General features: G+C 41.1%; 13 protein-coding genes and 1 gene segment (V, D, J or C); 12 read left to right on the forward strand and 2 right to left on the reverse strand.

Annotated features, from left to right (window-relative positions):
- Nucleotides 1-5,493: 5,493 nt before the first annotated feature.
- LOC139215794 (Ig kappa-b4 chain C region-like) lies at nt 5,494-6,322 on the forward strand. The segment is given in 2 exon segments: nt 5,494-5,509; nt 5,997-6,322. Coding segments are annotated over 2 exon segments (342 nt in total).
- An 8,557-nt stretch (nt 6,323-14,879) lies between these two features.
- LOC139215796 (chitin synthase chs-2-like) lies at nt 14,880-24,488 on the forward strand. The gene is made up of 20 exons (XM_070846821.1): nt 14,880-15,152; nt 16,820-17,699; nt 17,844-18,027; nt 18,199-18,294; nt 18,545-18,706; nt 18,806-18,980; nt 19,174-19,275; nt 19,385-19,553; nt 19,728-19,928; nt 20,037-20,152; nt 20,361-20,529; nt 20,646-20,825; nt 20,943-21,221; nt 21,325-21,493; nt 21,586-21,620; nt 21,743-21,807; nt 22,227-22,337; nt 22,418-22,632; nt 22,725-22,815; nt 23,586-24,488. Exons 1-20 carry the CDS (start codon nt 14,880-14,882, stop codon nt 23,634-23,636), a joined length of 3,723 nt encoding a protein of 1,240 aa, XP_070702922.1. The 3' UTR covers nt 23,637-24,488.
- Nucleotides 24,489-25,169: 681 nt separating this feature from the next.
- Nucleotides 25,170-31,737, reverse strand: slc39a7 (solute carrier family 39 member 7). Of its 2 annotated transcripts, none has more exons than XM_070846102.1 (8): nt 31,609-31,737; nt 29,775-30,267; nt 28,756-28,924; nt 27,958-28,035; nt 27,688-27,816; nt 27,386-27,496; nt 26,473-26,669; nt 25,170-26,066 (listed from the first exon to the last, which is right to left on the reverse strand). In XM_070846102.1, exons 2-8 carry the CDS (start codon nt 30,255-30,257, stop codon nt 25,812-25,814), a joined length of 1,422 nt encoding a protein of 473 aa, XP_070702203.1. In that variant the 5' UTR covers nt 30,258-30,267; nt 31,609-31,737; the 3' UTR covers nt 25,170-25,811. The 2 variants fall into 2 exon arrangements, with proteins under 2 accessions (XP_070702203.1, XP_070702202.1); XM_070846101.1 differs by having other exon boundaries at nt 26,473-26,672.
- Nucleotides 31,738-32,390: 653 nt separating this feature from the next.
- LOC139215214 (major histocompatibility complex class I-related gene protein-like) lies at nt 32,391-35,770 on the forward strand. The gene is made up of 6 exons (XM_070846103.1): nt 32,391-32,473; nt 33,394-33,660; nt 34,183-34,461; nt 34,582-34,884; nt 35,416-35,523; nt 35,678-35,770. Exons 1-6 carry the CDS (start codon nt 32,425-32,427, stop codon nt 35,686-35,688), a joined length of 1,017 nt encoding a protein of 338 aa, XP_070702204.1. The 5' UTR covers nt 32,391-32,424; the 3' UTR covers nt 35,689-35,770.
- A 3,083-nt stretch (nt 35,771-38,853) lies between these two features.
- LOC139215658 (class I histocompatibility antigen, F10 alpha chain-like) lies at nt 38,854-45,566 on the forward strand. 2 transcript variants are annotated; one of them, XM_070846685.1, is made up of 4 exons: nt 38,854-39,130; nt 39,774-40,052; nt 40,129-40,431; nt 40,741-41,790. In XM_070846685.1, exons 1-4 carry the CDS (start codon nt 38,875-38,877, stop codon nt 40,923-40,925), a joined length of 1,023 nt encoding a protein of 340 aa, XP_070702786.1. In that variant the 5' UTR covers nt 38,854-38,874; the 3' UTR covers nt 40,926-41,790. The 2 variants fall into 2 exon arrangements, with proteins under 2 accessions (XP_070702786.1, XP_070702787.1); XM_070846686.1 differs by lacking the exon at nt 40,741-41,790 and adding an exon at nt 45,122-45,566 and having other exon boundaries at nt 38,855-39,130.
- LOC139215659 (major histocompatibility complex class I-related gene protein-like) lies at nt 42,825-44,835 on the forward strand. The gene is made up of 4 exons (XM_070846687.1): nt 42,825-42,880; nt 43,009-43,280; nt 43,764-44,042; nt 44,507-44,835. The coding sequence occupies exons 1-4, from the start codon at nt 42,825-42,827 to the stop codon at nt 44,833-44,835; spliced, it is 936 nt and encodes a 311-aa protein (XP_070702788.1).
- A 985-nt stretch (nt 45,567-46,551) lies between the features above and the next one.
- Nucleotides 46,552-53,216, forward strand: LOC139215657 (major histocompatibility complex class I-related gene protein-like). The gene is made up of 6 exons (XM_070846684.1): nt 46,552-46,631; nt 49,983-50,249; nt 50,893-51,171; nt 51,306-51,605; nt 51,967-52,077; nt 52,529-53,216. Exons 1-6 carry the CDS (start codon nt 46,583-46,585, stop codon nt 52,591-52,593), a joined length of 1,071 nt encoding a protein of 356 aa, XP_070702785.1. The 5' UTR covers nt 46,552-46,582; the 3' UTR covers nt 52,594-53,216.
- A 1,044-nt stretch (nt 53,217-54,260) lies between these two features.
- Nucleotides 54,261-60,466, forward strand: LOC139215377 (major histocompatibility complex class I-related gene protein-like). Its single transcript, XM_070846327.1, has 6 exons — nt 54,261-54,355; nt 57,199-57,465; nt 58,102-58,380; nt 58,527-58,826; nt 59,188-59,298; nt 59,750-60,466. The coding sequence occupies exons 1-6, from the start codon at nt 54,307-54,309 to the stop codon at nt 59,812-59,814; spliced, it is 1,071 nt and encodes a 356-aa protein (XP_070702428.1). The 5' UTR covers nt 54,261-54,306; the 3' UTR covers nt 59,815-60,466.
- A 3,654-nt stretch (nt 60,467-64,120) lies between these two features.
- LOC139216077 (major histocompatibility complex class I-related gene protein-like) lies at nt 64,121-69,813 on the forward strand. Its single transcript, XM_070847133.1, has 5 exons — nt 64,121-64,200; nt 66,912-67,178; nt 67,816-68,094; nt 68,171-68,473; nt 68,783-69,813. The coding sequence occupies exons 1-5, from the start codon at nt 64,152-64,154 to the stop codon at nt 68,965-68,967; spliced, it is 1,083 nt and encodes a 360-aa protein (XP_070703234.1). The 5' UTR covers nt 64,121-64,151; the 3' UTR covers nt 68,968-69,813.
- On the reverse strand, nt 65,507-66,865 carry LOC139215716 (major histocompatibility complex class I-related gene protein-like). The gene is made up of 3 exons (XM_070846761.1): nt 66,862-66,865; nt 66,053-66,331; nt 65,507-65,706 (listed from the first exon to the last, which is right to left on the reverse strand). Exons 1-3 carry the CDS (start codon nt 66,863-66,865, stop codon nt 65,507-65,509), a joined length of 483 nt encoding a protein of 160 aa, XP_070702862.1.
- A 545-nt stretch (nt 69,814-70,358) lies between the features above and the next one.
- LOC139216078 (major histocompatibility complex class I-related gene protein-like) lies at nt 70,359-74,434 on the forward strand. Its single transcript, XM_070847134.1, has 6 exons — nt 70,359-70,920; nt 71,058-71,327; nt 71,812-72,090; nt 72,555-72,857; nt 73,170-73,461; nt 73,718-74,434. The coding sequence occupies exons 1-5, from the start codon at nt 70,872-70,874 to the stop codon at nt 73,301-73,303; spliced, it is 1,035 nt and encodes a 344-aa protein (XP_070703235.1). The 5' UTR covers nt 70,359-70,871; the 3' UTR covers nt 73,304-73,461; nt 73,718-74,434.
- Nucleotides 74,435-78,513: 4,079 nt separating this feature from the next.
- On the forward strand, nt 78,514-83,185 carry LOC139215706 (major histocompatibility complex class I-related gene protein-like). Its single transcript, XM_070846751.1, has 5 exons — nt 78,514-78,593; nt 81,336-81,602; nt 82,010-82,288; nt 82,365-82,664; nt 82,974-83,185. Exons 1-5 carry the CDS (start codon nt 78,545-78,547, stop codon nt 83,156-83,158), a joined length of 1,080 nt encoding a protein of 359 aa, XP_070702852.1. The 5' UTR covers nt 78,514-78,544; the 3' UTR covers nt 83,159-83,185.
- Nucleotides 83,186-85,539: 2,354 nt separating this feature from the next.
- LOC139215704 (major histocompatibility complex class I-related gene protein-like) lies at nt 85,540-88,747 on the forward strand. Its single transcript, XM_070846749.1, has 5 exons — nt 85,540-86,053; nt 86,191-86,460; nt 86,945-87,223; nt 87,678-87,980; nt 88,293-88,747. The coding sequence occupies exons 1-5, from the start codon at nt 86,005-86,007 to the stop codon at nt 88,424-88,426; spliced, it is 1,035 nt and encodes a 344-aa protein (XP_070702850.1). The 5' UTR covers nt 85,540-86,004; the 3' UTR covers nt 88,427-88,747.
- Nucleotides 88,748-89,469: 722 nt separating this feature from the next.
- On the forward strand, nt 89,470-95,638 carry LOC139215705 (major histocompatibility complex class I-related gene protein-like). Its single transcript, XM_070846750.1, has 6 exons — nt 89,470-89,549; nt 92,348-92,614; nt 93,257-93,535; nt 93,702-93,998; nt 94,360-94,470; nt 94,922-95,638. The coding sequence occupies exons 1-6, from the start codon at nt 89,501-89,503 to the stop codon at nt 94,984-94,986; spliced, it is 1,068 nt and encodes a 355-aa protein (XP_070702851.1). The 5' UTR covers nt 89,470-89,500; the 3' UTR covers nt 94,987-95,638.
- Nucleotides 95,639-111,643: the final 16,005 nt, after the last annotated feature.

Below are 111,643 nucleotides of genomic sequence, written 5' to 3' on the forward strand. Positions count from 1 at the left end.
GATGCATTTGTTGTTGGGACTTCATTTGTATGTGATAGTGATAGAAAGTTGGTGATAAATAAAAAGCAGAGTATCATCAGCATAAAGTGAGATTTTAATGTCAGTAATATTTAAATGAAAGATTTTATGATTGAACACAAGGCTTAATGACAGAGAGGATGATGGTCTCTGTATGTAGAAGAGAAAGGAGAACTATTGATCAGCTGTGCCCATGTTTGTTAATAAAAGAATAAAAGCTGAAGTGTTGCTGCCTTAATAATTACAATCCATCCATTAAATCTACAGTGAGTGGCTTTATCCATGGTTTATCTAAAAAAAAGTGCCAGATATGAGGCTATGAGTTGCTTACAAAGAAAAAGAAGATGTAAGCGCTTCATTAAGAAAAGTCTTGTGGAAATAGAGGTGTTCGTGTTTAAAAGCGATTAGAGCATCATTTTATTGCTCTACAATGAAGGCCAAGTCAGTTTTGTGTGAGTGACTCAGTGAAGTGTATCAGTCTCTGCAGCAGCTTCCAGCTGCAGCAGTCAGTTCAGTTTCTGTTCAGTCTGACTGAGGGAGGTTTTTGTACGACGCTTTTTCACTGTGTGAACGAATACTGACTGTTCACATAGAATTCCCCCATACAGTAATAAACTGCTGCATCTTCAGTCTGGACTCCACTGATGGTCAGAGTGAAGTCAGAGTTTGATCCACTGCCTGTAAAACGATCTGGAGTTCCTGATGCTCGACTGTTAGCATTGTAAATGAGCAGTTTAGGAGTTTCTCCATCTCTCTGTTGGTACCAGGAGATATCATTCCCCTCATCTACCGTGTGACTGGTCTTACAGCTGATGGTGACGGAGCCTCCCACAGCAGAGCTCACTGCTCCAGGCTGAGTCACTGTGTACTGACCTCTGGACTCTGAGGGCACAGAGACAGAAACATAAAGCAGCATCACGGTGTAGTCGGCTTCATTTCAGAGGGACGGATGTTGATGGAGGAGAGGAGTCTGATGCTCTGGACTTTACCTGTGAAGCAGCAGCAGAGGAGAGTCCAGATGAGGACGGAGGTCAGAGTCATGTTTGTGATGAGGAGGATTTCTGTGGCTTCTGTTGTTGTGAAGGACGGCTGTCAGTCATCCAGTGTTCAACTCTCAGGACTATAAACTCTCCCAGAGCAGTGGAGCATGGTGCTGCTGATGCAAAGTGGCTCTCTATGGAAATGCTTTGACCCCAACAGGGACCTCAAGATCAGTCAATTCATCAGTCTATTGATTAGAAGTTATTTAACACCAGTTTTGTAGGGTGTTGGCTCTGTGCTTGTGGAGGATTTTTAAAGACGTTTTTGTTTATAGAAAAATGAATCTCAGTTCCCTTTAAAATATGTGTATGAAATAAAAATATACAGTCTATAAACCGTTGGCTCTGTGTTATTGGCATTTTTCATTTTTCAAGTATTTTAATGGAAAACCAACAAATGACTTCATATCACTGAAATCTGCTCCTGATGATGCATTTGTTGTTGGGACTTCATTTGTATGTGATAGTGATAGAAAGTTGGTGATAAATAAAAAGCAGAGTATCATCAGCATAAAGTGAGATTTTAATGTCAGTAATATTTAAATGAAAGATTTTATGATTGAACACAAGGCTTAATGACAGAGAGGATGATGGTCTCTGTATGTAGAAGAGAAAGGAGAACTATTGATCAGCTGTGCCCATGTTTGTTAATAAAAGAATAAAAGCTGAAGTGTTGCTGCCTTAATAATTACAATCCATCCATTAAATCTACAGTGAGTGGCTTTATCCATGGTTTATCTAAAAAAAAGTGCCAGATATGAGGCTATGAGTTGCTTACAAAGAAAAAGAAGATGTAAGCGCTTCATTAAGAAAAGTCTTGTGGAAATAGAGGTGTTCGTGTTTAAAAGCGATTAGAGCATCATTTTATTGCTCTACAATGAAGGCCAAGTCAGTTTTGTGTGAGTGACTCAGTGAAGTGTATCAGTCTCTGCAGCAGCTTCCAGCTGCAGCAGTCAGTTCAGTTTCTGTTCAGTCTGACTGAGGGAGGTTTTTGTACGACGCTTTTTCACTGTGTGAACGAATACTGACTGTTCACATAGAATTCCCCCATACAGTAATAAACTGCTGCATCTTCAGTCTGGACTCCACTGATGGTCAGAGTGAAGTCAGAGTTTGATCCACTGCCTGTAAAACGATCTGGAGTTCCTGATGCTCGACTGTTAGCATTGTAAATGAGCAGTTTAGGAGTTTCTCCATCTCTCTGTTGGTACCAGGAGATATCATTCCCCTCATCTACCGTGTGACTGGTCTTACAGCTGATGGTGACGGAGCCTCCCACAGCAGAGCTCACTGCTCCAGGCTGAGTCACTGTGTACTGACCTCTGGACTCTGAGGGCACAGAGACAGAAACATAAAGCAGCATCACGGTGTAGTCGGCTTCATTTCAGAGGGACGGATGTTGATGGAGGAGAGGAGTCTGATGCTCTGGACTTTACCTGTGAAGCAGCAGCAGAGGAGAGTCCAGATGAGGACGGAGGTCAGAGTCATGTTTGTGATGAGGAGGATTTCTGTGGCTTCTGTTGTTGTGAAGGACGGCTGTCAGTCATCCAGTGTTCAACTCTCAGGACTATAAACTCTCCCAGAGCAGTGGAGCATGGTGCTGCTGATGCAAAGTGGCTCTCTATGGAAATGCTTTGACCCCAACAGGGACCTCAAGATCAGTCAATTCATCAGTCTATTGATTAGAAGTTATTTAACACCAGTTTTGTAGGGTGTTGGCTCTGTGCTTGTGGAGGATTTTTAAAGACGTTTTTGTTTATAGAAAAATGAATCTCAGTTCCCTTTAAAATATGTGTATGAAATAAAAATATACAGTCTATAAACCGTTGGCTCTGTGTTATTGGCATTTTTCATTTTTCAAGTATTTTAATGGAAAACCAACAAATGACTTCATATCACTGAAATCTGCTCCTGATGATGCATTTGTTGTTGGGACTTCATTTGTATGTGATAGTGATAGAAAGTTAGTGATAAATAAAAAGCAGAGTATCATCAGCATAAAGTGAGATTTTAATGCCAGTAATATTTAAATGCAAGAGTTACTGATTGAACACAAGGCTTAATGACAGAGGATGATGGTCTCTGTATGTAGAAGAGAAAGGAGAACTATTGATCAGCTGTGCCCATGTTTGTTAATAAAAGAATAAAGGCTGAAATGTTGCTGCCTTAATAATTACAATCCATCCATTAAATCTACAGTGAGTGGGTTTATCTCAGGGTCAGATCAGTAGTATTTTATTATGTAGACGTCACCTCTGAAAGCTGAGTCAGTGCAGCCTAACAGTGTCTCTGTTTAGCTGTGGTGTCCTACAGCAGGAAGGTGCTGATGTGAAAGGATGAAAGGAGGCCATTTTACAGCAGTCGTACAGGAGTCTGTGCCACATGGTGTCCTGTCTTTGATTCAAAAGCACGGCTGTGATTTGGTCTAAAAAAAGTGCCAGATATGAGGCTTTGGTTGCTTACAAAGAAAAAGAAGATGTAAGTGCTTCATTAAGAAAAGTCTTGTGGAAATAGAGGTGTTTGTGTTTAAAAACTATCAGAGCATCATTTTATTGCTCTACAATGAAGGCCAAGTCAGTTTTGTGTGAGTGACTCAGTGAAGTGTATCAGTCTCTGCAGCAGCTTCCAGCTGCAGCAGTCAGTTCAGTTTCTGTTCAGTCTGACTGAGGGAGGTTTTTGTACGACGCTTTTTCACTGTGTGAACGAATACTGACTGTTCACATAGAAGAACCCCATACAGTAATAAACTGCTGCATCTTCAGTCTGGACTCCACTGATGGTCAGAGTGAAGTCAGAGTTTGATCCACTGCCTGTAAAACGACCTGGAATCCCTGATGCTCGAGTGCTAGCATCGTGAATAAGCAATTTTGGAGTTTCTCCATCTCTCTGTTGGTACCAGGAGAGATCATCGCTATAAACATCCCGACTGGTCTTACAGCTGATGGTGACGGAGCCTCCCACAGCAGAGCTCACTGCTCCAGGCTGAGTCGCTGTGTACTGACCTCTGGACTCTGAGGGCACAGAGACAGAAACATAAAGCAGCGTCACGGTTTAGTCGGCTTCATTTCAGAGGGACGGATGTTGGTAGAGGAGAGGAGTCTGATGCTCTGGACTTTACCTGTGAAGCAGCAGCAGAGGAGAGTCCAGATGAGGACGGAGGTCAGAGTCATGTTTGTGATGAGGAGGATTTCTGTGGCTTCTGTTGTTGTGAAGGACGGCTGTCAGTCATCCAGTGTTCAACTCTCAGGACTATAAACTCTCCCAGAGCAGTGGAGCATGGTGCTGCTGATGCAAAGTGGCTCTCTATGGAAATGCTCCCACTGACCCCAACAGGGACTTCAGGATCAGTCAATTCATCATTCTATTGATTAGAAGTTATTGACCACCAGTTTTGTAGGATGTTGGCTCTGTGCTTGTGGAGGATTTTTAAAGACGTTTTTCTTTAAATTAATTTTGAGGGAGAATTTATCTAAGTTCCCTTTAAAATATGTGTGTATGAAATAAAAATATACAATCTATAAACCGGTGGCTCTGTGTTTTTTAAATTGACAATATTCTACAATGACAAACTATTTTTGGGGAGGTTGTTTGTGTCAGAGTCAGAGAGCCGTGTCTCTTCTACACTGAGAGGTTTTTGTACGGCGGCTCAATGACTTTGTATCACTGTGGTGGACTTTTGGTGGAGGAACCAGACTGGATGTTGGAAGTAAGTCAAATGCATTTTTTTATTTTGGCTGTTTTATTATTATCATGAATTATATTCAACACTGTAGGAAAAAACTAGTGTTCAGTTGCTCAATGAATAATTTTCTGTCAGAGACAAAGTTCACTTCAGAAACAGAAATCAATCAAAAAGTCATTGTAACAAAATGAACATTGAGACAGTTGACGAATCATTGTTTTGATTGATTGTGTTGTTTCATGCTTTAATGGTAGAACTGCATGCTGAGGGCTCGTAGGTTTAGTTCAGTCTGTCAGAGTCAGAGAGCCGTGTCTCTTTACACTGAGAGGTTTTTGTACGGCGGTTCAATGACTTTGTATCACTGTGGTGGACGTTTGGTGGAGGAACCAGACTGGATATTGGAAGTAAGTTTCTGCACAAATACTAAACTAAATTTCCTAAAGTCATATTCTAAATTCAGTTTTTGTAGGTTTGAGGCAGATAAAAATATCTTATTTTAATTTTAAGACTTTTAGTATCCATGTTGTTATCTGTCCTGCTTTATCATGGAGGCTGACTCGGAGCAGCTTTACTGAACATTTCTTCAAACATTTCTGTCAAACTGAAATTCAAACAGTGTAGAAAGTGTTGAAGCCATAAAATGTTCATATTAGTGTGAAAATGTTTTGGTCAGTTTTAGTTTATTTTCCACATCATTACTTACTGTTGCTGCAATGTGCTGAAATTCACTTTCTTCCAGTAAAATTGAACAGCATGAAGATAAAGACGGGTATCTGATAATGTGCAAAATCTCTGATCATATGTCATATATTGTTTCAAATGGTGAAAATCTGTTCAGTTTGGTGAAGATGACTGAAATCCACATGAAGAACGTTTGGCTGTAGTCCGGTCATTTTCTGTATCTTTCATGTTTCCACTAAATACTTTAAAGTCATTTATAATCAAGGTTTTAAATGATTTTGTTGGCAAAGGTTTAAAACGAGGTCCAACTTTGACATTTAATCTGCAGTGTAGTTTGAGGTGTTTCAGGTCTTTTCTGGATGATGATTCTCTCTGTGCTGATGTGCGTGAGAGGCTTCATAAAGGGAAGTGAAACAATGTGTGAGTGAGTGAGTGACTGGTGGAGCAGAAAAACCACCTGACAGAAACTCCTTAAAGGACAAAATCAGCTCTCTCACAGTGAAGGTGTCCAAGTGTCTGGTGGTTGATTGACAGCTGTGTGGTCCCCGTCCTCTAATCTGATTGGTGTCTCCTAGGTGATGTCCGTCCCACCCTGACGGTGCTGCCCCCCTCCGGTGAGGAGCTGGACCAGGGGAAGGCCACGCTGATGTGTCTGGCCAACAAGGGCTTCCCCTCAGGCTGGAGTCTGGCCTGGAAGGTGGACGGCAGCAGCAGCTTCAGCTGGGAGGAGAGCAGGAGCCCCGGGGTGCTGGAGAAGGACGGCCGCTACAGCTGGAGCAGCACCCTGAGGCTCCCTGCTGACCAGTGGAAGAAGGTGGGCTCTGTGACCTGTGAGGCCACCCAGGGCTCCCAATCTCCAGTCTCAGAGACACTGATGAGGAACCAGTGTCCCCAGTCCTGAGCTGACCCACTGGGACTCTGCTCTGGTTTTACTCTGCTACTGCTCTCAGTCTGACCTCTGATACACTGTCTTTTTTCTCTCTGTAAATGCTTCAGTATAATTCTCACTTGCTTTATTGTTGACTGATACAGTTGATCATTCAAAACAATAAAAGTCTCATAAAACATTGGTTTTACATTCATGACAGTGATGGATCTTTTTCTTTGCCGTATGTTTCATATTAGGAACATTTGTTAGAATTAAGCATGAGGCCACAGTTTTTCTAGTCACTTCTTGATACTTCGTAGTTGTTGCAGGTTTGTTTGTTACGACTGAAAATTAGTAACAATCCTCATAATGATTAAAGTATTTCAATGGAAAACCAACAAATGACTTCATATCACTGAAATCTGCTCCTGATGATGCATTTGTTGTTGGGACTTCATTTGTATGTGATAGTGATAGAAAGTTAGTAATAAATAAAAAGCAGAGTATCATCAGCATAAAGTGAGATTTTAATGCCAGTAATATTTAAATGAAAGAGTTAATGATTGAACACAAGGCTTAATGACAGACAGGATGATGGTCTCTGTATGTAGAAGAGAAAGGAGAACTATTGATCAGCTGTGCCCATGTTTGTTAATAAAAGAATAAAGGCTGAAATGTTGCTGCCTTAATAATTACAATCCATCCATTAAATCTACAGTGAGTGGGTTTATCTCAGGGTCAGATCAGTAGTATTTTATTATGTAGACGTCACCTCTGAAAGCTGAGTCAGTGCAGCCTAACAGTGTCTCTGTTTAGCTGTGGTGTCCTACAGCAGGAAGGTGCTGATGTGAAAGGATGAAAGGAGGCCATTTTACAGCAGTCGTACAGGAGTCTGTGCCACATGGTGTCCTGTCTTTGATTCAAAAGCACGGCTGTGATTTGGTCTAAAAAAGTGCCAGATATGAGGCTTTAGTTGCTTACAAAGAAAAAGAAGATGTAAGTGCTTCATTAAGAAAAGTCTTGTGGAAATAGAGGTGTTTGTGTTTAAAAACTATCAGAGCATCATTTTATTGCTCTACAATGAAGGCCAAGTCAGTTTTGTGTGAGTGACTCAGTGAAGTGTATCAGTCTCTGCAGCAGCTTCCAGCTGCAGCAGTCAGTTCAGTTTCTGTTCAGTCTGACTGAGGGAGGTTTTTGTACGACGCTTTTTCACTGTGTGAACGAATGCTGACTGTTCACATAGAAGAACCCCAGACAGTAATAAACTGCTGCATCTTCAGTCTGGACTCCACTGATGGTCAGAGTGAAGTCAGACTTTGATCCACTGCCTGTAAAACGATCTGGAATTCCTGATGCTCGAGTGCTAGCATCGTAAATGAGCAGTTTAGGAGTTTCTCCATCTCTCTGTTGGTACCAGGATAAATAGTGATTGCTGCTCCAAGTATAAACATCCCGACTGGTCTTACAGCTGATGGTGACGGAGCCTCCCACAGCAGAGCTCACTGCTCCAGGCTGAGTCACTGTGTACTGACCTCTGGACTCTGAGGGCACAGAGACAGAAACATAAAGCAGCGTCGCGGTTTAGTCGGCTTCATTTCAGAGGGACGGATGTTGATGGAGGAGAGGAGTCTGATGCTCTGGACTTTACCTGTGAAGCAGCAGCAGAGGAGAGTCCAGATGAGGACGGAGGTCAGAGTCATGTTTGTGATGAGGAGGATTTCTGTGGCTTCTGTTGTTGTGAAGGACGGCTGTCAGTCATCCAGTGTTCAACTCTCAGGACTATAAACTCTCCCAGAGCAGTGGAGCATGGTGCTGCTGATGCAAAGTGGCTCTCTATGGAAATGCTCCCACTGACCCCAACAGGGACATGGATTACTCTGATGATGCTGTTTATCAATGGATCAATCGGTTTATCAGAGTATTGATTAGTTTTCAGTATAAATTCTAAATTTAACTTTATTCTTCAAGACAAATTTATTTTCTAAATGTGTCTTATCTTATTCTGTTACTAGAGAAAAACACATCAGATTAAAGTCTGTGATTCTTTGAGGAAATGTTGAAATCAGAGACGAGTTTTTGTGACTGTTTATGTTTCAGTAGAAATACATTTTTCTGCTGTTAACTATAAATTAATATAATTATAGTGATTCTTGAATGAGTCACATTATGTCCTCAAACCGACTGAACTCTTCACTTAAACATTTTGCTGGACTGAAAATCAAACTTTAACAGTTTTCAGATAAACTTGTCTCAGAGGTTTCACCTGATGTTTCTCAAAGATTTGAATCTTTCACACACTGTGTGTCACAAATGAACATCTTAAAACATTACCGTCACATTTAACCACCGAGCTGTGTGAGCGGGTTTGATTTGATGACTTTTTACATGTAATCCAACAAGGTTCACTTTAAACGAGTAAAACAAACAGATCTTGTTGGTCTTTTCTGTAGTTTAGAAGAAACCATTAAGGTATTGTGAAACAAAGAACACCTGACATTTTATCAGACCAGGTTATTTCATCATCTTTTCATGTCCAAACTCAGACGTAGCTTGGTGACTAAACAGTTTAACTTTTTAACTTTAGTACTGAAACCTCACGGTCCAGCAGTGATGCCTGCCTGTTGCCATGGTTACTGGGCTCAAAGAGGGAAGTGAAAAACCAAGCAGTGGTTTCATCCAAACTGTCCGGGTCTCTAAATTTCCTCCACGTGTCTCTCTGCAGCGGGTGGAGTCATTTCTTTGCTTACTATGGGTTCATACATCTAAAGTAACATCTTGTGACTGGAGAGGTGGACAGGTGTTTCTCTGGGCCAGCATTGATGGTGAAGCTGATGCTGATCAGTGTCTTCATGTTTTCCTTGAACAGGTTACAGTTGAGATCGCTGTGGCCCAGGATGAGGCTGGGATCAAAGGTCATGACCTAGACTGTCCCAGGTTGACACCTTTTGATTGATTGGCAGATCAGATAAGAACATGGGATAATAATGTGATGTGAATGGATGGTGATAAACTGTGATGGAGGAACTAATTTAATTTGCACAAAGATTTTCTGTCATTGATCTTGTTTTGATTCACGTTTACTGGTGTTAAAGCAGCAGTGGTGAAATGTTCACTCTGCTTGATGAAAGTGTGTGTGTGTGTGTGTGTGTGTGTGTGTGTGTGTGTGTGTGTGTGTGTGTGTGTGTGTGTGTGATTGACTCAGTGAAGTGTATCAGTCTCTGCAGCAGCTTCCAGCTGCAGCAGTCAGTTCAGTTTCTGTTCAGTCTGACTGAGGGAGGTTTTTGTACGACGCTTTTTTACTGTGTGAACGATTCCTGACTGTTCACATAGAAATTCCCCAGACAGTAATAAACTGCTGCATCTTCAGTCTGGACTCCACTGATGGTCAGAGTGAAGTCAGTGTTTGATCCACTGCCTGTAAAACGATCTGGAATCCCTGATGCTCGAGTGCTAGCATCGTGAATAAGCAGTTTAGGAGTTTTTCCATCTTTCTGTTGGTACCAGGAGAGATCATTCCCCTCATCTACTCTCTGACTGGTCTTACAGCTGATGGTGACGGAGCCTCCCACAGCAGAGCTCACTGCTCCAGGCTGAGTCACTGTGGCCTGACCTCTGGACTCTGAGGGCACAGAGACAGAAACATAAAGCAGCGTCACGGTTTAGTCGGCTTCATTTCAGAGGGACGGATGTTGGTAGAGGAGAGGAGTCTGATGCTCTGGACTTTACCTGTGAAGCAGCAGCAGAGGAGAGTCCAGATGAGGACGGAGGTCAGAGTCATGTTTGTGATGAGGAGGATTTCTGTGGCTTCTGTTGTTGTGAAGGACGGCTGTCAGTCATCCAGTGTTCAACTCTCAGGACTATAAACTCTCCCAGAGCAGTGGAGCATGGTGCTGCTGATGCAAAGTGGCTCTCTATGGAAATGCTTTGACCCCAACAGGGACCTCAAGATCAGTCAATTCATCAGTCTATTGATTAGAAGTTATTTAACACCAGTTTTGTAGGATGTTGGCTCTGTGCTTGTGGAGGATTTTCAAAGACGTTTTTGTTCAGAGAAAATTAATCTAAGTTCCCTTTAAAATATATGTGTATGAAATAAAAATATACAGTCTATAAACCGTTGGCTCTGTGTTATTGGCATTTTTCATTTTTCAAGTATTTCAATGGAAAACCAACAAATCACTTCATATCACTGAAATCTGCTCCTGATGATGCATTTGTTGTTGGGACTTCATTTGTATGTGATAGTGATAGAAAGTTAGTGATAAATAAAAAGCAGAGTATCATCAGCATAAAGTGAGATTTTAATGCCAGTAATATTTAAATGAAAGAGTTAATGATTGAACACAAGGCTTAATGACAGAGAGGATGATGGTCTCTGTATGTAGAAGAGAAAGGAGAACTATTGATCAGCTGTGCCCATGTTTGTTAATAAAAGAACAAATGCTGAAATGTTGCTGCCTTAATAATTACAATCCATCCATTAAATCTACAGTGAGTGGGTTTATCTCAGGGTCAGATCAGTAGTATTTTATTATGTAGACGTCACCTCTGAAAGCTGAGTCAGTGCAGCCTAACAGTGTCTCTGTTTAGCTGTGGTGTCCTACAGCAGGAAGGTGCTGATGTGAAAGGATGAAAGGAGGTAATTTTAAGAAAAGTCTTGTGGAAATAGAGGTGTTTGTGTGTAAAAACTATCAGAGCATCATTTTATTGCTGTACAATGAAGGCCAAGTCAGTTTTGTGTGAGTGACTCAGTGAAGTGTATCAGTCTCTGCAGGAGCTTCCAGCTGCAGCAGTCAGTTCAGTTTCTGTTCAGTCTGACTGAGGGAGGTTTTTGTACGACGCTTTTTCACTGTGTGAACGAATTCTGACTGTTCACATAGAAATGCCCCAGACAGTAATAAACTACTGCATCTTCAGTCTGGACTCCACTGATGGTCAGAGTGAAGTCAGAGTTTGATCCACTGCCTGTAAAACGACCTGGAATCCCTGATGCTCGAGTGCTAGCAGTGTAAATGAGCAGTTTAGGAGTTTCTCCATCTCTCTGTTGGTACCAGGATAAGGCGTGATAGCTGCTCCAAGTATGAACATTCCGACTGGTCTTACAGCTGATGGTGACGGAGCCTCCCACAGCAGATCTCACTGCTCCAGGCTGAGTCGCTGTGTACTGACCTCTGGACTCTGAGGGCACAGAGACAGAAACATAAAGCAGCGTCACGGTTTAGTCGGCTTCATTTCAGAGGGACGGATGTTGGTAGAGGAGAGGAGTCTGATGCTCTGGACTTTACCTGTGAAGCAGCAGCAGAGGAGAGTCCAGATGAGGACGGAGGTCAGAGTCATGTTTGTGATGAGGAGGATTTCTGTGGCTTCTGTTGTTGTGAAGGACGGCTGTCAGTCATCCAGTGTTCAACTCTCAGGACTATAAACTCTCCCAGAGCAGTGGAGCATGGTGCTGCTGATGCAAAGTGGCTCTCTATGGAAATGCTCCCACTGACCCCGACAGGGACATGGATTACTCTGATTGTGATCTTTATGAATTGATCAATCAGTTCATCAGGAATTTAACTTAAGGATCAATGAATTCTATTGATTAGAAATTATATAACACCAGTTTTCTAGGATTTGGGCTCTGTGCTCATGGTTGAATTTTAAAAACATTTTTGCTTAAATTAATTTTGTGAGAATATGTATACAATAGTATATATTTAAAATATAAATATGTGCAAGAAGTAAAAACATTCAGTCTTTCAACCTATGGCTCCAACAGGGACATGGGTTACGCTGATGATGTTGTTTATGAATTAATCAATCAGTCAATCAATCAAAGTATTCATACGGAATATGTCACTGGTCTTTTGTATGTGGTTTTGGTTTGAGTTTCATGGATAAAATTTCTTCCAGAATATTTTATCACTTCCTCCCAATTCACCACATAAAATAAACATTACATCGGAAAAAAACTGAAGACTTCCCATAAAAACACCTTTTTGATCATTATTTAAATTTCTCAGCATATATTGGAGCATTTATCTTTAAAAACTTTTACCATGAAAACTAGTCAAATTCCAACTTGTTTTAATGAGAATTTTAGGAGTTTTTTAGCAGTTTAGTAATTAACAATATTAATTTGAATATTTCTCTAATGAAATCTGACTGTTCGGCGAACAGCTAACATGAAGAGAATAAACAAAATAATCTTTTGGATAGTTGCAACAGTAAAAGCCCCATGATTTTCATCTCATTTTTAATAGTTTGAATTATGGAAACTCTGACTGTCTTGAAACCTGCCTGTTGCCATGGTTCAGCAGTGATGCTTGCCTGTTGCCATGGATACTGAGCTCAGAGAGGGAAGTGAAACGTCTAAGAACAGTTTCCTACGGTGTGAAGAAGACCAACAGAAGCCTGGAGCAGCACCCTGAGGCTCCCTGCTGACCAGTGGAAGAAGGTGGGCTCTGTGACCTGTGAGGCCACCCAGGGCTCCCAGTCTAAAGTCTCAGAGACACTGATGAGGAACCAGTGTCCCCAGTCCTGAGCTGAACCACTGGGACTCTGCTCTGGTTTTACTCTGCTACTGCTCTCAGTCTGACCTCTGACATACAGTCACTCAGTGGTTTCCATTCATAAAAGTGTCTCAATGTGTTTGTATCACTGTGGCTGAGTTTTGTTGGAAGATGGATGTTGGAAGTACAGCAAATATTTACATCTTTTTATTCTTTCAGATGCTATTTTTCTTTTTCTGTATATTCAAAAATAATTTTCTTTTCCATTTTCATGCATCAGAATCAGCTACAAATCAGTAGCCAATTGGTGTCACATTACTGTTTTTCACATAATTCAATTGGCAAAATGGATCCACCATGATGGATCTTTATGGTCCAAGAGGGTTTTTGTAGATGATATTAAGCTGGACTTGTCTGTTAAATTGGGTCGCTGTTTCTTTGGAACCGAAAACAGATCATTTTTAGTTACTGGGCCAAGTTTCATGTTTCTCACAGCAATTTGAGACGTGGCAGAGGGCAACAAAGAAAAATAATAAAAGAGTGTGTGTGTGTGTATGACACAATAAAGAGAGAAAGAAAGAAATTCTGACTCCTGGTGAAGTGAGTTCCTGTAAGACGTCAGATCTAAAAGAACAAGGAGTGGCCTAATTTTCTGCAGCTAAACTCAGATATATTATATTCTCGGCCCCAAACACCTTAAAGACACCTTTTCTACCAGCATAACTACTCTGGATGGCTTCACTCTGGCCTCCAGCTCCACTGTGAGGAATCTGGAAGTCTTATTTGATCAGGATTTGTCCTTTAACTCCCACATTAAACAGATTTCCAGAACTGCCTTTTTCCATCTAGGTAATATTGCTAAAATCAGACCCATCATATCCATAGATGATGCAGAAAAATCAGTCCATGCATTTGTCACTATTGTAAGTCCTTATTATCAGGCTGCCCCAATAAGTTGTTAAAGACTCTCCAGCTGGTCCAGAACGCTGCTGCTCCTGTACTGATGAGAACTAAGAGAAGAGACCACATTTCTCCTGTACTGGCTGTGCCGGTGTTCGAGCATCTCTTGAAGGAATTTCAAATCTCTTAATGCTGAAAGAAAGCAGCAACTGGACATGAATTCTGTATCTAGGAGCATGAGAATGTATCTGATAAGTTTAAAACAACACTAGAGAAAAGCCTGCAAACATGAAAGCTTATTACTCATTCAATTTTAATTACCTTTGCTAATATTTTATTATTGAAATCCAAATGATTTGTTTGGAGCCTCAATTTAACCACAACTATGTTCTGGTGCAGTCTGCTCTGATTTCAGTTCACCTGGATTCACTGCTCACCTGCTGCAAACACTTATTTCGTGAGGGCGGGGCTACGAGCCCTTAGTAACAGTAAGTTATGCAGGTGTCCTGTCATAGCAGATGTTCAAACAGAGAGCTTCCATCTGCCATAATCATCATGGAGAAAGACAGAACTATGACCAAGTAAGTACACACATTGATATTGTATCTATTTTCATTCAAATCAAAGTAAATGTCAAGATATAACCAAAACTTGTTTATTTGATTAGAGGTCATTTATTTAAAATAATGAAATATTAGGAAGCCCTTCAATTATTTTTATTTTGTAGTTTGATGTTTTTCAGTAGTTGTGGTTATTTACGTTTTCATGCAAACAAGGTCAATTGGTTATGCACTCATTTAATCAGACAGTGTGAAGTTTTCCCTTTTAATTATTTATATGGTATATAAACAAACAATCAATTATGTATAACACATTATAATGTAATTTAAAGCAGACATAGAGACAAGTACAGTGGCTTGAAAAAGTATTCAGCCCCCTTGAACTTTTCCACATTTTGTCATGTTACGACCACAAACATAAATAAATTTTATTGGAATTTTATGTGAAAGACCAACACAAAGTGGCACACAATTGCCTTCAGAAGTTGCCTGATGATTGCTGAATGATCGAATGTTGACCTAATGACTAAATAGAGTCCACCTGTGTGTAATCTAATCTCAGTACAAATACAGCCGTTCTGTGACGGCCTCAGAGGTTTGTTAAGAGCATATTGGGGAGCAAACTGCATCATGATGTCCAAGGAACACACCAGACAGGTCAGGGATAAAGTTGTGGAGAAGTTTAAAGCAGGGTTAGGCTATAAAAAGATTTCCCAAGCTTTGAACATCTCACAGAGCACTGTTCAATCCATCATCCGGAAATGGAAATTGTATGGCACAACTGCAAACCTACCAAGACACGGCCGTCCACCTGAACTTACAGGCCGAACAAGGAGAGCACTGATCAGAGATGCAGCCAAGAGGCCCATGGTGACTCTGGACAAACTGCAGAGATCCACAGCTCAGGTGGGGGAATCTGTCCACAGGACAACTATTAGTCTGCACTGCACAAATCTGGCCTTTATGGAAGAGTGGCAAGAAGAAAGCCATTGTTAAAAGAAAATCATAAGAAGTCCCGTTTGCAGTTTGCCAGAAGCCATGTGGGAGACACAGCAAACATGTGGAAGTAGGTGCTCTGGTCAGATGAGACCAAAATTGAACTTTTTGGCCTAAATGCAAAACGCTAGAAAACCTGTTGGAGTCTGCAAAAGACTTGAGACTGGGGCGGAGGTTCACCTTCCAGCAGGACAACGACCCTAAACATAAAGCCAGGGCTACAATGGAATGGTTTAAAAGAAAACATATTCATGTGTTAGAATGGCCCAGTCAAAGTCCAGACCTAAATCCAATCGAGCATCTGTGGCAAGATCTGAAAACTGCCGTTCACAAACGCTCTCCATCTAATCTGACTAAACTGACTAATCTGAGTTTGAGCTGTTTTGAAAAGAAGAATGGGTAAAAATTTCAGTCTCTCGATGTGCAAAGCTGGTAGAGACATACCCCAAAAGACTTGCAGGTGTAATTGCAGCAAAATGTGGTTCCACAAAGTATTGACTCAAGGGGGCTGAATACTTTTGCACACTGTACTTTTCAGTTTTTTATTTGTAAAAAAAATTTGAAATCATGGATCATTTTCTTTCTACTTCACAATTGTGAAGTTTCACAATATGTGTGCCACTTTGTGTTGGTCTTTCACATAAAATTCCAATAAAATATATTTATGTTTGTGGTTGTAATATGACAAAATGTGGAAAAGTTCAGGGGGGCTGAATACTTTTGCAAGCCACTGTATAATCAATTATTCTTTTTGTCACTCTTTATTTAACACATCATAACTACTTTAATGTTGTGCTTAAAATGTGTATTTATTATATTTCCTACCTCACTAGTTTACTACCTACCTTCTTACATCAGACCTTAGTGATTTGGTGTTTGTATTTAGGAGGCCATGGGATACCTGTCGAGACCTCCCAGTAATTGAAGATGAACAGACACCATGGAAAATGATCAAGCTACTAAGGATCATTTCTCTGTGTGTCGTTGCTGTGATCGTGTTTGGATCGGCACTATGTAGCAAGGTGATCTTTTGTCGTACATTATCACGGCATATGAATATGACCACAGCAAGAAACTGGAGAAGTTACTATTCAATTTGCAATGGCATCACATAAAGTCGCAGCTAGATAGACCCGTGGTCAACCACATTCCTTTGTCAACTCAACTCAGAATGATTACATAATGTCTATGAAAGAGCTGCTGATTCTCCACTGCCCTCATTGCACAGTATCAACTAACTGATTAACTACTTGGTTACAGACTTCTTTCCTCCTCCTCATCACCTTGTCCAACAAAGGCACAAAGACCCTCCCAGATGAGCAGAAACCCGTTGCTCTGTTGTGTATTGGCTGCTCTGTCATCGCCTCCAGTGTGCTTTTATTTCTCAAAAGCATCTGGAAGGCATGCTACAAAACATCAAAGCTACCAGGAAAAAAAACAACTGCCCTGGTAAGATGAGAGACAATATTTCTTAACTTCATCTCTTCTCTCACTTATGCAACACGGCCTGGCAGGTATTTTGACACCCTTTCTTTACCACAGTATTAAATTTCACTCTCCCTCTGTCTCTTCTTCAGGTTCTCTTCTTTGAGCTCCTGGTGTCTCTGGGTGCAGCAATTCTCACAATAGTGTCAATGCCACACTTGGACATTGTGACTAACTTGACAATACTGAATAGTGTAGCCATCCTCTCTGCGCTCCTACAGGTGGTGGCCCAATGCAGTGCCAAGGAAAGGAGCCTCCTCCTGCTGCCATCTATCACGGCCTTCATTCTCATTTTGCTGGGTTACGTCCTGTTCCTCTTCTTATACATTAGGAAGATTCAAACTGATATCAAGATGGCCATTTGGTTGGGTCTGGCTGTTGTTAGCTCCTTCTTGGTGTCTTTCAATTGGTGGGAGAGCTACTTGAGACTGATCAGCGAGAACAGCAGCTCCGTCTTCGTCAAGAACCTGTGCAAAGACATGGCAAAATGCCAGAACATGCTGTACATCCTCTCCAGCCTGCTCAGGATTGTGGTGACCACCTGCGTGCTCGCAGCCTGTGTTCCTCTACTCAAAATGGACTGGGACATAGTGACCTCCATCCCAAGGCGTGAGACAAAAATTATCGGCATCATCATTGGGGTCCAGCTGATCTCCTCTGCACTCTGCCACTGGTTTGCTGTTGCGGCCTGTAAGATGCACGCCCTGCGACGATGCTTCATCCTGCCTTTGTACTTGGCCTCTCTGGCTGCCGTGGCTCTGCTCATCATCCCCGTCATTGTTTACTATCAGGACTACAGAACAAGTCTCAACAGGACTGAAAGCATCAACTTCACAGGTTACTGTAATGTAGTTGTAGATGGAAGAAACCACAGCTTGGATGGCAGAGTGTTCCCACGTCTGGTTTTGGATGTTACACACACTATGTGTGTCCTGGACATGTCCAAGATAACTGACATTGGCGTACTGGCAGGTAATAGTAGAGCTTGGTAAAAGTTACAATGCAATTTATGAATTTAGTTATATATTAAAAAATCATTATATGGCAGATATTAAGGCATTTTACAGCATCCAAAAGTGGAATTTTGATCCAATGTGTTTGTTAATCCTCCATCAGGTTCAGCTGTGTTCTGGTGGCTCGGTCTTGTGTTGGCCACACTCCATCTGTGGTACCTCAACATCCATCGTATCCAGAGGACCCAAGACCTGTTCATCAGGAGGCTGTATGAAGGGGCCTTTATCGAGCAGTCCCTGCTCCTCAACACCCGAATCGACATCCAGACCAAAAACAAGATGAGGAAGTAAGTGTGTGTGCTGTGTGTGTGTACGAGAGGTCCCTCACAAGAATCATCCAAAGGTTGTTGATTCTTCAAGGTGTATTTGGACTTTTTTAATCTGTCAAGTTAGAGTTACATTATCTCTTTTCCAAGCAAAAGTATGTTTCTGAAATTTGAAAATGTTGTTATGTTGAGATCTAGGCCATTTGAGACAGTGATGGTGTATCTGTGTGCGACCATGTGGCATGAGACCTACGATGAGATGATGAACATCATTATCTCAATATTCCGGTGAGTTTCTCCTTTTTTTGGCAATAAGATTCTATAAAGTAACATCTTGCCATTCCCCAAACTATATCTCTCTTAGTTAAATAATTTTAGTTTTAGAGTTTTGAACATGGAGACTCTGTTTCTTGATTTTCAACACTTCAACAAATTACCTACCAAGAGAGTCTTGCAATTCAGTTTCAAGAAATGCAACAGACAATAGTTACAACCAAAAAATATACTTCATCAAAATCGGTTTCTCTGAACACTGCAGACTTGACAGGTACAGACCAAAGAAAGAGCCAAAGTTCAATGATTTCACCTTTGAAGCTCATATCTACTTTGATGACGCATTCGAAGATGTTGAGGGGAGTCGGGGGCGTCACCTCAACAAATATGCGAAGGACCTTGTGGCAATCCTAGTGGAAGTTTATGGGTAAGAACGCACCACAGCACGGCACACCACCAGACAAACATTTTTTCAGGAAGTAGAAATCACTTCTTTGTTCTCTGTTCTCTTGTTCTCCGTCATTAGCATCTTCACAAACATTGATGATAAGTTGTTCAGGGAGCAGCAGCAGATTCCTGATCAGAAGGTCATAAGGACACCGTACGGAGGTCGTCTTGTGGTCACCATGCCCCAAGGGAACAACATCATGGTTCACTTCAAGGACAAAGAACACATCCGCCATAAGAAGAGATGGTCTCAGGTAGGAAAACAATGACTTGCAGACCCAAGTAGGTGCATTCATATGTACCATTTTCAGTTCTCTGCATATCTAGAAATGAGTGTCCAAAATGTTCTACGGTCGCAATGGAACATCTTTGTCATGTGGGACAATGCTTGAATACTTAAATCGTGAGAAATATTAGTTTTGTTAATAATAATTTCAAATTTTCCAGGTCATGTACTTTTACTATCTTCTGGGCTGGAAAGTCATGACCAAATATTTTGCACGCTGGCAGAAGCTAGAGAACGAGAATGAGTTGAAAGCAGAGGTCCAGGTGAGATAAGAGAACGAGAAACACACAAGAGAGAAACATACAACACTTTTGTTTTTGATGAGGTTGAACACACATCTATACTATTTCTGAATAAATCCTAAATGTAAAGCAAAGCAAACTGTGGCTGTTCCTCCAGAAAGAGAAGCACAACACCTATCTCCTGACTTTAGATGGGGACACAGACTTCCAGCCAGCTGCTGTGATGTTGCTCATTGATCGTCTGAAAATGTACCCACATGTCGGGGCGGCATGTGGCAGGATTCACCCCACTGGATCAGGTTGGCACATCCTACAATTTAGACAGGCAAAAACAAAGACAATACAAAATATCTATCTAATCATATGAATAAATAGCTCTAATATGTACCACTGATGTTTAGAAACTAAAAGTGACTGGACACTGGACAAACATATTTGTTCAGGTTTACAATACCGCTGTGCTTCCTCTGCAGGCCCTGTGGTGTGGTTCCAGAAGTTTGAATACGCTGTCAGTCACTGGCTGCAGAAGACAGCAGAGCACGTGATTGGCTGCGTGCTGTGCAGCCCCGGCTGCTTCAGTCTGTTCAGAGCAGAGGCACTGATGGATGACAACGTGATGAAACGATACTCCACCAAGTCCACAGAGGCAAGCCACTACATCCAGTACGACCAAGGTAACAGATGTTGTTCGACAGGACTTCCTGTCTTGCACTCGGTGGCAGCTTTCACAATCAGCCTCCCCCACTTCTGTCACATATTAATATATTTTCTGTTTCCTGCAGGTGAAGACCGCTGGCTGTGCACCCTGCTGCTGAAACAGGGATGGAGAGTGGAGTACAACGCAGCATCAGATGCTTACACTAAGGCCCCTGAGGACTTCAAAGAACTGTACAACCAGGTGAGAACTACAGCTGATCAGAACCTTTCCACTAATTTTATGATGGTTATGAAATACCCACAGCGATCTGATGAACTGATATATTTGCATCTTGCATATTGAGAATCTGGACATCAGAACCATCCATGAATGTGGCTTTCATTGGGTATAAGTTGTCATTAAGCCAAAAATCACATCAATCATGCTGATGATTATTTGCCATCGTAAGCGCCGGCGATGGGGACCGTCCACAATGGCCAACGTGGTAAATCTGCTGGGAGACACCAACATAATTTCCAAGAGGAACCCATCCATCTCCAGACCCTTCATGTTGTACCAGTTCTTTGCCATGACCTCGGCCATTCTGGCACCTGCCACCGTCTGCCTTTTGGTCGCAGGTTTGTGTTTTGTGTTTGGCAACATAATCTCAGCACATAAAAACCTTTGTGACCTTTTGAGAACAAATGGACTTCACTGGATATATGTTGTTTAAATCCTCTATTGTGGCCTCCAGGTAGTTTGTCCTTCATTTTAAACATCCATGCCAGTGGTGCCCTGGTCCTAGCTGTGATTCCTCCTGTCATCTACCTGATCCTTTGCTTCAAACTCAAGTCAGACACTCAGATCACTGTTGCAGGAGTCTTGAGTGTCATATACGCATTCCTCATGTTGGTGGTGATGATGTCCATTATTGGTAAGTTAAATCCAAACATGTAGAACTTTATGCAGACACTTTGCTTAAGTCTTTTAAGTAGAGCTGCCTAAATCTGCTTTAATTCTAAAAGCTCTCCATACCTTCAACTGTCTTCAGGCTCAATGGTGAAAGACCAAACCATCTTCACACCCAGCAGCATTTTTGTTATCTCTATGGCCATTCTTTACATCATCACTGCGATAATGCACCCTCAGGAAATCCACTTGGTGTTCTATGGCTTTCTTTACATCATCTGTATCCCAAGTGTGTACCTCCTGCTCACCATTTACTTCATGGTCAACATGAACAACGTGTCCTGGGGCACCCGGGAGCCAAAACGTGCCGCTGGAGTTGCCAGTTCTGAAGCCACCAGCCAGCAAACAACAACCCAGAAAGGTAGACACCGGGTTGAAACTGAAAACATGTTTATTGTCATGCTGCAACACTACTCCAGCATTGTTGTTTGTGCTGACTGAACTGATGATCTTCACCATTGCAGCCAAAAACACCTTCCACCAACTTTTCTCATGGGTCAAATTTTGTAAAAAGTTCAGCGGGAGATCTAAGGACGGGCAGCTCAGTGTCAGCCAGGACAACCTGATCCCAGAGTGCCATGAGTCCCAAATCACTATTGTGGAGGACATAAGGATCCCAGAGGAAGAACAGAGGTGAGTTCTGACAGTGGAAACCGATTAAAATGGGATGCGTCATTAATCTAAAGTGTGTGATAATACTAATAGTTTTTATGATTGTGCTTCAGGCAGCTGGAGCCTGTTTTTGACGCTCCTTCCCAATGTAAGTCCAAACAACATAAATCAGCATGTTTGTTGTTTTTTTTTTTTTTGCAAAAGACAAATCCAACATACTTTCTAAATGCGATGTCATGTGTTACCCCCCTGTCTCGCTTTTTTCTCCAGGTTGGGTTACACAACTACAGCATGCGTTCAGTGACATGCAGCTGCAGGAGGACTCACTCGACCAGGTGTGTATGTCTCATCTCATTTTATCAGGTTAGCATGATTATATGTCTCTGAATCACATTTAATCTCTGCCAAGGGTTTATTCTTGCTCCAATTCATCAGAATGATGCTCACCATATATAGTTTCCCAACGCCGACAAAATCAGATCAATCATTAAGGCATTTACAGAGATTAGTTTTTGTTATTTGCTGTGCCAACAATATTAGACCAAAACCTGTATTGTACAGTAATAATAGGACACTACACAATCTTTCACACTCCACATGAGTTTTTACTGTTGTTAAACTCAAACGCTAAGAGTGATGATGATTCTTAGAATACACTAGTGAATGTGTTTCTTATCTGTATGAGTTTTAAGCAGCTTCAACATGAAGGACATTTACAGAATAATTAGCTGAAAGAGTTGTTTTTTTTCTGCAGGAGGAGGAAGAGTTCTGGAAAGAGCTTCTGGAGAAGTACCTGCACCCCCTGCTTGATGACAAAGAGACACAGAAAAAGATAACCAATGACCTGCGGGAGCTGAGAAACAAGGTAGGCGTGGAGCAGTGAACCATCTAGGAGGAAACCACTGTGCAGTTCATGTTAAATGACTGATTACTCATTACACACAGATAAACTTCACCTTCTTCATCTTAAATGCCCTGTGGCTGGTGGCGACGTTTACTCTCCAGTTCTTCAAGGCCTCCTTCTCAATCAGTCTCCCCAAGGTCGGCCTCAACCTCGAGGGCACCGGAGAAGACACACAAGTCGATCCCATTGGCTTCATGTTCATTCTAGGGTTCGCTGCATCGGTTGTGATCCAGTTCTTGGCCATGCTGTGTCACAGGTCACCACTTACGTAGAACTCCTTTTCTTCCTCAACAGGGTTTTGATTTGAATGGTATTCTTAATTTTTCTCTTTCTTTTGTGTTCATCCAGAATCTACACTCTGATCCATTATGTTGCCTTTTTGGACACAGAGCCCAAAGACCAAAAACCTGAAGAAGGAATATACCTGCCAGGCAAAAAGGTATTTCTAATGATCCCTGCTACTACTGATCCTACTGTCTCTACTAATGCTACAGCAAGTACTCACCTCCTGCTGCTGCTGCTGCTACTTGTCTACTATTGTGACAACCTGCAATGATGCCAGAACTATATACATGACTGTTACACCAACAAAACAAAAGGTTTACAAAGCAGTGAGGTTATGCACAAAACTTAACTTGTATTTGTGTATTTGAAATGTTTAAAATACTTTATTCAATAAGTCTATTGCTTATTTGCTACTGTTGTTTTCTTTATTTCTTTTTTCTATGACTGCTTGTCTTGCTGCTGTAGCATGGGGGATCAATAAAGTAAAAGTCTAAGTCACATAATAAGTGTCAATAAGACACATTTTTATCCCCAGGTTTAAAACAACCTGTACGACAATTAGTTACTGAATGCCTTAAATGTGATATGATAAAAATATGTATTGTTTTAATTTGCAATCACAAATTAATTGCATTTTAATTAACTATATTTTCTCATACCAGTATTCTGTATTTTATTTTGATGAGCTACATTTGATGAGCAAGTATTTGAACATGATCAGGATCTAGCTCAGTCTAATTATTCTGGCTGTAATTTCCTAATAACAGAAAAAGACATTCAATTACCCTTCACTTACTTTCCTTCCTTACCGTCCTGACGTGTCCAGTTGCACCCTGCTGCTGCTGAGGGTAGACCAGAAAATATAGTTTAGTCACCTGCCAGGTGTTCCAGGTGTGGTGGCATTCATGATGTTTCTCCTCCCAGGTCAGCTCTGTGTCCAACACCAGCTCTAGTTCCACCTCTGAAGGAGTCTGAACCTGAAGACAGTCATCATGAGTTCCCCTTGAGCTTGTACAGCAGAAGTCATGATGGAGGGACTTTGGCGTAAACAGTCTGTGCACAAACAACACTTTTTAGCACTTTGAAATATCCACTGTACGTAAGATTTAAACCAAAAATGCCTTTAATATGTGTATTATTTTTCAAGTAATGTCTTCTATAGGGTTTTTATAGGACTTTATTGAACCAGAATGCAGAAAACAAATGACACATATTCTAGATGAAATAAAATAAAAAAGAAAATCACTCAGGGACAAAACGATGAAGGGTGACTGTCTGCATCTCCTGTCACAGACAAACTAATTAAGTTCTTAGTCAAGGAAATCTACCAGTCAGACAAGGCAGAAATCATCGGAAGTCTTAAATCAGGGAATCTTTTATAGACTTTTCAGTTTCTCTGGACGTCTATCTTTATTGCACAGTAACAATTTACACAGTTTTCCCATGAATAAACAGCCAGACAGTTACAAAGTGAAAAGAGAAGATGTTTTGTGTATTTGTTGTGTATATTTATATATTGATGATGTAAAAACTCCTCTTGAAGTTGAAGTCTGATGGGTAAAAAAGAACCAAAACTGTTAAGAGCATTACCAAAAATCAGATCATGATCTTTGTTTGTATTCATTTTTGGATAAAGAAAAACCAACTGACTTAATGCAGTGAAATTTTTTTTTTTAATGCAGTGAAAACCTTTTTATGGAATAAGAGTCGTCTGTTGGAGGCCGTTTGGTTTTGTATTGTATTGTGTCCTTTATCATGAAATTGTAAATGTGAATATTTGTAGGTGCCTTGACGGTTATTGTTCTAAGTGTTCCAAAAAAATAAATACTGCCCATTATATAGAAGTGTATTTTGTGCAATATTTACTGTAGAAAGAGATGATTATGTTTTAAATAATCATGTTTCAACGCCCCTCAGTATTAGGGACCTGTTGATAATTTCCCTTCAGCGTACAGCAGCATACCCTTTGGTTTCAGGGGGCCTAAGCATACATCAACGTGAGTAAAGTCATTTAGTTTTGTCTCACAGCTATTTACTCTGATTTAATTTTACTGAGGTTAATGTTACGCCACACTTTGCCCCTCAGGCCCCTAAACAAGACACTTCTTTCTTCCTCAGCAGCTCACCTGACTGGATGACAAAGTTGTAGAAAGTGTGCAGTGAAGGCTGACAGTGGCAGCTCTGCACTGTGTCATACCTTGGTTACAGTCCAAGGGTCGAGCCCCCCCTCGACCCTTAAGGATAAAAAGAACAACCCCTCCGACATTAGCTGACCTGTTGCTCCCCCTTGTGGTCAGGTGTGTTAACAGCACATCCATGTTAAACGACAATTCATTCAACAATCACCTCATAAAACGGCTTTAAGAGTTTTTACCGAAAAGTGATCACTGAAAACTAGGAACGTTTATTGGGGATGCTGATAACAGCTGTCAGCATGTCGATCATTCTTTATCCATCAGCTGAAGAAGCAACAAAACAAAAGATTGAGTGTTGAAGATAAAAAGCAAGTTTTCTGGTCATAAAGATTTTAATGATTTGAGAGTAAACACGCTGCCATTTTGAGCACACAACATTTACTTTTCATTTTTGGAATGTAAAAATATTAACATTCAATATCTCCAAACGAAACATTAAACACGTACAACCGAGCAGGTCACTGAGTCAGAGCGTGGCTTTCGCTGCTCTTTCACCGACCCGACCACAAAAATAATAGAAAATTTAGTGCTCATCTACTCTAAGCCGCTCTTGGAGGGGCCGTCAGTTTAAGCTTGATCCAAGTACTGATAATGGCGAGTGAACCTTCCACCTCCTGCCCTGATGGAGGTGAACAACACAGCAGTCCTCAAAAAAACTTTATCACCAGGTTGTTTCTTTCCAGCTGTCAGTCTCTCCTGCGGAACAGTTTTTAAAAAGCCGAAAAAGAAACAATAACACAAAACTGGGACGTGAACTGCTAAAAAAGACACAAACTAACAAAAATCATCCATTCGCCATCAGGGGGGTGGTGTTCGTCCCAAAGCAGAATTAATAGAAAACAAGAAAACACACCCCTGACAAGTAATAATCCACTTGAGCTCTACTTAAAACCTTTTTTGACCTTTTCCCTCTCTGTCTCACTCGGTAAGGAGCTTCTGTCGACTCGGCTGCGTCTTACTCGTACTCGGCTATGAGCACCATCATGCCGACTCCGAACAGCAGGGCCAGGATCTCCATGAGGGACTGGCCGAAACTGGAGCGGCCCGCCAGCAGCTCTGGGAGCACGGTCACTGTGGCGATGTAAACGAACCCGCCAGCGGTGAACGGCAGGATCCAGGCGGTCGCCGCAGCGCCCACGCCCTCGGCCAATAGGGAGCAAGCTGTGCCGGCCAGCGCTCCCAGGGCTGTCAGCAGCTGTAGACACATGGCCTGATGGGAAAAGGATTACTACTGTCAGTATTTCAGCACAGTCTCCACACGTACATTAGAACAAAATCTTTGGTCTTAATGTTCTCGTTGTGAACTTTGCTCTCACAACATTTCTGCATTAATATATAACTGCGACCAATTTAGCTTGTTTTCTTTTTAATTAGGTTTAGTGTTTTTTTGGCATTTCTGCTTTATTAGACAGGACAGGAAAGCCAGGGGGGATGAAAAAATAAAAACTATTATCGTATGTATAAACTAAAATTATATCCTAACTTGAAGTTGGATATTTCCTTCAAAGAAGTCCTTAGATTTAATGGAGAGCCAATACAGTTTGTTCAGGCTCATAGTCTTTTAAAGGCCCTGCTGATTATCTGTGAAGGAACGATGAGTTATAAACTACAGCTACCTTTCTTTTGGTGCAGCCAGACTGGACGAGGATGGCAAAGTCTCCGATCTCATGTGGGACCTCATGCAGCAGGATGGTGAGGGTGGTGACGGCGCCAACGGCCGGACCAACCAGGAACGACGCTCCGATTGCCAGGCCGTCGGTAAAATTATGTGTGAAGTCAGCTGCCAGGTTTAGGTAACCTGACACTTTGATGTCTGCTTTAGAGGAGGGAATGGAGAATAAATGGAGTTAGGATCTTAAATATTGTGTAAACAGCAAGCCTCCCTCTGGGACAGCGGGTCAGGGAGCAAGTCGACAGCTGTGCAGCCGTTTCTGTCTGATGGAGGTGATGCTGAGATCACAAAGAAGAACAACATGTTTCTGCCCACAGGAAGCAGCAACATTATAATTTTCCCCCTAACGGCCAATGAAGGACCTGATCAACAAGACGCTGATGTTACATAACACAACATGTTGGCAAAGTCCAATTTCAGTAAAGATTTTGCAAACCAATAATGTTTTAACAATCAATTTATTCAGTTACTTTTGATGCATCCAGGGTTGTTTTTTTAACACTGGCATGAATATCTGGGTTTCAAGAAAAACCTTGTTGTGATACAGTTCATTGCTTTTGAAGTAAGAACTTGTGAAGTGTAGACATTTAGGTCAACGCCCTGTCAGTCACTATATTTCATCACATTAAAAAGCTGTAGCACACTTTTCACATCAACATCTACACATGAACATATTTCACCTGCAGATCTCCAGATAACTGCATACCAGGTTACTAGGCACACACTCGCTTTTTGTGCTCTGCATCTTATGTCACTGCACTGCAGTTTGGTAACCAACCAGGATACAGAGCTGTTGAATTCATCTACTTTGTTTCAATAAAAGGTAAATTTATAAAAGAAATCTCTGCACTGTTCACCTGTGCTCTTCTTCTCCTCTTTCTTTGGCACTTTCTTGTCTTTGCTTTCTTTGTCCTCTTTCTTCTTTTCCTTTTCTTCTTCTCCATCACTGTCCTTTTCTTTGGGAGCATCTGAAAACAGTATTAAAAGTTCAAATTAGCCCCAGATCAGATGCTGAGAAAAGAAGGAGGAATAAGGAAATAACAGTGCCAGAAACAGCAATCTTAAACTTGTGTTGTGCAGATGAATATTCTATCTCTGTCAAAGAAAATATTCTGTCAGGAAGAATTTCCGAACAGCAGATGAGTCTCCACTGATGTACCATGTGAGTGGCCGTGGGAATGTCCATGTCCTCCCTTCAGCAGACGCACAAATTTCTCCACAACCAGGAAGGCGATGATCCCACCGAGAACCCACAGACCCACAGACATCATGTGACCGTGGGCAGCTCCTGTGCAGGTAGAAAGTCACCATATATGTATGTAAAGTAGATACAAGACATTCTTTTGGTCTTTGTACATTTCTTCTACCTCTTGGAGATCAGCCGTTAAGAACAAGAGTACCAGCGGACTACACATAAATGTACGGTTACCGTGGGAGTGGCCGTGGTCGTGCGATTCTTCGCTTTCGTGTGAGTGTTCGTGATCTTCTCCATGGTGAGAGTGAGGCTCTGCAGAATAAATAGGACACAGGAGGAAACAGACATTAAAGTCAGACAAAGTGAAGACTGCCCTGCAAAGTCTGTGATTTCAGAGAGAATTTGTTCATCGTTGTCAGTAGTTGACTAAAAACATTATCTGTATCTGTGTCACTTTAAAAAAAGTGTTGCAGCTGCTCGTGCTCTCATGTGTAGCCACAATAATAACACTGAGGTGTTATTATGTACGTTATAATAATCATGAGAAACGGTGAACAGCCCTCCAACTTACAGCTGCAGTAAGCACCATGTTAGCTGTCCTCAAGCATAATGATTTAACATTTATTGTTTTAAGAAGTCTAACAGCTCAGAGAGACTGAGCTGCTCCTTCCCCAAACACTACAAACACAAAAATGGTTTGAATTAATGAATGAGTCATGGACCAGAGCCTGAGCAAACGGACGAAAAGCACGATCTGAGCTCAAAGAGCAAAGTGAATGTGAGCTATGAAAAACATAACCAGAGCAAAATGGGTGAGTCGACAGCATTTGAATAAAGAGAGGACTAGTTTCTCTGTCGTAGACTTTTTGTGAACTCATGAGCCAGATGTGACGGATTTTACATTGAAAATGCACCTTAATAGATCCTTTCGCCTCCTTAGCCTACATCTTAGGGTGGAGAAAGTAAGAAAAACTCAGCAACAAGCAAAGAAGACAACAAGAAAAAACAGGCGTCTGTGGATCGATTACCTACCCAAAGCGTGCGGTATGAGGTGGAGGAAGGCGTCACCCAGCAGTCCCCCTGAAGCGAAGCTGAGCAGCACCTTCAGCAGGTTCTGGTGCTGGTCGCTGTTGGACTGAACTGGGATCAGAAACAGGATGAGGAAAGGAGCCGCGCTGATCAGCAGGGTTGCTCCGATAGCCTGCGGACAGGGATGGACCAAAGTTTACTTTTCATTAGTGTCCCGCAGGACAGAATGAATCCAACTGAGAGATCATCAACAACGCAACACGAGGGCAAAACAGGAAATAGAAGAGAAGAGGAGACGAAAGGCAAAGTGATCTGTATAGAGGCAAACCATGTGTGATGAATCTGTTCGGATCCAATGCTGTTATTGATCAGTACCAACAACTCACCAGTTAAATATGTGATTACATGGAGGAACTTATGCAGGAGGATAAAACTGACTACTCAGTGACCTTTTAAGGGCTTAGATAACACAGCATGGCTGTATAAACCACAGTAAACCAGTTTTAACCAGTGACATAGTGAAAGCTCCACAGACTGGATCTGTTTAGCCCAAGTACTGCTGTCTACACAGAGGCATCCACCAGCACGACTAAATCTCAATAATTAACATGTTCTATCAAATCTATTCAATTCAATCAATGAAAAATCTCTGTGTGAAAATGATGAGGCAGGGTTTTAAATCTAGGCAAGAAAGCATAATAGCAGATTTCCAAAACTGTTTAACAATTCTTTTCACATGTTTCTACAACTTTTATGAGCCTAAACAGACTTTCTGGTTAAACTGGCTCTTCCTAAACAGACTCATGCCCATATTTATCCAGGTGAGTTTACATGTTAGTGCTTGAACTGTGCAGCTGAATGGGAGGAAACAGACAGACCTGAGGGCACCACTGATAGCTGCTGTAAGAGGTTAAAACTCTGGATCTCCTTCCCAAGTCTAATGTAGAACGTTTTGAGCTCGTTTCAAACAGCCATAGCCATGATGACCGACTCTTTATTCCAATTCTAATCTATGACCACACCTGCATCCAGAGCTCCAACACGTCCCTCTTCTCTGCCTCCCTCTTCACTCTCTCTCCTCCGTGTGAGTGCCCGTGTCCACTCTCCACCTTGTGCACCCGCACAACATCCTCCTGATGAGCGTGTCCGTGATCATGAGCGTGAGCGTGTCCGTGATCATGAGCGTGAGCGTGTCCGTGATCATGAGCGTGTGCGTGTCCGTGATCATGAGCGTGAGCGTGTCCGTGATCATGAGCGTGTGCGTGTCCATGGTGCTCCTCCTCCGGTGGAGGGAGGTTGGCCTCGGCGCTCCACTTGCTCGCTCCGTGGAACATCTTCACCTGCGGGCCGTCGTCTCCGTGGGAGTGGCCATGGTGATGGTGGCCGTGGGAGTGGGCGTGTCCGTGGTCGCCATGGGAATGGCTATGAGCGCTGGTGGAATGGGAGGCTAGCAGCAGTAGTGCAGATGTGGCCAGTGTCAGTGCCAGCAGACGTAGACAGCCCATATTATCCCCTCTGACAAAGAGAAAAGTCATAGAATAAATAAAAACTCACAGGCTGTCTGATGATTAAACTCAGTGGCCCTGGTTACACTCATATACTTGTGTTCTCTATGTTCTGTCTTGCTACATCATGAACCCTATTTATCCCATGCAAATACACCAGTGGTGTCACTTTCATGGTAGATTTAAAAATGTGAATGTGCAATGCTATTAAAATAAAAAAGGAACAATCAACTTGTCGCTAGCTTATTTTGACTCACACCCATATATGCACACATTAGTCAACTGGAGAGGAATACACAACCTATTTTATTGCACATGAGATGTTACACATTCACAGTAGCTACATAATATTCACAACAGCTGTGAGTGTGACTTCATACAGTGACACTCTGTGGTCAAGGGCAGTAGATAGAAAGTGGTTAACAAAAGGAAATTATCCATCCAAACCCTGTGGCATTAAGACAACAGGAAGTCAGTCAGTCGTACAATAAAGCTATTGCAGCATTTGTGCCCTTCCTCATCAGTGAAACTACTGAATGACCCGTGTGGAAATGCTGCTCTGCTTTTATTTCATTTGTGGAGAAATAAAATCAGTGAGACAGTTGTGTTGTGCTACACTTACATCACAATGCCAGTGGCTGTGTGTCCTGTTACATTCACACCTCAACACACCACATGCAGCCAAAACGTGTTCCAGATCACCACCAAATCTGGTTCAAGCGATCGGACACCGGTGCACCTTCAGTGGGGTTGAGGTGTATTATCACCTGTATGCACAGCTGCCATTTCCTCTCCAAACCAGCCAGTTACTTTATAGTTCCAACGTGGCAGGTATTCAAATTGCACAGGACTCAAAATGGGGCTTTCTTCCAATTAAATGTATGAGCAGGATCAGGCGGCTGTGCAGCACATTTTGGGAATCCTGTTGTCCGGCATGGAGGTTGTGCCATCTTTGACATATGCATTGTAAAACTGCAGCAATGCTGCAAACACTATGTGCAGTGGTGGCAGTGATTCCTGCTGAGGTGCTCACTGTGGACATGTTATTACGATGCACTCCTTGTTTGCTAACTCACAGCCACCCGTCTAAGAGGGATGTAGCTCTGCCTTGTGTTTGGGTTTGTTTGTCGGTGGCTTCACTCTCTACATGTGGATGTACGTTAACGTGATAATCTGTGTGTCGACTTTAATCTCACGGTAAACAGTAAAAAAAAAAAAAAAACTGATCAGCGGTTTCCTCCAAGTTGTACGCCTGCTAGCTGGTTAGCTAGCTAATATCCAGCTGGCTAACATGTTGCTGCAGCATCACTAACTGCCACAAACAATAAAAAACAAACAAAGTGTTTCTTACCGGAGTGTGTCAGATATCACTGACTGTTGGGCCGCTGAATAACTCTCTGTCCTGCCTGGAATATGTTTGGCAAAGTGCTAATATTTCAGTCTACGCTGATGCTACTGGTAAGACGTGGCATTAGCTCAAGTTAACTCATCGAAATCTCGCGAGGTTTCGCTCCATTCCAAGTGTGCCTCCTCCTGTGCTTCCTTGTCGTCTGTACTTAGATTAAAAACATACAAAAAAAGTTTGATTTTTAGTGAGATTATAATGGTATATGAACGTACTGCAATATTTCTAAAAAATAAAAAAAATAAAAACCCTTCCAGCTCATAGATGACATAGACACAGGAGGGATGATGAAGTCTGAGTCGAAATATCGCGAGACGAACCCTGTGTTTTGACTCATCAGTGTGAGCAGGAGCATCCTGGAGGAGAACAGGATGTGGACACTGTTCAAGTATCTGTTAGATTTGTAGAAACATCTGAATAAATATTTTGTTTTAACTTGACATGCAGTTGCTGGATTGGAAACTTACTTTTGCTGTAAGCTACAATGAAATGTAATGTAATAGTCTAAGCCTTAAAATCTTTTCATTATTATTATTATTATTATTATTGTTGTTGTTGTTGTTGTTGTTGTTGTTGTTGTTGTTGTTGTTGTTATTATTATTATTATAGTGGTAGAATATTTCCATTTGGCAGCAGTGCTCATTGCAGTGGTCATACAGCCCCCTTGTAGACACGCCCCACTTTTGTCAGGCTCGGTATCAAAGGCAAATGTGCAGAGAGTGAAGCTCCTCAGCTCCTCAGCTCCAAGCCTCTAGAAACAAGATGAAGGAGGCATTTGTGCTGCTGGTCCTGTGTCACTTTGCATCAACAGGTAAGATGTTACAACCTGTAAGTGTTGCTGCACCGAAAGTCGTTTTGTTTGGCTTTAATCCTGCGCGACACTCTGGCACAGGAGTTATAGTTTCACTTTCACTTTTTCAGTCACACTGATCTTACAATAATTACATCAATACGCAATTACAAAATGAGCAAATCTCAAATAAGAGGTGTACGCTATCATTTCCTGTCTATTAGAAATGATTGTGGACTGGCCATCCTCATCACCAGCTACAACCAAACCAAAATACTAGTTATGGGAATGGATCCATGACATATTCTTTTTCAGCCCATTGTCATTTTGAAAAAAGTTTCCGCACACTTCTATGCAGTAAATCACTTTAATAGCTAAGCTTTCGGTCCATCAGCGCTTACATGAGACAACAATGGACAGGCAGGTAGAAATAACCAATCATTGGCAGCATGTAGAACACCTGTGTGCACCCTTATGGCAGAGGCTCCACCTCTTGGGAATTGTAGTTTAAGTACTAGATGTGGTACTGTGGCATACCGACGGGGGCCATATTTGGAATAAATTACAAAAATCATGGTAGAGCATAATTAGCAAAAACAGGAAGCATCTTTTAGTGGTATCAGACAACTTCAACAAGAAGAAATGGGGCTCAGAGAGGAATCAGGCTAAGCCTTTATAAATCAGACATCACACCATATCTATCTGTATCGACAAGAGGTCTCAAGGATCCAACACAGAACAGAGAGCTATGGGGAACCATCAGGCACCATGAGCTCCAAATGTTGGATTACTGCATCACACTGATTTAGATCTACATGCAAAACAGCTCCCTTTGGCATATCTTTCTTCCCATATCTCTCCCCCAATAGCCCATTGAGATTTAACAGATTTACACATTTTTAAATGCAGTTCAAAAGCCGAAAACCTTCTTTGTCCTACAGTGAAACACTCCCTGAAATATTTCCTTACGGCATCTTCTGGAGTCCCAGATTTTCCAGAGTTCATTGGTGCTGCGACGGTTGATGATATTCAGGTGGGTTACTGTGACAGCAACATCAAGACTGCAAAACCCAAACAGGACTGGATGAGAAAATTAATAAAGGATGACGCCCAGCACCTGGAGTGGTATGCTCAGAAGTGTTTGGGCAATAAGGAGGTGTTCAGAGCCAACATCGACAGCTTGAAGCAGCGCTTAAACCAGACCGGAGGTACAGCATGTTTATATTTATCATGTTATTTACATCTGCATCTCCTGTTTATATCCCCACACATTATGCTTTCCTGCCTTCATCACTCAACTACCTACACATCACCTCTCATTAGCACCAGTATACATGTACCTTCCTAAAACTTTATGCTGCATATAATTCAGAATTTCCCTAACAATCTCCCCTATAAACTCCGCAAACCCTGCGATTGTGATTTTCTGTTGTACTTTATACTTTTATTCGGAAATCGAGTCGAGTTGTGCATTCTGGCTCATGCCTCCTGGTTCCCTCCCTGCACGGTGCAGTTGTCTCAGTGGTAGACATTATAGTTTGTGTTTGGATTTCACCCTGTTTCCCATCAGTCTCCCTGTGATCTGTCCACACCGTCCAGGGGATGATTGGCTGTGAGTGGCTTCCTCTGAGCCAGTAATTGGTGTCTGTGGATCACTGTGTCTCTGTGATGAACACGTGGTATTAACTTATGCTCCCGTCTCTCTGCCGGTCTCTCTCTCTCTCTCTCAGGCGTCCACATTTTACAGAGGATGAATGGCTGCGAGTGGGATGATGAGACTGGAGAGGTTATCGGTTTTAATCAGTATGGTTATGATGGAGAAGACTTTATAGCATTGGATCTGCAGACACTGACATGGATCGCTCCGACACCAGAGGCTTTCAGCACCAAACTAAGATGGGATGCTGAGAGAGCTAGATTAGAATACAATAAGAACTACTACATCCACAAATGCCCTGACTGGCTGAAGAAGTATGTGCACTATGGGAGGAGCTTTCTACAGAGAACAGGTAGAATTACAGGGTCAGCTGCACTGTATGTACGTTGAATGTTGATATGCCTTTTCTTTGTGTTATGCACAGTAATATTCAAATGATACTACTGTGAGTCTCTTTCTCTTTACTCCCCAGACCGTCCCAAAGTGTCTCTCCTCCAGAAGTCTCCCTCCTCTCCAGTCACCTGCCACGCTACAGGTTTCTACCCTAACGCAGCCATGATGTTCTGGAGGAAAGGTGGAGAGGAGCATCATGAGGGCGTGACCCTCGGAGAGATCCTCCCCAACAACGATGGATCCTTCCAGACGAGTGCTGAGTTGTACATTTCATCGGTTACACCTGAAGACTGGAGCAGGTACGAATGTGTGTTTCGGCTCTCTGGTGTGAAGGACGACATCGTCACCAAACTGGACAAAGCAGTGATCAGGACCAACGAAGGTAAGACAGGAATCAGAAGTGATGGAGCTTGGTATATAGTTACCTCTGTCAAGGTAGTTTTGTTTATGATCTTGTGTTTGTTTGTCTGTTACTGTGCTGACATCTCAAAAACGGTGCCACAGATTTCTATTGAATTTGGTGGACAGTTAGATCATAAACCAAGAGTGTGTGAGAAAATGGTGATTATTGTGCCACCATGTCAACTTCAACTTTAATGACCCCAAGGGGAAATTCTGCTTTTATATCCTGAACTCTGAGTTGTAGAAGGAAAATGGTTTCCTCCAAGTTTTCTGGGTTGATGAGAAACCTACAGTGTTTTCAATTTGCACTTGAACAGACTTCTGTCAGTGAATAACTGTACCCACTTCATTTAAACCCTTCTCACCTCAAAGTTATATACAGAACTTTTGTTTGGACAGTAATGATTGACAGAACTGCTTACTCTGATCACATGTTCATAACAATTGAAACCAAAGTAGGTTCAGAGAAGAATATCCAGAAGTGAGGCATTACGTTGTGCTTTGGCTTTAGGTTCTCCCTCAGCGTTCCCTGCTGGTCCTGTCCTTGGAGCTGTGGCAGGACTATTGCTCCTGGTGGTCTGCATCTCTGGACTCTTCATGTGGAGAAGGAATAATAACAGTGAGGATCAATGTTTATTTTACTGAATGTAGAATAAATACCTGTGATAGCCTTGTCCTGCATATTTTGGGTGGTACTTCTGAGAAGTCAGTCCATTTATCTGACAAGTGATAGAGAGGCATTTAAACTATTTATTAACTTCTTGTTTTGACAGGAGTGCTGTGAAGATTAGATGAAAATGCTGAAGTCCACTGTCTACCTGGTGGTCTCTGATGAACATGCACAACCTTCACGAGAGGTAAACTAATCAGCATTGGCCATCAGCCCCCTCAGTGGGACTCGGACCCACCAGCACGTTGATGGGGGGGAACCTTGGACAGCTCCAGGGTCACCGGACAGTTTTCATGAGAGTCCGCCATGTTGGAACGCCTCAGCTGTCTTTAAGCCACTGCAACTGTGGCACAAATTATTTGATAAGCTCTATTACTGTGAGGGAAAGTGGGGAAATACCTTATTGTACGTATACATTCCCCACTATACAATTATAATATACATGGACAGAAATCCAAGAATAAGCATTTTTCATCATATTCATATTGTCACATTTATGTATGTATTTTATAGGAGGACTAAAAGAGCTTGCACACTGTTCAAGGTAGAGACATACAACAAATTACATTTACTGCATTTATCCAGAACCACACTGTGTTCAACCACACTGCCAGAACTTTTTCTTATCCTCACCTGTTTGTTTTTTCCACCTGTTAAAACAGGTTTGTTCTTGTGATGAGGATTTGATGAATCTATAGTGACAGTAATTTCTTAGAAATGTGGAGATCTTGAGGAATAATTGACTAAATTCCACACTGCATTGGGAGGAAAGGAAATGCTGTAACATAAAAGGTAAAGAAAAAGAACATTATTATTAGATTGTTTCTCTTTTGTCACAAAAAGAAATGCATTCATTAGTTATTTAATTGTTAAATACAAATAATGTGCAATATGAACGGTCAGTATCAGGGTGTCAATGAAACAGACAGAAAAAGCAAAATGAACAGATACCATGCTCCCCCAGCCAAATGATGACAGAGATAAGATGTGCTGGTAATCCTGGAGTCAGAAAGTGTCTCATGACAACACTGCTGGTTGTCAGGGACTGGAATTAAAGAGAAAGAGAGCCACAGTTGTTCTGCACTGTAGATTAATGGCTAATGTAATGCCTGAGAGTTCATCTTAACTGCAGTGGGCAGATGTTTAAAGGAGGTGATGATCTTCATCCTGACTGTGTTACACTGAACACTGTGACCACTGTTTGGTGAAGACAGAATCAGCCATGCCACCAAACTGGACACCAGGAAATGTTCTATGTTCTACAGGTGTTGCAACAGTTTTGATTTATTCAGATCAGTTTTATATACTAGACTAGATTAAAGATACATTTATCAGGTACAGTGAACATTACATTATTCAGTTCACTTAATTTTCTGAAGGTTGCCCACTTGCTTTCACATCACTCATAAACTCAGCTGGTGTTTTTTCCACAGAGGTGCACTTGAAATGTTTTCATTGATTGATATGTAATTCTGAATGGTGTGTGTATAAATCCGGTTTGTCACAATAAGGGTCATGAAGAAAATGGCCCTATAGGTGTGTCCTTCATCGGGGCTTCAATTTCCTCTTCCCAGCCAAACCAGTATCCAGTAGGACCAACATGCCTGTGCTAAGATACACAGTATGTGGAGCTGATGAGTGGTCACTGGCTGAACTTCTGGTCTGCAGTCGGTATTTTTTATTCTACATCAGACAGAAAGCAAAACTGACTTCCAGCCAGACAGTCACGTCTCATCAAATGAGGAAACGGCTCTGGACATGTGTACCAGCTGGACTCGGTCCTTCAGCTTTTCTTTTTTATCGAGACAATATGAAGACGTTCTTTATTCTGCTAGTCTGCTGTCACTTTGCATCTCAAGGCAAGATCACATTTTATACCTTTGAAATGGCTGTTTGTTTGTGAGTTTGTGTGACCCTGTTGCTGAGAGCTCAGTTTCACATTTGAATGTGGACCCATTAGGCACAGCAAGGCTAAGTATGTTTCATAAGTATGTTTCATTACATTAAAGCTTTTCTCTGTTGTGTCATGATGAACATCTTTAGAAGTATTTAACTGTGCCTATGAGTGTGAATTATTATTTATTATAACAAACAGACCCACAGAGATTTGATGACCTGACCCCCTTGTAATTGAGTCTACACTGTGGGTTGTGGTATTGATATTTACTTTTTAAAATGATTTTGCAGTGAGTCGTGGTTGACTGAAAACACCACTGACTGTGGGTGGGAAGTGGGACATGGGAGCTGCGGTCTCTAGTCCAAGTCTTGTGCTTCCTGACAGACACGTGTCATAAATCACATGAGCACTAGAGGCCCCTGTCAGACAAACAAGGCTCATTTTCACATCACTTTAGGTGTTTGAACAGACGACTGATCATGTCCTGTTTCTGTTGAGTGTAGCCTAGTTATCAGATAATGATTAGTGATGAGTTTTCTGCTTTTACTGCTGTTGAAGTTCAACAATACTCAATGATCACTAGTCAATAATGGAGAAGATAAGATGTTCCTTTATTAGTCCAACGACAGGGACATTTATTTATATGTTGCATGTAAAACATGAATTATGAAGTAAGAAGAAACCATAGCTGTTAAATAAATGTAGTGGAGTAAAAAATACAATATTTGATGCAGAAATGTGGTGGAGTAGAAGTGGCATAGAAGATATTACTTCAATACAAGTACAAGTACTTTGAGTTCAGTGCTCATGTAATGTATTTTGTCACATTCAACCACTGCATCTATGCATCAGTAAATGTGAGCAAGTGAACACTGATGAGCTTCAGTGGTGGAGGAGGTGGTGAGATCATTTACTGAAAGTAAAAGCTGCATTAGAAAGAATACTGCATCACCAGTAAAAAGTAAAAGTCCTGCATTAAAACAGCAGTCTGTTTGGAAAATATAGATAAACTTTCAAAAGTAAAGGTCCTCAAAGTAAAGAAGAATCAATCATATTCTATAAACTGATGAAATGACATATGTGGTGTCTCCAGCTGTCACATTAGTGGAGAGCAGTAGTTCAGTGGACTTAGACTGAGACGGTCTTTATTGATCCCCCATAGGGGGGAATTCACATGTTACAGCAGCAACAAGTAATAGAAACAAGAAATAAAGAAAACAACAGTAGAAAATAAGCAATAGTAAATAAATATGTTGTAATGATAAATGAATATTTACACTATGGACATAAATGTACATGTATGAGACAGGAATATGAAATGAATGGAATGATAACGTGACGACCATCACACACACAATGATGTAAAAAAAACCAAACTTTTTTGTCCCACAGTGAAACACTCCATGAAGTATGCCGTCACCGAATCCTCTGGAGTCCCGGACTTCCCAGAGTTTGTGGCTGTTGCACTGGTTGATGAAGTCCAGGTGGGCTACTGTGACAGCAACATCAGGAGAGCAGAATTCAAACTGGACTGGGTGAAGAAAATAGTAGATGACGATCCACATCTCTTGGAGTGGCACACTCAAGAGTGTATAACCCATCACTACTTCTTCAAAGACCTCAGAGAGAGCTTAAAGCAGCGCTTAAACAAAACTGGAGGTACGGTATATAACATGTAACATATCACTTTATGTGTGCACACACTCACAGTGCCTGTACATATGTGTTTTATTCATGTACATCTTGATCTGGACATGTAATCATTCACACACCTGACTGATGCACACGGCCACAATATAAATAATATCATTTGGATCTGTGAGCTCAAATCATGTCATTGGTGCCTTTAATTCATGTGTTACTGCTACTATGATATCATTTTAGTGAACCACAGTTATTCCATTGGTCGTATCTTCTCTTAAGCTTTAACTTGTTATTTTCTTGAGCTTTTATTATCTTTTACATGCAATTTAATGTTGTTGTGCCTTCTGTCTGAAAGGTGCTACACAAATAAATGTGCCTTGCCTTTATCCTTAATGGAGCCTCCTTTCAGAGTCTTCCTCTGTTTTCTCAGTTTACAGTAGTACAAGGGTTAAGATAGTAGTAGAGTGTCAATTATATACAAAGATAACCAGCAATGGGAAGAGGGTCGATGTTCTGTTTTTGTTGTTTCTTGTATAGTTTAATCATTGGTACAATAAAATCAAACTTGTGAAGTTACGTAAAGCGTGTGGTGTGATATCAGCCACTAATAACTGACTCTCACTCTGACGTAGTGCAGTCTCTGTCTCTCCCTCCTCAGATATCAGCATTGTCCAGCAGATGGGCGGCTGCGAATGGGACGATGAAACCGGAGAGGTTGTCAGTTTCAGTCAGTATAGTTATGATGGAGAAGACTTCATAGCTCTGGACCTGAAGACAATGACTTGGATTGCTCTAAAACCAGAGGCCGTCCTCACCAAACACAAGTGGGACAGTGAAAGGGCTCGATTGAACTTCATTAAAATCTACCTCACTGAGCAAATTCCTGAGTGGCTGAAGAAGATTTTGGACTATGGGAAGAGCTTTCTGCTGAGAACAGGTAGAGTAACATTACAATGAACATGAACCACATGTAGAGATACACTGTATGTAATTCTCTGTCTCTCTCCCTCCAGACCTTCCCGAAGTGTCTCTCCTCCAGAAGTCTCCCTCCTCTCCAGTCACCTGCCACGCTACAGGTTTCTACCCTAACGCAGCCATGATGTTCTGGAGGAAAGGTGGAGAGGAGCATCATGAGGGCGTGACCCTCGGAGAGATCCTCCCCAACAACGATGGATCCTTCCAGACGAGCGTTGACCTCAAACTTTCATCAGTCACACCTGAAGACTGGAGCAGGTACGACTGTGTGTTTCGGCTCTCTGGTTTGAAGGACGACATCGTCACCAAACTGGACAAAGCAGTGATCAGGACCAACTGGGGTAAGACAGGAATCTGGACTTCACAGTGACTGTGTATTAAACAGAGATAACGTCTGTGCAGTTAACACTGAGATCTTCTTTATAGGCCTATACTGTTAGTCCTGTGTTAGCGATATGAAGCGTTTACATCAGCACAGGGGTAACAAATGCAACTATTAAAGGAAACCAAAACTGCTTCTGTGCTCACTTAAATACATTTTGTTCCACACCTGCTTTTTCACATCATTATCTCCATGTAGTTGAACTATAAGTGGCTCCAATATCAGGTCCATGCAGTATTATAGTGTTCATGTTTTGTTTTGCCTCCAGTTTCTCCCTCTGAGCTTTCTGCTGGTCCTGTCATCGGAGTTGTTGTAGGACTACTGCTCCTCCTGGCACTCTGCATCGCAGGACTCTTCAACTGGAAAAGGAACAACCATGGCAACGGAGAAAGATGCTTCTGCTCGTCACGAAGCCATTTTCATTCCACTGTCTCAGCACAGATGTCAGACTAGGAGATCCATCCATCCATTCTCTATACCGCTTATCCGTAAGGGTCGCAGGGGAGCCAATCCCAGCTGACTTCGGGTGAAAGGCGGGGTGCACCCTGGACTGGTCGCCAGCCAATCACAGGGCCAACACATAGAGACAGACAAACACTCACTCTCACATCTACGGGCAATTTAGAGTCACCAATTAACCTAATGTGCATGTCTTTGGATTGTGGGAGGAAGCCGGAGTACCCGGAGAGAACCCACGCTAGCATGGGGAGACCAGGATACAGTACTGGCATTTAGCTGATGTATCTTCCAAAGGTTCCTCTCTTACCTTTTTAAATAAAGGCAGAAACCAGTTCAATTAACGGGATGTTTCTATTTAACACAAAGAAGTGTTTTCTTTGTTGATCTTAAATGGTTTATTACTCTAATCTCTCACATGTATTTCAGCATTCAGAACTATGAGCTATGTATGTAACTATGTATACAACATCAGTATTATGTCAGTTTATATGTCGTTATGCCGTTTTTCTTGCCGAGCTTCAGACTCTTCCTCTTCTCAAACTTCTGTCATGGATGCAGCTCTTAACTGATCACAGTGAGTTCTTCATCCTGTCAGCTAAAATGTTTTCATTTTTGCTTCGTGCCTGGTTGTGCAGGAGACAGACGGACTTAGAACTGTAGGAATGAGAAAGCAGCTCAGTGAGAAACAGGTTTTAGTTTCCCATATCTACAGCTGTCAGTGACGTTTTCCTGCACACAGTCCAACATTTTTAACTTAAGGTCTAAGTTTAAATGATTCTTTAAAATTGCAGTTGTATGCAGTTAATGTACATTAACAGTTTAATTGATTTTGCACAAAAAATAAATATTTTATGGATACCTCCAACTTATTTTGTCAGTTTTTAGCTGAATTTATGCCTCAGGAAACACTGAGACACAGATAACTGTGCAATAAGGCAAAAACTACAATTACTTCTAGTACAATGCGTCTCCATTATCACTGTCATTTGCCTTTATTATATATTTAAGTAGTTACAATGGTCGCGTTTAGTTAATCATATCTGTGCATAATTGCATGAGCACAATAATGTCACTGTGCTGTCATCATGATTGCACTTAAGCAGCAGAAATGAGAAGTCCCTTCATTTTCCCCTTGACATGTTGAAAGAAAATACTGCAATCGACCACAGGAAATGATGTTTTAACTTTATTGAAATTAAAAACATGCTGACAGCTCTGATGGTCCAGGTTTCCAGAGGACAAATGATTTAAGAGAAGTTACGAACTACAGAATCTGAATCATCATTTACAAAAAAAAGCACTAAAGGCCAGATTCTGCTTTTCTGTCTCTTCCTCAGGCCACATTCCCACTTCCCCAAACCAAACCATTGCCATTCTCCTTCCACCCTCACATTTTCTCCTGTCATTGCAAATCTGTCCTGCATCTCATTCCCCTCACCTGAGTCCCCCCTGCATCTCCCCTCCTGCTCCCCACTCCCTCATCAGCCAGCCACTCACCACATGTCCTCCTGACAAACAGAAGAAAAAAGGTTTTACTATTTAAGCAACTGGGATGTAAGAAACATATCAAAAAGCTTTTGTTTCTGAAAAATGTTATTAATGTGTCAACTTTGACGAGTCAATCTTTTCCCTCAGTGGCCACAAAGATGCTGTTTGGTGGCTTTAAAATGAAAGTGTGTTCAAAGGTGTTTTCAAAGGATCCAAAGAAAATATTAGAAAAGTGTGAGATGGTTTTCCTTTTTTTATCAAGTGAAACAGGACACCCCCCACACCCCACCCAAATTTCACACAGTTCCCTAATTTAGTTCAGACAGAGTAGAAACTCTGCCACACTGGACGGAGGACATAACCGCCAACCCTGCTCCTTGACCCAAACATCTTCATCTAAATAAAATGAAAAAGTTATTTTTGTTGCTTGTCTTTTGTGACGTTTCATCACCAGGTGAGATCACATTTTACAGCAGACTCTGAATAACTGAACAGAACTGAACAACTGAATAAGACTATATGATTTCACAGAGTCATACTGAGTACATCGTATTAATAATGATATTTATGTAAACCTTGTTTGTCCTGCAGTGAAACACTCCCTGAAGTACTACGTCACTGCATCTTCTGGAGTCCCAAACTTCCCAGAGTTTGTGGCTGCTGCAGTGGTTGATGAAATTGTGGTTGGTTACTGCGACAGCAACAAAAAGATTGTAGAACCAAAACTGGACTCTGGAAAGAAGTACTTTGAAAAAGATCCTCAGCGGTTGGAGTGGTACAATCGAGAGTGTGCTGAGATTCAGCCTAACTTCTTCAAAGCCATGATTAACAGTTTGAAGCAGCGCTTCAACCAAAGTGGAGGTACAGTCTATGCTATGTTATATTTCACATTTTACTGCCAAACTGTTCAGCACCTTGGTTGTTGTTAAGGTGATCCTCTTCAGGGCTGTTGAACAGTTATATTTCTGCCACTTTCCAACAACTGATGCTTTTAAAAAGCCAGTGGGAGCAAACACTGCTGTGCTGGGATTTATTTTTGTATATAATGTTTTCATTTATATATTTTGACAACACATCCTTTTTGTGCAGGAATATAACAAAGGTTATCATAAACCTTAAGTTGTGGGGCGACACACACTAGTGTGACTTTGTGTCTAAAGTTTATACAGTTTGGTGTGTACAGAATGAAAGACAACAAAATCATTAAAAAAAAGTTTTATCACTCTTTGAAATAAAATGTGCACTGATTAAATGCTCTTGAATCATAAATACACCACAAGACTTTCCACTGGAGACCTCATCTGTACATCGTTGTTAATTACAGTCTCTGTTTCTGTCTCTCAGCCATCCACATCATACAGAGGACCAATGGCTGTGAGTGGGATGATGAGACTGGAGACGTTAACGCTTTTATGCAGTTTGGTTACGGTGGAGAAGACTTCATAGCATTTGACCTGAACACGTTGACGTGGATCGCCCCGAACCCACAGGCTGTCATCACCAAACACAGATGGGATGCTGAGAAAGCTGAACTAAAACACCATGAGATATACCTCACTCAGATTTTTCCTCAGTGGCTGAAGAAGTATTTGGGCTTTCTCAAGAGCTCTCTGCTGAGAACAGGTAGCAACACGTGACCCGATGTTCATACAGCCTCTTCAGGCTGAACTTCCAGTGTGATATCACTCCAGTCTGACGTTACTTTCTTCCCTCCTCAATTAGATGAGACATTTTTGGGTGCTATTACATTATATATAAATAGGGAGCTTCTCTCATGGTCATGTTGCATTGACATGTTTCTGGACAAAGAAAGGGATTACAATTTTGTGTTGTGACAAATGGAGGATCATTTATATTATTTTGATTTTTTTCTACATGCTTGCAAAGGAGGTGAGTCACTGTGCGTAACAATGTGATATCTTTCAGCTCGTTTCACACGTCTTTAATTGGGTCTTTTTATCTATTTCAGAATTAGATTTTTTTTTCATCATTGACTTGCTTCATCTTTGTCCATCTTTGGTTTCCTTCTGTTTGCCCTTAATTATCTTTCTCTACTAAGGTCCCCCACCCTCTCTCTCTCCCTCCAGACCTTCCCAAAGTGTCTCTCCTCCAGAAGTCTCCCTCCTCTCCAGTCACCTGCCACGCTACAGGTTTCTACCCTAACGCAGCCATGATGTTCTGGAGGAAAGATGGAGAGGAGCATCATGAGGACGTGACCCTCGGAGAGATCCTCCCCAACAACGATGGATCCTTCCAGACGAGCGTTGACCTCAAACTTTCATCAATCACATCTGAAGACTGGAGCAGGTACGACTGTGTGTTTCGGCTCTCTGGTGTGAAGGACGACATCGTCACCAAACTGGACAAAGCAGTGATCAGGACCAACGAAGGTAAGACTGAGAGTAAAGGGTGCTGATTGGGACTGTATGTCTGTGGTTTGTTGAGTAATTTAGATTTTGGCAATAATGAAACCTGCAAAACCTGCTTTTATTCCATTGAAGTGTTTAAGTTACATGTTTTATTTGTTTATGATGTATTCATTCATTCATTTAAGGGTCAGTGTCTTTCAAGTCCAACACACTGGGGGTTTAATATGTCTTTAGAGACACACATGTATGTGTGAATAGATCATTGGATGGATGTACTTCTGTTCTAACCTGCTTCATCTGTGCTGGTCTTCATTTTTTGTTCCTGTTCAACAGAGAAGCCCACTGACATGACCACCCCCATTTCTGCTGCTGTGGCTGTTCTCGCTCTCCTCCTCATCGCTGCCACTGGATTCATCATTTACAAAAGGATGCAAGCTGAGAGAGCTAGGCAAAGATTAGCTCATTAATTGACCTTAATTTGAAATGCTTTCATTCTGATTGCAAAATTGATCCGTTTCTCCACTCCACAACTTGAAGCGCTGTAAGAGCCTGAGAGTCATGATAATATGACAACACCATGATGAGGTGGGAGAGATGTGCTAAGAAAAGAAGCAAAGGTTGAAACAGAAGGGTAAATAATGTATTTATTTAGAAATGCACTTTTCAGTTTGACAGAGTAGAAGAGACAATCACTGTTAACAAAAGATATTCTGGCTCTTACAACTGTTCTACTGAAATCATGTGTCTTGTTTTGCAGCTAAATGCCTGCAAATAAAAACAGTGCAGCACCTTCATTAACAGCAGCTTCCCTTGCTTGTCTTTCCTCCTCTAACTGAACTGATGGTGAACAGTACACACACTTGTCTGTGCAGGTTGTTTCTGGAGTCTGCCTGATATGAAACTTTAATTTAGCAAAGTCTGCACTCTGCCCTCCAACTATCAGTTATATTAAAATGTGTCCAGATTAAAAATACAACGTTTTCTGTCGCTCATGTTTCTCACCTGTCCTGCTGCAGTCTGACTGTAGCAGTGCTCTCTCTAGTCTCTCTCTAGTCTCTCTCTAGTCTCTCTCTTGTCTCTCTCTAGTCTCTCTCTAGTCTCTCTCTAGTCTCTCTCTAGTCTCTCTCTCTAGTCTCTCTCTCTAGTCTCTCTCTCTTGTCTCTCTCTAGTCTCTCTCTCTAGTCTCTCTCTCTTGTCTCTCTCTCTTGTCTCTCTCTCTTGTCTCTCTCTTGTCTCTCTCTAGTCTCTCTCTCTTGTCTCTCTCTAGTCTCTCCCTCTTGTCTCCCTCTTGTCTCTCTCTAGTCTCTCTCTCTTGTCTCTCTCTAGTCTCTCTCTAGTCTCTCTCTCTTGTCTCTCTCTTGTCTCTCTCTAGTCTCTCCCTCTTGTCTCTCTCTTGTCTCTCTCTAGTCTCTCCCTCTTGTCTCCCTCTTGTCTCTCTCTAGTCTCTCTCTGTAGTCTCTCTCTCTTGTCTCTCTCTAGTCTCTCTCTTGTGCTCACTGCTCTGTGTGTCTGTAAAATCAGAGGCTTTGATTCTTGTGAACGAGTCGCTCTCGTGAATCATCCAGTGACGTCACTCCCTGGCCAATCAGTGGCCTGCAGTCTGGTGACGTCACATTGTCAGCTCGACTCAGCTCGCTTGGAGCCCCTGCAGAGGAGGTACTAAAACAGGTAACAGGTAAAACAGGCAACTAAACAGTGCCTGGTACCAGGAACTATCACCTGGTGGAAACACAACAAAAGAGCGGCTCTAAGAAGCGGATCGTTCGTGACCGACGCATCACTACTAGAAACAAGATGAAGAAGGCTTTTGTGCTGCTGGTCCTGTGTCACTTTGCATCAACAGGTAAGATGTTACAACCTGTAAAAGTCGTTTAGTTTGGCCTCGTTTTTTGTCTCTTTTTGTTTTTGTTTGTTATTATTATTATTCTTATTATTAAAAGTCGATACATGACAAAACTATGCACATATGTGCTTTAGTTTAATTGACTTTAATTAAACTCGTGATCGTGGTGCAGAAAACTTTTGTGGTTAAAGAAACCAACCTTGGCTGTTGCTTTTTTGATCAAACGCCCAATGCTGTCTTTTTAAAATGGCACCACCTATTTGTATTTGGGTGTAGCATAATCAAATGTCAGAACTGTATTACAGTAATTCCAACATATTGATCAAGGCTTCCTCAACAATAATTACATCAATATGCAATTACAAAATGAGCAGATCTCAAATAAGAGGTGTACGCTATCATTTCCTGTCTATTAGAAATGATTGTGGACTGGCCATCCTCATCACCAGCTACAACCAAACCAAAATACTAGTTATGGGAATGGATCCATATTCTTTTTCAGCACGTAGTCATTTAAATACTTTACTGTACGTATACATTCCCCACTATACAATTATAATATACATGGACAGAAATCCAAGAATAAGCATTTTTCATCATATTCATATTGTCACATTTATGTATGTATTTTATAGGAGGACTAAAAGAGCTTGCACACTGTTCAAGGTAGAGACATACAACAAATTACATTTACTGCATTTATCCAGAACCACACTGTGTTCAACCACACTGCCAGAACTTTTTCTTATCTTCACCTGTTTGTTTTTTCCACCTGTTAAAACAGGTTTGTTCTTGTGATGAGGATTTGATGAATCTATAGTGACAGTAATTTCTTAGAAATGTGGAGATCTTGAGGAATAATTGACTAAATTCCACACTGCATTGGGAGGAAAGGAAATGCTGTAACATAAAAGGTAAAGAAAAAGAACATTATTATTATATTGTTTCTCTTTTGTCACAAAAAGAAATGCATTCATTAGTTATTTAATTATTAAATAAAAATAATGTCAATGAAACAGACAGAAAAAGCAAAATGAACAGATACCATGCTCCCCCAGCCAAATGATAACAGAGATAAGATGTGCTGGTAATCCTGGAGTCAGAAAGTGTCTCATGACAACACTGCTGGTTGTCAGGGACTGGAATTAAAGAGAAAGAGAGCCACAGTTGTTCTGCTCTGTAGATTAATGGCTAATGTAATGCCTGAGAGTTCATCTTAACTGCAGTGGGCAGATGTTTAAAGGAGGTGATGATCTTCATCCTGACTGTGTTACACTGAACACTGTGACCACTGTTTGGTGAAGACAGAATCAGCCATGCCACCAAACTGGACACCAGGAAATGTTCTATGTTCTACAGGTGTTGCAACAGTTTTGATTTATTCAGATCAGTTTTATATACTAGACTAGATTAAAGATACATTTATCAGGTACAGTGAACATTACATTATTCAGTTCACTTAATTTTCTGAAGGTTGCCCACTTGCTTTCACATCACTCATAAACTCAGCTGGTGTTTTTTCCACAGAGGTGCACTTGAAATGTTTTCATTGATTGATATGTAATTCTGAATGGTGTGTGTATAAATCCGGTTTGTCACAATAAGGGTCATGAAGAAAATGTCCCTATAGGTGTGTCCTTTATCGGGGCTTCAATTTCCTCTTCCCAGCCAAACCAGTATCCAGTAGGACCAACATGCCTGTGCTAAGATACACAGTATGTGGAGCTGATGAGTGGTCACTGGCTGAACTTCTGGTCTGCAGTCGGTATTTTTTATTCTACATCAGACAGAAAGCAAAACTGACTTCCAGCCAGACAGTCACGTCTCATCAAATGAGGAAACGGCTCTGGACATGTGTACCAGCTGGACTCGGTCCTTCAGCTTTTCTTTTTTATCGAGACAATATGAAGACGTTCTTTATTCTGCTAGTCTGCTGTCACTTTGCATCTCAAGGCAAGATCACATTTTATACCTTTGAAATGGCTGTTTGTTTGTGAGCTTGTGTGACCCTGTTGCTGAGAGCTCAGTTTCACATTTGAATGTGGACCCATTAGGCACAGCAAGGCTAAATATGTTTCATAAGTATGTTTCATTACATTAAAGCTTTTCTCTGTTGTGTCATGATGAACATCTTTAGAAGTATTTAACTGTGCCTATGAGTGTGAATTATTATTTATTATAACAAACAGACCCACAGAGATTTGATGACCTGACCCCCTTGTAATTGAGTCTACACTGTGGGTTGTGGTATTGATATTTACTTTTTAAAATGATTTTGCAGTGAGTCGTGGTTGACTGAAAACACCACTGACTTGTCTTATCTCGTCCAAGTCACGTGCTTCCTGACAGACACGTGTCATAAATCACATGAGCACTAGAGGCCCCTGTCAGACAAACAAGGCTCATTTTCACATCACTTTAGGTGTTTGAACAGACGACTGATCATGTCCTGTTTCTGTTGAGTGTAGCCTAGTTATCAGATAATGATTAGTGATGAGTTTTCTGCTTTTACTGCTGTTGAAGTTCAACAATACTCAATGATCACTAGTCAATAATGGAGAAGATAAGATGTTCCTTTATTAGTCCAACGACAGGGACATTTATTTATATGTTGCATGTAAAACATGAATTATGAAGTAAGAAGAAACCATAGCTGTTAAATAAATGTAGTGGAGTAAAAAATACAATATTTGATGCAGAAATGTGGTGGAGTAGAAGTGGCATAGAAGACATTACTTCAATACAAGTACAAGTACTTTGAGTTCAGTGCTCATGTAATTTATTTTGTCACATTCAACCACTGCATCTATGCATCAGTAAATATGAGCAAGTGAACACTGATGAGCTTCAGTGGTGGAGGAGGTGGTGAGATCATTTACTGAAAGTAAAAGCTGCATTAGAAAGAATACTGCATCACCAGTAAAAAGTAAAAGTCCTGCATTAAAACAGCAGTCTGTTTGGAAAATATAGATAAACTTTCAAAAGTAAAGGTCCTCAAAGTAAAGAAGAATCAATCATATTCTATAAACTGATGAAATGACATATGTAGTGTCTCCAGCTGTCACATTAGTGGAGAGCAGTAGTTCAGTGGACTTAGACTGAGACGGTCTTTATTGATCCCCCATAGGGGGAAATTCACATGTTACAGCAGCAACAAGTAATAGAAACAAGAAATAAAGAAAACAACAGTAGAAAATAAGCAATAGTAAATAAATATGTTGAAATGATAAATGAATATTTACGCTATGGACATAAATGTACATGTATGAGACAGGAATATGAAATGAATGGAATGATAACGTGACGACCCATCACACACACAATGATGTAAAAAACCTTTTTGTCCCACAGTGAAACACTCCATGAAGTATGCCGTCACCGGATCCTCTGGAGTCCCAGACTTCCCAGAGTTTGTGGGTGTTCTGCTGGTTGATGAAGTCCAGGTGGGCCACTGTGACAGCAACATCAGGAGAGTAGAATTCAAACAGGACTGGGTGAAGAAAATAGAAGTTGACGATGCACATTTCATTGAGTGGCACTCTCAAGAGTGTTTAAACAGTCACTACTTCTTCAAACACTTCAGAGAGAGCTTAAAGCAGCGCTTAAACAAAACTGGAGGTACGGTATATAACATGTAACATATCGCTTTATGTGTGCACACACTCACAGTGCCTGTACATATGTGTTTTATTCATGTACATCTTGATCTGGACATGTAATCATTCACACACCTGACTGATGCATACGGCCACAATATAAATAATATCATTTGGATCTGTGAGCTCAAATCATGTCATTGGTGCCTTTAATTCATGTGTTACTGCTACTATGATATCATTTTAGTGAACCACAGTTATTCCATTGGTCGTATCTTCTCTTAAGCTTTAACTTGTTATTTTCTTGAGCTTTTAATTTCTTTTACATGCAATTTAATGTTGTTGTGCCTTCTGTCTGAAAGGTGCTACACAAATAAATGTGCCTTGCCTTTATCCTTAATGGAGCCTCCTTTCAGAGTCTTCCTCTGTTTTCTCAGTTTACAGTAGTACAAGGGTTAAGATAGTAGTAGAGTGTCAATTATATACAAAGATAACCAGCAATGGGAAGAGGGTCGATGTTCTGTTTTTGTTGTTTCTTGTATAGTTTAATCATTCGTACAATAAAATCAAACTTGTGAAGTTATGTAAAGCGTGTGGTGTGATATCAGCCACTAATAACTGACTCTCACTCTGACGTAGTGCAGTCTCTGTCTCTCCCTCCTCAGATATCAGCATTGTCCAGCAGATGGTCGGCTGCGAATGGGACGATGAAACCGGAGAGGTTGTCAGTTTCAATCAGTATAGTTATGATGGAGAAGACTTCATAGCTCTGGACCTGAAGACAATGACTTGGATTGCTCCAAAACCACAGGCCGTCCTCACCAAACACAAGTGGGACAGTGACAGGGCTCGATTGAACATCATTAAAATCTACCTCACTGAGCACTTTCCTGAGTGGTTGAAGAAGATTTTGGACTATGGGAAGAGCTTTCTGCTGAGAACAGGTAGAGTAACATTACAATGAACATGAACCACATGTAGAGATACACTGTATGTAATTCATTGTTTCTCACTTTGTGTACATCTCTCTCTCTCTCTCTCTCTCTCTCTCTCTCTCTCTCTCTCTCTCTCCCTCCAGACCGTCCCAAAGTGTCTCTCCTCCAGAAGTCTCCCTCCTCTCCAGTCACCTGCCACGCTACAGGTTTCTACCCTAACGCAGCCATGATGTTCTGGAGGAAAGATGGAGAGGAGCATCATGAGGGCGTGACCCTCGGAGAGATCCTCCCCAACAACGATGGATCCTTCCAGACGAGTGCTGACCTGAAAGCACCAGGAGCATCTGAAGACTGGGGGAGCTACGAATGTGTGTTTCAGCTCTCTGGTGTCGAGGACAACATCGTCACCAAACTGGACAAAGCAGTGATCAGGACCAACGAAGGTAAGACTGAGAGTAAAGGGTCCTGATTGGGACTGTTGGGACCAATTTAGATGAATTCATCTTCCAAAAACTAATAGTGATTATTAATTACACCAGCTCAGAATAATATGGAACAAAGCCAATAATGAAACCTGCAAAACCTGCTTTTATTCCATTGAAGTGTTTAAGTTACATGTTTTATTTGTTTATGATGTATTCATTCATTCATTTAAGGGTCAGTGTCTTTCAAGTCCAACACACTGGGGGTTTAATATGTCTTTAGAGACACACATGTATGTGTGAATAGATCATTGGATGGATGTACTTCTGTTCTAACCTGCTTCATCTGTGCTGGTCTTCATTTTTTGTTCCTGTTCAACAGAGAAGCCCACTGACATGACCACCCCCATTTCTGCTGCTGTGGCTGTTCTCGCTCTCCTCCTCATCGCTGCCACTGGATTCATCATTTACAAAAGGAAGCAGGCTGAGAAAGGTAGGCAAAGATTAGCTCATTAATTGACCTTAATTTAGTCTTAAAGTCAATTCTGACACATCCGTTTCTCCACTCCACAACTTGAAGCGCTGTAAGAGCCTGAGAGTCATGATAATATGACAACACCATGATGAGGTGGGAGAGATGTGCTAAGAAAAGAAGCAAAGGTTGAAACAGAAGGGTAAATAATGTATTTATTTAGAAATGCACTTTTCAGTTTGACAGAGTAGAAGAGACAATCACTGTTAACAAAAGATATTCTGGCTCTTACAACTGTTCTACTGAAATCATGTGTCTTGTTTTGCAGCTAAATGCCTGCAAATAAAAACCTACTTTTATTTCATTTCAGCTGATCTGACTCACACTTTATGATGCAAATTAAAAAAGAGTTTTAAACTCAAGACTGTAGTCTATATTTACTGTCTGTAAAAGTTTGTTTCTGACCTTACAGCTCCTGACAGCAGCACTGAGCTCTCTGAAGATGAACCCAGACATCTGATGGATGAACACACTTAGTGACTCACTTCATGAGGGAAAAATAAAAAATACTTTATACTGGTAAAAACACTTTAGTAGGAATAATATACATGTGCTTGATATGTATATGTTAAAATTCAGTACAAATATAGAGCTGATGTTTTAAATCATTTTATAAAAGACTGTTTTGTGATCAGATGTTTTCATGAACCTTTATTTTAAGATTAATTTACATTGATGCAATAATGTGTTTCCTATTCATGTTTCAAAGCACAGTAAATGAAATGTTAATGAAATGTTTTGATAATAACAATGAATATATAATGTTCACATGAAGGTGCCCATGAAGCCAGTTGGGCCAGCTAGCGTTCTTTATCCTGAGTAGATGTAGTGTAGATAATATAAGGCTTCGGGGTCAGAGGGCTCGGTAGATCTATGACGGTGCAGCCTGATACCAACTGCAGGGCCTGATGGGTCAAAGCATCATTTGGCATCGATTCTGGGTTTGTATTGGAACGCTCACCTAACTGTTGACGCTGTTTACTGTGTGTAGATGAAGATAAATGGATGCCAAGTGAAAGACTGAAATGTGTGTGTGTGTGTGTGTGTGTGTGTGTGTGTGTGTGTATATATATATATATTTTTTTTTTTTATTATTTATGTCTTGTGGTCTGTTATATGGGAGAGGTCAGATGGTCTCAATTGTGCTTTGCTGTATGATGACAATAAATCTGTTTCTCACCTGTCCTGCTGCAGTCTGACTATGTAGCAGTGCTCCCTCTTGTCTCCCTCTAGTCTCTCTCTTGTCTCTCTAGTCTCTCTCTTGTCTCTCTCTTGTCTCCCTCGTCTCTCTCTTGTCTCCCTCTAGTCTCTCTCTCTTGTCTCTCTCTTGTCTCTCTAGTCTCTCTCTCTTGTCTCCCTCTAGTCTCTCTCTAGTCTCTCTCTCTAGTCTCTCTCTTGTCTCCCTCGTCTCTCTCTTGTCTCTCTAGTTTCTCTCTCTAGTCTCTCTCTAGTCTCTCTCTCTTGTCTCTCTAGTCTCTCTCTCTTGTCTCTCTAGTCTCTCTCTAGTCTCTCTCTCTTGTCTCTCTAGTCTCTCTTCTCTCTCCCTCTTGTCTCCCTCTAGTCTCTCTCTTGTCTCCCTCTTGTCTCCCTCTAGTCTCTCCCTTGTCTCTCTCTAGTCTCTCTCTCTTGTCTCCCTCTAGTCTCTCTCTTGTCTCCCTCTTGTCTCCCTCTAGTCTCTCTCTTGTCTCTCTCTAGTCTCTCTCTCTTGTCTCTCTCTAGTCTTTCTCTCTTGTCTCTCTCTAGTTTCTCTCTTGTCTCTCTCTAGTCTCTCTCTCTAGTCTCTCTCTAGTCTCCCTCTTGTCTCCCTCTTGTCTCTCTCTAGTCTCTCTCTCTTGTCTCTCTCTAGTCTCCCTCTTGTCTCCCTCTTGTCTCTCTCTAGTCTCTCTCTCTTGTCTCTCTCTAGTCTCTCTCTTGTGCTCACTGCTCTGTGTGTCTGTAAAATCAGAGGCTTTGATTCTTGTGAACGAGTCGCTCTCGTGACTCATCCAGTGACTCCGCTCCCTGGCCAATCAGTGGCCTGCAGTCTGGTGACGTCACGTTGTCAGAACTATATAGCTCGCTTGGAGCCCCTGCAGGACAGGTAGTAACACAGTGCCTGGTACCAGGAACTATCACCTGGTGGAAACACAACAAAAGAGCGGCTCTCAGAAGCGGATCGTTCGTGACCGACGCATCACTACTAGAAACAAGATGAAGAAGGCTTTTGTGCTGCTGGTCCTGTGTCACTTTGCATCAACAGGTAAGATGTTACAACCTGTAAAAGTCGTTTAGTTTGGCCTCAATCCTGCGCCACACTCTCACAGGAGTTATAGTTTCACTTTCACTTTTTAGTCACACTGATCTCACAATAATGCCACTGACATTATTATTATTATTATTCTTATTATTAAAAGTCGATGCATGACAAAACTATGCACATATGTGCTTTAGTTTAATTGACTTTAATTAAACTCGTGATCGTGGTGCAGAAAACTTTTGTGGTTAAAGAAACCAACCTTGGCTGTTGCTTTTTTGATCAAACGCCCAATGCTGTCTTTTTAAAATGGCACCACCTATTTGTATTTGGGTGTAGCATAATCAAATGTCAGAACTGTATTACAGTAATTCCAACATATTGATCAAGGCTTCCTCAACAATAATTACATCAATATGCAATTACAAAATGAGCAGATCTCAAATAAGAGGTGTACGCTATCATTTCCTGTCTATTAGAAATGATTGTGGACTGGCCATCCTCATCACCAGCTACAACCAAACCAAAATACTAGTTATGGGAATGGATCCATATTCTTTTTCAGCCCGTAGTCATTTAAATACTTTACTGTACGTATACATTCCCCACTATACAATTATAATATACATGGACAGAAATCCAAGAATAAGCATTTTTCATCATATTCATATTGTCACATTTATGTATGTATTTTATAGGAGGACTAAAAGAGCTTGCACACTGTTCAAGGTAGAGACATACAACAAATTACATTTACTGCATTTATCCAGAACCACACTGTGTTCAACCACACTGCCAGAACTTTTTCTTATCTTCACCTGTCCTGTTAAAACAGGTTTGTTCTTGTGATGAGGATTTGATGAATCGATACTGACAGACATAGTGCACTGAAAAGACATAATGTGGAGATCTTGAGGAATAATTGACTAAATTCCACACTGCATTGGGAGGAAAGGAAATGCTGTAACATAAAAGGTAAAGAAAAAGAACATTATTATTAGATTGTTTCTCTTTTGTCACAAAAAGAAATGCATTCATTAGTTTTTTAATTGTTAAATAAAAATAATGTACAATATGAACGGTCAGTATCAGGGTGTCAATGAAACAGACAGAAAAAGCAAAATGAACAGATACCATGCTCCCCCAGCCAAATGATAACAGAGATAAGATGTGCTGGTAATCCTGGAGTCAGAAAGTGTCTCATGACAACACTGCTGGTTGTCAGGGACTGGAACATTTTTCAGCGTTCAATCTTGTTTCATAAATAAAATCTGTTTGTATTTTTTCATTCCTTGTCCAGTTTTTATCAGATGACTTCTGTCCCTAATAGTGCAGAAAAAATAGTAATTTAGCAAGTCTTTCTCCTTTCCAACAAAACACACGTCCTTCACTATTGTAATCAAAGAGAAAGAGAGCCACAGTTGTTCTGCACTGTAGATTAATGGCCAATGTACTGCCTGAGAGTTAGGGTTAGGGTCAGTTTCACATTTGAATGTGGACCCATTAGGCACAGCAAGGCTTGTTGCTACTTTAACTAGATATCATAAAAAGAAACTCCTTGTCTGCTATAAGAGTTGATAAGAGAATTAAGTATGTTTCATTACATTAAAGCTTTTAGAAGTATTTAACTGTGCCTATAAAACAAAACATCCTCACATGTGAATTATTATTTATTATAACAAACAGACCCACAGAGATTTGATGACCTGACCCCCTTGTAATTGAGTCTACACTGTGGGTTGTGGTATTGATATTTACTTTTGCAGATGATTTTGCAGTGAGTCGTGGTTGACTGAAAACACCACTGACTTGTCTTATCTCGTCCAAGTCTTGTGCTTCCTGATGGACACGTGTCATAAATCACATGAGCACTAGAGGCTCCTGTCAGACAAACAAGGCTCATTTTCACATCACTTTAGGTGTTTGAACAGACGACTGATCATGTCCTGTTTCTGTTGAGTGTAGCCTAGTTATCAGATAATGATTAGTGATGAGTTTTCTGCTTTTACTGCTGTTGAAGTTCAACAATACTCAATGATCACTAGTCAATAATGGAGAAGATAAGATGTTCCTTTATTAGTCCAACGACAGGGACATTTATTTATATGTTGCATGTAAAACATGAATTATGAAGTAAGAAGAAACCATAGCTGTTAAATAAATGTAGTGGAGTAAAAAATACAATATTTGATGCAGAAATGTGGTGGAGTAGAAGTGGCATAGAAGATATTACTTCAATACAAGTACAAGTACTTTGAGTTCAGTGCTCATGTAATGTATTTTGTCACATTCAACCACTGCATCTATGCATCAGTAAATGTGAGCAAGTGAACACTGATGAGCTTCAGTGGTGGAGGAGGTGGTGAGATCATTTACTGAAAGTAAAAGCTGCATTAGAAAGAATACTGCATCACCAGTAAAAAGTAAAAGTCCTGCATTAAAACAGCAGTCTGTTTGGAAAATATAGATAAACTTTCAAAAGTAAAGGTCCTCAAAGTAAAGAAGAATCAATCATATTCTATAAACTGATGAAATGACATATGTGGTGTCTCCAGCTGTCACATTAGTGGAGAGCAGTAGTTCAGTGGACTTAGACTGAGACGGTCTTTATTGATCCCCCATAGGGGGAAATTCACATGTTACAGCAGCAACAAGTAATAGAAACAAGAAATAAAGAAAACAACAGTAGAAAATAAGCAATAGTAAATAAATATGTTGAAATGATAAATGAATATTTACACTATGGACATAAATGTACATGTATGAGACAGGAATATGAAATGAATGGAATGATAACGTGACGACCCATCACACACACAATGATGTAAAAAAACTTTTTTGTCCCACAGTGAAACACTCCGTGAAGTATTTCCTCACCGAATCCTCTGGAGTCCCAGACTTCCCAGAGTTTGTGGGTGTTGTGCTGGTTGATGAAGTCCAGGTGGGCTACTGTGACAGCAACATCAGGAGAGTAGAATTCAAACAGGACTGGGTGAAGAAAATAGTAGTTGACGATGCACATCTCATGGAGTGGCACACTCAAGAGTGTTTAAACAGTCACTACTTCTTCAAAGACCTCACAGCGAGCTTAAAGCAGCGCTTAAACAAAACTGGAGGTACGGTATATAACATGTAACATATCACTTTATGTGTGCACACACTCACAGTGCCTGTACATATGTGTTTTAATCATGTACATCTTGATCTGGACATGTAATCATTCACACACCTGACTGATGCACACGGCCACAATATAAATAATATCATTTGGATCTGTGAGCTCAAATCATGTCATTGGTGCCTTTAATTCATGTGTTACTGCTACTATGATATCATTTTAGTGAACCACAGTTATTCCATTGGTCGTATCTTCTCTAAAGCTTTAACTTGTTATTTTCTTGAGCTTTTAATTTCTTTTACATGCAATTTAATGTTGTTGTGCCTTCTGTCTGAAAGGTGCTACACAAATAAATGTGCCTTGCCTTTATCCTTAATGGAGCCTCCTTTCAGAGTCTTCCTCTGTTTTCTCAGTTTACAGTAGTACAAGGGTTAAGATAGTAGTAGAGTGTCAATTATATACAAAGATAACCAGCAATGGGAAGAGGGTCGATGTTCTGTTTTTGTTGTTTCTTGTAATCATTCGTACAATAAAATCAAACTTGTGAAGTTATGTAAAGCGTGTGGTGTGATATCAGCCACTAATAACTGACTCTCACTCTGACATAGTGCAGTCTCTGTCTCTCCCTCCTCAGATATCAGCATTGTCCAGCAGATGGGCGGCTGCGAATGGGACGATGAAACCGGAGAGGTTGTCGGTTTCAATCAGTATAGTTATGATGGAGAAGACTTCATAGCTCTGGACCTGAAGACAATGACTTGGATTGCTCCAAAACCAGAGGCCGTCCTCACCAAACACAAGTGGGACAGTGAAAGGGCTCGATTGAACTCCACTAAAATCTACCTCACTGAGCACTTTCCTGAGTGGCTGAAGAAAATTTTGGACCATGGGAAGAGCTTTCTGCTGAGAACAGGTAGAGTAACAATACAATGAATATGAACCACATGTAGAGATACACTGTATGTAATTCATTGTTTCTCACTTTGTGTACATGTCTCTCTCTCTCTCTCTCTCTCTCTCTCTCTCTCTCTCTCTCTCTCTCTCTCTCTCTCCCTCCAGACCGTCCCAAAGTGTCTCTCCTCCAGAAGTCTCCCTCCTCTCCAGTCACCTGCCACGCTACAGGTTTCTACCCTAACGCAGCCATGATGTTCTGGAGGAAAGATGGAGAGGAGCATCATGAGGGCGTGACCCTCGGAGAGATCCTCCCCAACAACGATGGATCCTTCCAGACGAGCGTCGACCTGAAAGCACCAGGAGCATCTGAAGACTGGGGGAGCTACGAATGTGTGTTTCAGCTCTCTGGTTTGAAGGACAACATCATCACCAAACTGGACAAAGCAGTGATCAGGACCAACGAAGGTAAGACTGAGAGTAAAGGGTGCTGATTGGGACTGTTGGGACCAATTTAGATGAATTCATCTTCCAAAAACTAATAGTGATTATTAATTACACCAGCTCAGAATAATATAGAACAAAGCCAATAATGAAACCTGCAAAACCTGCTTTTATTCCATTGAAGTGTTTAAGTTACATGTTTTATTTGTTTATGATGTATTCATTCATTCATTTAAGGGTCAGTGTCTTTCAAGTCCAACACACTGGGGGTTTAATATGTCTTTAGAGACACACATGTCTGTGTGAATAGATCATTGGATGGATGTACTTCTGTTCTAACCTGCTTCATCTGTGCTGGTCCTCATTTTTTGTTCCTGTTCAACAGAGAAGCCCACTGACATGACCACCCCCATTTCTGCTGCTGTGGCTGTTCTCGCTCTCCTCCTCATCGCTGCCACTGGATTCATCATTTACAAAAGGATGCAAGCTGAGAGAGGTAGGCAAAGATTAGCTCATTAATTGACCTTAATTTAGTCTTTAAGTCAATTCTGACACATCCGTTTCTCCACTCCACAACTTGAAGCGCTGTAAGAGCCTGAGAGTCATGATAATATGACAACACCATGATGAGGTGGGAGAGATGTGCTAAGAAAAGAAGCAAAGGTTGAAACAGAAGGGTAAATAATGTATTTATTTAGAAATGCACTTTTCAGTTTGACAGAGTAGAAGAGACAATCACTGTTAACAAAAGATATTCTGGCTCTTACAACTGTTCTACTGAAATCATGTGTCTTGTTTTGCAGCTAAATGCCTGCAAATAAAAACCTACTTTTATTTCATTTCAGCTGATCTGACTCACACTTTATGATGCAAATTAAAAAAGAGTTTTAAACTCAAGACTGTAGTCTATATTTACTGTCTGTAAAAGTTTGTTTCTGACCTTACAGCTCCTGACAGCAGCACTGAGCTCTCTGAAGATGAACCCAGACATCTGATGGATGAACACACTTAGTGACTCACTTCATGAGGGAAAAATAAAAAATACTTCATACTGGTAAAAACACTTTAGTAGGAATAATATACATGTGCTTGATATGTATATGTTAAAATTCAGTACAAATATAGAGCTGATGTTTTAGATCATTTTATAAAAGACTGTTTTGTGATCAGATGTTTTCATGAACCTTTATTTTAAGATTCATTTACATTGATGCAATAATGTGTTTCCTATTCATGTTTCAAAGCACAGTAAATGAAATGTTAATGAAATGTTTTGATAATAACAATGAATATATAATGTTCACATGAAGGTGCCCATGAAGCCAGTTGGGCCAGCTAGCGTTCTTTATCCTGAGTAGATGTAGTGTAGATAATATAAGGCTTCGGGGTCAGAGGGCTCGGTAGATCTATGACGGTGCAGCCTGATACCAACTGCAGGGCCTGATGGGTCAAAGCATCATTTGGCATCGATTCTGGGTTTGTATTGGAATATATATATATACATATATCTCTTTTTCTATTTTTCTATTTCTATTTATGTCTTGTGGTCTGTTATATAGGAGAGGTCAGACGAAATCTCATTGTACTTTGCTGTATGATGACAATAAGTCTGATTCTGACTCTGATGTACTGTTATGCTTCTCAATAAAGTCCCAACGTTCAAAGGTTTGTCTCTTTTTGCAAGTCCACATACTCATCAGTGACGGTAGTTGGAGTAACATGAATATTACCTGAGATCGATATCAGCGTCTGAGCAAAGTTAGCTGCCAGATAAGGTCAGCTGCACACAGATTCTTGTTGGTCTGTTATCTCAGTACAGGAGAGTTTAACAACCTACTTACTATTTGCAAAAACAATTTTTTTTGTTTTTCTTTAATTGATAGGTCAGTTAAGATGAATTTTGAGTCTTTTTCTGATGAGATGTGTTGTATTGAAGATCTTAAGTTGCTGGTGTTTTCTTAAGCTACAGTGTGTTCAGCCCTCTGGATATCATACAAATGGATCCAAGTGGACTCTGACCTGATGTATGAATCCTCACAAGAGAGGCATTTGTTTTTTAATGTGAAAATACAGATGAATTAATCAGCATCACATTTTGCTGTTGCCATTTGTTTGGGTCTGCTCGGGTCAACGGCATCTTAGCTTGGGTCTAATAATCCCAGAAGGGATCATGCAAAGTAAACCCATCATAAAGGTGAGTAGACTTTTCAGCAACAACACCAGACTAATACTATCAAACGCCTTCAGCATTTCACAGCAAGTGTCCACACCTCTATCACTCTGGCTCTGAGCAGCACAAAGGACACGTTTAGAAAGAAAGTGAAACAAATAATGAAGCAGAAAACTGAGACTCTGAGAACAACATACATGATGAAACGTGCAGATTCCCAGTAGTCAGCAGGGCTGGAGGTTACCACACATGAACTTTACTAGCAACACACAACAATACTAGAACTCTCTTACAGTATACTGTACAGAACTCATGTCTGTAGAGTGATTAGAGTACTAGAGTACTGTTTACTGTTTATTCCTGAATCTAAAGAGTTTAAACTTTATCAGTCAAACTTTGGTGGAAGTCTGATGATAAAGCTAACGTCAGGTTGTGAAAACAAAGAACACTACAATTGGACACCACCTGTGATTGGAAAACACTATGACTGATAAGTTGGACCGTTTGAGTTAGAATAGTTTTTTAAAAAACTCTGACTTCCATATGAAGGAACTAGAAGTGCTAAAATGTTTTAGGACTCATTCCTGCAGCACTCTACACACTGCTGGTGGAGCTACCACACAATGACAAATGTCTGCTGCCTATCCACTTGATGTGAGCACACACACTTTATCTGTTCTCCCACACTGACGTCCTGATGCCAGTTTATCCAACTGACAGCTGCTGGGAGTGATGCCTCACACAGTCTGTGTGTCCTTCCTTATGTAACCACTAGACGGCAACATAACCCTGAAAGGTCTCCACAGTGAGAGAAGTTACCAGAGACTCAAGCTGATTCTGCATTTTCACACCTCCAGCATTTCAGAGTGACTTCTGCAAATGTTGTACACTGTCAGTGACGTCGTGATGATGTTTTATGAGAAGGAGGTCAAGCAGAGACATGACCACAAAACACATTTATTTCATTTTAATTAAGGACAAATGTTGCATCTATCAAAGGAATATCTTGTTCACATCTTTACCACCACAACTCCCTCTGGAGTCTCTAGAAAATCTGGATCAGCTTTATTCACCACGTATGTGTAGGGAGGAGGAACTTCGCTGCGGTTTTTCCGGAGCTTTCATGGACTTGTGCAGAAACAGGCAAACAGGAAAACATGGACAACAAAGCTGAATAAAGTAAATATGAGCAAAAACACTAACAGGGTTATCACACAGAGACTGTCTGTGACCCTGTATGACAGATTCAAGTGTCCACCTGCGTGGGTAGAAAGTGTTCTTGGTTGTTTTGGCGTGCCGGGCCACAGGGGAGAAGTTGGAACAGGTTGTGATGGGTCTGCACCAATGTTTCCTGCTCGTTTCCTGACTCTGGACCTGTGTAAGTCCTGGATGGAGGGCAGGTCTGCAGTCCTGACAGTCTGTTGTCCAGTTTTTATCAGATGACTTCTGTCCCTAATAGTGCAGAAAAAATAGTAATTTAGCAAGTCTTTCTCCTTTCCAACAAAACACACATCCTTCACTATTGTAATCAAAGAGAAAGAGAGCCACAGTCGTTCTGCACTGTAGATTAATGGCCAATGTACTGCCTGAGAGTTATTAGGCACAGCAAGGCTTGTTGCTACTTTGCTAAAGAAGCAAAGGTTGAAACAGAAGGGTAAATAATGTATTTATTTAGAAATGTACTTTTCAGTTTGACACAGTAGAAGAGACAATCACTGTTAACAAAAGATATTCTGGCTCTTACAACTGTTCTACTGAAATCATGTGTCTTGTTTTGCAGCTAAATGCCTGCAAATAAAAACAGTGCAGCACCTTCATTAACAGCAGCTTCCCTTGCTTGTCTTTCCTCCTCTAACTGAACTGATGGTGAACAGTACACACACTTGTCTGTGCAGGTTGTTTCTGGAGTCTGCCTGATATGAAACTTTAATTTAGCAAAGTCTGCACTCTGCCCTCCAACTATCAGTTATATTAAAATGTGTCCAGATTAAAAATACAACGTTTTCTGTCGCTCATGTTTCTCACCTGTCCTGCTGCAGTCTGACTGTAGCAGTGCTCTCTCTAGTCTCTCTCTAGTCTCCCTCTAGTCTCTCTCTAGTCTCTCTCTCTAGTCTCTCTCTAGTCTCTCTCTCTAGTCTCTCTCTAGTCTCTCTCTAGTCTCTCTCTTGTCTCTCTCTAGTCTCTCTCTCTAGTCTCTCTCTCTAGTCTCTCTCTAGTCTCTCTCTCTCTTGTCTCTCTCTAGTCTCTCTCTAGTCTCTCTCTCTAGTCTCTCTCTTGTCTCCCTCTTGTCTCTATCTTGTCTCTCTCTAGTCTCTCTCGTCTCTCTAGTCTCTCTCTCTTGTCTCCCTCTAGTCTCTCTCTAGTCTCTCTCTCTTGTCTCTCTCTAGTCTCTCTCTCTTGTCTCTCTCTAGTCTCTCTCTCTTGTCTCTCTTCTCTAGTCTCCCTCTAGTCTCTCTCTTCTCTCTCCCTCTTGTCTCTCTCTTCTCTCTCCCTCTTGTCTCCCTCTTGTCTCTCTCTAGTCTCTCTCTCTTGTCTCTCTCTAGTCTCTCTCTCTTGTCTCTCTTCTCTAGTCTCTCTCTAGTCTCTCTCTCTAGTCTCTCTCTCTTGTCTCTCTCTAGTCTCTCTCTCTTGTCTCTCTTCTCTAGTCTCTCTCTAGTCTCTCCCTCTAGTCTCTCTCTTCTCTCTCCCTCTTGTCTCTCTCTTCTCTCTCCCTCTTGTCTCCCTCTTGTCTCTCTCTAGTCTCTCTCTCTTGTCTCTCTCTTCTCTCTCCCTCTTGTCTCCCTCTTGTCTCTCTCTAGTCTCCCTCTTGTCTCTCTCTAGTCTCTCCCTCTTGTCTCTCTCTAGTTTCTCTCTTGTCTCTCTCTAGTCTCTCTCTCTTGTCTCTCTCTAGTCTCTCTCTCTTGTGCTCACTGCTCTGTGTGTCTGTAAAATCAGAGGCTTTGATTCTTGTGAACGAGTCGCTCTCGTGACTCATCCAGTGACGTCACTCCCTGGCCAATCAGTGGCCTGCAGTCTGGTGACGTCACGTTGTCAGAACTATATAGCTCGCTTGGAGCCCCTGCAGGACAGGTACTGACACAGTAGCTGGTATCAGGTACTATCACCTGGTGGAAACACAACAAAAGAGCGGCTCTAAGAAGCGGATCGTTCGTGACCGACGCATCACTACTAGAAACAAGATGAAGAAGGCTTTTGTGCTGCTGGTCCTGAGTCACTTTGCATCAACAGGTAAGATGTTACAACCTGTAAAAGTCGTTTTGTTTGGCCTCAATCCTGCGCCACACTCTCACAGGAGTTATAGTTTCACTTTCACTTTTTAGTCACACTGATCTCACAATAATGCCACTGACATTATTATTATTATTATTCTTATTATTAAAAGTCGATGCATGACAAAACTATGCACATATGTGCTTTAGTTTAATTGACTTTAATTAAACTCGTGATCGTGGTGCAGAAAACTTTTGTGGTTAAAGAAACCAACCTTGGCTGTTGCTTTTTTGATCAAACGCCCAATGCTGTCTTTTTAAAATGGCACCACCTATTTGTATTTGGGTGTAGCATAATCAAATGTCAGAACTGTATTACAGTAATTCCAACATATTGATTAAGGCTTCCTCAACAATAATTACATCAATATGCAATTACAAAATGAGCAAATCTCAAATAAGAGGTGTACGCTATCATTTCCTGTCTATTAGAAATGATTGTGGACTGGCCATCCTCATCACCAGCTACAACCAAACCAAAATACTAGTTATGGGAATGGATCCATATTCTTTTTCAGCCCGTAGTCATTTAAATACTTTACTGTACGTATACATTCCCCACTATACAATTATAATATACATGGACAGAAATCCAAGAATAAGCATTTTTCATCAAATTCATATTGTCACATTTATGTATGTATTTTATAGGAGGACTAAAAGAGCTTGCACACTGTTCAAGGTAGAGACATACAACAAATTACATTTACTGCATTTATCCAGAACCACACTGTGTTCAACCACACTGCCAGAACATTTTCTTATCTTCACCTGTTCATTTTTTCCGCCTGTTAAAACCTGTTCCACCTGTTTGTTCTTGTGATGAGGATTTGATGAATCTATAGTGACAGACACAGTGCACTGAAAAGACATAATTTCTTAGAAATGTGGAGATCTTGAGGAATAATTGACTAAATTCCACACTGCATTGGGAGGAAAGGAAATGCTGTAACATAAAAGGTAAAGAAAAAGAACATTATTATTAGATTGTTTCTCTTTTGTCACAAAAAGAAATGCATTCACTAGTTATTTAATTATTAAATAAAAATAATGTGCAATATGAACGGTCAGTATCAGGGTGTCAATGAAACAGACAGAAAAAGCAAAATGAACAGATACCATGCTCCCCCAGCCAAATGATAACAGAGATAAGATGTGCTGGTAATCCTGGAGTCAGAAACTTCAATGGAATAAAACCAGGTTTTGCAGGTTTCATTACTGCCAAAATCTAAAATACTCAACAAACCACAGACATACAGTCCCAATCAGCACCCTTTACTCTCAGTCTTGCCTTCGTTGGTCCTGATCACTGCTTTGTCCAGTTTGGTGACGATGTCGTCCTTCACACCAGAGAGCCGAAACACACAGTCGTACCTGCTCCAGTCTTCAGGTGTGACTGAAAGTTTGAGGTCGATGCTCGCCTGTAAGGATCCATCGTTGTTGGGGAGGAAAAAAAAATCTAATTCTGAAATAGATAAAAAGACCCAATTAAAGACGTGTGAAACGAGCTGAAAGATATCACATTGTTACGCACAGTGACTCACCTCCTTTGCAAGCATGTAGAAAAAAATCTAAATAATATAAATGATCCTCCATTTGTCACAACACAAAATTGTAATCCCTTTCTTTGTCCAGAAACATGTCAATGCAACATGACCATGAGAGAAGCTCCCTATTTATATATAATGTAATAGCACCCAAAAATGTCTCATCTAATTGAGGAGGGAAGAAAGTAACGTCAGACTGGAGTGATATCACACTGGAAGTTCAGCCTGAAGAGGCTGTATGAACATCGGGTCACGTGTTGCTACCTGTTCTCAGCAGAGAGCTCTTGAGAAAGCCCAAATACTTCTTCAGCCACTGAGGAAAAATCTGAGTGAGGTATATCTCATGGTGTTTTAGTTCAGCTTTCTCAGCATCCCATCTGTGTTTGGTGATGACAGCCTGTGGGTTCGGGGCGATCCACGTCAACGTGTTCAGGTCAAATGCTATGAAGTCTTCTCCACCGTAACCAAACTGCATAAAAGCGTTAACGTCTCCAGTCTCATCATCCCACTCACAGCCATTCGTCCTCTGTATGATGTGGATGGCTGAGAGACAGAAACAGAGACTGTAATTAACAATGATGTACAGATGAGGTCTCCAGTGGAAAGTCTTGTGGTGTATTTATGATTCAAGAGCATTTAATCAGTGCACATTTTATTTCAAAGAGTGTTAAAACTTTTTTTTAATGATTTTGTTGTCTTTCATTCTGTACACACCAAACTGTATAAACTTTAGACACAAAGTCACACTAGTGTGTGTCGCCCCACAACTTAAGGTTTATGATAACCTTTGTTATATTCCTGCACAAAAAGGATGTGTTGTCAAAATATATAATTGAAAACACTATATACAAAAAATGAATCCCAGCACAGCAGTGTTTGCTCCCAGTGTGGCTAAAAAGTAAAAGTCCTGCATTAAAACAGCAGTCTGTTTGGAAAATATAGATAAACTTTCAAAAGTAAAGGTCCTCAAAGTAAAGAAGAATCAATCATATTCTATAAACTGATGAAATGACATATGTAGTGTCTCCAGCTGTCACATTAGTGGAGAGCAGTAGTTCAGTGGACGTGATGACCCATCACACGCACAATGATGTAAAAAAAACCAAACTTTTTTGTCCCACAGTGAAACACTCCATGAAGTATGCCGTCACTGGATCCTCTGGAGTCCCGGACTTCCCAGAGTTTGTGGCTGTTGCGCTGGTTGATGAAGTCCAGGTGGGCTACTGCGACAGCAACAGCAGGACAGCAGAATTCAAACAGGACTGGGTGAAGAAAATAGTAGTTGACGATCCACGTTTCATTGAGTGGCACTCTCGTGAGTGTTTAAACAGTCACTACTTCTTCAAACACTTCAGAGAGAGCTTAAAGCAGCGCTTAAACAAAACTGGAGGTACGGTATATAACATGTAACATATCACTTTATGTGTGCACACACTCACAGTGCCTGTACATATGTGTTTTATTCATGTACATCTTGATCTGGACATGTAATCATTCACACACCTGACTCATGCACACGGCCACAATAAAATCATTTGGATCTGTGAGCTCAAATCATGTCATTGGTGCCTTTAATTCATGTGTTACTGCTACTATGATATCATTTTAGTGAACCACAGTTATTCCATTGGTCGTATCTTCTCTTAAGCTTTAACTTGTTATTTTCTTGAGCTTTTATTATCTTTTACATGCAATTTAATGTTGTTGTGCCTTCTGTCTGAAAGGTGCTACACAAATAAATGTGCCTTGCCTTTATCCTTAATGGAGCCTCCTTTCAGAGTCTTCCTCTGTTTTCTCAGTTTACAGTAGTACAAGGGTTAAGATAGTAGTAGAGTGTCAATTATATACAAAGATAACCAGCAATGGGAAGAGGGTCGATGTTCTGTTTTTGTTGTTTCTTGTATAGTTTAATCATTGGTACAATAAAATCAAACTTGTGAAGTTATGTAAAGCGTGTGGTGTGATATCAGCCACTAATAACTGACTCTCACTCTGACGTAGTGCAGTCTCTGTCTCTCCCTCCTCAGATATCAGCATTGTCCAGCAGATGGGCGGCTGCGAATGGGACGATGAAACCGGAGAGGTTGTCACTTTCAATCAGTATAGTTATGATGGAGAAGACTTCATAGCTCTGGACCTGAAGACAATGACTTGGATTGCTCCAAAACCAGAGGCCGTCCTCACCAAACACAAGTGGGACAGAGACAGGGCTCGATTGAACTTCAATAAAATCGACCTCACTGAGCACTTTCCTGAGTGGCTGAAGAAGGGTTTGGACTATGGGAAGAGCTTTCTGCTGAAAACAGGTAGAGTAACAATACAATGAATATGAACCACATGTAGAGATACACTGTATGTAATTCATTGTCTCTCTCCCCACAGACCTTCCCGAAGTGTCTCTCCTCCAGAAGTCTCCCTCCTCTCCAGTCACCTGCCACGCTACAGGTTTCTACCCTAACGCAGCCATGATGTTCTGGAGGAAAGGTGGAGAGGAGCATCATGAGGGCGTGACCCTCGGAGAGATCCTCCCCAACAACGATGGATCCTTCCAGACGAGTGCTGACCTCAAACTTTCATCAGTCACACCTGAAGACTGGAGCAGGTACGACTGTGTGTTTCGGCTCTCTGGTGTGAAGGACGACATCGTCACCAAACTGGACAAAGCAGTGATCAGGACCAACTGGGGTAAGACAGGAATCTGGACTTCACAGTGACTGTGTATTAAACAGAGATAACGTCTGTGCAGTTAACACTGAGATCTTCTTTATAGGCCTATACTGTTAGTCCTGTGTTAGCGATATGAAGCGTTTACATCAGCACAGGGGTAACAAATGCAAGTATTAAAGGAAACCAAAACTGCTTCTGTGCTCACTTAAATACATTTTGTTCCACACCTGCTTTTTCACATCATTATCTCCATGTAGTTGAACTATAAGTGGCTCCAATATCAGGTCCATGCAGTATTATAGTGTTCATGTTTTGTTTTGCCTCCAGTTTCTCCCTCTGAGCTTTCTGCTGGTCCTGTCATCGGAGTTGTTGTAGGACTACTGCTCCTCCTGGCACTCTGCATCGCAGGACTCTTCAACTGGAAAAGGAACAACCATGGCAACGGAGAAAGATGCTTCTGCTCGTCACGAAGCCATTTTCATTCCACTGTCTCAGCACAGATGTCAGACTAGGAGATCCATCCATCCATTCTCTATACCGCTTATCCGTAAGGGTCGCAGGGGAGCCAATCCCAGCTGACTTCGGGTGAAAGGCGGGGTGCACCCTGGACTGGTCGCCAGCCAATCACAGGGCCAACACATAGAGACAGACAAACACTCACTCTCACATCTACGGGCAATTTAGAGTCACCAATTAACCTAATGTGCATGTCTTTGGATTGTGGGAGGAAGCCGGAGTACCCGGAGAGAACCCACGCTAGCATGGGGAGACCAGGATACAGTACTGGCATTTAGCTGATGTATCTTCCAAAGGTTCCTCTCTTACCTTTTTAAATAAAGGCAGAAACCAGTTCAATTAACGGGATGTTTCTATTTAACACAAAGAAGTGTTTTCTTTGTTGATCTTAAATGGTTTATTACTCTAATCTCTCACATGTATTTCAGCATTCAGAACTATGAGCTATGTATGTAACTATGTATACAACATCAGTATTATGTCAGTTTATATGTCGTTATGCCGTTTTTCTTGCCGAGCTTCAGACTCTTCCTCTTCTCAAACTTCTGTCATGGATGCAGCTCTTAACTGATCACAGTGAGTTCTTCATCCTGTCAGCTAAAATGTTTTCATTTTTGCTTCGTGCCTGGTTGTGCAGGAGACAGACGGACTTAGAACTGTAGGAATGAGAAAGCAGCTCAGTGAGAAACAGGTTTTAGTTTCCCATATCTACAGCTGTCAGTGACGTTTTCCTGCACACAGTTCAACATTTTTAACTTAAGGTCTAAGTTTAAATGATTCTTTAAAATTGCAGTTGTATGCAGTTAATGTACATTAACAGTTTAATTGATTTTGCACAAAAAATAAATATTTTATGGATACCTCCAACTTATTTTGTCAGTTTTTAGCTGAATTTATGCCTCAGGAAACACTGAGACACAGATAACTGTGCAATAAGGCAAAAACTACAATTACTTCTAGTACAATGCATGTGTCTCCATTATCACTGTCATTTGCCTTTATTATATATTTAAGTAGTTACAATGGTCGCGTTTAGTTAATCATATCTGTGCATAATTGCATGAGCACAATAATGTCACTGTGCTGTCATCATGATTGCACTTAAGCAGCAGAAATGAGAAGTCCCTTCATTTTCCCCTTGACATGTTGAAAGAAAATACTGCAATCGACCACAGGAAATGATGTTTTAACTTTATTGAAATTAAAAACATGCTGACAGCTCTGATGGTCCAGGTTTCCAGAGGACAAATGATTTAAGAGAAGTTACGAACTACAGAATCTGAATCATCATTTACAAAAAAAAGCACTAAAGGCCAGATTCTGCTTTTCTGTCTCTTCCTCAGGCCACATTCCCACTTCCCCAAACCAAACCATTGCCATTCTCCTTCCACCCTCACATTTTCTCCTGTCATTGCAAATCTGTCCTGCATCTCATTCCCCTCACCTGAGTCCCCCCTGCATCTCCCCTCCTGCTCCCCACTCCCTCATCAGCCAGCCACTCACCACATGTCCTCCTGACAAACAGAAGAAAAAAGGTTTTACTATTTAAGCAACTGGGATGTAAGAAACATATCAAAAAGCTTTTGTTTCTGAAAAATGTTATTAATGTGTCAACTTTGACGAGTCAATCTTTTCCCTCAGTGGCCACAAAGATGCTGTTTGGTGGCTTTAAAATGAAAGTGTGTTCAAAGGTGTTTTCAAAGGATCCAAAGAAAATATTAGAAAAGTGTGAGATGGTTTTCCTTTTTTTATCAAGTGAAACAGGACACCCCCCCACACCCCACCCAAATTTCACACAGTTCCCTAATTTAGTTCAGACAGAGTAGAAACTCTGCCACATTGGACGGAGGACATAACCGCCAACCCTGCTCCTTGACCCAAACATCTTCATCTAAATAAAATGAAAAAGTTATTTTTGTTGCTTGTCTTTTGTGACGTTTCATCACCAGGTGAGATCACATTTTACAGCAGACTCTGAATAACTGAACAGAACTGAACAACTGAATAAGACTATATGATTTCACAGAGTCATACTGAGTACATCGTATTAATAATGATATTTATGTAAACCTTGTTTGTCCTGCAGTGAAACACTCCCTGAAGTACTACGTCACTGCATCTTCTGGAGTCCCAAACTTCCCAGAGTTTGTGGCTGCTGCAGTGGTTGATGAAATTGTTGTTGGTTACTGCGACAGCAACAAAAAGATTGTAGAACCAAAACTGGACTCTGGAAAGAAGTACTTTGAAAAAGATCCTCAGCGGTTGGAGTGGTACAATCGAGAGTGTGCTGAGATTCAGCCTAACTTCTTCAAAGCCATGATTAACAGTTTGAAGCAGCGCTTCAACCAAAGTGGAGGTACAGTCTATGCTATGTTATATTTCACATTTTACTGCCAAACTGTTCAGCACCTTGGTTGTTGTTAAGGTGATCCTCTTCAGGGCTGTTGAACAGTTATATTTCTGCCACTTTCCAACATCTGATGCTTTTAAAAAGCCAGTGGGAGCAAACACTGCTGTGCTGGGATTCATTTTTTGTATATAGTGTTTTCATTTATATATTTTGACAACACATCCTTTTTGTGCAGGAATATAACAAAGGTTATCATAAACCTTAAGTTGTGGGGCGACACACACTAGTGTGACTTTGTGTCTAAAGTTTATACAGTTTGGTGTGTACAGAATGAAAGACAACAAAATCATTAAAAAAAAGTTTTAACACTCTTTGAAATAAAATGTGCACTGATTAAATGCTCTTGAATCATAAATACACCACAAGACTTTCCACTGGAGACCTCATCTGTACTTCATTGTTAATTACAGTCTCTGTTTCTGTCTCTCAGCCATCCACATCATACAGAGGACGAATGGCTGTGAGTGGGATGATGAGACTGGAGACGTTAACGCTTTTATGCAGTTTGGTTACGGTGGAGAAGACTTCATAGCATTTGACCTGAACACGTTGACGTGGATCGCCCCGAACCCACAGGCTGTCATCACCAAACACAGATGGGATGCTGAGAAAGCTGAACTAAAACACCATGAGATATACCTCACTCAGATTTTTCCTCAGTGGCTGAAGAAGTATTTGGGCTTTCTCAAGAGCTCTCTGCTGAGAACAGGTAGCAACACGTGACCCGATGTTCATACAGCCTCTTCAGGCTGAACTTCCAGTGTGATATCACTCCAGTCTGACGTTACTTTCTTCCCTCCTCAATTAGATGAGACATTTTTGGGTGCTATTACATTATATATAAATAGGGAGCTTCTCTCATGGTCATGTTGCATTGACATGTTTCTGGACAAAGAAAGGGATTACAATTTTGTGTTGTGACAAATGGAGGATCATTTATATTATTTAGCTTTTTTTCTACATGCTTGCAAAGGAGGTGAGTCACTGTGCGTAACAATGTGATATCTTTCAGCTCGTTTCACACGTCTTTAATTGGGTCTTTTTATCTATTTCAGAATTAGATTTTTTTTTCATCATTGACTTGCTTCATCTTTGTCCATCTTTGGTTTCCTTCTGTTTGCCCTTAATTATCTTTCTCTACTAAGGTCCCCCACCCTCTCTCTCTCCCTCCAGACCTTCCCAAAGTGTCTCTCCTCCAGAAGTCTCCCTCCTCTCCAGTCACCTGCCACGCTACAGGTTTCTACCCTAACGCAGCCATGATGTTCTGGAGGAAAGATGGAGAGGAGCATCATGAGGACGTGACCCTCGGAGAGATCCTCCCCAACAACGATGGATCCTTCCAGACGAGCGTTGACCTCAAACTTTCATCAATCACACCTGAAGACTGGAGCAGGTACGACTGTGTGTTTCGGCTCTCTGGTGTGAAGGACGACATCGTCACCAAACTGGACAAAGCAGTGATCAGGACCAACGAAGGTAAGACTGAGAGTAAAGGGTCCTGATTGGGACTGTATGTCTGTGGTTTGTTGAGTATTTTAGATTTTGGCAATAATGAAACCTGCAAAACCTGCTTTTATTCCATTGAAGTGTTTAAGTTACATGTTTTATTTGTTTATGATGTATTCATTCATTCATTTAAGGGTCAGTGTCTTTCAAGTCCAACACACTGGGGGTTTAATATGTCTTTAGAGACACACATGTATGTGTGAATAGATCATTGGATGGATGTACTTCTGTTCTAACCTGCTTCATCTGTGCTGGTCTTCATTTTTTGTTCCTGTTCAACAGAGAAGCCCACAGACATGACCACCCCCATTTCTGCTGCTGTGGCTGTTCTCGCTCTCCTCCTCATCGCTGCCACTGGATTCATCATTTACAAAAGGAAGCAGGCTGAGAGAGCTAGGCAAAGATTAGCTCATTAATTGACCTTAATTTAGTCTTTAAGTCAATTCTGACACATCCGTTTCTCCACTCCACAACTTGAAGCGCTGTAAGAGCCTGAGAGTCATGATAATATGACAACACCATGATGAGGTGGGAGAGATGTGCTAAGAAAAGAAGCAAAGGTTGAAACAGAAGGGTAAATAATGTATTTATTTAGAAATGTACTTTTCAGTTTGACACAGTAGAAGAGACAATCACTGTTAACAAAAGATATTCTGGCTCTTACAACTGTTCTACTGAAATCATGTGTCTTGTTTTGCAGCTAAATGCCTGCAAATATTTAATTTCAGCTGATCTGACTCACACTTTATGATGCAAATTAAAAAAGAGTTTTAAACTCAAGACTGTAGTCTATATTTACTGTCTGTAAAAGTTTGTTTCTGACCTTACAGCTCCTGACAGCAGCACTGAGCTCTCTGAAGATGAACCCAGACATCTGATGGATGAACACACGTAGTGACTCACTTCATGAGGGAAAAATAAAAAATACTTCATACTGGTAAAAACACTTTAGTAGGAATAATATACATGTGCTTGATATGTATATGTTAAAATTCAGTACAAATATAGAGCTGATGTTTTAGATCATTTTATAAAAGACTGTTTTGTGATCAGATGTTTTCATGAACCTTTATTTTAAGATTCATTTACATTGATGCAATAATGTGTTTCCTATTCATGTTTCAAAGCACACTAAATGAAATGTTAATGAAATGTTTTGATAATAACAATGAATATATAATGTTCACATGAAGGTGCCCATGAAGCCAGTTGGGCCAGCTAGCGTTCTTTATCCTGAGTAGATGTAGTGTAGATAATATAAGGCTTCGGGGTCAGAGGGCTCGGTAGATCTATGACGGTGCAGCCTGATACCAACTGCAGGGCCTGATGGGTCAAAGCATCATTTGGCATTGATTCTGGGTTTGTATTGGAATATATATATATACATATATCTCTTTTTCTATTTTTATATTTCTATTTATGTCTTGTGGTCTGTTATATAGGAGAGGTCAGACGAAATCTCATTGTACTTTGCTGTATGATGACAATAAGTCTGATTCTGACTCTGATGTACTGTTATGCTTCTCAATAAAGTCCCAACGTTCAAAGGTTTGTCTCTTTTTGCAAGTCCACATACTCATCAGTGACGGTAGTTGGAGTAACATGAATATTACCTGAGATCGATATCAGCGTCTGAGCAAAGTTAGCTGCCAGATAAGGTCAGCTGCACACAGATTCTTGTTGGTCTGTTATCTCAGTACAGGAGAGTTTAACAACCTACTTACTATTTGCAAAAACAATTTTTTTTGTTTTTCTTTAATTGATAGGTCAGTTAAGATGAATTTTGAGTCTTTTTCTGATGAGATGTGTTGTATTGAAGATCTTAAGTTGCTGGTGTTTTCTTAAGCTACAGTGTGTTCAGCCCTCTGGATATCATACAAATGGATCCAAGTGGACTCTGACCTGATGTATGAATCCTCACAAGAGAGGCATTTGTTTTTTAATGTGAAAATACAGATGAATTAATCAGCATCACATTTTGCTGTTGCCATTTGTTTGGGTCTGCTCGGGTCAACGGCATCTTAGCTTGGGTCTAATAATCCCAGAAGGGATCATGCAAAGTAAACCCATCATAAAGGTGAGTAGACTTTTCAGCAACAACACCAGACTAATACTATCAAACGCCTTCAGCATTTCACAGCAAGTGTCCACACCTCTATCACTCTGGCTCTGAGCAGCACAAAGGACACGTTTAGAAAGAAAGTGAAACAAATAATGAAGCAGAAAACTGAGACTCTGAGAACAACATACATGATGAAACGTGCAGATTCCCAGTAGTCAGCAGGGGTGGAGGTTACCACACATGAACTTTACTAGCAACACACAACAATACTAGAACTCTCTTACAGTATACTGTACAGAACTCATGTCTGTAGAGTGATTAGAGTACTAGAGTACTGTTTACTGTTTATTCCTGAATCTAAAGAGTTTAAACTTTATCAGTCAAACTTTGGTGGAAGTCTGATGATAAAGCTAACGTCAGGTTGTGAAAACAAAGAACACTACAATTGGACACCACCTGTGATTGGAAAACACTATGACTGATAAGTTGGACCGTTTGAGTTAGAATAGTTTTTTAAAAAACTCTGACTTCCATATGAAGGAACTAGAAGTGCTAAAATGTTTTAGGACTCATTCCTGCAGCACTCTACACACTGCTGGTGGAGCTACCACACAATGACAAATGTCTGCTGCCTATCCACTTGATGTGAGCACACACACTTTATCTGTTCTCCCACACTGACGTCCTGATGCCAGTTTATCCAACTGACAGCTGCTGGGAGTGATGCCTCACACAGTCTGTGTGTCCTTCCTTATGTAACCACTAGACGGCAACATAACCCTGAAAGGTCTCCACAGTGAGAGAAGTTACCAGAGACTCAAGCTGATTCTGCATTTTCACACCTCCAGCATTTCAGAGTGACTTCTGCAAATGTTGTACACTGTCAGTGACGTCGTGATGATGTTTTATGAGAAGGAGGTCAAGCAGAGACATGACCACAAAACACATTTATTTCATTTTAATTAAGGACAAATGTTGCATCTATCAAAGGAATATCTTGTTCACATCTTTACCACCACAACTCCCTCTGGAGTCTCTAGAAAATCTGGATCAGCTTTATTCACCACGTATGTGTAGGGAGGAGGAACTTCGCTGCGGTTTTTCCGGAGCTTTCATGGACTTGTGCAGAAACAGGCAAACAGGAAAACATGGACAACAAAGCTGAATAAAGTAAATATGAGCAAAAACACTAACAGGGTTATCACACAGAGACTGTCTGTGACCCTGTATGACAGATTCAAGTGTCCACCTGCGTGGGTAGAAAGTGTTCTTGGTTGTTTTGGCGTGCCGGGCCACAGGGGAGAAGTTGGAACAGGTTGTGATGGGTCTGCACCAATGTTTCCTGCTCGTTTCCTGACTCTGGACCTGTGTAAGTCCTGGATGGAGGGCAGGTCTGCAGTCCTGACAGTCTGTTGTCCAGTTTTTATCAGATGACTTCTGTCCCTAATAGTGCAGAAAAAATAGTAATTTAGCAAGTCTTTCTCCTTTCCAACAAAACACACATCCTTCACTATTGTAATCAAAGAGAAAGAGAGCCACAGTTGTTCTGCACTGTAGATTAATGGCCAATGTACTGCCTGAGAGTTATTAGGCACAGCAAGGCTTGTTGCTACTTTGCTAAAGAAGCAAAGGTTGAAACAGAAGGGTAAATAATGTATTTATTTAGAAATGTACTTTTCAGTTTGACACAGTAGAAGAGACAATCACTGTTAACAAAAGATATTCTGGCTCTTACAACTGTTCTACTGAAATCATGTGTCTTGTTTTGCAGCTAAATGCCTGCAAATAAAAACAGTGCAGCACCTTCATTAACAGCAGCTTCCCTTGCTTGTCTTTCCTCCTCTAACTGAACTGATGGTGAACAGTACACACACTTGTCTGTGCAGGTTGTTTCTGGAGTCTGCCTGATATGAAACTTTAATTTAGCAAAGTCTGCACTCTGCCCTCCAACTATCAGTTATATTAAAATGTGTCCAGATTAAAAATACAACGTTTTCTGTCGCTCATGTTTCTCACCTGTCCTGCTGCAGTCTGACTGTAGCAGTGCTCTCTCTAGTCTCTCTCTAGTCTCTCTCTAGTCTCTCTCTAGTCTCTCTCTAGTCTCTCTCTCTAGTCTCTCTCTAGTCTCTCTCTCTTGTCTCTCTCTAGTCTCTCTCTTGTCTCTCTCTCTAGTCTCTCTCTAGTCTCTCTCTCTAGTCTCTCTCTAGTCTCTCTCTTGTCTCTCTCTTGTCTCTCTCTAGTCTCTCTCTAGTCTCTCTCTAGTCTCTCTCTAGTCTCTCTCTCTAGTCTCTCTCTAGTCTCTCTCTAGTCTCTCTCTTGTCTCTCTCTTGTCTCTCTCTAGTCTCTCTCTCTAGTCTCTCTCTAGTCTCTCTCTTGTCTCTCTCTTGTCTCTCTCTAGTCTCTCTCTCTAGTCTCTCTCTAGTCTCTCTCTAGTCTCTCTCTAGTCTCTCTCTCTAGTCTCTCTCTAGTCTCTCTCTAGTCTCTCTCTTGTCTCTCTCTTGTCTCTCTCTAGTCTCTCTCTCTTGTCTCTCTCTAGTCTCTCTCTCTTGTCTCTCTCTAGTCTCTCTCTCTTGTCTCTCCCTCTTGTCTCCCTCTTGTCTCTCTCTAGTCTCTCTCTCTTGTCTCTCTCTAGTCTCTCCCTCTTGTCTCCCTCTTGTCTCTCTCTAGTCTCTCTCTCTTGTCTCTCTCTAGTCTCTCCCTCTTGTCTCTCTCTTGTCTCTCTCTAGTCTCTCTCTCTTGTCTCTCTCTAGTCTCTCTCTCTTGTCTCTCTCTAGTCTCTCCCTCTTGTCGCCCTCTTGTCTCTCTCTCTAGTCTCTCTCTCTAGTCTCTCTCTAGTCTCTCTCTAGTCTCTCTCTCTTGTCTCTCTCTAGTCTCTCCCTCTTGTCTCCCTCTTGTCTCTCTCTAGTCTCTCTCTCTTGTCTCTCTCTAGTCTCTCCCTCTTGTCTCTCTCTAGTCTCTCTCTCTTGTCTCTCTCTAGTCTCTCTCTCTTGTCTCTCTCTAGTCTCTCCCTCTTGTCGCCCTCTTGTCTCTCTCTCTAGTCTCTCTCTCTAGTCTCCCTCTTGTCTCTCTCTAGTCTCTCTCTTGTCTCCCTCTTGTCTCCCTCTTGTCTCCCTCTAGTCTCTCTCTTGTCTCTCTCTTGTCTCTCTCTAGTCTCTCTCTTGTCTCCCTCTTGTCTCCCTCTTGTCTCTCTCTTGTCTCCCTCTTGTCTCTCTCTAGTCTCTCTCTTGTCTCTCTCTAGTCTCCCTCTAGTCTCTCTCTTGTCTCTCTCTAGTCTCTCTCTAGTCTCTCTCTCTTGTCTCTCTCTAGTCTCTCTCTCTTGTGCTCACTGCTCTGTGTGTCTGTAAAATCAGAGGCTTTGATTCTTGTGAACGAGTCGCTCTCGTGACTCATCCAGTGACTCCGCTCCCTGGCCAATCAGTGGCCTGCAGTCTGGTGACGTCACGTTGTCAGAACTATATAGCTCGCTTGGAGCCCCTGCAGGACAGGTAGTAACACAGTGCCTGGTACCAGGTACTATCACCTGGTGGAAACACAACAAAAGAGCGGCTCTAAGAAGCGGATCGTTCGTGACCGACGCATCACTACTAGAAACAAGATGAAGAAGGCTTTTGTGCTGCTGGTCCTGAGTCACTTTGCATCAACAGGTAAGATGTTACAACCTGTAAAAGTCGTTTTGTTTGGCCTCAATCCTGCGCCACACTCTCACAGGAGTTATAGTTTCACTTTCACTTTTTAGTCACACTGATCTCACAATAATGCCACTGACATTATTATTATTATTATTCTTATTATTAAAAGTCGATGCATGACAAAACTATGCACATATGTGCTTTAGTTTAATTGACTTTAATTAAACTCGTGATCGTGGTGCAGAAAACTTTTGTGGTTAAAGAAACCAACCTTGGCTGTTGCTTTTTTGATCAAACGCCCAATGCTGTCTTTTTAAAATGGCACCACCTATTTGTATTTGGGTGTAGCATAATCAAATGTCAGAACTGTATTACAGTAATTCCAACATATTGATCAAGGCTTCCTCAACAATAATTACATCAATATGCAATTACAAAATGAGCAAATCTCAAATAAGAGGTGTACGCTATCATTTCCTGTCTATTAGAAATGATTGTGGACTGGCCATCCTCATCACCAGCTACAACCAAACCAAATACTAGTTATGGGAATGGATCCATATTCTTTTTCAGCCCGTAGTCATTTAAATACTTTACTGTACGTATACATTCCCCACTATACAATTATAATATACATGGACAGAAATCCAAGAATAAGCATTTTTCATCATATTCATATTGTCACATTTATGTATGTATTTTATAGGAGGACTAAAAGAGCTTGCACACTGTTCAAGGTAGAGACATACAACAAATTACATTTACTGCATTTATTTTTTGTATGCATTTTATTTTTGATGAATCAATAGTGACAGACATAGTGCACTGAAAAGACTAATAAAAAGAATAATTGACTAAATTCCACACTGCATTGGGAGGAAAGGAAATTCTGTAACATAAAAGGTAAAGAAAAAGAACATTATTACTATATTGTTTCTCTTTTGTCACAAAAAGAAATGCATTCACTAGTTATTTAATTATTAAATAAAAATAATGTACAATATGAACGGTCAGTATCAGGGTGTCAATGAAACAGACAGAAAAAGCAAAATGAACAGATACCATGCTCCCCCAGCCAAATGATGACAGAGATAAGATGTGCTGGTAATCCTGGAGTCAGAAAGTGTCTCATGACAACACTGCTGGTTGTCAGGGACTGGAACATTTTTCAGCGTTCAATCTTGTTTCATAAATAAAATCTGTTTGTATTTTTTCATTCCTTGTCCAGTTTTTATCAGATGACTTCTGTCCCTAATAGTGCAGAAAAAATAGTAATTTAGCAAGTCTTTCTCCTTTCCAACAAAACACGTCCTTCACTATTGTAATCAAAGAGAAAGAGAGCACAGTCGTTCTGCACTGTAGATTAATGGCCAATGTACTGCCTGAGAGTTAGGGTTAGGGTCAGTTTCACATTTGAATGTGGACCCATTAGGCACAGCAAGGCTTGTTGCTACTTTAACTAGATATCATAAAAAGAAACTCCTTGTCTGCTATAAGAGTTGATAAGAGAATTAAGTATGTTTCATTACATTAAAGCTTTTAGAAGTATTTAACTGTGCCTATAAAACAAAACATCCTCACATGTGAATTATTATTTATTATAACAAACAGACCCACAGAGATTTGATGACCTGACCCCCTTGTAATTGAGTCTACACTGTGGGTTGTGGTATTGATATTTACTTTTGCAGATGATTTTGCAGTGAGTCGTGGTTGACTGAAAACACCACTGACTTGTCTTATCTCGTCCAAGTCTTGTGCTTCCTGATGGACACGTGTCATAAATCACATGAGCACTAGAGGCTCCTGTCAGACAAACAAGGCTCATTTTCACATCACTTTAGGTGTTTGAACAGACGACTGATCATGTCCTGTTTCTGTTGAGTGTAGCCTAGTTATCAGATAATGATTAGTGATGAGTTTTCTGCTTTTACTGCTGTTGAAGTTCAACAATACTCAATGATCACTAGTCAATAATGGAGAAGATAAGATGTTCCTTTATTAGTCCAACGACAGGGACATTTATTTATATGTTGCATGTAAAACATGAATTATGAAGTAAGAAGAAACCATAGCTGTTAAATAAATGTAGTGGAGTAAAAAATACAATATTTGATGCAGAAATGTGGTGGAGTAGAAGTGGCATAGAAGATATTACTTTAATACAAGTACAAGTACTTTGAGTTCAGTGCTCATGTAATTTATTTTGTCACATTCAACCACTGCATCTATGCATCAGTAAATGTGAGCAAGTGAACACTGATGAGCTTCAGTGGTGGAGGAGGTGGTGAGATCATTTACTGAAAGTAAAAGCTGCATTAGAAAGAATACTGCATCACCAGTAAAAAGTAAAAGTCCTGCATTAAAACAGCAGTCTGTTTGGAAAATATAGATAAACTTTCAAAAGTAAAGGTCCTCAAAGTAAAGAAGAATCAATCATATTCTATAAACTGATGAAATGACATATGTGGTGTCTCCAGCTGTCACATTAGTGGAGAGCAGTAGTTCAGTGGACTTAGACTGAGACGGTCTTTATTGATCCCCCATAGGGGGAAATTCACATGTTACAGCAGCAACAAGTAATAGAAACAAGAAATAAAGAAAACAACAGTAGAAAATAAGCAATAGTAAATAAATATGTTGTAATGATAAATGAATATTTACACTATGGACATAAATGTACATGTATGAGACAGGAATATGAAATGAATGGAATGATAACGTGACAATGATGTAAAAAACCTTTTTGTCCCACAGTGAAACACTCCATGAAGTATTTCTTCACTGAATCCTCTGGAGTCCCAGACTTCCCAGAGTTTGTGGGTGTTGCACTGGTTGATGAAGTCCAGGTGGGCCACTGTGACAGCAACATCAGGAGAGTAGAATTCAAACTGGACTGGGTGAAGAAAATAGTAGATGACGATCCACATCTCTTGGAGTGGCACTCTCAAGAGTGTATAACCCATCACTACTTCTTGAAACACTTCAGAGAGAGCTTAAAGCAGCGCTTAAACAAAACTGGAGGTACGGTATATAACATGTAACATATCACTTTATGTGTGCACACACTCACAGTGCCTGTACATATGTGTTTTATTCATGTACTTGTACATTCTTGCGTCTGAAAGGTGCTACACAAATAAATGTGCCTTGCCTTTATCCTTAATGAAGCCTCCTTTCAGAGTCTTCCTCTGTTTTCTCAGTTTACAGTAGTACAAGGGTTAAGATAGTAGTAGAGTGTCAATTATATACAAAGATAACCAGCAATGGGAAGAGGGTCGATGTTCTGTTTTTGTTGTTTCTTGTATAGTTTAATCATTCGTACAATAAAATCAAACTTGTGAAGTTATGTAAAGCGTGTGGTGTGATATCAGCCACTAATAACTGACTCTCACTCTGACATAGTGCAGTCTCTGTCTCTCCCTCCTCAGATATCAGCATTGTCCAGCAGATGGCCGGCTGCGAATGGGACGATGAAACCGGAGAGGTTGTCAGTTTCAATCAGTATAGTTATGATGGAGAAGACTTCATAGCTCTGGACCTGAAGACAATGACTTGGATTGCTCCAAAACCACAGGCCGTCCTCACCAAACACAAGTGGGACAGTGAAAGGGCTCAATTGAACTTCATTAAAATCTACCTCACTGAGCAAATTCCTGAGTGGCTGAAGAAGGGTTTGGACTATGGGAAGAGCTTTCTGCTGAGAACAGGTAGAGTAACATTACAATGAACATGAACCACATGTAGAGATACACTGTATGTAATTCTCTGTCTCTCTCCCTACAGACCTTCCCAAAGTGTCTCTCCTCCAGAAGTCTCCCTCCTCTCCAGTCACCTGCCACGCTACAGGTTTCTACCCTAACGCAGCCATGATGTTCTGGAGGAAAGGTGGAGAGGAGCATCATGAGGGCGTGACCCTCGGAGAGATCCTCCCCAACAACGATGGATCCTTCCAGACGAGCGTTGACCTGAAAGCACCAGGAGCATCTGAAGACTGGGGGAGCTACGAATGTGTGTTTCAGCTCTCTGGTTTGAAGGACGACATCGTCACCAAACTGGACAAAGCAGTGATCAGGACCAACTGGGGTAAGACAGGAATCTGGACTTCACAGTGACTGTGTATTAAACAGAGATAACGTCTGTGCAGTTAACACTGAGATCTTCTTTATAGGCCTATACTGTTAGTCCTGTGTTAGCGATATGAAGCGTTTACATCAGCACAGGGGTAACAAATGCAAGTATTAAAGGAAACCAAAACTGCTTCTGTGCTCACTTAAATACCTTTTGTTCCACACCTGCTTTTTCACATCATTATCTCCATGTAGTTGAACTATAAGTGGCTCCAATATCAGGTCCATCCAGTATTATAGTGTTCATGTTTTGTTTTGCCTCCAGTTTCTCCCTCTGAGCTTTCTGCTGGTCCTGTCATCGGAGTTGTTGTAGGACTACTGCTCCTCCTGGCACTCTGCATCGCAGGACTCTTCAACTGGAAAAGGAACAACCATGGCAACGGAGAAAGATGCTTCTGCTCGTCACGAAGCCATTTTCATTCCACTGTCTCAGCACAGATGTCAGACTAGGAGATCCATCCATCCATTCTCTATACCGCTTATCCGTCAGGGTCGCAGGGGAGCTGGAGCCAATCCCAGCTGACTTCGGGTGAAAGGCGGGAGTGACCAGCTGGCTGCATGGGTCACTGACTCCCTCACGGACAGACCCCAGTATGTGAGACTGCAGGACAGTGTGTCTGATGTGGTGGTTTGCAGCACAGGGGCCCCCCAGGGAACGGTACGGTCACCTTTCCTCTTCACCCTGTACACATCAGACTTCAGGTACGCTACAGACAGTTGTCACCTCCAGAAGTTCTCTGATGACACTGCCATCGTGGGGTGTGTGTCAGAGGGGAACGACTGTGAATACAGGACGGTCATCACGGACTTTGTCGACTGGTGTGGACGGAACAACCTCCTAGTCAACGCCAGCAAGACAAAAGAGATGGTGGTCGACTTCCACAAGAAACCCTCCATCACTGCACCAGTGAGCATCCAGGGACTTGGCATCGAGAGAGTGAGGACATACAAGTACCTGGGTGTTCACCTTAATAATAAACTGGACTGGACAGACAACACTGACTCTCTCTACAAGAGGGGTCAGAGTCGTCTATACCTGCTGAGGAGGCTAGGATCCTTTGGAGTGAGCAGACCACGCCTGAGGACCTTCTTCGAGACTGTGGTGGCATCTGTGGTTTCATATGCAGTGGTGTGTTGGGGAGGGGGGTGCTCTGAGCGGGACAAGAACAGGCTCAACAGACTAATTAAGAGAGCCGGCTCGGTCTGTGGCTGCCCCCTGGACCCCATAGAGGTGGTGGGAGAGAGGAGGACCTTGTCCAAACTGTCCTCCATCTTGGACAACACCTCCCACCCTCTGCATCAGACTGTGGGGGCCTTAAGCAGCTCCTTCAGTCACAGACTGATACACCCCAGGTGTAAGAAGGAGCGCTTCCGCAGGTCCTTCATCCCGACTGCAGTCAGACTGTACAATGCTGCATTATAGTCTGCTGCACCAACCACCACCACCACCTGTGCACTTTACTATAACATAAACTGTACAATAATTCTCACCCCACTTCACTTCACCCTGTTGTTGTTGTCTCTGTAATTACATTTTTTTGTGTACATAGGTTTTTACCACTGTATATATTATATTATATTCTGCTATTTAATTTTTCTAATTCTTAACTGTGTGCTTTTATTTTTTTTTGTCTGTCCCTTTGAGCTGCTGTAACAGCAAAGTTTCCCCACTGAGGGATCAATAAATAAATATCTTATCTTATCTTATCTTAAATAAAGGCAGAAACCAGTTCAATTAACGGGATGTTTCTATTTAACACAAAGAAGTGTTTTCTTTGTTGATCTTAAATGGTTTATTACTCTAATCTCTCACATGTATTTCAGCATTCAGAACTATGAGCTATGTATGTAACTATGTATACAACATCAGTATTATGTCAGTTTATATGTCGTTATGCCGTTTTTCTTGCCGAGCTTCAGACTCTTCCTCTTCTCAAACTTCTGTCATGGATGCAGCTCTTAACTGATCACAGTGAGTTCTTCATCCTGTCAGCTAAAATGTTTTCATTTTTGCTTCGTGCCTGGTTGTGCAGGAGACAGACGGACTTAGAACTGTAGGAATGAGAAAGCAGCTCAGTGAGAAACAGGTTTTAGTTTCCCATATCTACAGCTGTCAGTGACGTTTTCCTGCACACAGTCCAACATTTTTAACTTAAGGTCTAAGTTTAAATGATTCTTTAAAATTGCAGTTGTGTGCAGTTAATGTACATTAACAGTTTAATTGATTTTGCACAAAAAATAAATATTTTATGGATACCTCCAACTTATTTTGTCAGTTTTTAGCTGAATTTATGCCTCAGGAAACACTGAGACACAGATAACTGTGCAATAAGGCAAAAACTACAATTACTTCTAGTACAATGCATGTGTCTCCATTATCACTGTCATTTGCCTTTATTATATATTTAAGTAGTTACAATGGTCGCGTTTAGTTAATCATATCTGTGCATAATTGCATGAGCACAATAATGTCACTGTGCTGTCATCATGATTGCACTTAAGCAGCAGAAATGAGAAGTCCCTTCATTTTCCCCTTGACATGTTGAAAGAAAATACTGCAATCGACCACAGGAAATGATGTTTTAACTTTATTGAAATTAAAAACATGCTGACAGCTCTGATGGTCCAGGTTTCCAGAGGACAAATGATTTAAGAGAAGTTACGAACTACAGAATCTGAATCATCATTTACAAAAAAAAGCACTAAAGGCCAGATTCTGCTTTTCTGTCTCTTCCTCAGGCCACATTCCCACTTCCCCAAACCAAACCATTGCCATTCTCCTTCCACCCTCACATTTTCTCCTGTCATTGCAAATCTGTCCTGCATCTCATTCCCCTCACCTGAGTCCCCCCTGCATCTCCCCTCCTGCTCCCCACTCCCTCATCAGCCAGCCACTCACCACATGTCCTCCTGACAAACAGAAGAAAAAAGGTTTTACTATTTAAGCAACTGGGATGTAAGAAACATATCAAAAAGCTTTTGTTTCTGAAAAATGTTATTAATGTGTCAACTTTGACGAGTCAATCTTTTCCCTCAGTGGCCACAAAGATGCTGTTTGGTGGCTTTAAAATGAAAGTGTGTTCAAAGGTGTTTTCAAAGGATCCAAAGAAAATATTAGAAAAGTGTGAGATGGTTTTCCTTTTTTTATCAAGTGAAACAGGACACCCCCCCACACCCCACCCAAATTTCACACAGTTCCCTAATTTAGTTCAGACAGAGTAGAAACTCTGCCACATTGGACGGAGGACATAACCGCCAACCCTGCTCCTTGACCCAAACATCTTCATCTAAATAAAATGAAAAAGTTATTTTTGTTGCTTGTCTTTTGTGACGTTTCATCACCAGGTGAGATCACATTTTACAGCAGACTCTGAATAACTGAACAGAACTGAACAACTGAATAAGACTATATGATTTCACAGAGTCATACTGAGTACATCGTATTAATAATGATATTTATGTAAACCTTGTTTGTCCTGCAGTGAAACACTCCCTGAAGTACTACGTCACTGCATCTTCTGGAGTCCCAAACTTCCCAGAGTTTGTGGCTGCTGCAGTGGTTGATGAAATTGTGGTTGGTTACTGCGACAGCAACAAAAAGATTGTAGAACCAAAACTGGACTCTGGAAAGAAGTACTTTGAAAAAGATCCTCAGCGGTTGGAGTGGTACAATCGAGAGTGTGCTGAGATTCAGCCTAACTTCTTCAAAGCCATGATTAACAGTTTGAAGCAGCGCTTCAACCAAAGTGGAGGTACAGTCTATGCTATGTTATATTTCACATTTTACTGCCAAACTGTTCAGCACCTTGGTTGTTGTTAAGGTGATCCTCTTCAGGGCTGTTGAACAGTTATATTTCTGCCACTTTCCAACAACTGATGCTTTTAAAAAGCCAGTGGGAGCAAACACTGCTGTGCTGGGATTCATTTTTTGTATATAGTGTTTTCATTTATATATTTTGACAACACATCCTTTTTGTGCAGGAATATAACAAAGGTTATCATAAACCTTAAGTTGTGGGGCGACACACACTAGTGTGACTTTGTGTCTAAAGTTTATACAGTTTGGTGTGTACAGAATGAAAGACAACAAAATCATTAAAAAAAAGTTTTATCACTCTTTGAAATAAAATGTGCACTGATTAAATGCTCTTGAATCATAAATACACCACAAGACTTTCCACTGGAGACCTCATCTGTACATCGTTGTTAATTACAGTCTCTGTTTCTGTCTCTCAGCCATCCACATCATACAGAGGACCAATGGCTGTGAGTGGGATGATGAGACTGGAGACGTTAACGCTTTTATGCAGTTTGGTTACGGTGGAGAAGACTTCATAGCATTTGACCTGAACACGTTGACGTGGATCGCCCCGAACCCACAGGCTGTCATCACCAAACACAGATGGGATGCTGAGAGAGCTGAACTAAAACACCATGAGATATACCTCACTCAGATTTTTCCTCAGTGGCTGAAGAAGTATTTGGGCTTTCTCAAGAGCTCTCTGCTGAGAACAGGTAGCAACACGTGACCCGATGTTCATACAGCCTCTTCAGGCTGAACTTCCAGTGTGATATCACTCCAGTCTGACGTTACTTTCTTCCCTCCTCAATTAGATGAGACATTTTTGGGTGCTATTACATTATATATAAATAGGGAGCTTCTCTCATGGTCATGTTGCATTGACATGTTTCTGGACAAAGAAAGGGATTACAATTTTGTGTTGTGACAAATGGAGGATCATTTATATTATTTAGATTTTTTTCTACATGCTTGCAAAGGAGGTGAGTCACTGTGCGTAACAATGTGATGTCTTTCAGCTCGTTTCACACGTCTTTAATTGGGTCTTTTTATCTATTTCAGAATTAGATTTTTTTTTCATCATTGACTTGCTTCATCTTTGGTTTCCTTCTGTTTGCCCTTAATTATCTTTCTCTACTAAGGTCCCCCACCCTCTCTCTCTCCCTCCAGACCTTCCCAAAGTGTCTCTCCTCCAGAAGTCTCCCTCCTCTCCAGTCACCTGCCACGCTACAGGTTTCTACCCTAACGCAGCCATGATGTTCTGGAGGAAAGATGGAGAGGAGCATCATGAGGGCGTGACCCTCGGAGAGATCCTCCCCAACAACGATGGATCCTTCCAGACGAGCGTTGACCTCAAACTTTCATCAATCACACCTGAAGACTGGAGCAGGTACGACTGTGTGTTTCGGCTCTCTGGTGTGAAGGACGACATCGTCACCAAACTGGACAAAGCAGTGATCAGGACCAACGAAGGTAAGACTGAGAGTAAAGGGTCCTGATTGGGACTGTATGTCTGTGGTTTGTTGAGTAATTTAGATTTTGGCAATAATGAAACCTGCAAAACCTGCTTTTATTCCATTGAAGTGTTTAAGTTACATGTTTTATTTGTTTATGATGTATTCATTCATTCATTTAAGGGTCAGTGTCTTTCAAGTCCAACACACTGGGGGTTTAATATGTCTTTAGAGACACACATGTATGTGTGAATAGATCATTGGATGGATGTACTTCTGTTCTAACCTGCTTCATCTGTGCTGGTCCTCATTTTTTGTTCCTGTTCAACAGAGAAGCCCACTGACATGACCACCCCCATTTCTGCTGCTGTGGCTGTTCTCGCTCTCCTCCTCATCGCTGCCACTGGATTCATCATTTACAAAAGGAAGCAGGCTGAGAGAGCTAGGCAAAGATTAGCTCATTAATTGACCTTAATTTGAAATGCTTTCATTCTGATTGCAAAATTGATCCGTTTCTCCACTCCACAACTTGAAGCGCTGTAAGAGCCTGAGAGTCATGATAATATGACAACACCATGATGAGGTGGGAGAGATGTGCTAAGAAAAGAAGCAAAGGTTGAAACAGAAGGGTAAATAATGTATTTATTTAGAAATGTACTTTTCAGTTTGACAGAGTAGAAGAGACAATCACTGTTAACAAAAGATATTCTGGCTCTTACAACTGTTCTACTGAAATCATGTGTCTTGTTTTGCAGCTAAATGCCTGCAAATAAAAACAGTGCAGCACCTTCATTAACAGCAGCTTCCCTTGCTTGTCTTTCCTCCTCTAACTGAACTGATGGTGAACAGTACACACACTTGTCTGTGCAGGTTGTTTCTGGAGTCTGCCTGATATGAAACTTTAATTTAGCAAAGTCTGCACTCTGCCCTCCAACTATCAGTTATATTAAAATGTGTCCAGATTAAAAATACAACGTTTTCTGTCGCTCATGTTTCTCACCTGTCCTGCTGCAGTCTGACTGTAGCAGTGCTCTCTCTAGTCTCTCTCTAGTCTCTCTCTAGTCTCTCTCTCTAGTCTCTCTCTAGTCTCTCTCTTGTCTCTCTCTAGTCTCTCTCTCTAGTCTCTCTCTAGTCTCTCTCTAGTCTCTCTCTTGTCTCTCTCTAGTCTCTCTCTCTAGTCTCCCTCTAGTCTCTCTCTAGTCTCTCTCTCTTGTCTCTCTCTAGTCTCTCTCTTGTGCTCACTGCTCTGTGTGTCTGTAAAATCAGAGGCTTTGATTCTTGTGAACGAGTCGCTCTCGTGAATCATCCAGTGACGTCACTCCCTGGCCAATCAGTGGCCTGCAGTCTGGTGACGTCACATTGTCAGCTCGACTCAGCTCGCTTGGAGCCCCTGCAGAGGAGGTACTAAAACAGGTAACAGGTAAAACAGGCAACTAAACAGTGCCTGGTACCAGGAACTATCACCTGGTGGAAACACAACAAAAGAGCGGCTCTCAGAAGCGGATCGTTCGTGACCGACGCATCACTACTAGAAACAAGATGAAGAAGGCTTTTGTGCTGCTGGTCCTGAGTCACTTTGCATCAACAGGTAAGATGTTACAACCTGTAAAAGTCGTTTTGTTTGGCCTCGTTTTTTGTCTCTTTTTGTTTTTGTTTGTTATTATTATTATTCTTATTATTAAAAGTCGATGCATGACAAAACTATGCACATATGTGCTTTAGTTTAATTGACTTTAATTAAACTCGTGATCGTGGTGCAGAAAACTTTTGTGGTTAAAGAAACCAACCTTGGCTGTTGCTTTTTTGATCAAACGCCCAATGCTGTCTTTTTAAAATGGCACCACCTATTTGTATTTGGGTGTAGCATAATCAAATGTCAGAACTGTATTACAGTAATTCCAACATATTGATCAAGGCTTCCTCAACAATAATTACATCAATATGCAATTACAAAATGAGCAGATCTCAAATAAGAGGTGTACGCTATCATTTCCTGTCTATTAGAAATGATTGTGGACTGGCCATCCTCATCACCAGCTACAACCAAACCAAATACTAGTTATGGGAATGGATCCATATTCTTTTTCAGCACGTAGTCATTTAAATACTTTACTGTACGTATACATTCCCCACTATACAATTATAATATACATGGACAGAAATCCAAGAATAAGCATTTTTCATCATATTCATATTGTCACATTTATGTATGTATTTTATAGGAGGACTAAAAGAGCTTGCACACTGTTCAAGGTAGAGACATACAACAAATTACATTTACTGCATTTATCCAGAACCACACTGTGTTCAACCACACTGCCAGAACTTTTTCTTATCCTCACCTGTTCATTTTTTTCGCCTGTTAAAACCTGTTCCACCTGTTTGTTCTTGTGATGAGGATTTGATGAATCGATAGTGACAGACATAGTGCACTGAAAAGACATAATGTGGAATAATTGACTAAATTCCACACTGCACTGGGAGGAAAGGAAATGCTGTAACATAAAAGGTAAAGAAAAAGAACATTATTATTATATTGTTTCTCTTTTGTCCCAAAAAGAAATGCATTCATTAGTTATTTAATTATTAAATAAAAATAATGTGCAATATGAACGGTCAGTATCAGGGTGTCAATGAAACAGACAGAAAAAGCAAAATGAACAGATACCATGCTCCCCCAGCCAAATGATGACAGAGATAAGATGTGCTGGTAATCCTGGAGTCAGAAAGTGTCTCATGACAACACTGCTGGTTGTCAGGGACTGGAATTAAAGAGAAAGAGAGCCACAGTTGTTCTGCTCTGTAGATTAATGGCTAATGTAATGCCTGAGAGTTCATCTTAACTGCAGTGGGCAGATGTTTAAAGGAGGTGATGATCTTCATCCTGACTGTGTTACTCTGAACACTGTGACCACTGTTTGGTGAAGACAGAATCAGCCATGCCACCAAACTGGACACCAGGAAATGTTCTATGTACTACAGGTGTTGCAACAGTTTTGATTTGCTTCCAGAGCAGAAAGCAAAACTGACTTCCAGCCAGACAGTCACATCTCATCAAATGAGGAAACGGCTCTGGACATGTGTACCAGCTGGACTCGGTCCTTCAGCTTTTCTTTTTTATCGAGACAATATGAAGACGTTATTTATTCTGTTTCATTACATTAAAGCTTTTCTCTGTTGTGTCATGATGAACATCTTTAGAAGTATTTAACTGTGCCTATGAGTGTGAATTATTATTTATTATAACAAACAGACCCACAGAGATTTGATGACCTGATCCCCTTGTAATTGAGTCTACACTGTGGGTTGTGGTATTGATATTTACTTTTGCAGATGATTTTGCAGTGAGTCGTGGTTGACTGAAAACACCACTGACTTGTCTTATCTCGTCCAAGTCTTGTGCTTCCTGACAGACACGTGTCATAAATCACATGAGCACTAGAGGCCCCTGTCAGACAAACAAGGCTCATTTTCACATCACTTTAGGTGTTTGAACAGACGACTGATCATGTCCTGTTTCTGTTGAGTGTAGCCTAGTTATCAGATAATGATTAGTGATGAGTTTTCTGCTTTTACTGCTGTTGAAGTTCAACAATACTCAATGATCACTAGTCAATAATGGAGAAGATAATGCAAGATAAGATGTGCCTTTATTAGTCCAACAACAGGGACAAGAAGAAACCATAGCTGTTAAATAAATGTAGTGGAGTAAAAAATACAATATTTGATGCAGAAATGTGGTGGAGTAGAAGTGGCATAGAAGATATTACTTTAATACAAGTACAAGTACTTTGAGTTCAGTGCTCATGTAATGTATTTTGTCACATTCAACCACTGCATCTATGCATCAGTAAATGTGAGCAAGTGAACACTGATGAGCTTCAGTGGTGGAGGAGGTGGTGAGATCATTTACTGAAAGTAAAAGCTGCATTAGAAAGAATACTGCATCACCAGTAAAAAGTAAAAGTCCTGCATTAAAACAGCAGTCTGTTTGGAAAATATAGATAAACTTTCAAAAGTAAAGGTCCTCAAAGTAAAGAAGAATCAATCATATTCTATAAACTGATGAAATGACATATGTAGTGTCTCCAGCTGTCACATTAGTGGAGAGCAGTAGTTCAGTGGACTTAGACTGAGACGGTCTTTATTGATCCCCCATAGGGGGAAATTCACATGTTACAGCAGCAACAAGTAATAGAAACAAGAAATAAAGAAAACAACAGTAGAAAATAAGCAATAGTAAATAAATATGTTGAAATGATAAATGAATATTTACACTATGGACATAAATGTACATGTATGAGACAGGAATATGAAATGAATGGAATGATAACGTGACGACCCATCACACACACAATGATGTAAAAAAACCTTTTTGTCCCACAGTGAAACACTCCATGAAGTATGCCGTCACCGAATCCTCTGGAGTCCCAGACTTCCCAGAGTTTGTGGCTGTTCTGCTGGTTGATGAAGTCCAGGTGGGCCACTGTGACAGCAACATCAGGAGAGTAGAATTCAAACAGGACTGGGTGAAGAAAATAGAAGATGACGATGCACATTTCTTGGAGTGGCACTCTCAAGAGTGTTTAAACAGTCACTACTTCTTCAAACACTTCAGAGAGAGCTTAAAGCAGCGCTTAAACAAAACTGGAGGTACGGTATATAACATGTAACATATCACTTTATGTGTGCACACACTCACAGTGCCTGTACATATGTGTTTTATTCATGTACATCTTGATCTGGACATGTAATCATTCACACACCTGACTGATGCATACGGCCACAATATAAATAATATCATTTGGATCTGTGAGCTCAAATCATGTCATTGGTGCCTTTAATTCATGTGTTACTGCTACTATGATATCATTTTAGTGAACCACAGTTATTCCATTGGTCGTATCTTCTCTTAAGCTTTAACTTGTTATTTTCTTGAGCTTTTATTATCTTTTACATGCAATTTAATGTTGTTGTGCCTTCTGTCTGAAAGGTGCTACACAAATAAATGTGCCTTGCCTTTATCCTTAATGGAGCCTCCTTTGGAGTCTTCCTCTGTTTTCTCAGTTTACAGTAGTACAAGGGTTAAGATAGTAGTAGAGTGTCAATTATATACAAAGATAACCAGCAATGGGAAGAGGGTCGATGTTCTGTTTTTGTTGTTTCTTGTATAGTTTAATCATTCGTACAATAAAATCAAACTTGTGAAGTTATGTAAAGCGTGTGGTGTGATATCAGCCACTAATAACTGACTCTCACTCTGACGTAGTGCAGTCTCTGTCTCTCCCTCCTCAGATACCAGCATTGTCCAGCAGATGGGCGGCTGCGAATGGGACGATGAAACCGGAGAGGTTGTCAGTTTCAATCAGTATAGTTATGATGGAGAAGACTTCATAGCTCTGGACCTGAAGACAATGACTTGGATTGCTCCAAAACCACAGGCCGTCCTCACCAAACACAAGTGGGACAGTGAAAGGGCTCGATTGAACTTCAATAAAATCTACCTCACTGAGCACTTTCCTGAGTGGTTGAAGAAGATTTTGGACCATGGGAAGAGGTTTCTGCTGAGAACAGGTAGAGTAACATTACAATGAACATGAACCACATGTAGAGATACACTGTATGTAATTCATTGTTTCTCACTTTGTGTACATGTCTCTCTCTCTCTCTCTCTCTCTCTCTCTCTCTCTCTCTCTCTCTCTCTCTCTCTCTCTCTCTCTCTCTCTCTCTCTCCCTCCAGACCGTCCCAAAGTGTCTCTCCTCCAGAAGTCTCCCTCCTCTCCAGTCACCTGCCACGCTACAGGTTTCTACCCTAACGCAGCCATGATGTTCTGGAGGAAAGATGGAGAGGAGCATCATGAGGGTGTGACCCTCGGAGAGATCCTCCCCAACAACGATGGATCCTTCCAGACGAGTGCTGACCTGAAAGCACCAGGAGCATCTGAAGACTGGGGGAGCTACGAATGTGTGTTTCAGCTCTCTGGTGTCGAGGACATCGTCACCAAACTGGACAAAGCAGTGATCAGGACCAACGAGGGTAAGACTGAGAGTAAAGGGTCCTGATTGGGACTGTTGGGACCAATTTAGATGAATTCATCTTCCAAAAACTAATAGTGATTATTAATTACACCAGCTCAGAATAATATGGAACAAAGCCAATAATGAAACCTGCAAAACCTGCTTTTATTCCATTGAAGTGTTTAAGTTACATGTTTTATTTGTTTATGATGTATTCATTCATTCATTTAAGGGTCAGTGTCTTTCAAGTCCAACACACTGGGGGTTTAATATGTCTTTAGAGACACACATGTATGTGTGAATAGATCATTGGATGGATGTACTTCTGTTCTAACCTGCTTCATCTGTGCTGGTCTTCATTTTTTGTTCCTGTTCAACAGAGAAGCCCACTGACATGACCACCCCCATTTCTGCTGCTGTGGCTGTTCTCGCTCTCCTCCTCATCGCTGCCACTGGATTCATCATTTACAAAAGGAAGCAAGCTGAGAGAGGTAGGCAAAGATTAGCTCATTAATTGACCTTAATTTAGTCTTTAAGTCAATTCTGACACATCCGTTTCTCCACTCCACAACTTGAAGCGCTGTAAGAGCCTGAGAGTCATGATAATATGACAACACCATGATGAGGTGGGAGAGATGTGCTAAGAAAAGAAGCAAAGGTTGAAACAGAAGGGTAAATAATGTATTTATTTAGAAATGCACTTTTCAGTTTGACAGAGTAGAAGAGACAATCACTGTTAACAAAAGATATTCTGGCTCTTACAACTGTTCTACTGAAATCATGTGTCTTGTTTTGCAGCTAAATGCCTGCAAATAAAAACCTACTTTTATTTCATTTCAGCTGATCTGACTCACACTTTATGATGCAAATTAAAAAAGAGTTTTAAACTCAAGACTGTAGTCTATATTTACTGTCTGTAAAAGTTTGTTTCTGACCTTACAGCTCCTGACAGCAGCACTGAGCTCTCTGAAGATGAACCCAGACATCTGATGGATGAACACACGTAGTGACTCACTTCATGAGGGAAAAATAAAAAATACTTTATACTGGTAAAAACACTTTAGTAGGAATAATATACATGTGCTTGATATGTATATGTTAAAATTCAGTACAAATATAGAGCTGATGTTTTAAATCATTTTATAAAAGACTGTTTTGTGATCAGATGTTTTCATGAACCTTTATTTTAAGATTCATTTACATTGATGCAATAATGTGTTTCCTATTCATGTTTCAAAGCACAGTAAATGAAATGTTAATGAAATGTTTTGATAATAACAATGAATATATAATGTTCACATGAAGGTGCCCATGAAGCCAGTTGGGCCAGCTAGCGTTCTTTATCCTGAGTAGATGTAGTGTAGATAATATAAGGCTTCGGGGTCAGAGGGCTCGGTAGATCTATGACGGTGCAGCCTGATACCAACTGCAGGGCCTGATGGGTCAAAGCATCATTTGGCATCGATTCTGGGTTTGTATTGGAATATATATATATACATATATCTCTTTTTCTATTTTTCTATTTCTATTTATGTCTTGTGGTCTGTTATATAGGAGAGGTCAGACGAAATCTCATTGTACTTTGCTGTATGATGACAATAAGTCTGATTCTGACTCTGATGTACTGTTATGCTTCTCAATAAAGTCCCAACGTTCAAAGGTTTGTCTCTTTTTGCAAGTCCACATACTCATCAGTGACGGTAGTTGGAGTAACATGAATATTACCAGAGATCGATATCAGCGTCTGAGCAAAGTTAGCTGCCAGATAAGGTCAGCTGCACACAGATTCTTGTTGGTCTGTTATCTCAGTACAGGAGAGTTTAACAACCTACTTACTATTTGCAAAAACAATTTTTTTTGTTTTTCTTTAATTGATAGGTCAGTTAAGATGAATTTTGAGTCTTTTTCTGATGAGATGTGTTGTATTGAAGATCTTAAGTTGCTGGTGTTTTCTTAAGCTACAGTGTGTTCAGCCCTCTGGATATCATACAAATGGATCCAAGTGGACTCTGACCTGATGTATGAATCCTCACAAGAGAGGCATTTGTTTTTTAATGTGAAAATACAGATGAATTAATCAGCATCACATTTTGCTGTTGCCATTTGTTTGGGTCTGCTCGGGTCAACGGCATCTTAGCTTGGGTCTAATAATCCCAGAAGGGATCATGCAAAGTAAACCCATCATAAAGGTGAGTAGACTTTTCAGCAACAACACCAGACTAATACTATCAAACGCCTTCAGCATTTCACAGCAAGTGTCCACACCTCTATCACTCTGGCTCTGAGCAGCACAAAGGACACGTTTAGAAAGAAAGTGAAACAAATAATGAAGCAGAAAACTGAGACTCTGAGAACAACATACATGATGAAACGTGCAGATTCCCAGTAGTCAGCAGGGGTGGAGGTTACCACACATGAACTTTACTAGCAACACACAACAATACTAGAACTCTCTTACAGTATACTGTACAGAACTCATGTCTGTAGAGTGATTAGAGTACTAGAGTACTGTTTACTGTTTATTCCTGAATCTAAAGAGTTTAAACTTTATCAGTCAAACTTTGGTGGAAGTCTGATGATAAAGCTAACGTCAGGTTGTGAAAACAAAGAACACTACAATTGGACACCACCTGTGATTGGAAAACACTATGACTGATAAGTTGGACCGTTTGAGTTAGAATAGTTTTTTAAAAAACTCTGACTTCCATATGAAGGAACTAGAAGTGCTAAAATGTTTTAGGACTCATTCCTGCAGCACTCTACACACTGCTGGTGGAGCTACCACACAATGACAAATGTCTGCTGCCTATCCACTTGATGTGAGCACACACACTTTATCTGTTCTCCCACACTGACGTCCTGATGCCAGTTTATCCAACTGACAGCTGCTGGGAGTGATGCCTCACACAGTCTGTGTGTCCTTCCTTATGTAACCACTAGACGGCAACATAACCCTGAAAGGTCTCCACAGTGAGAGAAGTTACCAGAGACTCAAGCTGATTCTGCATTTTCACACCTCCAGCATTTCAGAGTGACTTCTGCAAATGTTGTACACTGTCAGTGACGTCGTGATGATGTTTTATGAGAAGGAGGTCAAGCAGAGACATGACCACAAAACACATTTATTTCATTTTAATTAAGGACAAATGTTGCATCTATCAAAGGAATATCTTGTTCACATCTTTACCACCACAACTCCCTCTGGAGTCTCTAGAAAATCTGGATCAGCTTTATTCACCACGTATGTGTAGGGAGGAGGAACTTCGCTGCGGTTTTTCCGGAGCTTTCATGGACTTGTGCAGAAACAGGCAAACAGGAAAACATGGACACCAAAGCTGAATAAAGTAAATATGAGCAAAAACACTAACAGGGTTATCACACAGAGACTGTCTGTGACCCTGTATGACAGATTCAAGTGTCCACCTGCGTGGGTAGAAAGTGTTCTTGGTTGTTTTGGTTGGCCACAGGGGAGAAGTTGGAACAGGTTGTGATGGGTCTGCACCAATGTTTCCTGCTCGTTTCCTGACTCTGGACCTGTGTAAGTCCTGGATGGAGGGCAGGTCTGCAGTCCTGACAGTCTGTTGTGTCTGTGCAGAGAACAGGTCCAAAGAGGACTGAAACTGTGCTCAACCTGTGTCTTAACATACTGTTAATGCAGCTTGGTATTCACAGTGTATGGATTTTATTTCCAGCTTGTTCTCATTCCCAGGTCATCTAGTACCATTATATACATATCAAGACCAAGTAGGCTGAAAATGCACCAGATCTGTTCAAGCCTACTGGATAATGGCTATACATGATTATGCCAAATTTGAGACAACAGAGGATTTCATGACTCAAAGTCCACCAAACTTCAAATAAAACTTGTAATTTATCTCTTTTTCCAGTTGCACTCTGCTTGTCAGGAATCTTCTTTAGGGCTTTAAGTTAATTAATTTTATCGTGAAGAAGCTCTTTCTTTGGGGGCTCTCCTCTTTTAAAGAGGTGACGAGGTTCCCAGCACCTTAATTTGAGCTGACTGTTCCCCGGTCAGAGGGAAGCCTGTCTTTATAACCTCTGTCAGTATGAAAGTCCTGCTCCCTCTGGAGCCTCTGTAACCGAGGCGGCTGAAAAATTAAGAATTCATGCTGGCTGTACACTGCTACTGGACATATGCTATAGCACACCAAGTTATGAATCATTTTATTAATAGCTTGGGTTAAGAAGTGGCGGAAAGTAGGTAACAGGGCATATTTCTGCTTGAGAATTAAACTGAATACAAAAAAAAACTGAGAAGACAAAACATGAATATTGCCAAATATTTTTTCATCTGAGTTGAAAGTTTAAATGTGACTTAACTCTTGATATATAAGGAATACTAAGCTTTTGGTGAGCTCTGATCCTCGTCGCGGTTTATTTGACATTATACTACAAAGTGGATTCTTTTATATAATGGTATTTCAGTCCAGACAGTGAGGCGGCAGCAAACCAGGGTCCTGATTGGAAACACTGAACCTTATAGTAGTACAATCCAAGCAAAACATTAAAAAAACAGATTTTTTTAATTTTCATACTTTGAAAAACAACGTCTGCGCTGGAATGACAGATGTCAGATGCACTCCCAGACAGACAGACAGAAATTTGAATCAATCAATATCCTTGTCATTGAATAAAGTCTACTTCAAGTTCACACGTTCTCAGGGGCGTCTGCTGCCGGCTGCTCATTTTGTCCAGGGGAACTCTGCTGACCCCTGAGCCACTGCCAGGGATTGTCCTGATGCAAATCAGGAGGGGGAACCAATTCATCGTCGCACAATTCGATTAGACATCTGCATATTGAGCATCTGCACCCCATGAAAATCTGCCAATACCTGCCCTCCCTCCCCCCACTGCCCCCACATTCTCTGGCCCCCCCACAGGGGTAGCGCCCCACGACCCCAGGGGCAGACTGTCCCTGTCTCCCTCTCTTGTCCCCTCCTGACCTTGTCAGGCCCAGTTACAATACCTGACCCCGCCCCAGAGACGGGACGAGTGGAGTTCAAGGTAAGTGTCCCTTTCTCTGTCTGTCTGCAGGCTGCCCTGCCTGGCCCCTGTCCGGCCCTTGTCCGATAATCACATGCACCGCTCTTTTTTTCATATTTTCTCACACACACACAAAAAAACACACTGTTTTTTCATTACAACCTTTTTTTTGAGAAGACACGACTTTGCCTTGAAAATGAAGGCTTTCCTTTCTCTCGAGCCTCTCCATTGTAGTCAGTTCTGACCGCTGGCTCTTATTCAGACCTCTCTGCCACTCAGACGATTTCCCTCCTTTTTTCATCACGCTTATTGAATCATCAGACTCTCTTTCAGTGCTGGGAGGGGACAGTCAGCATGTCAAGAAGTCTAATGTGTTGAGCCTTACCACACATAAAGCTGGGCTGTGGTGCCACATGCTGCTAGAGCTGCTAATATAAGCTTAACTTTTGGTGATCCATCATGTTCCTCAGTTTGATTTTAACCATTTCAGTAAATTGCATTCTGTCTTGGAAGCAAAATATCTAAAAATAGTAGTGACATTTCTGGCTATTTGCTTGTCTAATGTCTATTTGAGGACACTTTTCATATAAGCAATAGGTTGATGAAGCACATATATGACACCTCAGATGTTTTAACATCTGAAAGAAACATAAAAATCAGAGATATTCAAAGCATGATGTATGTTTTTATATCATTTTAACGCATATAAGCTACTAAAATATGCTAAGATTTTTAAAATTTGCTAAAAACATCCATTTATCAGCTTTATGACACAGTTCAACCAGCAGCTCTCAGGTGTGAATGAGAGTGACATGAGAGCATCGTAGTCCTCAACCAATACTGACCATAAATAATATGTGCGATGTAATTATCTAAAGTATCTATATAACATCTAAGCCGTTAACGTCTTGGTGTGCTGATTCATTACAACGGCACAGTGCAGGAGCCTGTCCAGTGTTGTCAGTCTGTTTTAATCGCTGAGGAAGACAGTGTAGCTTGACTAAAGGCACCAGTGAGTGCCCCTGTAAATAAATTAAATGTGACTACTGTATTGACTTTTTTGCCATCGAAAGTATCAATGGACACGAGTGTTGCTGTACGTTATCAGAACAAACAATCAGCACAGCACCAACATCTTGAGGTCTTTTGTAGGCACTTTTATATCAAATTTGATAATGAAGATTGAAAAAAATCTCCCCAGAAGTGTTGACTATGTTTGATTTATATACTTTGAAAAGTCGAATGATGGGAAATTACAGCTGTCGATCGTAGTCAGCAGCCTTCTCTTTCAGATATCGTATACCTATATTCAATTGGTCAGCTGTGGTCAGGGCAAGTGTGAATATGTGACATGGTGCTCGTTGGAGTTGAATGCTAAAGCTGGAGTAAATCATATGTAATCTACCTGAGACAATCAAGGGTGTGCAGGTGCAACATGAATCTATCAACCATAGCAGCCTCTGTTGGGTCAGAATTTACTCCCTGGCTCAGTATAACAGCAGGACAGACATCTGAGAGAACTTTAAGGTAAAGATGCACTGAGGTAAATATGTAACATGTTATTCCTTAACTGTTAACCAATTGACTTTCCTTTAGTCTGTCACATCTATATCTTCTTCAATATTTCCCAGGATGCCTTTTGTCAGCACCCAGAGAACAGACGTGGACTTGTTACATCCACCTGTTGGCTGTACTTCAGGGAAATTCCCCCAAACATCCATTGTAAGAATCATGCAAGATCGGGTTTGAGCTGAAAGCGTTCAGGTTTAAAGATGAAGTCTGATAGTGTGGATTCATCCCAGACTAAATCTTACAACACCTGTGCCAAGGTTTACATAGTCTAGGTGTTTATGTGTGTTAGTATGTGTTCCGCTGATCACTTTGAACCTCATCTCGCTGATTCTTGGCAGGAAGTGAGCGTCAGCAGCTCTTGGTCGTAAAACTGCTTTTGGTCGCTCTCCCAGAGTGCACTGGGAAGGGAGAGGACAGAGAATCTCTGTGTCACCTCGCCATGGCACGGGATGTGAGGAGATCGTTGGGAATGTCAATAATCGCTCGAACCGAGGACGAGCTGCTGCCTGCTCTCAGTGCAACGGAGCCACCTGAATATCAATTTAAGAGAAATTAAAATGCACTTATGGCTTCTTTCTAAGTAAAGCGATCACGCCTACAAAGAGGATGCACACCTTTTCATCTCTTCACCACGAGAAAGGAACGACTTCATTCCACAACAGTTCCAATTTAAATTCACTACTAACTTTATGTGGCTGAAAGGCACATAACGATAAAACACATGACATCTCTGCGATATCTCCCAATAAAGAAACATGAACAAACTAACGTGATGGTAAATGTCAAATATGGAGTCATTACCTATCTTATAATTAACTCCTATGTGATAATTCTGAATGCAAGGCTTTTGTCTACACTATGTTACAAGTCACAAAGGTGAGTCATGTGAAAAGATTTATACTAGATTTATACCTCATGCTAGAACGGGACTGATGACTACGCTACAGAGGTGTTGAACTTTATCAGCCTTTATTATGCTTTAATTATTCTATATTCTCCACAACAAACTCCTATTATTCTTTCTAAATAGACATTTTAATAAAATATAGAGTCACAGTGAGCTCTGCACGTACTTGTAGAACTAGAGTTACATCCAGGTATTGTTTCTGTTTCTACAAGTCTTGTGCCTTAATGTTGTCTTCACTCTCAACCATCTTTACCAGCATCGAGGTCTCTGCGTGCTATTTCTGTCGCCCGTGCCCCCAGAATTTAGTTACATTTTTGCGGATCAGTTGTACAGCAAAGGCTGTAGTGACGCTATGACCCCTTGAAAGTACAACTGTATGTCAAGCTTGACATTCAAAATCAAAATCAGAGTTTTGAATTAACATGTTTCTATCTCTCTCTCCTATTGTCCTATGTGAGTTTCATGCAGAGGAAATAGCAACAGCTCTGCTAACTCATTCCCTGAACTAAAACGTCTGACCTTTTATATGTAGTTTGGGGAAACTGTGAGCATAATGTGTTTTGCTCCGACCTATCAACAGTTGATATCACACACTTTTACTACAGTTAATAAAATGTGTCGTCTTTGCCGTCTGGTATAATGGTATGACTTTCTGGGAAAAACACAGGAAGTGATGATAATTTTGCAATTTCTTATTAGTTAACAAGTTTATAGTTGAGAAAATATATAAAAATATACTTATATCAATATAATCGATATAACCTTCTTTGAACCATTAAATGTGGCATCATAACATTTCCTCTTTAAAAGATCATTTGGACTCAACACACATCCTTTTTCAGTAAAATCTTTTCTGTAAAAAATACTAATATAAAGTATAAAATATAAGCTTTTGCTTTCTCTGATAAAAGGAAAATATAACATTTTATTGATTTACAAGGAGAAAAGCAGGTTTTCTCTAACACATCTATCCATCTATATATCTGATTGAGTTGTCAAAATCGCTGTCTGTGCATTTTATTTGCTGTGGAACTCGGGGCTCAGCGTTCTCCCATCAGGGTATATTTGTAGCTACAACACAATGTTCAAAAGCCTTTGTCCCTCATCCTATTGCTGTGATCTGCGTCTCAGGGCTTGTGGACAAAAGGTGTCAAACGGAGCGTTGGACTTGGCCTGCCACGTCCTCCCGAGGCAGCTCCTAATCCTATTACTGTGGGCTGTGGAGGAGTATGGATCCTGCACTCCCTTCATCCCAGCATCTATTAAAGTCTAAGGGGGCCCAGTGTGTTTACTCTGCGTATGTGTGCGTGTCTGTGTGTGTGTTCTTGTGTGTGTAATTGCATTGTAAGCGACTTCTTATCCACGTTGTCATAATGTGTTATCCACTGATGCGGCTCAGTGTTTGCCGTCTTTTCCAGTTCGCTACGGGGCAGGTGGACATTTCAATCATCTCTTCACTGCTGCCAAAGTTCATACCGCTGGATTCATCAGTGGTGAAACTTCACTTTAGTGTAGTCGGGGGGGAAAGGCTTTTGTGTGCAGCTGGAATGTCTCACAAGAATATGACACAAATAAGTACGATCTTTCAAAAAACTGAAAAAATGCTCCTTTTTTGCAGGTATTATCAGTTTATTTACTTATTTATTTATTTATTTCTATCACACAAAACAGTGTTAGAAAACTGAATAATTCAAAAGGGCTTTTTCAGAATCTGCTCTCACCAAATCTGTACAAAATCTGTTCTTGCAGTAGCATTAGTCTAGTAAGTATAAATATTTTGGCTTCACAGATAATAGGGTGAACCAAATTGTATGAATGTGGTATGATGTGTGAACGTTTTCAACACTAACGTATGAAGTCAAATCTTGAATCTTGTGCATGTTTTCTGTCAGTCATCACAGGAAGATAACCTGCACTGTCATCAGAGCCAAACTTGGGATGTTGAGGAGAAAAGGCCATTCTAACTTGGGAATGTTGAGGAAATGTCATTATAAAGCAGCACAACTAAAACATGTGCACCTGCAGATTAAGTAACAAAATAGTATATTGCACATTTCTTTCATGTCACATTTTGATCTTTGGCTTTTCCGTCTGCATGTTATTCTCACCCACTGTGGACAGCAAGTCGTAGTTACGTTTAACTTCCTGGAAATGCAGCATTGCAAATAGGGGACCAAATCTGACTGTGATTTGTCTTGATTTTGATTGATTCTGAAATTCAAAGATACAGGCGATAACACATAAGCACAAGTAAACCTTATATAAACTGTGGCCTCAAATGTCAGTCATTTAGTGTGTCTATAATTTTTTTACACACCTTCCTCAAGGACTCTTTCCTCATATTTAGTTCTGCACAGCAAACTCTTATTATTTCACAAATTCTGTCAATGAAGCAGGATTTTTACAGTTTGCTGTGTAAACGGTCGTCAGTAAATGGTGATTCAGAGGGAAGAAGCACCTTAACGTAACATTGATCAACTTTAATAATTTCAATAAACGTTTAAAATTACAATCAGTTGAGACAAGGTGTATGATAGAGAAGTTCTAGATAAAGACATAAGATGCGAGAAGATCTAGAAAATGTTTTCCCATGTTGAGTGAACTATTGATTCACTGCCCCCCCCTACAGTTTGTCTTATTGTCTGTGAGCAGTTTTGAGCTTAAAATGACCGGAATGAAATGTTGTCGAATGGCCTTTTGTTTTCTCTGGGTATCACTCATCTGGCTAAAGTGCAGGCCACGGCCACACAGACAGACACACACGCACATGCAGCCGTCCACATCCTCTCAATAGTCGCATTTGCGCGTACATTGACCAGAGTCAATTGCTTGTCAAATGCAATGCGCGATTAGGCACCAGTAGGTATAAGGCCTAATGTGGGCCAGCCTCCCAAAGCCTCGACGTTCTGGGGGCCCCACTCTGTGAACCCCGTGGCCCTTCTCACTCCCCTTCACCCGCCGTAACCCCCCTCCCTTTTTCATCTCACCATCCCAGTTCAATGTTAACGTCCAGCGGTGTCCACTCTTCGGACGTCTCCCTCCCGAGCAAAAACCCAGAGAAGAAAGGGCAGAAAAGAGAAAGACAACCAAACCTTCCCTCCTTCTTTTCTCACCCTGGCCTCCTCTTGTGTGCTGTCCAGCTGGCTGTGACCCTTGACCCCCTGACCCTCACTCCTGACCCCTGGACCCGTTCCCACGCCACGCCTTTTTGTGTCCACCTCGCCATGGCAACACCTTGGTCACTGCTGCTGCCACGGTAACAGATGGACAGAGGCCTGGAAATAACTTCATTCAGCCCCGCCCGGAGGGGTGAGCACCATGGACAATCTGCCCTGAGCCCCCCCTCCTCCTCTTCCCTGTCTCACACACACGCACATAATTGGACACACACACGGCGCCCAAAACCCAACTTTGACACCTCCTGTGCCACATTCTAACACCCCAATCCCCTTGGATCTACTCCCTCAGCAGGGGCCTCTGGGTATCAGGGCCTGATAGAGTCATTAACACAGCGATCCCAGATCCACCCTGGCATGTACATGGGACATACATGGGAATAAGAATCAGTTGCCGTTGTTGGCGCAGAAAAGCACATAAAAAGGCACCCCAAAGTCACCCACATATCCCATTTCACACCGCTGGTATTTATGGCTAGGGCGTAGGAGCACCAACTTCATCGCCGCGCTGTAATTATCTCTCTGCTTCTTTTATTAGCCCTATTGTTTTCTCACATCCTCTGATGAGAAAAGGGGCTGGGGGAGAGTTGTAAAGACACAGAGCTGAGCAGCGGGGGATCTGTTTGCTAACTCGGAGACAAACGACAAACTGAATAGCATCGCTGAAGAGCTCAATAAGGTGCAGCAGGAAAATGAACTGCAACAGTTTTGGTGCTAATCAGTAACTAACCTCTAAACAAGGTTGTGTGTGTTTTGTCCCCTTCTGTGGGGAACACCTCTCGGACAGACACTGTGAATAGATTAAATGGGGATAGTGTAATTACTTGTGCTGAATGGGGTCCTTACCGTGCAGAGGAAGAGAGGGTTTACACTGTCGAAACACACTTGTCCCTGCAAAGAGAGCTCTGATCCGATGGGTTTCATCTCACACTCCCTGCAGAGAGCAAACAAACAAGTAAACAAACAAAATGGTGACCAGTGACACTACAGAGGTCGCCCATCTCATGCTCATTAGGATGGTCTCCAAGTTTGTCTTAAGTGGTTGTGAAAAAGAGAAGTGAAACTTTCATTGTTCCATCGATGAAAATACCTCTTTAACTCCTTGAGGCAATGCTATTGATGTTTCATGAGAATATATATTTGTGGTAACTCAAATGTGTTTTTTAGTTAGTCTAACTAGGCTGACTGGAGAGCAGGTGGAGGGGGGGGGGGGCACCACAGGCAACCGCCAAAAAACTGACCATTGAGGCGAAATCACACAAGCGAAGCCACTTATTCAATTTTTGGGATTTCGTATACCCCTTCCATCCCTGCATGCATCTGCATCCCACTATCTTTCCCTCTAGTTTCACCCCCAACCTCCACCCCTCCCTCCCCTCCTGTGTCAAACACCCCCTCATTCTTCCCAGTCTCCCCCTTTTCTCTCCCCCCTCCCCTCTGCCTCTCACCCAGTTCATTGTACCAAAGGAGATTTTCTCCATTGAGGCCCAGTCTCTTAGGTAACCCCAGCGCTGCATGAAATGAGGAGAGGAAGAGAGCGAGAGACAGGCAATGAGAGAGAGAGAGAGAGAGAGAGAGGGCGGGGAAACTGAGAGAGAGGGCGAAGGAAATGTAAAGGCGGAGGGAGGGCCCGACAGAAAGGGTTGAAGAAGGAGAGGGAGAAGGAAGCAGGATCAGAGGAGGCAGAGACGGAGACAGTGAAAGATGGAGAAGTAGGACAAGTGCGGTCAGACGTCGACAGCAATGCAGCTTAAACTCAACCCAGAACTGAAGGAGGAAGAAAGAGAGGTGAGGATGTCTGTCGCACATGTAAGGATGACTCCTCTGTGGCTGGGAGACTTTATCACGTGCTTTTTGCAGAAATTCTTGATCCAGATTTCAGGCCCCAAAGGGTCCAAACACTCGGCACTGCAGCACTTTTGTCTTCTTGTCTTTTTCTTCTGTTTTTTTTTTTTTGCTTTGAGCTGACATTTACTGATTTAAAATTAGGTATCACACAATTTTTAAAACTTTTCAACAGGACAGCTCTTTTTGAAATGAGGTTGAGAAGCCTGTGTGGTAGTAGTACCTACAGATAAGTGTAAGCCAGCTGAGTTCAGGCCTGTAGGCCTCTTTTAACACCAGCATGATCACAGCCTATTAAAGGAAGTGAAAAGGGATCTGTTACTGCTTTTGTTTGTTAGTGGTGTTTTTGTTTGATTACACATTTTTAATACAGGCATTAAACAGGGCTAGCAAAGTCTAAGGAGGGTTTAATCTGTTGCTGGATAAAGTTTCAGCCATCATGGCTCATTGGTATTCATGTTCCTTATGTATATGAAGAAAGGCAAAGTCAAATGTTTTCCAGTGAGCTCGCAATTAGAATACATCAGAATTCAGATAACTTTTCTCTTTAAAACTATGTGTTGGATTTTCAGGCTCTGTGATTTACGCATAAATTTTGTTCTGAACAGAGACTTTAAGTGTAAGGAAAGGACTCTCTGAAACGCTGCCATCCTTTGTGGCCATGCTGCTCTGCACCTCAATGGTGGGCACACAGCACATGGGGTTCCATGAATAGGCCAGGCCTCACCAAAGACCACATCATTTGGATAAAGACGGGCTCCCACAGAAAGAGAAAACACCTCATGGAGAGAATCAGATAAAGATAAAATGTTGCGTACGGCAAATCAGATTAGGGCGAGTCACAGCTTTACTTTTTCATTTTCAGGTTTTTTTCTCCCTGTCCACCCTCCTGCTTCTAACTCCCTTAAATTTACCACCACTGCTGCTCCTGCGTCTTATAATAACGTGCTCTACTGCTGTGCTGAGTTATCATCTCAGGCTTTTGTCTTCTTTGATCCGTGTGACCGTTGGGGGACCCACTCCTTCTTTTGTACAGGGTCACATTGCCGGCTCCCTTTGGACGGGCCTGCCCCCGGGTGGTGACCCCTTCGTTCATCATGGTGTCACCCACACAGAGGACAAGCATGAGTTAGAGCTTTCTCCCTCTCTCTTTTCTCTTCCTCCTTTCTCTTTGCCTTCCCGCTCATTCCTCTGATCTGGTCCTTACCATCCTTTCCTTCTTGTCCATCCATACGCGCTGACCTGAGGCAAGATGGGGGTCAAATGCCATTATTAAACCGAGCTTATGCAAATGGCGGAAGTTATATTTGGATGGAATTGCACCATTCACTCTGTGGCGTTAGTGAATAGAGGCTGAATTGACTTCAGCCACCTTAAATCGATTGCCAGCAAACCCAAGGATGTGAACGCACTGATGACCAAGAGAAAGATGGAGGTCCAGAGCTGATTGTCCAAACGCAATTCTTGCGTCTGCCTTTGTGAAACCAGGAGTTGTGGATGGACATCACGCCCCTGACCTCTGAAAATCAGCGAGGGACAGACCACCATGGAGGGGATAAAACTCTGTGGCTTTGTGGGTGGATGAGCGAGAGACACTGAAAGACAAACAGAGAGAGATATTGAATAAGGGAGAGTGTGTGTTTATGTAAATGTAAAGCCTGTAAGAACCTCTCTTGACATTTCTGGAGGTCGGCTCAACGTTTTTTCCCCAAACAAAACCAGAATAGTTTCAAGTTGGGCCTTTAAAACCTTTCTGTTTTTACATTTTTACTGGTAAAATAAAAAGTAATATCCACTCTTCAGGTTGATTCAGATGTGTAGTGAAAAGCTGTTTTTACAAGTCAGTCATAGTTCACAGTTCACATCATTGGTCTGAAAAGTAATGGCACCAAACAGAGACAGCAGGTGGACAGCAGCCAAATGGGAAGTGAAGAGGAAGTTAATTTATTTAGTTCATTTAAATTGGTCTATATATTCATCCATTCCATATTTTATGGCAAATCATTTATTTTCAAAAATGCTACAGATATTATTCACTTTTTCTTTCAGTCTTAAGTGAAACTGTGACTTACAGGTTTTGAAACTGACTTAATGCTTAAAGATCCATGTCAACTTTCAGGAGGAGGAAATAACCCAACTGCCAATACCCTTTTTTTATTTTACTTTTTTTTTTTTATATTTCTCCGGCTCAGGTGCAAAGTCTAACGCTCTTACAGGCCTGGCTCTGCAGATCTGGGGCGTCCCAGTTTTGGAAAGGGGGTTTAGAGTCTGTCTGTGGAGCAGAAAGGGCTGAATAGCTCTCACCATGTTAAGTACAGTTGAATGTGTCCGGTTCGCACTTCAGCACCAGCGTCTAGAGAGGGTCTTGCTAAATTTGCAGTGGAAAGGGTGAGAGTGACAGAAAGGGAGAGTGAATGAGAGGAGGGAGGTGTGTGTGTGTGTGTGTGTGTGTGTGTGTGTGTGTGTGTGTGTGTGTGTGTGTGTGTGTGTGTGTGTTTGCCCCTGTGAATTTGCCTCTGTGTGTTTTTTCCTGTGTTTGACAAAGTTCAGGGGGGCAGACTTGGAGAAAGAAAAGGGAAAAATGAGGGAAAGTGAAGGATGTGAATGAGGTGGTGAGAAAGGGAGTGAGATGGTGAGCAGGATGAAACAGAAGGCAGCGATCTGACAGAGAGAGAGAGGACGGAGAGGAGGACAAGAGGACTTTTTTGGAGGGAAAAGAAGACCAGGCACTTTGAAATTTGTGTGGCGAAATAGTCCACTGCTTCACAGCACGAGTGGCGTAAATTGGTGATATTTATAGATTGAAGCTGCAGGAAGCGACAACTCGGTGTGGGAAATACATATAGAGAAAGAGAAAGAGCGAGGGAGAGAGCGGGAGAGAGAGGGTGGGAGGGAGATCAAGAGCGAGGCCGCATTAATATGCTAATGGCCAGAGTGAATGCACAACAGGCCCACTGACCAGGCTAATCACTGGTGGACACACACTGGGGCTAATCCCTCACACAGCACTCACACACGCATGTAGCCACACACACACATGCAGGCATACATGCACATTTAGTGCAGGTTAAAATATTTGGTGACTGATGACAGTGACTCTCTACTTATTGAAATCAGACCTTCCTCTACTTTTGTAAAACTTTCTGTTGTAGAAAAGTGTTTATGAATCTTTGAGTTACTGAGTTTTATCATTCCACTTCTGCCATTTTACATTTTTGACATTATTTTTTACTTTTCATTATTTTATCCCTCATTATTTTATTACCCTTCTTATTTATATTGTCTGCTGTTTTTGAATCTCTGTTGTTTTTATCTGTCTTATCTGCCGTTTTCCTGTTTGTTTTCAACATTGTTTTAAAAGCTGCTATGAAAATAAAGTTTATTTCTATACATTTGCATTGCTTTGTCTCTGTATTCCAACAAATTAGATTTGAAGTGAAACACTGACTTGCAGGTTTAATTTGCAGGTGTTTATATCCACATTGGGTGATTTGATCTACAGTACACTGTTTAATTCACACAGTTAACCTTTGCACATTCCCAAACAAACTGCAGAGCTTTTTCATTTTAATAACAGATATATTGCACATATTTTTATTACATTGTTCCATATTCTGTATTGTTAATATTTCTATTTTATATTTATGTTTCTTGACTTTTTTCACATGCAGTACTTGCTTTTAACATCTGCTGTCTTATTTCACTATTTATTTTATGCACCTATACCAAGGCTAATTCCTTATGTTGTGAAAATCTACTTGGCAATAAACCTGATTCTGATAATGATGCCCAGCAGACAAAGTAAGCAAAGTAAGAAGTGTCAGTTGATGTCTGTAGGTTTCAAGTAGAAACTGTCTGCAAAGGATTTGCAACCGTAATATTAAATATGATACTTAATTTAACATTTTCTCACCATTTTCAAGGGAAAATTGTTTTACAGGGATGCAAATTAGATAATGATTTCAAATCAAGAGTGCAGGAGTACAGAGTCAACATAATCTAAAAATGGGCCATTACCCAAATAATGAGACACATGAAGCAGAAGATAAAAAAGCAAATTAAAAAGAAATCCTCAAACATTAAATACACACTAATTTCAGCAGCCCCCAGCTGTTGCTTTTGTATCCCTCATACTTACCATGTTAGGTAATGTGTGTGTTTGTGTGTAGTCATTAATATTGTCATCAAATCTAAATGATAAAAATAAACCCTCAAAACCAGCTTTGGTGTTTTGGTCTGAGGTTCTTCCTCTGGAGCTCATCGTCACATCTGGACTGTAGTTTAGTTTAAATAATAAGGTGATCAGTTAAATACACGCAATTTTCAGCTTTTACACTCTGCTGATCAGTTATTTTGCTTGTCTGTCAATTACATACTGTAAAAGAAAAAACATTTATGAGGAGAATTCCACAATTTTTTATCGTCATCAATTAAGTTAATAATGTATCTGTGACAAAACAAAAAGAGTTGATGATTAATTACCTCTCTGCTATTTTTTTCACTTTGTAGTCAAATAAATGGACAGCAATGGCTGCCTGACATGCAAGTACAGTGTACACAACAGCCTAATTTGAAAGGTAGTTGACAGAATATATAACTGAATCATTTACTACAACAGATGTGTGGGCATTTTGGTGAAATTGTGCATTGTGTATGCAAAACAATTAAACTACTTTGAGAAAGATCAGGGCCCATGAGTGTTGTGTAATACCACTTTAGCCCCCTTGAGGGTGATAACGCACCAAAAAACCTGCTGGAGTGTTCAGCCGCAGGAGGTAGCAGGGATGACGCCCAATCATAAAACAACAAAGGTCAAAACACTTTCTTTTCTTTTCATTTGTTTTTTCTCCATTTTTGAAACAATGCGAGTACGCTGTGAATATAGAAAGGGTCTTTGATACATCCTTGTATTTATCTGCTGACTAAAGAAAAGCCTACAACAGAGATTCGGTGAGAAAGCACATCGGAGCACAATCAGCAAACAGTTAACTGATGGTTGCTTTGGACAACATTGAATAAAGGTTGAAACCAATACAACCAGTTCAATTCATCAGTGATGATGAACCTGAGCATGGGATGCTGACACTGACACTGACTTTAGGAAGGAGTCTCCCCGTCTTCTTCCTGCTGTTACTCACGGCCAGGAAGTTTTTCAACAGTACA

This window comes from Pempheris klunzingeri, chromosome 16 (genome assembly GCF_042242105.1).
Source record: "Pempheris klunzingeri isolate RE-2024b chromosome 16, fPemKlu1.hap1, whole genome shotgun sequence".
Classification (NCBI taxonomy): Eukaryota; Metazoa; Chordata; class Actinopteri; order Acropomatiformes; family Pempheridae; genus Pempheris; species Pempheris klunzingeri.

What these genes read in the sequence shown, in the direction of transcription:
- LOC139215705 (XM_070846750.1), top strand. Translation starts at nt 89,501, where the DNA reads ATGAAGAAGGCTTTTGTGCTGCTGGTCCTGAGTCACTTTGCATCAACA. An exon ending in GCGCTTAAACAAAACTGGAG is followed by an intron (nt 92,615 to 93,256) that starts GTACGGTATATA and finishes CTCCCTCCTCAG; the next exon opens with ATACCAGCATTGTCCAGCAG. An exon ending in GAGGTTTCTGCTGAGAACAG is followed by an intron (nt 93,536 to 93,701) that starts GTAGAGTAACAT and finishes CTCTCCCTCCAG; the next exon opens with ACCGTCCCAAAGTGTCTCTC.
- LOC139215657 (XM_070846684.1), top strand. Translation starts at nt 46,583, where the DNA reads ATGAAGAAGGCTTTTGTGCTGCTGGTCCTGTGTCACTTTGCATCAACA. An exon ending in GCGCTTAAACAAAACTGGAG is followed by an intron (nt 50,250 to 50,892) that starts GTACGGTATATA and finishes CTCCCTCCTCAG; the next exon opens with ATATCAGCATTGTCCAGCAG. An exon ending in GAGCTTTCTGCTGAGAACAG is followed by an intron (nt 51,172 to 51,305) that starts GTAGAGTAACAT and finishes CTCTCCCTCCAG; the next exon opens with ACCGTCCCAAAGTGTCTCTC.
- LOC139216078 (XM_070847134.1), top strand. Translation starts at nt 70,872, where the DNA reads ATGAAAAAGTTATTTTTGTTGCTTGTCTTTTGTGACGTTTCATCACCA. An exon ending in TTGTGACGTTTCATCACCAG is followed by an intron (nt 70,921 to 71,057) that starts GTGAGATCACAT and finishes TTTGTCCTGCAG; the next exon opens with TGAAACACTCCCTGAAGTAC. An exon ending in AGTGATCAGGACCAACGAAG is followed by an intron (nt 72,858 to 73,169) that starts GTAAGACTGAGA and finishes CCTGTTCAACAG; the next exon opens with AGAAGCCCACAGACATGACC.
- LOC139215377 (XM_070846327.1), top strand. Translation starts at nt 54,307, where the DNA reads ATGAAGAAGGCTTTTGTGCTGCTGGTCCTGTGTCACTTTGCATCAACA. An exon ending in GTGTCACTTTGCATCAACAG is followed by an intron (nt 54,356 to 57,198) that starts GTAAGATGTTAC and finishes TTTGTCCCACAG; the next exon opens with TGAAACACTCCGTGAAGTAT. An exon ending in GCGCTTAAACAAAACTGGAG is followed by an intron (nt 57,466 to 58,101) that starts GTACGGTATATA and finishes CTCCCTCCTCAG; the next exon opens with ATATCAGCATTGTCCAGCAG.
- slc39a7 (XM_070846101.1), bottom strand. Translation starts at nt 30,257, where the DNA reads ATGGGCTGTCTACGTCTGCTGGCACTGACACTGGCCACATCTGCACTA. An exon ending in CCTCATACCGCACGCTTTGG is followed by an intron (nt 28,036 to 28,755) that starts GTAGGTAATCGA and finishes TTTATTCTGCAG; the next exon opens with AGCCTCACTCTCACCATGGA. An exon ending in AGAGGAGAAGAAGAGCACAG is followed by an intron (nt 26,673 to 27,385) that starts GTGAACAGTGCA and finishes CCTCCTCTAAAG; the next exon opens with CAGACATCAAAGTGTCAGGT.
- LOC139216077 (XM_070847133.1), top strand. Translation starts at nt 64,152, where the DNA reads ATGAAGAAGGCTTTTGTGCTGCTGGTCCTGAGTCACTTTGCATCAACA. An exon ending in GAGTCACTTTGCATCAACAG is followed by an intron (nt 64,201 to 66,911) that starts GTAAGATGTTAC and finishes TTTGTCCCACAG; the next exon opens with TGAAACACTCCATGAAGTAT. An exon ending in GAGCTTTCTGCTGAAAACAG is followed by an intron (nt 68,095 to 68,170) that starts GTAGAGTAACAA and finishes CTCTCCCCACAG; the next exon opens with ACCTTCCCGAAGTGTCTCTC.
- LOC139215706 (XM_070846751.1), top strand. Translation starts at nt 78,545, where the DNA reads ATGAAGAAGGCTTTTGTGCTGCTGGTCCTGAGTCACTTTGCATCAACA. An exon ending in GCGCTTAAACAAAACTGGAG is followed by an intron (nt 81,603 to 82,009) that starts GTACGGTATATA and finishes CTCCCTCCTCAG; the next exon opens with ATATCAGCATTGTCCAGCAG. An exon ending in GAGCTTTCTGCTGAGAACAG is followed by an intron (nt 82,289 to 82,364) that starts GTAGAGTAACAT and finishes CTCTCCCTACAG; the next exon opens with ACCTTCCCAAAGTGTCTCTC.
- LOC139215716 (XM_070846761.1), bottom strand. An exon ending in GAGCTCTCTGCTGAGAACAG is followed by an intron (nt 65,707 to 66,052) that starts GTAGCAACACGT and finishes TATCTATTTCAG; the next exon opens with AATTAGATTTTTTTTTCCTC.
- LOC139215704 (XM_070846749.1), top strand. Translation starts at nt 86,005, where the DNA reads ATGAAAAAGTTATTTTTGTTGCTTGTCTTTTGTGACGTTTCATCACCA. An exon ending in GCGCTTCAACCAAAGTGGAG is followed by an intron (nt 86,461 to 86,944) that starts GTACAGTCTATG and finishes TCTGTCTCTCAG; the next exon opens with CCATCCACATCATACAGAGG. An exon ending in AGTGATCAGGACCAACGAAG is followed by an intron (nt 87,981 to 88,292) that starts GTAAGACTGAGA and finishes CCTGTTCAACAG; the next exon opens with AGAAGCCCACTGACATGACC.
- LOC139215214 (XM_070846103.1), top strand. Translation starts at nt 32,425, where the DNA reads ATGAAGGAGGCATTTGTGCTGCTGGTCCTGTGTCACTTTGCATCAACA. An exon ending in GAGCTTTCTACAGAGAACAG is followed by an intron (nt 34,462 to 34,581) that starts GTAGAATTACAG and finishes TTTACTCCCCAG; the next exon opens with ACCGTCCCAAAGTGTCTCTC. An exon ending in AGTGATCAGGACCAACGAAG is followed by an intron (nt 34,885 to 35,415) that starts GTAAGACAGGAA and finishes CTTTGGCTTTAG; the next exon opens with GTTCTCCCTCAGCGTTCCCT.
- LOC139215659 (XM_070846687.1), top strand. Translation starts at nt 42,825, where the DNA reads ATGAAAAAGTTATTTTTGTTGCTTGTCTTTTGTGACGTTTCATCACCA. An exon ending in GCGCTTCAACCAAAGTGGAG is followed by an intron (nt 43,281 to 43,763) that starts GTACAGTCTATG and finishes TCTGTCTCTCAG; the next exon opens with CCATCCACATCATACAGAGG. An exon ending in GAGCTCTCTGCTGAGAACAG is followed by an intron (nt 44,043 to 44,506) that starts GTAGCAACACGT and finishes CTCTCCCTCCAG; the next exon opens with ACCTTCCCAAAGTGTCTCTC.
- LOC139215796 (XM_070846821.1), top strand. Translation starts at nt 14,880, where the DNA reads ATGTCCAAGGAACACACCAGACAGGTCAGGGATAAAGTTGTGGAGAAG. An exon ending in AGTTGAAAGCAGAGGTCCAG is followed by an intron (nt 19,276 to 19,384) that starts GTGAGATAAGAG and finishes CTAAATGTAAAG; the next exon opens with CAAAGCAAACTGTGGCTGTT. An exon ending in ATCCCAGAGGAAGAACAGAG is followed by an intron (nt 21,494 to 21,585) that starts GTGAGTTCTGAC and finishes ATTGTGCTTCAG; the next exon opens with GCAGCTGGAGCCTGTTTTTG.
- LOC139215658 (XM_070846685.1), top strand. Translation starts at nt 38,875, where the DNA reads ATGAAGTATGCCGTCACCGAATCCTCTGGAGTCCCGGACTTCCCAGAG. An exon ending in GCGCTTAAACAAAACTGGAG is followed by an intron (nt 39,131 to 39,773) that starts GTACGGTATATA and finishes CTCCCTCCTCAG; the next exon opens with ATATCAGCATTGTCCAGCAG. An exon ending in AGTGATCAGGACCAACTGGG is followed by an intron (nt 40,432 to 40,740) that starts GTAAGACAGGAA and finishes TTTTGCCTCCAG; the next exon opens with TTTCTCCCTCTGAGCTTTCT.